At 39.4% G+C, this 144,179-nt stretch overlaps 2 protein-coding genes across 2 annotated transcripts; both read left to right on the top strand.

Moving 5' to 3' along the window:
- Window positions 1-51,963: 51,963 nt before the first annotated feature.
- tnr (tenascin R (restrictin, janusin)) lies at window positions 51,964-117,440 on the top strand (the record flags this gene model as incomplete). The annotated part of the gene is made up of 28 exons (XM_083890265.1): window positions 51,964-52,047; window positions 53,169-53,376; window positions 53,479-53,579; window positions 54,392-54,554; window positions 56,532-57,008; window positions 62,862-62,981; window positions 63,116-63,259; window positions 64,266-64,381; window positions 67,190-67,340; window positions 70,599-70,777; window positions 71,761-71,851; window positions 72,246-72,346; window positions 72,931-73,033; window positions 74,424-74,513; window positions 76,273-76,406; window positions 76,554-76,683; window positions 79,610-79,876; window positions 82,049-82,168; window positions 82,494-82,637; window positions 92,941-93,060; window positions 94,898-95,041; window positions 103,241-103,371; window positions 105,905-106,037; window positions 107,005-107,156; window positions 107,345-107,441; window positions 112,636-112,797; window positions 114,711-114,874; window positions 117,321-117,440. The coding sequence occupies 28 exons, from the start codon at window positions 51,964-51,966 to the stop codon at window positions 117,438-117,440; spliced, it is 4,146 nt and encodes a 1,381-aa protein (XP_083746391.1).
- An 18,787-nt stretch (window positions 117,441-136,227) lies between these two features.
- Window positions 136,228-136,566, top strand: kiaa0040 (KIAA0040 ortholog; the record flags this gene model as incomplete). The annotated part of the gene is made up of 1 exon (XM_083889918.1): window positions 136,228-136,566. One exon carries the CDS (start codon window positions 136,228-136,230, stop codon window positions 136,564-136,566), a length of 339 nt encoding a protein of 112 aa, XP_083746044.1.
- Window positions 136,567-144,179: the final 7,613 nt, after the last annotated feature.

The following is a 144,179-nucleotide window of genomic DNA, read 5'->3' as shown; positions in this document are numbered from 1 at the left end:
GATGGCTGACACAGAATCGTTGAAGGAATAATAAGAAATGTTGCGTCACCAAATACTACCAAAAAAGGGAGACAGCCCTAGTTCCCAACTAGGACAAACAAAGAAATACAAGCTGAACAAACACAATATTTAAAGTAAGACAACACTGTTCCCTGTGATATTGCATCACTTCAACAATATCATTTAAGTAGTACCATGCACAAAGCAGGTATTTACTCATGTTTTCCCTATGTAGTCTGCTCTGTGGGGACTTTAAATCCCCCTCCATCACCCTCCTCCTCCACCCGTCTCCTGCATTTTCCTCTATCCCTGCCTCTGTCTGATTAATTACAAGGTCAGTATAAACAAAAGGGAGCAGTTGTTCACATGCTCTGCTATGTCACTGGCCAAGGCTATATTCATACTCCGGTCTTTCATTTATCACAACCCGACCCTAGTGCAACTAGAGCCATTGCCTGCCATGGCAAGGGCGATTCTAATTAATATAATGGACTTGTGGGTTGATATTTTTCTTAGTACTCTCAATAATGCAGTCATTTATATGCTGATTTGCCATTTTTCAATGTTGCGGGCAGATGGGTGCGATCTATAAATCCAAAGGGTGCCTCAGCTGGACATAACTCATCAAGGACAAGTTTTGTCCCACATCAAAATAACAGCTAAGGTTTCGACTTTGAAGATTGGGCTCGCGTGAACTGTGGTAGCCTTGGACATAATGACTGGGTACAGCATCAGTCTGCTGAGATTGCATGTCTCAGCTGTATCATTAGATAAATCCCCAAATCATCATTATTGTGAATAATCAGCCATAGTCGGTGACAGTTGATACAATGGGGAAAGGGTGGATGATTGATACCCTCTATTCATTAACTCAACAATATTAGTCTTGAATTTAACTTACTCTGAGGAGTGAATTTGTCAGATGACTGAAAGTTTGAGACCACCTGCATTGTAGGTCCTTCAGGTACAGTATGTCCCCTCTCTCTTTTTTTTTTTAGCTGTACATGTTTTCATACATCCTGGGAATACACTATGTTATTATTATTCTGTAAAAACACCCCATTCTATAAAGCGTCCTCTTTTTGACCTTCCAGCTTGGCAGTCATGCCACAGGATGCAGACTATATCAAACACTTTGTCCACATAAGATTTCTGAGTCACACTCTTCTGTTTCACAGTCAGCTCAATAATACACCACAAGCAAAGTACATTAAACCTATAAATATCCCCCACAGTGTAATATAAAAAAACAACTCCATTATGTTCTTCAGGGAAAACTTTAAAAAAACCATTAAGTAAAGATAATATTTGAGACCAGCATCAGAGGAAGAGCTTAGAAAACATTATAACCAAGAATGCAGCTGTCTCTCTAACCTAATTTTGGGCTCTTTGCCTCAATCTGCACCATAAAAGTGAAGATTTGAATCATCATTTGAGAACCCTGTCGTGAACTCACATTCTATAAGTTGAGCATTATTTTTTTGTCTGGCAGTATGCAGTGGAGTTCCTGGAAATAAGTAGCTCCATAGTGAGCGTGCAGCGCTTTTAAATCTGCTCTCTGGGGTCATTCTACTTCTTCAAATCAGTGTGTTGACTTAGTGAAGAAGAAGACGTCTGTGAGGGAGCTCACAGCAAATAAACATGATTTAGTCTCTGTTTTTTGTTGAATATCTGGTGTTGGCACAGGAAGTTGTTGAGAATTTATCTAATATTAGTATTGTGAGGACAAATGTTGTGAGTTGGAAGCTAATTGGACTGTTTGTTTATGAAAACATTATTTGATAGGGATGGATCATCTAATACATTTCATGAATTGTGAATTTATTTATTTATTTAAGCTCTGCTAATTTAGTGATTTCCTCTCATTTGTTTGGATTTGTATGTTTCTCAGCAGGATAACTTCTAACTAAATTGATTGTCATGACAGTTTGTGGAGGGGTGGTGCTGGCCTTGGTAGAAATAGCATACTCTTTCTTGCTCTTTTTTCTGCTTTTAATTTGTTTACTACTATATGTACTTTGTTCATTATTTATCAGGGATTCAAAAAATTCCAGTGTAATACAAAAATAAACTGTGTATCTCTGAGGATTTACGAATGAGGTCTCTCCCTCCAGGACCATTGTTAATCTAGACCAAGGTCACTCTGGTGTTTGTGTGTTTACATGAATGCTGGTGTGGATCAACATGTTTAGTGTTATCCCTCACTGTATTTTGTACATACTGTATACGGAGAAAAAGAAGAACCTTACACTCACTGTTGTTGACGGACAGACGGACATGGGGTCTGTGCAAGGTCAGTGTCACTGAGCCATGACAAAGATCTGGTGTTGTAAATAATGAGAGCTCTGACCTTTCACGGGACCAAGATGAGGCATTTATCAGCTCCATCGACCCACTGGTCACACCTTAACTGGTGTTTTTCATAGCAAGTGTGATCAGTGAGTGGACGTTGATGTTACACTTAATTACATCATGGAAATATAGACGTGGATTGTGTTGGATTCTAATATAAGTCGTTGAGCGAGCAACCTTAATTTAAAATAGTTTGTTTCCAATTTCATTTTTGGCCACTTCTCCTGCAGCAATTTAATGTATGTGCATCCAATTCAAATTAGCCACACACACATCACTTATACAATGCAGGTTTTTGTCAGCAGCGCTAATGTAATTTCATCTCATTGATAGAAGCTTCCCTTTTTTATGAATAAATCTTTGTTAACCATTATCAGAAGTGCTCATTTTTAAGTGTTTTTCTGACAACAGCACAACACATAAAATCCTCTCACCACTCTGACTGTCTTTTATTTCAAATTAAAACTTTCTTTTACACATGGCTTAAAAAAAAAAAATGTCCTGGGATGACCTGTCCAAGTTCAAACACTGAGTGTTTGAGCATGGCAGACTGAAGTAATTTACCTTGATGTCCAGAGGGCGCTCTAAAAACTCACCATCAGCCTGACGAATCATGTTGACCAATTGGCAACATCAGCAAATGCATAAAACACATGCATAAGGACGACAGTGCAGAGGACAGGACATGCTGATTGGTTAATTAATAATGAAAGAGTCAGCTCTGTTCAAAGCCATGAATACATTATTCTTGCATTCCAAACACAAACTGAAGCAGAAGAGTATTTGTCGTGAATATGCAATAGGAAAAAATATAGATCTGAATTATATGCTCATATGAGTTTGGATGCAATATTTGATATACATTTGTATTTTAACAACATTTATCTTACTTTGGAGTTCTTATGGGCATGTTTCTGCCATCCGTCTCTTTAAAAGTGGATGCTCGCTCATCTGTCGGCCTTGACTGAGCTTTTTGTTGTTGTTTTTCTTGCATTACTTTCCCAGGTTATTGGATTTTGTGGGGGAGGGATCGCTTTGATACACTTTTAACTATACATTGTACGACATTTTTTCTCATTAGATCTCGTCTTTGCGAACGTTGTGCAATCCTTTTTAAGACCTTAATCTAGAGAGGGCACTGTCTTCTTACAGAGTCATAACCTAAAATACATATAAACATAAAATAGATTTATTAGAAGCACGTGATTCTCAAAGTGCTATTAACATAGATTGAGGCTTTGATTAAAGACTGCTGAAAGCATCCCGCTTTTAAGCACTCCTGAATATGTTGGTTCTTTTCAAAGGTCTGACTGTGTGTATCTACACTAACACTTGCTCTTAGAGACATTTTCCAAATGTCAGGCCTGAAAGCCCTTCTTGTATGAAGCTGCACTCTTCAAACCTGAGCAGATGAAACCAAGCCCTCCATCCTTTGTTGAACTGTGTCACCTCTATTTAATGGTGAATAACAAAAAAAGGGAAAGAAAAGATGGATGGAAAGACAGAGATGTTGATATGACACAGCTGGGACCTGCACTCAATTTCACAACACCAGAAACATTATGGAGCGTGTCCGAGCCGACAGAGCACACCAGTAAGTCCCATGCTTCCCATTATTTTGAAGGTTAAGACATATTGCTCCCGTATTGCTTGTCAATAAAGACGATGGCCTCTTGGAGATTGGACAAGAGAATAGCTCAACAGAAAATACTCTTCAAATAAAGTTTACAGCACTAAAATAAATCACAGTAATTCCTGGCAAATACAAGTTGAACCTTAGTATTTATCGTTCTAAGAGAGCGAGTTGTGATTATTATTAATTTCTGTTCATATTTAATTTAACATTGGTATTAATAACTGTTTGGAATCCAGCATTTTAATCAAATGTAACAAACGAAAATGAGCATCATCCTCCCAATAGTTGAATCTCCAGCCACATTTTTAGTATCCAAGTTTTTAATGAACAATTGTAAAATTGGTTGTTGTTGTTTCTGAAAGATGCCCAGTTTTTCCACATCCCCTTGAAATTTAATCACCAAAGCGAAATTGTGAGGTTGGGAATAAAATAAAACTAAGGTAGGCTGCATGAAAAGTGTGAAATAAATCTGAAAAAACTTGATTGAGAATATTGTTAACAACAATGTGGAATAAATTAGTTTGCACTCAGCAGCTTCTCTCAGGGTTGATTCTCTCTAAGTTATTGGTTGATGTTTGTTTTAGAAGTTTAGCATTTCTATCTTGCTCAGACTCAAACTTAAAAAAAAAAAATAAAGGATTAAATAAAAATACATATTATATTCTGAACTGGTACCTGTTATTTACATGCTGCTGGGATGGTTTCAGTATATTTAATGGAGTTATTGTCTAATTTAGATTCTGGACAATGTTCCACGTGTGGAGCCTGTTCCGAAATAATACAACGAAGCAGCAAACAGCATTCATTATTTTAACATTATTTTTGCTGTGAGGTGGAGCCAAACCCTTGATGTGCTTCTGGTATGATCTACTTATTCAACACCTTGTGTCTGTAACTTTGACATTTCCTTACTTTTTCAGTGATGCTACCTGATCATAGGCTTTGCATGGAAGTTGTGGTGAGCAGATATGACTCAATATAGAATATACCAACAGCATCTTAACGTCAAACCATATCACAAATGTAATATTGTTCTACATTTGTATTGCACATACACGTCATAAAGAAATGTTTAATATTCAACAGAGCGGGTGTATTTTTGCACTGGAAACTGTAAAAAAAAATAAAAATAAAAAAGGGCTCTTCTGTTTTTTAATTATCTCTCTTTGCATATCTGTGTTTTCCACATGGATTCGTTAAAAGCACATTATGCGTCTCGTACAGAGAAAGTCAAATCAATGACGCTGATGCTCTTAAGTCCGTCTAGTTGGAGCTGACGGGTCAGAATGTTTCGAGAGGAACGAGATGAATCAGGCAGCAGCTTTGCTCGATCGATTATGATCTGCCCTGCTGGAAGAAGCAAAGAAAGTGGGCAGGTAAGCATGAGCCTTAGGCAAAATGCAAACATCTGTGTAAGTTCAAGCCAATTAATTGCACAGGTTTGGAACAGCTCCGATGGGTGAATGCTCCCACCCTCCACTCCTCCTTCGTTAATGCTCCTCGACGTTCCCTCATCTTCAATTTTGCTGCTCTTGTAGCTCTTCTATCTGCCATCTGTCTTTTTTCCTCGTCCATGCTTAACATTTCCCCCTGCATCTTTCTATAATCATTGCTTCTCCTCCACCTCCCTCCCTCCCTCCGCCCCACCACTTCTCCATACCTTCTCCACGTCTTTGTCTCGCATTATCTCCTTCTCACTGTTTCTTGCCCTTTTTGTATCATTTCATCACGTGTATTATGAGAATATATGAGAAAGATGACTGTTCATCATGCGTCTTCCTTTGCTTCCTCCTCACACACCTCCTCCTTTCCTTTTTTTTTTTTTAATCTGTACCACCTGTCTGCACTTCTCTGCCTCCTCCACACACTCTCACACACACAATGATGAATTAATTCCCTCAACATTTCTGCTCACCGTTGGTGGTCTTTTTATCTCTGGGGGTTGTGGAAAGGTGACTGGATGGCTCCCCATCATTAAAACCTCATCATCTGAGATGACACTATCTACAGTTATTGACTTTCACTTTTTCCCCCTCACAAAGGATCGACTATAATATGCAATAGGCAGATGACTATTCTGCCGCAGTTTTTTCTTTAAATGAGAATTTAACACGTTCATGGACATTGTGAATATGACAGAATACAGTGTAATGGATGGAGTAGAATCAGTAATTGTGTAAATTTACTGCATATTCTTCATTTTATATAATACGGTGTGGTGCGCTGTCTTCTGAACTGCTTTTAATACAAAGTAAGCGAGAGAGACAAAAGATGGAAATGTCAAAGAGGCAAAGTGGATCATTTCAGTGGAATACAGGGATCTCTTCTCTCCTGAACACAGGCGTCCCCTAAAGGTCACATCAATAATTCTCTTGCTGGTCATTAATCATTTGGTTGTGCGTCTGTCATCATAGGGGGCTAATGAGATCTACATAGATCATTTCTTTCTCTGGCTGGAGGACAAACCTGCTGTTTTAATAAAAGCACTCTCATTGATCTTGTGTTCCTCTCGGCGGATCTATGTGTGGCCACAATCTGTGTTAGTGTCAGTCGCAGGTAATTGGATGGAACTGTTTAAATAATGTCGTGTGTCATATCACTTTGGTTTGTGACCTTGTTCCATATTATCCGGGCACCGCCAGTTGTCAGGTTTTGATTGTTGGTCGTCGGAAGGCAGATGTTGCGAGGCATCCAAAATATCCAGCTTTTGATTAAAATAGTATCTTAGCACTTTTTTTTTCAGTCTTTCCAAATGACTGGAAGTCTTCCAGTTTCAAATATTTGTCACCATGGCTTGACTTGAATCTTAACTTGATTGAACCCCGCCGTGCTTATTAATCACCCTGTCAATCAATGAATTAGCAGGTCAGTTCAATGCAACGGTAGTTTAACAACGTCAGAAGAGCCATTCATCAAGCTGTTGCAAATTTAAAACGGACATGGGACTCTTTTTGAACAGCTGCATGGATGACAGATTGCTGGTCAGTGATGACTCAACGAAAATCTCTGTAGATACATCTTACACGTAGGAATGGGCAATATATCAATATATGTTTAAATGGGATATGGAATTAGACCATATCACATATATCAATACACTACCGTTCAAAAGTTTGTGGTCTAAGAAATGTCCTTATTTTTGAAGGAAAAGCAAGTTTTTTCAATGAATATAACATTAAATGAATCAGAAATACACTCTATACATTGTTAATGTGGTAAACGGCTATTCTAGCTGCAAATGTCTGGTTTTTAATGGAATATGTACATAGGTGTATAGAGGCCCATTTCTAACCACCATCTCTCCAGTGTTCAAATGGTACATTGTGTTTGCTAATCGCGTTAGAAGGCTATTGGATGATTAGAAAACCCTTGTGCAATTATGTTAGCACAGCTGAAAATTGTTTTGCTGGTTCTATGACGAAAGCAAAGTTTAACTATATTTTCTTGACTATATTTTCTATTCATTTTGTAACTCTTTTGATGAATAAAAGTGTTGCGTTTTAATGGAAAACAGGAAAAAAAAAATTGTATAGGTGACCCCAAACTTTTGAACGGTAGTGTAGTACCTTGTTCCTCGATATAGTACGGAGCTTTGATTTCAAAAAAGGTACTCCTATTTTTGAACAGCTGAGGATTTATTCATGAACCAGGTGAAACCTGTGTTTATTATTTATTCACTGGATTTTCCAATTGTTCACTGAAATAGCCGGTTTCAATAAAACTACTTGTGACATGTCGTAATATGACATGTCACAAGTAGTTTATTTGACTGTGACTGAACATTCAATTTCACAGCTCTCACTTTGCAGAAAAAATATAGGGATATTGTATATTCAGCCTAAATATATATATGATATGATATGATATGACTTTTGGTCCATATCGCCCAGCCCTACTAACACGTTGCCTGTCTGGTGATGCGAATCTGTTAACGTATCGAGAAAATAATAACTTTTGTTTCAGTTATCCATTTCACTTTTCTTTGTCAGCACCAATTTTACATTGATTAGTTTGTCAATACACTGTAATTTTGATGCATCTTTAAGGCCATATCAATTCAATTACCTATACGACCGCTTTGTGTAAGACATTGACTGTTGCTACACAGTCAATAAAACACTGTAGGATGCTATATTTATATAGCTTCTTTCTGTCAAAAGAAGATAAATACAATATAGTCCTTTCTTTAACCAAAGACAACCAAGTAAGAGAAAAACCAAGTAAATCTTCAAACCTGGGGACTGCTCTTTTAGAAAAGATGTGGCAGAGCTCCTTGGCTGTGATGGGAGATCTCATGAGGTCAGTGTCAGTGCAGCACTTCTGCATGCCCAGAGAGCTTAACAAGAGTGGAGAGGAACAAAAATGTGGACTTAAGAGAAAGACATGAAATAAATAGGAAGAATAAAAGTAAAGATTCTGTCAACATATTAAACATAAATGAACACCTCCATTGCGTCTCTGCGTCAGGCGGGGATGATAAAAACCTTGCAAGTATTCAGGTGGTGTACCGTGGTCCCCACCAACTGTGCTGTGCTTTTTTTCTTGACAGTGATGCTGCGTTTCATCTTTGAGTTGATAAGTGTGCAAACACCTCTGCGCTCACGCAGGCTCAGCGGGACAGTGTGCATTGCATCTGAGCCCGACTGTGTTTCTTTGTTAGACGAGCATGAAAGCCACGAGTAGGGTTGCCAGTGGTTTAGATAGGGGATGTGTAATTTATTATTCATTCCAGTTAAATCCAATCGCCCGCCCTTGTCACTGTTATTACCAGACTGTCACACACAACTACCCACACGAACAGCACTGTCAAAATACACGTTTACTGTACACAATGCGTTTACATTTGATGATTTTTTATTTATTTTTTTTGCTTTATGTCGTGACAAGTAATACATTTATCTAGTGTCTGACTACCATGTTATATTTACCTATTTATATTCAGACTGTGTGCCGTATATTCATAAATACTGCACCACACTATTCAGAATCATTCAATTAGGATAGACGTGTGCCCTGCACACTAAAAAGGCATTTTAGGTTTTTACATTTCTCCTTACAAATGATGCAAGTAAACAGTCTTCTATAGTCTTGGATTTATAGTTTTTTATAACAGGAAGTGAGCACTTATGCTGAAACAATAACAATCTGTGTGGGAAGACTGTTAAAAAGTTTTGAGTCTGGTAGTTCTTATACACCATGGTAAACCTGCTAAACAATTATGATTTAGTTTGTTTGCCTGTGTGCTTTTTTCCCTTCCTTTTCTCCGACAGCACGAATGCGCCGTAAAACACGTTCTAAAACAAAGTGCGAGAAATCAACATGTAGGGTAACAACATGCTGGAAAATGCAGCAGAAGTTGAAGCGGTGAGAGGAGACGATGTTTTGATGGTTGTACTCTTTCATCCTTCACATCAGTGCCAATGTCAAACAACAGTGAGAGAAGCCTTTTTAGATCGATGCACGAATGATGTCGTACAGCACCAAAAAGGTACAGTGTAACTGCCTCAAGTTCTAGAATACGTAATAATAATAATATTAAGAAGAAATTGGTTGTCTTGTTTTCATCACTGCCAATCACAGCTGGAGTGGATAAAAACCTGTGAAGATTTATTTGACGGTGCAAATTCCTGGTTTATCCATTCAAATGTTGAACTTGTTTTACATATTCCTATTCATCTTTGTTTTTTTTTTTAATAATACATTCATGATTGTTCAGCTGTTCAAGCTCTTCGGGTCCATTTTCTGTTCTGTCTAAAAACAGTTTGAATGGTGCTAAATTTTAATTAAAGTGACCTAATGGCACTAGAATTTATGGTAGTGTCAGTTTAATCTTAAAATAAGGTTACAAATTATTATATTAAAATGATTCATGGTAACTGCAGGTTTTACAAAAGAAACCTTACCTTTCTAATTTAAACAATACATTCAAGTATTATTCAACAAAATAGCCAATTACATTTATTTTGTGTGAAATCTTGAGATAAAACCTTTGTTATACATCCTTGTGATTAGTTGAACGAATGCATGATTTGCTGCATTTTAGCTGCATGTTGATAGATTTTTATTTATTTTTTTTACCAACAAAGACAGAGGTATTTATTTTTCAGCCCTTTACAAATATCTTAAAGAAACACAATAGCATGTTAAAAGCCACTACAAAATGTCCACCAGTGTCCGAGTTTTTCCAATGAGAGTAGCATTCTTTTGTGGTGGCGACTCAATGCAGGGAAGTAGTTCCAAGTAATGTATTAAAAAAATCATAGAGATTGTAGGGTATACACTCAAAACCCTGTCTGAAGGCACAGATGGACAGAGAGAGCTTTCAGAATACAACAGGGTCTTTTAGGACTCCAGAAACAGTAATGGACATTGACATCTATTTATAATGGGAACGTCTAAATACAGTGAATATAAAAGCTGAAAAAGGACAGAAGAACTGAGGCCGGCAGTGTTTTTATAATGCTTCCATGTAGTGTAGGACAGATATTCTAAAAGGAAATGTTGTTCAAAGGTGAGTTTCTTTTTCTTTTCTTTTTTTGTTCAGATTTGTATATATCAGAGTCCATGTTTGTTGCTGTTTCATGTAACATTTTAATCCATGTAACTGCACATTTGAACCACATTTCCAGAGGGTTGAAAGATAAATATGTATTCTGAGAGCAGAAAAGATGATTTTAAGCATGATGCAAATGTTGTGCTTTTCTCAGGGTCCCTAATATTCTTAGGATTTAATAATCAAAATCAATATTACAAAATAAATTGTGTGCACAAATAAGAAAACAACCACAACCAAACAAATCAACATACTGATATGTTTGCGTTTAGCTGTTGAGTGCTGAGTCGGTCTATCGTCTCATCACTATTCTGACCACAGTCTTTGTATACAGCTGGGAGGAGTAAGAAAAACATGTTTTTGAAATTCATCCTCTCAAGCTCTACGGACGATGCCATTAAGTCACACCATGATTTATTCCTCTTTCTTAAGACATATCCAAGAATTATGCCCCATTTTAAGAAATCCCTGAAGGTACTAATTCATATCTCTATATGATTGGACCATCAATACTGAGGGTAAGTGAAGGTCGCTCTGACAGTTTAACGGGTTGGCAGGTTTGCCTGCCCTGCTGCTGTTGATTCATAAAGCTCCGTAATGCCACTTTTCTGTGATTGCGGATTGCACCATGTCATGACAGATGACTGGTTCAGAAGATAGCAAACACAATTAAAGCTGCATTAGTCTGAGTGTGACCACTGCTTGCTTGCACCTTCATCGTGGCTTGTTTTTATTAAAATGTCTTGAAGATATTTAGTGATTTATAATCTTTTTTTTGTCATTCAGTTTGCTCTAACTTCTATTTCCATGGTCACCGATCAATAAACAAGCTCTATGAACATTCAACTAAACACTGCACTGGCCTTGCAGTTCATCATGCTTTTAGCTGAAATATCTCTCAACAATAGGATGAGATCAAAGGCTCCATGATTGGTCACAAACATCGGAAACATCGACTGACTTATTCATCGCAAAAGAGCCCACGTCTGTTTGACGCTATGTGAAGTATCAGATTAATGTATTATAATTTCCCAAAGTTCATTAATATCTAATGCACTTTGAGTCTGAGCCTTTCAGGATGCCTGCTTGCTAAGATGACATAACAGCTTGCCCACCTGTTATGAATAATTATGTCCTCCTGGTGGACAAAAGGTTAAAGAGGCACAGTTTGATGTGTTTTTCCTCACCAGCATCTCCTTGATTTGTAGTTGCTGTCCATGGTGCTGAACTACTGAGCCACTTCTCCTCAAGAGCAGTGGAGTCTCTCACACATTCTGTCTCCCTCTCTTGTCTTTCTCTCTCTCTGTATCTATCTATTTGTCTCATCATTTATCCCCCATCCCCCCCACTGTGGTCCTGGATCAGTTAACGGTGTCAGCTACACAGGCTGGCTCAAGTGCAATATAGGAAGTAAAGTGTTTGATTGCTATTGCAAGTGATTAAATGGCATGTTCAGCTGCTGTATGACACTTCACACTAAAAACAAGAAAGTATTCGATTGGAGAGAGAGAGAGAGAAAAATGTGAAAGCCTTATTGACCTTGACCTGCAAAACAATCGTTTTAAAGAATGTCCCACGAAAAGGTCTGAAAAAGCAGCCTGTGATTAAATGTCTTGGTGCCTCAAGCGCTGCCATACTTGACCTATGCTGGAGACTTTTTAATTCTTTCTTTTTCTCTCTCTCTCTTTCCGCCTTTCTTTATAAAACCACATCTCAAACAAAATGGAAAGCCTCCAGGAGTGTGGCTGTCTTAAGTATGGTTGTGCATGGCAAAACAATTGCAGCTTGTCCTTTGTGTAATAGACGGGTGGAAGTGTAAGCACTATGTGCCATCTATGAAATCAATGGTCCACTGCTTGGTGGCTGACTGACTCCCCTCAAAACACACCCAGGCCGTTTCCATAAAGGATGTTTATTAGGCCGACATGTCGACACTGCAGCTCCTTGTCATGCTCTGATAATAGGGGCCAGGCAGAGACCAGTGGATGCCTTGCTTGAGCTGGTTAGGAGACAGACAACCCCTTCAGGGGTGCAGATAAGAAAGGAGGGGGTATAAGAGAGGAGCTGTAAAAGAAAGACAAAAAGAGGGAGGGAGATGTATTAGTGCAATTTTGTCTGTTAGAGAGGAGTGAAAATAGGAAAGACTAAGGGGAGGTGTAAGGTGTAGAAAGAGAGATTCGGGGACAATGGAGAAAGGAGGTATGGCACCGTGCAACCACCGTTGAACAGGGTGGTTCTTAAAAAAAGTTCATATTTTTACAGCCTCCTCCCCATGTAGGACATGAATGGGCTACACCAACCACGAAAATGGTTTCTGCTGACTCGGCCCAGTGACGCGAAAAAAACATAATGTAAAATAATACTGACTTTTCTTGTTTTAACCTCAGTGGATTAAAAATTCATGTGCCTTTGCTTTTTTTGTAGTTTGAGATGTCCTTTCTATTGTGTTTTATAGTTTCAACTTCTTCACAGTGAGATGTTTTTGGGTTTGGCTCATGTTATGGTAAACTGCTTATTTTTCGATGATTTGTTTTTCTAATTGTTGTGGATAATTGATGCATAAAAAATGCAGCAGATTTCATAAAACATTTAAATGGTTGTAAGTTGCTGCCTAATTTACTGATGCAGCTCTCTAAATCTATAGACACTGAATTAGACTTTTCTGTGCAAGTTTCGGAAAATACATAGTCATTGCGTTCAATAGCCACAAAAAAATGAAGCCATGTGCCAAGATTTCCTGACATAATGTGTTGCTTTAGTAGTGTTTTTTCTGCATACAGTAAAAAAAAAAATTCTGTGTTTAGCTTTAGTCAGCATATTCAGTGGATTTGATACATGACAGAATGCAAAAATCTCTTCTCTTCTTCTGTAATGAGTGGCTTTACCTTTGCTGCGATCGCAGAGCAGATGCAAGCTATAAATCAGCTAATCAATGGCACCAAAGTTAGTCCCTGAACAATATTGTAGGAAAACGGCCTGAATGAGCCTCATTGATTCGGCTTCACAAATCGTTATTCGCCTAAGAAAGGCTGACCTTCATGCACAACAAGGACGTTACTCTTCCCTCCACGCACTGTGAAACCCATTGTAATTTCAAAGTGCCTGATGCAAACTCATTGATTTCTTGCATATTTTAAATTTACATAATGTAGCATCATTCCTTATTAGTGGAATCTGTTTCAGCAATTTCCATAATGATCCTCTTACTCAGGAAGTCGGGGTTGAGGCAAAGTGATGAGGATATAGGATGAGATGTGACTCTTTTTTTCTTGCCAGCTCATCATAAAATGGTGCAACACACCTCCATGTTTCTTAGGGTCATTCCTTTTGAGTCCGCTTTGCAGGGGGAAGTTCCCAGCACCATTATGTCATCAGGGACACGGGGATGGAGGGAGAGAGAGAGAGAGAGAAAGCACAACAAAAGAAGCTGTTTTAATTAAAGCTGGCAGATTTACTTGCGCTGCTGAATTTAGAGCATAGGCATCCTGAGCTGATGGGGGACAAAATGGTGGTCGTTAAAATGACTTATGCCAAGCAGGGTTGGTGAAATAGCCCTCTGTGGGTGGGGTGGGGGTAATTAAGGTGAGCTGTCAAAGACTTTTCTGTAATGAGGACAAATAGTAGAGAGGTTTTTTTTTCTCTGACCAGTGTAATGTCATACAATTCTTACAGCTCCTGTGACATTTTAGCTGCTCACTTTAGTGAGAAGTAGAAGGGATGACCTAACAAGGATGAATGATTATCAGGTATTTGAGACATAGAATTTTGTTTTTCTTTTCATTTATATGTGCAGTATCAATATGTAATTTCTGCCACTCGGCTTCTCACAATCAAAACACTAATAAAACGCCTACTTGGACGATGAATTGTTGTCTTCGCCACCAGGAGATCTTGCAAAAAACCCAAAACACAACACACTCGGTAATAAGTAGTGCCGTATGTATTTCCTTACTCATTCTGATGTTTTCATCCCAACAGTTGTCTTTGAGCAATTGTTTTGGTACTAGGGTACTAGGGTTCACTTTAGTCTCTTTTGAAGGTACATATTATATAACATCAACTTTTGAATCTTTTAAATCCTTTTATGTGGCACTCTGGAGGCGAAAAAGTGAGAGATGATACTAAACCGAGCGTTCTGAACAGGGCTGTTTTGGCAGGGTGATTGAACTGCTGTGGTGCTTCATCCTTTTGGTATTTTGACCAAAGCATGTCACAGACATGTTCATTAGGACACCAGGGAACTAGGTTAACTTGGAGAAATAGGGTATAATATGACCCCTTTAACTTTACTTTCAGCATTTCACCATGCTTCAGAGAAACAGTATTTATTTATTTACCTGAAACTTTTGCAAAGACAGGTGAAAGCTTATGATATGTAATTCAAAGGCCACATCAAATTGAAAATGAATACTCTCTTTATGCCTCGTCTTGTGTGACATGGGAATTCTGCTACCATCAGAATTTTCAAGTCCTCCTTCCTCCACTGGCATTACCTTCTAAGGCACATAATTGGAGCACTTGTAGTGTACATGTTAAACTTTTTATTCAAGGACAAAGTTTCATACCGTCTTTAATACTCTTTGCCTCATGATCTGTTCATATTACCTCAACTATCTCAGTAGATAAGTAGATAACTAGTGAACAAACCTTTTGTAGCTTCCTTAATGGAGCAGGGCCGGGCAGTGCGGCAATTTTGGCAGTCTGTGAAACGCGCGTCGCAGACGTGTAAATTGTGGTGCATGCAGCAACTGCAGTCTCCTCCCAGCGCCAGATTTTAATGGTGGCGAGGAGATGATCGTGAGTAAGAGTGTGTCACCGTGGTCGTTATGTTTTCAGGGATTTGTACGGCGTAAAAATTAACTAACCGTTTTTATCTTTGCGATTTTTTTTTTTCTGTCTTTGTCTCATCTTTCACACTCTTGTGCTCCTCTCATCACTCCCTCCCCCAAGTGGGTGGATTATGTCCTCAGGAAAGCATGACATGATGAACTGAAAGCTGTGAAACTATCCCACCAAACCACACACACACTACATCACTCGCTCACCAAAGCACTGTCTGCTGCGACAGCAGATGTGACTGGATGCATGTCAGCACTGTCAGAATATTATTCTCTCTCTCTTTGTGTGTGTCATGGAATTTATAATTTATAATCACCATCTGTAGATTCTCTTATTTATTTGCTCGTTACTGAGTCAAATAAAGGCCAGTTTTGATGTTTTGAAACTAAACAAAACAAAGATTAGATGAGCAAATACTGTATATCTGTGTGTATAATAAGAGACTAAATCTTAATCTGCAGTCTGGCAGTTAAAATTGATTATGTGGTTTTACCGGACTGATTTAACTGTTTCATCAACTGTCGAAGTATGAGCTGTTCCCCTTATTACAGCAATAGCTCTCTCTGGCTTCTGTTAATTGTTTCTTATTGGGTATGTTTTAATTCACAAGTTCTTGTGAGATGTTAGCAATTTAGGGGAAATCAGATTGAGCTTGTTCTATGGAGATCCATCTGTGCCGTTTGTTTTCTAATTTGGAACCATTGTGTTTTTGTTTGAAAGTCAACTCAAACTTTCCCGAAAGCACCACAGAGCACCAGATGATCCAGTGTCTCTGACCGTGTGTTTATTAATTTTGCGATTTGCTTATTTGCGCTTGTTTGCTTTCACAGCCGTGTTTCTACAGTTAATGAGAGATTAGTGTTTAATTTGGACTAGTTCCATCTCATATTTAGTTTTCAGAGACACTGGAGCAATAATGAATGAATGAATATCATGAATATATTGATCAATCATTAATTACAAAGTTATAATTTGAGTCTAACCTGGACCTTTCAAGATACTGATGGCAGCTGTGTTTATTAAACCTACGTTTGATAAACACTTGAACTGACACTGATTATTAAATACTGGAACGGTAGATAATGGATGGATGGAACAAAATAGTCATCTTATTTCAGGAAAGGTCAAGTCCTGTAATGCTAGAGTCTCCATAATGAAACCACAGCTGCATTGCCTACCTTTTTCAGGAGTCTGTGTCGAGTGTTGACGCATGTCTTGAGGTTGAAAATGAGCGTGAATTCCAGTGTCCTTCAAAACCATTGCGATTGCTAATTATCTCCGTTGCAATGCTCACAAACAGAGCATTATTAAGAGCAATAACATCCAATGGACATTTCATTTGCAACTGTTCAATTACTAAAGCAACACAAGATTCAGAATGTTATAGAGTGTCTTCAGTGGAATAACAACCTGTAAGGTTATTTTTACTGAGCAGATGTCATAACCGCAGCTTAGGTCACTGTGGTTAATGTACAGCATGGTCCTGATCCAAGTGTTCGCTAGAATATAGCTGTGCTTCAATTCACAAGTGTCCCTGTCCTTTCCACATCAAGGCAGGGTCTTGAAACCACCTATTTCCTCTCGGTTGACAGCCGCAAGCTAGAGAAGACTGAAAGGAACGACTGTGTCGAGTACGCTCAAGGTGAGGTGCATCGTTGCCATTTGTGCTACAGAATCATCTTTGTGTATGCGTGGTCTCTCTGTGGTTGTCAGGACAATTATTGCTGATAGAAAGTTTTGGGTCAGCTGTCATGTAACTTTAAATGGTTGAATATGTTTTAAGGGTTGATTTCGTTTCAGGTAAGGAAGAGCGGGGGTAGGCATTCATTTGTTATGTTATGAGGCTATGGAAGGCATTATAAGTATAGGCAGACGAGCGTATGTGTGTGTGCATAATGTTTACTGCCTTCCTCAATTTTGCAAAAATTGCAAAAATATATTCATGCCGTGTACTATGAACAGCAACTCAATGTGGTACCTGATGTGATTAGAAAGCATGAAGAAAATGTCCATGCTAATGATCATTTGATTGAGGTCACTGAGCACCTTCTTGTTGTTGGTCTTAAATGTCTTGAATAATAATAAAAAAACAACCTTTTTATTTTATCACACTTTGGGGTTTCTCGTGTGAGCCTGACTAGACATTCTTTAAGATAAGCTGAGGCCTATTTGCTATTTGTATGTGTCCCTGGATGCTCCCTTTAGCCACATTAGCATCGGTGCACACAGGAGCAATAACTGTGTGCTACATATCTCGGTGATCTAGAGACACCATTATTCCTCCTGCAGTAGTTTCACTCTGTAGCTCACTCACGCCAGAATGATGCATTGAATTTCAACTTAAAAAAAAAAGCATTCTCTAATTAATTACACTACTTGTACGTTAAGAATTGTATTATTTTATCCATTTTGTAGAAAGTGGATACTGTGGTAGTGGTTTAATCCTATGAATTTTCCACACATCTGTACTCCCTGTTCAACGGAATGAACATGAACAGCGGGCTTGTTAGCTGCAGAGATGGCCTGAGGCTGACAAGCCTGCTCAGAATTGTCAAAAATTAGCAAACCAAAAGTATGAATAAGTAAACTATTCCACACTTCTTTGTTTGGCTTACTTTGTAGTTAATTAGATGTACGTCTGTCTATCGCTAAAATTCTCTTCGTCATCTGTTTTTCAACAATACACTGACAGAGGCTGGTAGTTTGGTGGTAGATCGTTGCTCAGTGACAGGATAGGACTGGAGCTAAATTGGGAAGAATACAGTATCTCATTAGGGAATTTATGAGATTGTTAAGTAACATATATTGCTAGGGAGAGCAACATGAATTGTCACATTTGGGGCTGCAACAGTCAATCAATTTATGGATCATTAATTGATTACTTGATGAATTTTCTTCGCCCATTAAATACATGTTTGCTTTGCTCCTAACAGTAAACTAAATCAAATTTGTTTATGGACAACAGACGTTTGAGGACATGAAACATTTTGCACCGTTTTCTGTCATTGTATGGATTAAAATGTCTCAATGATTAATTGAGAAAATAATTGACTGATCGTTTGATTTGGAAATAATGGTAGCCCTCGTCACAAGTGTTGTCTCTGCATTTTTCAAAAGCAGAAACCGCTTCATTGCCAGTATTGTCACTACTGTGTTACTCAGAGATCTATATCAAGGTAATTGTTAAGATGGGGAGACAAGATTATTGAAAGAATAAAAAACAGGATGCACAAATCCACCTGTAGGTCAAAGACAGAGTTTAACAGCTAAATCAAATGACAAATGTTCTTTTGTTTTCCTGATAGCAGGGAGCCACTGTATCGCTTGTGTTATAATTTATTTTTACATCATGTCAGCTACAGTTTATAACAAATAAACTGGATCCTTACTTGAATCCATCCCTGCTGTGTTGAACTTTGTTTTCACCCTGCGGTGAAGAAGCACTTAGTGTTGAGACTCTGTGATAGGCAGAGAGATGGAAAGTAGCAGCGCTGCATGTTTGCCTTTCTAATTACTTCTCATGGGAATCTGGGCATTGATCGTTGCAAATGCCCATTGATTTTTTATTGGACTCTACACTATTTGACGTCTGTGCTAAATGCCATGGGACAAATGACGTCTGTGTGTCATCAATGTGTCTTTTCGCATGTCCCCGTAATATGTGTGCGTGCACACGTGTTTGTTTGTGCACATCACTGTCTGCATGTGTTAAATGAGAATAGGTTTTTGGTTGCAGAGGAATAGGAAAGTCACTGCATTCCTTTTTTGGCCCGAGCAACCTAATCGAGACACATCGATCTGGCCAGGGGAAACACAGTGCTTATTTGCACATCGAGATAGCCAGAGGCTATTGGCAAACTGTTTGTTCTCATTGGACAAAATCACAGGACTTTCCTCCTGTGGTCTAAACCGATCACTAAGTCAGAAGGTCAGAAACAGTGCTACAATTAATAAGCTAGTCTCCTTCAATATCTCTGCATCAGAATTTTAGCAGATGCCACTTTATTTTGCCCACACTGCATATGCTGAATTAATTTCTCTACTATATACATCACTATTTTATGTCAACTTGGATGTGCTTACACAAGTAAAATTTTAGCACAACATTATGCATGATATTTTCAAAAGCTAGTCTTATGTGTAATTTTAGAAGGGCCATGATACAGAGCGAGCAGTCGGGTTAGGGTGTGTGTGTGTGGGACCATGAGATGCATCGGGATGGCGCTAAATTAATGTTAGCAGGTACATGTGTAAGGTACTAATGTGTAATGTTCTGTGCCAGTGGGAAGAAACAAGTGCCCAGAGTGTATCCGTGTGTTCATATTTTGTTAGTAAAAAAGTAAGGAAGTTACTCAAAGTATAGCTTCATCTTTGGTCCATTTGCCCATGGTCCAGGAGCTAGAGCAGGAACGCTTAATACCTGTGGTTAATTCTGTCGACTTGTTTGAAGACACCGTGAGAAGGTGTCATCAAACCGATTCATAACATTAAAAGACGGGAGATGTATCGCCCATTTACAAGTATGTCAATACAGTAGAAATACACTGATGTGTATATATATCTTTTACTTTTATAACTTGTTTCCAATCTGTAGTAGGAGGGGAGTGAAGTATTGTTTTTGGTGACTCTGGTGTCTGTTTGTTTGTGCTTCCACAATTGCACTTGCTATGACCAACAGTGGCCGCTAGAGGCTTTTTGCGTGAATGGGGTGAAGTCTGACATCTTTGTTTTTTGTGTTTCACTCCTAGTTTTAACTCCTCCTGATTTTTGTAACCTCTCACCTACTTTAGTGTCATCTCTGGGACTGTAATCTGAGCAATGTGCCTGCTCTAAAGGGAATTTAGAGTACTTGTCTTTGTTTCTTACTCTCACTTCTGAATGGTGCAATGCTACGACCTTAACTTAAATTCTTTTGCAGAAAGAGAAAGGGACAAAGACATTTAAAACTGTGTTTCTTGATACCTGACACCTGGTTTTCATGTGTCATTGTCCACATTACCATCTGAGTAATGGTACAGCTCACATCACATTTTCTAGTTTAGTCCAATGAAACAAAATAGAAGATAAAGATGCAGTCTCTGTGAAGTTATGTTGAATGATGTGAGGACAGAGCAGAGGACTGTTAATGGCTAATGGCTGCTATAGTTTGAAAAAAGCTGCTGCTATGATATGACACATAACACATTTCCATTAAATTCCTTTACTTTGCCCACAATACGCCTTGAACCCCCCACATCTCTACATCTTTGCCAGTCAAGCTCCATCTCCACTCCAATCACCCAAAATGCATCTTAATGTCAGTTAGACAGAAAGGCCAAATAACAAAAAGCTGAAGGAGGCAAGACGAGAGAGAAACGCTAGTGGATAAATAGCAGTGAAAGAAAGTGATGGATTAAATCAGGTGATGGAGAGGAAGATGGATAGACAGAGGCCAATACAGTTCAGCCGTTACATTAGACCATGGTTAATCTAATGTGACTTTGCTTGTTAATGAGACAAGCAGCAGTTTGTTAGTTTCAATGTTCGTCATGCTTTTCCTTACGTATTATTAAGCCTGTTATCAGTGGATTTATATTGTTCATGTGCTGTTCACCACTGGTCCGTCTTCAACCATTTTCCTCCGTTTTACAAAATAGATTTTTCACTGAAAAAGTGACTCTCACCTGAGCAGGCTGAAGGCCACACAACACGACTAAAGCGTTTTAGTGGAGGGCAGAACAACAATGCACTTAAGCTCTTCAAAAGTGGGGGAGACCTGAATGTACTCCCACATGCTCTACTCAGACTAAGCATTGTATCTCGGTTATAATGCTTCCTTGTATTCCTTTGAGAACCAGCACTAAATCTGCTTTAATTTCATAGCTACTTTCACACTTTTGACACCCTTAATTCATCCATCTCCGTTTAAAAGTACCGACATAAAGATCTTTCTCTCTGTTAAGTAGATGAGGTCTTGTTTTTTTTTTTCTTGCCTTCACTCTTACACTTCCTTTCCTCTCTCACCCCCTACTGTTTTTTCCCCTCTAAGAAGACAAAGTCGAACGGCCCAATAGCATTTAATTGCTGTGGTTTTTATGTGGTCTGCTGAGAAGTAATAGCCACTCAGCACTTCTGTCCACAAGATAGATGCTGCTGATGCTTGTCTGGGAGTTGGTTGCAGTGGGGGAGCACACCCAGTGGCTCAAAGAAGTGCAGGTGAAGTAATAAAAGAAAATGGTTCGCTGGGGGAGAGAGAAAAAAAAAATATCACACAATGGATTTAATTTCCTTATTGGAAACAAGTCAGTCTGGGTCATACACACAAAGAGAAACGTATCAACCATGACACACAAACACACATGCGTACAAACAGGGGTCAGAGAGGAGCAGCAACTTGTTAGCAGCATCCGTTCACTGTGACCAGTCCAGTAATGCAGTCGGCGCCTGCTGGTGTACAGAACACCATGTGGAAGTGGTTGCAGGGCGAGTACGTCTCCAAGATGGAAACGGTGGTAAATCAAAAGGATTGTTTCAATCTGTGCTGTATTTGACTCAGCATGCTCTGGTATCACACACTGGTCAAACACCTATTATTTTTCTGCACCCTCCAGAAAATGTTCACATAACATTGCCTTATCTGTCTGTGACCAGTTTAAACCATTCATTCATTATATTACATATTACATTACACTGCTGACAATATGTTTATAATATTTAATACATTTAAGGATTCATATTATACCCTATTTCTCCAAGTTATCCTTGTTTCCTGGTGTCCTAATGAACATATATATATGGGTTAATTATATCTGTCAGTGTTTAACTATAATGTGCACTGAGAATGCATCACTTTGCTTAAAGTTTTTCTCGACTCAGGATATCCCATTCCCAGTCAGTGGCATTTAAATGTATTTCATAGTCATAATTTAATATGATGCTTCATTTTTATGTTCAACAAACATGTAGATAAGTGATATTTTCACCCTTTTGGTTGCTGTATTATGACGTGTTGACAGCATCCATCGCAGGTCTCTAATTGCTGTGCTGTGCTATAGCAATGGGTCTGTTCTAGATGGCTTAAAGGAAAACGTATGTCACTTGTCACAGACAAATCTTGTCCTGTTACCTTTTTAATTTAAAACCCTAGCCTTTCAGTTTACTGATTCCATAAATTTTTTGAATAAGGCTATTGTGAAGTATTTGCAGGACGAACAGATACATCTGCGTGTCACAGAGGTTATCAAGATTTGGAGTAGCCATGCAAGGCAAATTGTCTCGCTGGCAGTAGATATACAGAGTGTTGTGCACCTTCTTTAAACTTCAGTCAAGAATATTATTTATTTTGTTGACGGTGACCTTTTTTTTCACTCAACCTTAAAAAAGATTTGATTGGGACTGAATGGAGAGTTGAGAAGCTAATCGGGACGTCCCTGGTCTTGACTGGAAAGTAGTTTTAGAATCTTCACATTCATCTTATCTTGCAAATTCCTGTAATACGGAGTTGTCCATGAACATTTTCATGTCAGTACATGGATTTAATATAACTTCAGTTACACTACCTGAGAGGGAATTTAGAATGGATCACAGCAAGTTATGTGATTTACCTTTGAACTGAACCATGTCAGAATTTCACTGAGGAGTTTAATTGCTATCCATGTGAATGAGTTATTTTAGTCTCACCACATGATGGAATTTCAAAATCTGAGTCCATGAAAAAGCAATTACTTGCTTTACTGCTTAACTGTTAAGGGGCTCTCATTATCAAGCTAGAACCATTCACAATTTCAATTCAAAGGAAGCTTCAATTTACTTTATTTACTGTCACACTGTGCAGTTTATTCCTCCTCTGTGAATAACCGACACTGAAAAACAGGCTTGGTAAATTGTGACTAGTGTGTTACTAAAGTCTGTTTAGCTAATGTGATGCCATTTGAAAGCTTGAAGAAAAACCCATTATACATAACAGCTTTAAGTATAATATTTCCCAAATGCAGCTAAAACAAATTAGATATTTGTTTTGTAACATGAGGAGTTAGGCATTTACAAGGAAACTAACAAACAATGAAAACGCATAATCAATGTTATTGAAGCATTTTTAATGAGATGACGTCACAACACTTGTCATGCACCAGGTTTAGTTAGAGCATGGAAGCACCAGCAAACCACGGCTGGATCTAAAAGTCAATGTGTGGATCATCCAACTTAAAACCAACATCACAGTCCGTACCATTTGAGTAAGGATTGCTTCTTGATAAGAAAAAAAGGAATGGGGGTAAAAATTATTTCAGTCATTCCCCCATGTACCTGATACTGCACTTTACATAGGCTACATTACCCACACTCACTTTCACAGTTGAGTAAAGGTGAAGATGTAAGATGTCTTTTTGCAATTTCCTACAAAAGTAGCCCTTTAATTGGCAAATATATAGCCACTGACCCTTAATTGTGACATGCTATTAGCCATGGCTGTTGAGCCTCAATGCAAAATGGTGATCTGCGTCTCCGCATGTCCTCTAAGTGCTGAATAATTGGCTAAAATAAATAATTGTTCTACCACTTACTGTATATTAGACATATTTTTGTATTGTTTCTAACAACCTTGTTACAGAGCATAAGAACATTTATTTCAGTCTTTATGATCAATTTAGCTTTCAGCTTTATACCTTTTCTGTCTGTTGAATTATCAAGTCAGTCAACCAGCTGCCTTCTAAACCAAGGGCCTCTTCAGTCTCAACATATTTTTTGGGTGTATTAAACGGTACCAAAGACACCACATTTCTACTGTTTACCTTGTGATTACTACCTAGAAATTATTGAAAAACTGCCATGAAGTGTGTTACCCCCCCCCCCCATCATCTCATTACAATCTGCTGTATAGTCATGGATCTGTGATGCAAACTTGCCTCCTTAGATTGCATTTCATGTCTCAGCGTGTACCTGAAACAACACAGTCCAAAAATCAGCTTATTGTCTTCTAACTCCTGCCTCTGTCAACCACACTTTGTCATGTATAACTTCGAGTTTGAAGAATCTGTGTCGTACAGTAGATTTTCCCCAAAAAAATATATCCAAGGTTGGACGAAACTGGAGATTCATCATTGCCGTTGTCGTCTTCTACTTCTCCTGCTGTGAGTTATGGGGGCAGCAACCTTAGCAAGGAAGCCCAGACAGCCGTCTCAAGTCACTTCCGGGGAGATCCCAAGGCGTTGCAGGCCAGCTGAGAAATATAATCCCTCCAGTGTGTCCTGGGTCACTCCGTGCCTGAAACGCCTCCCCAGGGAGGCGTCCTAACCAGATACCCGAACCACCTCAACTTGCTCCTCTTGCCGTGGAGGAACAACGGTTCCACTCTGAGCCCCTCCTGGATGTCTGGGTTCCTCACCCTTATCTCTAAGGCTGAGCCCGGCCACCCTGCAGAGGAAACTCATTGTGGCCGCCCGTATTCACGATCTTGTTCTTTTGGTCATTACCCAAAGCTCATGATGACCATAGGTGAGGGTCGGAACACAGATCGAGAGCTTCGCCTTCTGGCTTAGCTTCCTCTTCAGGGACTGCTTGAGGGTCTTTGAATTCATATTCCCCGATCTGCCTGAAAATATTCACATTCACAATGTGCTTTGTATTTTACAGTACTGTTGCTATGGTAGGAGGAAACGTTTAGGCATCTAAGGCCCTCAGCTGGGCATACTTATCTATTTAGTATAGGTTTCCGTAGAGACTTGGCAGAATGGCTGCCATTTGTCCTAGTTGAGCTGGCAGTGTGGTAACTATCCAACATGGAAAACAGCCCCCGGTGAAAATTACTTTCCATTACTTGTGACTCCATCTGTAAGATATGTTCCCTGCTGATAGGATAATTCTCTGCCTTACATATCCACATTACCTGTTTTTTGTTGCAAAAATAATGGAGGCATATATTGTAACCTCACAATGTAGAAATACCTCCCTAAAAATAGACTAATATATTCATCCTTTTCCTAGGTGTTTGGATGATGGATGATATTCAGCGAGCTGTGTGCTTCCACGGCCTCCATGTCTGGAACCTCACATATAAAACAGTGTCATCTCACTATAGTGTTCTTGTCATATCTGTCATGTTTTTTGTGTGTTCCTCTCTGGATAATGGCAGTGAGTTTCTGTGTACTCAGCATCATACAGGATGTATTGATCCTATCCTTAGAAAGCAGTGAGTGGAAGGGCTTTTTAAAATTATTAAAAAAATTATTTTAAGGACACTTCCGTAAGAGTCTTGTCACAAATCCATAGTGTCAAATCAACGAATGATCTCTTATCAAGTTGTGTGTTCACAGATAGCTGTCATACAATGCCAGCATATGTGTTTGTGTACGTGCATGTGTGTGAGCGTTATATGCCTGGCATCTTCATTTAGCAAGGCACTGAAGCAGAACTTAGTGTCAAAACAGAGCAAAAGAATCGATGCAGAAACATTCTCTGTTCTACAAACACAGTTGAAGCAAGTTGCACAGAAAGTCTACTTGTGAAAGTGAGCCAAGGATGAATGGATCATGATGCACATGATGAAAATAACGTTTTTTTTTTGGTATTTTATGATTGAGGTCATTAGCTTGAAGCTGCCGGCAATGCATCCTGAGAAGAGAAACGTCTCAAGTTGTAACTCTTGGCTCGCACACCATTGGTTGCCGTCTGTTCTTTATCTACTAGCTCAACTCAATTCGGTAGCAAATGTTGTCATAAACATGAAATAAGTGCAGTACTTAAAACAAAACATTGTTGTGTACATAAGTATACAATCTTGTGGTGTTTTTTTTTGAGTGAGATTTTCATCACATTTTCCCAATACACACGACTGTACTGCAATAGAACAGTTTGTCCTTACACTTCACATATTTGCTGTTTACAGACCTATTGGCTGAAGAATATGAACTGTATTCAGAAGACTGTTGAAGGTATATAAAGGTTCCTGGGAATCGCCAGCTTTGCTTGAACGACTGAGGTAATAGAAAACTTTTATCAAAGCCCACTCTCTCATTTTCAAAATCCAGTTTTGCTCATCGACAAGCAGAGCCTGTCTCCTGAGAGTATGGGAAAGTCTGCTGCTCACAAAGATTACATATATATATATATTTTATATCCCCGTGCTCATGAAGTTGAACATGCATTTTTCTTTCTGTGGTGCCGCACAAATATTGTAGGGATCAACTTTTTTCTTAAAAACAACTGAATCGCCGCCCAACAGTATGTCTGCCACAGGTACAGCATATACTGAGATTTAATTGAGATCTCAAACCCTAGTTTTAACCTTTTTATGACCACCAAGCCACCAGAATCACATTCGCCCTTTTTTTAGCTACTGCTGCCATATGACCACACAGTTGGTAATTCTGTCATCATAGCTCCGAATATGAACTGTCCTGAGAAGTGTTTTGACAAAAAATTAGTCAAATTGCACTTTTTTTGGGAAGGGGTAATTTGTCTTGAACAGCTTCATGCAAGACATTGATGGTCATCATTTTCGAGTCAATACAAGCGAGGAAGAATCAGTGAAATTGGTTTTCAAGACTTTAGTATTTAAGGACATCTTTTCAATTTAATTTCTTTCATTTCTTAGCAGTCACAAGGCCCCCATAGTTATACTTTGTTATTCTGTGTGTCAACTCAGGTTTATGGCAGATTTAAATCACTTTACTTCTAATATTAGTGCAGGGGGGTGCTCAAATTTGAGTTCATCCATCGCATTTTTTTGTTTTACAAATACGTCAGACAGTATTTAGATGCATTATGCATGCAGATATGCAAAAGGGCACAAACATGTTGTATTTCTTCGCTTGTCTATCAAGTCGAGCAACATAAGTGGTGGAGACTCCCACTGTAAATGCAGTGCAGTCATTGTACATGAATAGAATTTAAGCTTGTCTATAAGGAGATCAATTCAATTTGCATTTTCTTTTGATTGACAGATTTGAAGTTATTAACACGGATCAGATTTGACAGATGCAGACCTTCCTTTCTTCAACAGTAATTTATATTTTTATTAATTTATTGGTTAAAATCTTGATTTCAACAAAACAGCTATATAACAATTACTACTTAGTATTTTTTAAATCTACAGTGTGTAACTTCTGTCTATCGTTTATTAATTTTGAATCCACTGAGGATAAAATAAGACCGGCATGTATTATTTACATGATGTTTTTCCAGTGGGTAAGCGGAGTGGGTAAAAACCATCTTTGAGGCCAGCATAGGTCATTCATGTCCCAGATGGAGAAAGTCTGAAATGCATGTTATCTGTAAGGAAATGTAAAAGCCTGTATTTCAATCTGCATGTGCCTGGAAGGCAACACATGCATCGTCGTAAATGTGGCATCAATGGGGAACCCGGACTGCATCCAGACATTTTCATGCGTCCGTGTTTTGAAACTTTCAGTAAAATAATGATTACATTTTAAGTACCGCACTCTCTAACTCCTTCCCCATTCTCCCGAAATCTAATTTTCTATACCTTGCACCTCTCCTTTGTCTTCACGGCTGCAAAAATCGCCTACAAATTACTTGCTCATGAATTTAATTGTAGATAATTGTTGGCTATGTTATTGCACATATTTGTCACACTGTAGAGCTGTGCAACATCAATTTTTATTGAGTGAGTCATTTCACCTTCTACCATTTCTGCTAAGAGTCGCACACACACACACACACATAAATATACACAAAGACAGACGCTGGTCTGCGATGCCTCCATTGCCTCGTTTAGCTGTTAGCTCTATCGGAAGTGCAGAGCCTAAGCTGACTGATGAATCTATGATGTAGAACCAAAAATACTTTTCAGATACTCCGGTGTCATAAGAAGGACAATGCTTGTGTCCTTCACTGTCACAAAAAGCTAAACATAACTTATCTGTCGTCTTCTTCTGATGAGTAAAGAGGACATGGATGCAAGCCAAGCTTTGCTCTCTGCGCACTCTGCTGGACAATTTGGTAATTACTTACTAATCATTACATTATAATAATAATACTTATTATTATACATCTTATTAATATAGCACTTTCAAGAGATGCTCAGAGACACCATAACAATATAAAGCAAGAAGAAAACACACACCCCCAAAGATATATCAATTATATTGACAGCGTAGCAGCAATACTTACTTACTTATTACTTAAAACAGAACCTTTTATAGAAATGTGTCAGTTACCCAATACAGTCGTGACCCACACCTAACCCATGCAGTGTAAACCAGGCCTGAGAATAGAATATAGTTTTATTTCTATACAGGGACAGTTAAGTTAATACAGTTAACATACACATAATGCAACTGATGTGCTGTACCTAGAGTGTATTGCTAGTTTACAATTCTTGTCCCACCCAATAACAATTGTCAAATGGTTAATATAAGACAGTACAATAAAATATGATAAACTTGCTAAATCTACACTTGATAGTACACTAAAACACAACTAGTAGTCACATAAACCTTATACACTGAAAACAGTTAATGTGTACAGCTCTGTTCTTCTTTTAGCCAGCACTTAACCTTTGTTGTAAATAGTTTTATTTCTGATATTAATTGGATTTCGGTTGGCAATGTGTTCCAGAGTTGACGACCCTGAATGGAGAATGTGGATTGTCCAAATGTGATTTTACGAACAGTTTGCTCACAAATGTTTTTGGGGATAGAGTTCCAGAGGGGGAGTTGAAGTTTGAGTCTGAACTTCCTCCTATGTTTAAAGGGCTATCTGCATTTCTGATAAATAATCACTCCATCAGTCACGGTCTCTTGAAAACAAAACACTGCTACACTGAGACACACGACAACTTTAATTAAATGTTCCTGCTCTTATTTTACTCTGCTCTTTTCTGTCAAACCAGAGGTGTTGGAGGTTGCATTTGCTTGACATGCATGTGCATTAGCTTCTTGTTTAATGTGCAGCCACATAATCTTTTCTCTGTGATGTCTTACTACAGTAAGAGCCTCTAATTCTCATTTCCTCTGGGAATATAGTCATCTTTCTGTCTGCTCTAATAACTACTCTCTGCTGAGCAAAATTGGCCAAAGTGACTCTAAATGGAGCGATGTTTACATAATGTCTTTATGTCTAATCTGTATGTCATCACAGGCAGATCAAGCATGATGTGCACACTGCAGATCATGTACTTGGTGTTTAAAATTAGTATTGGCTTATGCAATAAAATGTGTTGCTTCAAAAATGACTTTTTGAATCAAACAGTGGTAGAAGGTTGAACAGCTAATGTATGCCCAGTTAAGCATTTTTCCTCAAACATAAAGAAATGCACTAGCTTGTTATATCCCTTAGGTCTGTTTTGCTTATCTTGTTTCCACTGGAGTGAGATTCAATAGAAATTGACTGAGCGGTGCTGTCCACCTCTCCCTCTCTCTCACACGCACTCTCATGCTCCCTTCTCATCCTCCAGGATATGCATGGCCAGATATGCAGCCCCCACCTTACTGCTCTGCTCTGACAAAGAGTGTGCTGTCATTACAGGCTGATGAGTGTGTGTGTGGGGGTGTGTGTGTGTGTGTGTGTTTCTTCACAAAAGTGGTACATGGGGGGGGGGGTGAGAGAGGGGGGGGTGAGAGAGGAAGCGAGAGAGTGATGAAACTTGGTAGAGATTGTATGTGTACTCCACAGGAAACATATAGCCTCTTGCAACATAGAGGAAACACTGAAATATACTGTGTTCTTTTCCTTAATGCTGTAAAATGTCTTTGTCAATGACTGTTTTCTCCTAAGTTCTCTCATTGGCTGCCATTTATGAAATTTTATCAATCTTGACTGTAGTGTATGGATTTCTGCAAAAATATTAGCTGCATTACTACGACTACTACCACTACTAATAATAATAATGAACAACATTATACAGTAAGGGTGTATGTTCATTACAAATCTGTGGCCTTTCTGCTCCGTTCCATACTTCCGCACACTTTGCCTCACCAGAGACAGTCTTCAGAGAGAGAGAGGGCGGAGAAGCAGAAACACTTAACTTATTTTGTGATTTATTTGCAAAGCACAGAAACCTGTTGAATGTTTTAATGTTAATGGAGTTTGTGTGAGTGTCTTAGATATGCCTCAGCACACACACACACACACACACACACACACACACACACACACACACACACACACACACACACACACACACACACACACACACACACACACACACACACACACACACACACAGACAGCATTGTGACTAATTTACATGAGTCATACTTTAATTATAACTTGTAAATATCTTTAACGAAACTAGAAGTGTACTGAAGTTGCTCTATATTCTTCAGACAAACTGTACAACCCCTACTGTGAAATGAAAATAAAACTACACGTATGGATTTGGGACTATTTGCTTCAAAACTGTGACCCCGAAACTGAGTAATATCTACCAAACCATAACTTGCATGAACCATTGCAGCCTTACTATAGAGCTCTGGTAGCTGATGTCACATTATCTCGTCATGCAACGGAACCAAAACAATTCCATTTTGTCAGAAAGCTGCACCGTCCAAAACCATGGAGTTATGCAACTGGCAGCATATACAGTATATACCAGGCAACATGCCAGGTAATTCATCTCTTCACTGGCCGTATTCATAAAAAGCCCTGGGGTACAGAAGCAGTTGGGGCCAAAGGTTAGAGCATTTTACCAGATTACCAAAGATCCCGAGAGAGTGTAGAAGACGAAGCGATGGAAACTCATGGACAACGGATTCCACTTGTATCGTGATCAGTTCATATCAGGTGCAGAATGTAACACTAACTCATTTGAATATCTACTTTATTTACATTATTTCTTTACGGTGTGTAAGCGTTCTTCATAGGATGAGGGAACGTTTCTTAGAACGTTGAAGATGTTTGGTTAATGCAGGTTTGGAATAATTCATGAAAAGCACTGCAGGGTTGGAAATATCCAGTGTCAAGTTCTGCGATACATTGCTCTATATCTGTTTCGGTGTATTTTCGGTGTAAACTTTGACAGTCATTGTCCTGCCAACATGGTGGCGTAAACCAGCTGGAGAACACCGCTTGGATGATGATAAGTCTCATTTCTGAGCCTAACCTTGGAGACGAGTATAAATGTCTAATACTGTGATGTGAATAAAATGTTTATGATATAGCCATGAAAGGTATCTGAAGTGTGAAGGATTTACCCTTTAGAGGAGGAATCTGACAACTTCAGTGATCAGTATATTAACCTCTGCTATACTTAAGTCTTGTTTTTGACATAATGGGTGTGTCTTTGTGTCTTAAATGGGACAATTTGCCAGAGAGCTCCACAGTAGCATCAGTTAGAAGGTTTGATTCTGTGTGTTAGACTTAGCTCTGTCATAAGTGAGTATGCTTGATGGGAATTGTTTCATACATACTACAATGCAATTGGAAAAATACATGGTGCACTGACAGGTAGCTAATATTCCTCGTCCTTTCCACAACTATATAGCCCTCTGAGTATTTGCAGAATTTCGCACTATGACTGATCAGTCACTGTCAGCCACTGAGCTGTATTTAATTGATCCTGATCGATAAAGTAATAAGATGATGGTCTAAACTCATTATTAATGCAACCTTTACTGTGTGATGTAGTGTCTCTTCTGTCTGGAACGTCATATAAATATGGAATATTTCAAACATCTAACAGTTTCTCTTCATATAACATATAGATGATGTTTGATTTGAGATGAGGGTGCATGCTGATGTTGTGATACACTGCGAGGAAACCCTGATCAAATTGAACCTCATGTGTGCACTGTCCACAGTAACAGTTTTTTATATATATATAAATAGTGGTTTTAAGACACACAATTTAAATTGCTTCATGTCACTGAAGTTTAAGCAACAGTGGCAGTCCTCTTGTTAGTGTGGTTAACTCAATTTCAGAGATAACAGATGTGCCATTTTCACCTTCCTTCACTTGCATTAACAGCGTTGGTTAGCTTCATTATTTTTACTGAAGCAGTGGAGCAATATCTAAATTAAATCCAAAGACGTATAAGCACAATTCTTTACTAATTACCTTGGTTAAAAAGAGACGGGAGGGTCCTTTTACTGTTGGTGAGTGTCATACGCAGTGTTTCAGTAAAGATTCAAATAGTTTTTGATCAAATATGAGGCTTTATTGAAGACATTTCAGTAAATACAGAACAAGAAAAGACATTAATCAGCTTCCTGAAAGGTAAACAAAATAGTTTTCCCCAATGTTCTTTTTAAAAAGAAATTTAAACCAAGCTTTTACATTTTTATGAGTGCAATTGAAAAGGTTGATAAGAAAAAAAATATAATCATTTAACTATGGCTAAACACAATGATTTCTTAGACGGTTGCAGTGTAATTACTGTATTGTCGCCATTGTTGTTTTTCTCTTTGTGATGTCTTTTCCTTTTATGATGATTAGAGAAGCATTTTTAGCGTCACCGTTGTCCTTTGCCGTCTTTTCGCTTTCATTATGTGCCGTGTGAGATACATAATGGGATACAAAACTTTCTTTTTCCAGTCGGAGCGTGTACGACGAAAACCTGTTTGATGACACGTTAACCGACTTTTATTTTCTGCAGGAAAAACTGTGGCTCAGAACTCATTTTTCATTGGAGTAAAGGGGGCAAAGGCAGGTTTTGGTGTTGCAGGTGATGAATGGTTTGTGGGAGGGAATCCATCTGCTGCATCAACACAACAGAAATGGGATCATCCACTGATACAAAAAAAAGGGGGTGGGGGGGTTAGAGAGAGAGTGAGAAAGAGAGAAGCCTCTGATTCATACACAAGAACGACACACTGTAAGGCACAGTGAAATTATGTGTGTGTACGTGTCTGTGTGTGTGTATTCGAAAGCATGGAAGACAGAGGGGATGTCTTTCAATTGGTGTTACCCCTCTCGCTCTCTCTCTCTCTCTCACTCACACACACACACACACACACACACAGACAATATAATTTACAAGTAGCTATGTGCCATATAGACTAAATACCAACTATCTATCATCTGAGAAATTTCATACTTCCTCAATTCAATAATCCAGTGTGATTTATGGAGTCTCTCCAGCAGCTTTGGTATAGAATTATGCTAAGGTTTAGGAATAGAAACAGTAATACACATTAAGTTCCAAGGTTTTTTATTTAGATTCATGTGCCACATGAGCAGTACAAAATCTTTGGATTTTTTTGTCCTTTGGAAAGTTTTTAAAAATAATCATGAATGTTTAATCTCTGCTTGGAAGCATGTCTGTTTTCTCATGCACTCAGAATTAATTTGTGCCCACAAAATAGTTCCATTTGTTGGAGGGATTTTGGGTAATATGATATAGACTTTTGGGAGTACTTGGGCCCATAACAGATACCAATATTGGGCCCATAACAGATACCGATACAGGTACCTGCGATTAAAATACCGTATAAACAAAGCAATCGGAGATGGCAGAGTTCACCCCATTCACGCAACAAGCCTCTGGCGGCCTCTGTTGGTCATATTGGCAAGTGGAAGTGTGGAAGCACAAACAAACTGACAGACGGAGCCATGAAAAACAATACTTCACCCCACTCTGTATACAATACAATTGCTGGAGCAGCTGCAAGCATAGAAGTTAAGAATGTAGCAGCTTATTCAGCCTACTGTTTTAGTCATTAGTGGTATCAGTGGATCTTGGTGATAATACATTTATTGTGCATCCATAATGTGGATAAATATTAATATTATTAATATTATTAATATATATATATATATATATATATATATATATATATATATATATATATATATATATATATATATATTAATAAAAATATAAACTGATACTGGTCAAATACAATATAATATGGCATGCGGTACTTCTTAATCCTGTAATGTTTGTGAAATGGAGGAATCTAGAAAACAACAAATATACTCTTTGGAACATGGCATGAGCAACTATCTTTGTTTGGGAGTACAATAATACCAAGAGACTCTGGGGGCAGAGTTTGAAGCACCTCAAGAAGTAGTTGGAAACCGTATCAGTCAAAGAAGCAGCAGCTGCTTTGTACCTTCCGTTCCTCACCCTTTTGTCCCCAAAGGAAGTTTGTGCTTCATGAAAAAAAAAAAAAGTGTCGTTCTTTGCCACTGCTTTGCTAATTAACAGTGTTCACTAATTTCGCTTCATGTCACTCTCCACTGAGCATCATCACAACACCTTTAATTGTTTTAAACTTAACTGTTGGGCAGACTGGACATCAAACGACAGCATGTGGGAGCTGTGAAATAAGTCAGCAAGCAGGGGAATGTAAATCCCTTTGGCCAACTCCTCCACAACACACTGTGTTCAAAGACTTGTACACCAAGACTTTGAATCCCATTCGCATAACTTTTTCATATCAACATTACACTTCCCATTTGTAACCTATTATCCCCACATTTCTTTCTTCAGCTTGCTGATATTGTGTGGTTTCCTCAAAAATATATGGATGCAGTTTATTCATTATTCATTCTTTTTTTCAAATGCTAGGATAAACAGCAGGAACATGATATGATTTACTTTCAAAAGCTGTCCCTTATTGCTGGTCTCACATTTATTTATAAAGCGGGCTGAGGTAGGAAACAGGATCATCTGTAACTGTCATCTTTTGTTGGGATGACGACAACTAACACAAGTGAATCGCACCAGCCAATCCTTTGCAAGATGAGCAAATTATTTTGAAATGTCTATTCTGATATCGGTGAGTGGAAACTGTAACATATTTTTAAATGTAGTTTTAAATTCTTCATTATAACACATAAAGCACAGAGACTGAGGGTTCCCCCAATATTACAAATATAAATAAATAAGCCTGAACAAAGTGGTATCCCTAAACCTGTTAACTTAAGCAGTTAATGACTAACTTTAGCCTCACCACAATTCAAATCTTAGCTCTAAACTGAGAATAACCAGTTCCTAATTTCTGCAGAACTGGTTATTCTCAGAGAATTTGCCTTTCCTTTGAGCCGTAAACAACCTCATTCAGCAGAGCTTATCATTTTATCTCTCGGAGGGTGAGCAAGACACCCTCGAAAAGCAAACAGGGTTTGGATTTGTGTTTGCATGTGTGCGTGTGTGTGTGTGTTTTGAGAGAATGCCTCAGGAGGTGTGCTGCAACAAACAACCCGCAGCAGCATGCCAGACAAAGAAAGCAAATGAGCACTTCCTTCCTTTTTCCATGTTGATCGAAGAGCCTCGATATTTCCCTGTTCTTGCACAGCGTGGGGCAAAGAATGTACTTCTAGGAGCCCTCCTGCCAGAGTGTGTGTGCATGTTAAGTTTCCCTACAGTGCCCTTGAGTTTCTTTAAAAGCCACTGGAGGCAGCGCTTTTTTAGCTGTGTGACTATGTAAGTGCTGACTTACATTGGTAATTAAAATAACATCTCCGCGCTTTTGCATGTACACATTGCCAAACAGTAAGGGGTCGAGAAGATTTAAGAGAAAGTACTGTAAATGTATTTTAATACCTGCACTTTATGCTGTGGTGTGTGTGTGTTTGTGGGAGTCATAAACACGTCTGCAATATTAGAGGTGCTACAGCATGTGTATCTCTGCAACCAAGCGATTTGCATTTCACATAATTTCTAGGGAATGCTTAAGTCTTCAGTTGGAGAGAAGGCAATTCAAATGTGTAATTGGCGTATTGCTAATTTAATCTCCCCCTCTCTCTCCTGAACAGGTGCAGAGCTGGAGATTTGCAACGAGAGAAGAAAGTACACACAGGAAAAAGGTACTGCACCCACTCACAAATGTAGACACACTGCACATTAATGAAGATCCATATTTTTCCCTCTGGCAAAAATGTAATGTTCAATTTAATGGTCTAATGTTCCTTAATGACTGCTTTATGTGCGCATGGACTTATTGTGCATCTATCAACCTGAAGCACATCTAATCAGACAATTAGCCCTCATCTTGGACTAATTTCCATGTGTGAATTCATCACCATGACTGGCATTCTGAAAGGTTCACACACGGATTGTCACTCCTCTATCGAATTGTACAGCAGACCCACACACACACACAGCTATTACAGCTATTATTTTAAAGACACTCATTGATTTCCATTCAGTAGCTTGACAGCTTGAACAAAGCATTACTATTATTTTTTGTTTGAATAAAATGATGTAATCTGCTGCTAATTGTATAAATGCATATATATAGTTGTGTGTATGTATATGTATACGTATATATATATATATATACGTATATGTATATGTGTGTATGTATATGTATATCTGTGCGTATATATACATATGTGTATGTATACATGTGTGTATGTATATATTTACGTATATGTGTATATACATATATGTGTATGTATATATATATGTATATATATGTGTATGTATATATGTGTGTATATGTATATATATGTGTGTGTATATATATATATGTATATATACATATATATATATATATATATGTTTATTTATTTATATGTATATATACATATATATATATATGTTTATTTATTTATATATATATATATATATATATATATATATATATATATATATATATACATACTTTTGTATGACTGCATTGTACTTGACTACCTGTTATAATAGCTTGACATGATTTTCTCTAGAGTTGTGATCTTATTGTTTTGCATTACTACCTTTCATGAAGTGCAGTAAACACAACTGCTCAGCATGTTGAGCAGCTCCACCAAGAAACGCTCTGTAATACTTTGCTGCAGTGTCTACAAATATTTATTTCTTCCTCAGAAAAAAAATAAATAAATATTGGAGTGAAGGGTAGCAGCTGTTGTAGGATAACGTATTGTCATTGTCCTAATGGAGCACTCACAGAGTGTTGATAGGAACAGAGTTAGAAAGGCAAATTGCACAGAGGGAGAGTAAAATAGAGACAGACAAATACATAAAACGGAGGAAGTGGTGTGGTGACTGTCGGGGCGTAGCACTGTTGTTTAATGCGAACCCTTTCGCTGATTAAATTGTTTAATTGCGATCGTTAAACACGAGCCCAGCCATTCCCAATCTGTGCAATTACTAAGTGTTATGTAGACAAGCTAGCATGTAGAAGAAAGTGTGTTTCAGAAGAAGTCAGTTCGTATTGATTTAGGTTGTTCTAATCGTATTGTCTATTTCTGCTGATGTATGGTATGCAAAAATGGGTAGTGATGAGATGAAAAGAAAGTGATTGAAACAAGTGAGGACCAGTTAAGAGAAAGACGGGCAGAGTAGAGAGAGGAAATGATAAATCCAGGGTGGAGGTTGCAGGTCGAGTGACAGCAGTAGAAGCACTCTGAGTTTCCATTTTCTAATGGGGATTATGCTTTGTGTGCCTGATTATCACTGACCTGTCAGTCCTCATGGCAGCGGGAACAGACAGCGGTGGATCCAGAGAAACAGCTGAAAAAATATGGCTTCTCATTTAAAAGTGAGGTGCTTTGCACAGCCTAGTCTAGATTCATCCAGTCAGGACACAGAAATTCAACATTTTGCTTTGAGAAAACAACCCAGAGTGCTCTGTGTTTACGTCGTTGTCACACCCAAAAGTCTGAAGAGACTGCACCGTCGCACAGTCAGTCAAACTGCTTTATAGTGACTGTAATGTGCCAGCAGTGTAGGAGGTGTCTCTCATGACAAACATGAAACAGGAAATCATATGTAACACAACTATACAGACTGTAAACTGCACTGGGACAGAAAGACCCTGCAGAACACTGTGAAATTCTTCCACTGACAGCAGTCGGATTTCACCACCTACACCTGGCGAGTTTCAAATGTGATGATTTATGCACCTTCTTTCCACTGCGTGTTTGTCAGCACACACAACTTTTCTGTTCGGTTTGTCTTTTCGGTTCAGGCTAGGTTGTGTCATTTTGTTTTGACAAATGTATAGAACAAGCTGAATATATGTTGATGATGATGAAAGCTTTAATTCACATTGTGTTACCTGTTCTTTATATGGGACAAAGATAAGATAAGGTGGCAGCATGTGACCCGATTTTTCTTTTTTGGAGCTGTTAGTTTGAAAGGAGACCTTCTTACTGACCATACTGACATGAGAAAATATAGTTTTAACGGTGGGAAAAAAAACTTTATGGGTCATATGAGCACAGAGTGAAAGTTGAACTAAAAGCATCTCGTAAAGGTAAAACTTCACTTGTGACAGCACAAAGCGCAATTCGTATCCCACCACAACATTCAGAAGGTTTTGACAAATAATTATATGACCAGCACATTTGACCAAAACTATTGTTTATATTTCAGAAGAATGTAGTTATTGCTTTAAAACAAGAATGTTTCTTTAGACATTGCTTTTTATTGTAGGTTTTTCCTCAGCGGTGAGATTTTATCCTATTTCTGCTTTTGCTTGGTTAGGAGGTTGCTGCTGAAAAACTGTCAGAGTGGTCTATCACTGTGACAGGCTCCCTGCTAATGAAGTGGACCTTTGTATCTCCTCCTCACCAGGCTATTCCTGGAACTGATAGCATCACAATCTGATGTCCTAGTACAGAGATGTAGTTGAGATAACCCATTCAGTCTGACCTTACCTCCCTGTGTATTGGAATCTTTGTCAGTTTGACCCCGTGTTTGCTCCATCAATATTGGATGTTTTAACAGTATGACCCATCCTTTTGAAGACATGAACCTTCTTTTAAAATAACGATTGTGCTGTGAGGGTTTTTTTTTTTTATATGGTAGTAGATAGTGTCTTTTCAAAAGTGTTACCAATGTAGACATTAGGTTTTTTTTTGGCTTTGTATATGTTCCAGCAAATACACCCTGCCGGCGCACCTGGGTCGGACATTGATAGTTGTAACCAGTGATGGCGTCTATGGATCGTGCCCAAAATTTAATCAGTTGTTCCTGATCCCATTTCCTCACACTTCCAAATCCATCCATGAATTTTTTAAATATGTTGCTAACAGACAAACTCCCGCGATAACATATACCTCATTGGCGGGGGTCAATAAATAAATGAGCTACACATTATATAGTCTGTAACTAGCGTGTGCTATCTGCATTCAAGTATAGTTTAAAAACGTGCCGAGTTATTTCCGGTTCCTTTAGGGCGCACGCATCTTTACCATAGACTCTCGCTATAGTGATGCTTGCACACTCGAACACACCCTAGAAATGCAAAAGATAGGAAAACTCTTGGGTGCAAAATTTGGCGCAGTCTGGCCTATATAACCAGGATATAAACACCTTACTTCGGTAACCACGGGGAGTGCGGGACATGTTCTCTGCTCAGCTGCAGAACTGTCAGCGTCAGTGTGGACACACAGCTTCTCCACAGCAGTTGAGACACTTGATGACTGAGTCATGTCTTTGTAAACTTTTGTGAACATCAAACTCGTTTGAAACAGCTCCGTACTGTCACAGCAAGAGGCAACACTCTGTGTCTCTCTCTCAGCTCTGAACAGAGCATCATGTCTCATCTCTAATCGATTGTGTCAGCTGTTTTTTTTCTTTTGATTCGTGCAGTTTTTTTTTTCTCTTTTCATTAAAATACAGCACACAAATGTTTTTTATCACCAGCCGCTACTGAATGTACTTTACCTGTAACAAATCCATGTTGCATTTAAATTAGCATATACTTTATGCAAATTGACTGCAGCCGCAGCATCAACCCCCCACCCCCTTCCTGCGTTAATGATTGTAAGTGCATTTCCTTTTTCCACACTGCACACACTGCAGAGACAAAAAACATCACAGGACAGCACTTGGTCTTCAAAGTAAGTATTTTAAAGAGTTTGGCCTAATCTCATTAGCCAGGTGATTCAAAGAGTTTGGCGGAATCCTTGATGGAGAAAGCTTGATAATCCGTAGTCGCACGTCTAGACTGTAAAATGACCAGAGAAGTGATTCCTTATTGGATCTCAAGCTGTGCTTGGGTTCACAGGGGATTAAAAGCTCAACCATGGATAGGAGCAAGTCTAAAATGTGTCTCAAAGGTAATGAATAACAGTCTAGATGAGTTGATCATTGCAGTGAAAGCCAGTGAAGTCATAGCAACAGACATTCTCCTACTGTCAAACAATCTGAAAATGTCGGCTTAAATTCACACCTAAAGATTAGGTAGAAATGTAAAACAGCTTGTTCAAGCTAAAACCGTACCCACTACACCCTAACCTGGAAACGGTCAGTAGTGTCTTCATATCTGCCTTCATAAAATGGTTAACGAAGGTTTTGACCAATCACATTTCATTTCACAGTTGGTCGGTTAATCCATAAAAATGTCTTGAGTATAATCATGGCTGGTTCACATTTTATAGTCGGACTGTAAATTACAGAGTACAGATCCAACCAATCCAGCACCTCTGGGATTAAAATCATAATAATATTTAGTAAAATAAAAGAAAGACCTTTAATGAATTGTATTAATTGTTCAGTATGCAGAATAATCAGTTTTTCCAGACAATGCTCAAAACAATCTTGGATTATGTTTCTACACTCAATCAATGTCAATAATTTAAATCAATCATTTCCCTTTCTCAAATTGAAAGACACAACAATCATCATGCCCAACTCAAGACAAAAACAAGTGTTCCATTTACACAATCCCCCACAATTATGTTTAGAAAAATATGTTCCAGTATGAATATTAAAGAATAATAAAGAGTAATCCATCATTTACATATTATTGTTTTTGCTTTATTACTTCTGACTACTTAAAGTAAGTAATTGTTTGTATTGATTATAAATATTGTACAGTATTGTATTTATTTACCTCTTATTGTACAGCCCACCTGGTTAATTAGTTTCAATGTTGTGGCTAGTATAGGTCCAGTATATGGGTTGTATATAAAGCACATCAAACAGTCAGACTGAATTTGTCATGCACTTTTAATCCCTAACCTCCCGTTTCTTTTCACTCAACATTCTGCCCCAATCTTTTTTTCTCAGGCATGGCCTAGAACAAAAAGGACAAAGGCAAAAAAAAGCTTCAAAAAGCAGCCATTTGCCATCTCATGAGCTGCCGTTTGCTGCTGCTCTCCCTCACTTCTCTCTTAGAAGCCATTGTTGTCCTTTCATCTTCCTCTCTTAAAGGCTTGTGTCTCTTGAGGGACGGAGGAGACAACATATCTGCCTGTACGTCGTATACAGTAAAACTAGGTGGGAGGGAAGTCATCCTTTTCCCACCTGCGCTATCGGTTTTCCTCCCTCCTCTGTGATTTAAAGGAGGGGGGATGACACACAAATCGTAGCAACAATCCAATACCATAAGCTGTGCAGAGATGATAAAGCGACTACGAGGGATCAAAAGGATTGACATGTTCCTCTGTTGGGTGCTGTCTGTTCGATGCCACCACAGAGTGGAAAGAAGTGCTCCCAGCGCTCAGTGGGGATTGTATTCAATTATTAAATAAACGGCTCAATAGCAAAGAAACACAATAGGCGGTTACTTTAAAACTTGTACAGCATTGTGTTTTATTGACGAGGATTATTATGGGTATCACCTTCTGTTTGTGCTGACATTTGTGCTCCCACTTTTTGGGCAACATGCAGTAAATAACATCACATTTTTTGCATGTTGAAGCAGGCAGTGCTTTGTTGAGATGCTTCTCTGTTATGTAGCCTGTTATGTAGCCAGCCTGTCTTCCTTTACTTGACATGTCTCAGACTCGTTTATTTTCTTTTAAATAAAAATCAATTGCATCCATCAATACAAAGTGAAGCTTGATATTCTGTGAGAAGATGTTTCAGTTTCTCTCTCACACACACACACACACACACACACACACACACACACACACACACACACACACACACACACACACACACACACACACACACACACACACACACACACACGTATACATTTTGTTTTGGTCTACTTTGAGAGTAGATCCTGGTTTAGTTCACATGTACTTCCTGACATATATATATATATATATATATATCTTTTGTGCAGTTTAAATGACCGGCAGGCAGCACTGAAATGGAAAATGAGTTTGCTAAAAGCCATTGCATTGTGTGAGCACAGAATAAAGGAGCAGTGGGTATTCATCTACAGCAAACGGTGAGAGAAAGAATCAAAATCTATTAGATTTCTCCTGACTCCTAGCCGGCTGAATTCAAAAAGGACATAAGTATTTACCTCCACTCTCGACATTTTCCTCTCATGCTGCGTTATCATTCGGTTCTGTCTCCTATGCTCTGCCATGTTTTTCCTCTTTCCCCCCTGAGTGTTATTTTGATTCTCATTTATTTTCTCCCACTTTTGATGTGGTGCTATTTGTGTCATCATGTCATGTCGTCCGCCTGTCATTCTGAACACTTCTTTTGTTCACTCGCTCCTCTCTTTTTTTTTGTTCATTGTTGTTATAGTTTGCCTCTATTACACTTTAATAAACAAATTCAAGACGTGTGACACAACTAGTACTCTTGCTAATGAGGCTAAACGAGATGAACAAATAAACCCTAAGTGAATTTCAAGAAATAGTCACATTTTCAGCCAAAAAAGAGAACTGAGATGGAGTCGAGACGAAGTTCAAATATCAATAATAATCATGAAGACCTTAAAAATACAAGTACTCTCTCAAGACCAACCATAGGTTTGAAAAGCAGTAATAGAACGTTATTAATGGACCATACCATTTTACTCTGGTACCCCAAGGGAAGGGTGGCAAAGAATGGAACAGTTGGGGCTGGTTATTTTGGTACTGGTCGTTATGGAAATGCAAAAAAACTCTGTGGAAACACAGCTTGATAGCCATTCAGTTTTCTTTTTTTCTTTATTCATACTTCTGTGATTTCTGAGTGTCAAAAGGCACAAGGGAATACGGGCGGTTGGATTTAATCACACAGTCTCCAGTGGTGTAATGCTTCTCAAACTATAATGCACAAGAGAGTAGTTAATTGGTTGCACTTGTCACCTTGCATTTTGTCTTTTACAGACTGGAGCCACCGACAATAATTATGCAAGATGCTTCCCTAACACTTTTATTGGCAAACCTCTGTTTGTTGTGTCCACTGCCAAAATGCTGTAGTGTGGTTATTTTATGTGTTTTTTTTATTTCTCATGTGGGAGATTACACTATGCCGCCATGCTGGTGTCTGGGACCCATTCGTGTGAACATGATGACTCAATACAGGCACTTTGGAATCTGATCCTTAAATCAAAGGTGTGACCTTATTAGCTTCATTTGCCTAATATTCCTGTGGGTGGATGGTCTATATTTCTGAGATGCTGCTGCTCCTAAACTCTTAAAGCTAATAAGTTCAACATTTTTTACTATATAAAATTGAAGTGGTATTAATTACACTGTGAGTTCTTGTGTGCTCATAGTATGATATATGACTGTATATATGTACACGGTTGGTGTACTTCGAGCCCTGGTTGGAACAAGGGCCTTTCTGCAAGGAGTTTGCATGTTCTCCCCATGTGTGCGTGGGTTTTCTCCAGGTTCTCCGGTTTCCTCCTACAGTCCAAAAACATGCAATATGTGGATTAGGTAAATTGGACATTCTAAATTGACCGTAGGCTTGAGAGTGTGAGTGAATGGTGGATGGTTGTTTGTCTCTGTACATGGCCCTGCGATGGACTGGCAAACTGTCCAGGGTGTACCCTGCCAAACACCCTATGTCAGCTGAGATAGGCACAGCACACTCCGCGACCCTCCAGTGGAGGATAAAGCGGTAGATAATTAATTAATGGATATGTATTGGGGATACATGCTACTATCACCATGGTACCGATATTGCCTTTAAAATATATTATTGGTATGGGCAAACACTGCAAGATCTCCCAATGTGACAAATACTAGATTTTTGTTCTGAAACCAGGGATGTTTCTCCCCTTGATCAGCTCTAATGGGCTTGTGCAAACACATCAATAGCATGCCGTTCTAGCAAAAATTAACTAGGCCCAGACCGTGGGGAGAAGGTGGTCTCAGCTTGGTTGCAGTTGCTCCACCGCGTGATTTGTTTGCAGCGTGTGCACGAGTAGTATCCACCTGCATCTACCCACAAACTGTTGTTAACCACCAACAGCACTCTTGCAACAGTGCCACTGCCAGCAACAATTTTGATAAAGAGAGTTTAAGCTACACGTTAATAAGAGTCTAGCAACAACAGCAAGCAGCTTACTTGATGCGTCTTCGGAATACAAACTGTCCGCTGATTAGGTCATTATATGGCTACAGAACACTTTTTCTCCTTCCGATGTGTCTGGATGCAGCAGCAGTGAGTCTTATTATGATTAGATACATATATGGCTTTGTTTTCTCGGCGTAGCTTAGTTGTCATCCAGAGAACGGCAAAGGGCAAATTTCGCACACATTTCTGACCTATCACAAAACTGTTTACAGCATTGAGGGCATGTTGAGTCACGACTACAGTGTGAAAATGATTCAAACTAAGTTTAAGTGCAACCATGTAACCTATTACTCTCTAAATCGGAACAAAATACACAAATACGAAATACCTTCAACAGTAGGCTGAATAAGCTGCTACTTCCTTGCCCTCTCCAACAATCATTTTGTTTATCTTTATATATGTTGCACATCTGCTGCAACATGAATATGTAAAACATGTTAATATCACTACAGAAGAGACTAAATGACCTCAGGGAAAAACGTGTATATATACTCTACATATACAGCACTTGTTATCAGCCCAAACAATCCAGAAATATATCGACATATTGGATATTGGCAAAATATGATATTATTAAATATTATACATGCATACATACATTCATGTTAGCAAACTGGCAGACGTTATCATTAAAAAACATCAGCGATATCAATTAAAGAACAAACACCATCAGAAGAACACATACTTCTTTACAGCATGTTGTCTCGGCTCTCTCTTTGACAATTTGTTTGCATCCTCCTTGACAAATCAGCCACATTGTGCAACATGGAGCATGCCATCATCAGCAGCCTGAGGTTGTATTATTTTCTTTAGAATGGAATCAATTTCTTGGTCCCATCTTTGCACCAAAAGGAGGAGGAAAAGACTTGTGCAGCGTGCACCAGGAACAGAGCCCAATGGTCCTGAAAGACAAGGCAATTTGGCCAGAGTGATGGGAATAATGAGAAAACCATCGTAATGTTACCAGAGTCCAATTTACAAGGCGGAGAGTGCAATTGTGAGAGAGGCAGAGAGAGAGAGAGAGAGAGAGAGAGAGAGAGAGAGAGAGAGAGAGAGAGAGAGAGATAAAAAGAGAAGTAGCAACAGAAAAGAAATAGAGGAGAATGCAAGAGACAGGAGTGAGAAAGAAAGAAAGAAAGAAAGAAAGAAAGAAAGAAAGAAAGAAAGAAAGAAAGAAAAAGAAAGGGTGAGTGATCACCCACACAGAAAGACCTGCTATTGGTTTTGTGTTCATGTTGAGGTGGCTGCACATTAACTTGTGCAAATAGAGGTTATGACTTTACTTCCAAAGGGCGAGCAAGGAGGGGATAACAGGGCTGCTGCCAGAGAAAGAGAGGGACAGCAAAGAATGAAGTAGTGAGAGACTTTGGTCTCTTCATCTCTGCAGTGGGTGACTTCCAGCCAGAGAATCGGCCACGAAATAATATTTTTACACATCATTATACAACATATTACCTCACACAGTGGGAGCAAATTTAATTTAGGGATAAGGAAATCCTAAGAGAAGGATGGAAAATGAAAACCCTGTCAGTGAGATAAAAGGAGATGGCGAAAAGGATAAAAAGAGATAATGAAATAATGTGAGTTGCAAATAAGGGAAGGCAGACGGCGAGGGAGCAAGACGACTAAAAGGGTGAGGAAGAAAATGAGTACATCAGTAAATTCTCCACTTGGCCACTCTCCACTTTTTGTGACACAGTGGTGTGATGCTGCTGAGCAGAGACGAGATATCAGCAGATGGATGTCCCCAACACACTCCTACACCCCCTCTTCGGACCAGAGACCAGCATCCAGCCAGCAGCATCGTAAACCAAAACCAGCACTTGAAGCCTCCCCCATGCAACAACTGCTCATGATTACAGAGTCTCTCTGACCGACATTGTGACTCAGTACCTGGAGCCGCGCTGGAGATAACCATCGCCGCCGGATTACAGAAGACAAATGCTTCATATACGCTTTCTTTTCTTGACTCGTAGAGGGATAGTGACAGCAAGCAGTTCCCAAGGCTAACTTATCTGTTCTCGTTGAGCTCCTCCGCCAAGGCTAGAATGAGGATAGAGACCACACTCGCAGATTGAGATATATGTGTACAGGGGAAGATGGCAAGCACTTAGTGGAGAGGCAACAGTCTAAAAAGCCCTGCGGCCCTGGTGAGACCTAGTGAGACACACATACACAGGGAGAGAGTCGAGGAAGCTTTCCAGTGCATATAACTCTGTATTCTAATGGGGATGCTAATCTCATGTGGATCCTTAACTATCAAAACACACAGGCCCATACACACACCTACGCACATATTTTTTACAGAGAGGCTAATCACAAGCAGTGTGTGGGAAGCGGCATCAGTGTTAGCTCCTCATTCATGGTGCAGCGGACTAGATAAGATCTCTTCTATCAGTATCTAGTAATTAGTGTTAATTTAGTAACATACAACTTCCCTTTGTTTATTGTATTGGACTTTCCCTTGTGTTTTATTATTTATTTATCTTATGTTGGTGATTTAACAAAAAAAGAAAATGGTGTGTTGATGCAGCACCTCTGAGGCTACGGTCCCAGGCGGCACAGTGCATTTTGAATGAAAATCCGCAGGAATGAAAATGTCATGACCCGCTGTTGATTTCAACATCCACTCTGTTCTACTGAGGAGCTGCAGGAGCAATACGCTCCCACAAATCATGGCTCCTTTCACTCCTTTGTGGTTGGAGAATCATTATAGTTGTGTGGGGAGGGGGGGGGGGGAGAAGTAGTGCTCATAGCTACTGTAAATGTTCTTGTGGTCATAAAAAATGTTGTCTTTCTGTTGCTTCAAACAGCAGATAACATCACACATGCAATGAAAACGGTGTCAACACTGGTGCGACCCTTTATGACCACCACCCAAAACTAAAAAAAATATATTTTTTCTGATAATAGTCCCTGATACTTGCCAACATGCTATATTTTTTCTGAGCTCAATAATACAAGATGAATAAGATAAGATCTTTTATTAGTCCCACAACTTGGAAATTCATGTTGTTACACTAGCGCACAGCAGCACGTTTGTTTTTGCCAAGTTCTGTTTGATTTGTTTAACAAACAAACAAACAATAAGGAAAACAGCAGAAGAATTGATGATTTCTGTCTGTTCTGTCCTCATCAAATAAAAAAGTAAACCCAACAATAACTAAAAGAAAATTGTGTCCGTGATGATGCCTTCAAGTAACATTTTGGAATCGACCTACTGTCCTAACCCAAAGACTGAAAAGTGGCAAACTGTCACATAATGGACACTTTAACCATTAAATATTTGACATTTAGCTCAAAACTGATATGAGAACTAATCTCGCGTTAGAACAGTTGCCAATTAGTTTTCTTTGACCGACTCAGTCGATAAAGAGCTAATTCTTCTCAGCTTATAGCTAATACTCAGCTTGAGTATTGACTGGACTTGACTTTTACTTCATTGATTGGATTTTCCTTTGTTTTGCTGAACATGGGAAATGTACTTTATTTAGAATCTAACACACGGAATGCACTCTTAAAGTCCCAACAACAAGCAACTGGACAGTCACTTATAAAGGACAAAGCCACCATCCTCCTGCTTGAGAGATGCGCAGTGCAGTCAGTGGATATTGCCTAACTTGCTTGTTAACTCAAACTGCCAGCTCCAACTGAAGGTATTGTGCGGACAGGGTCAATGGGTTCCGTTACTGCTCCAGGAAAGATTAAAATCAGCAAATTTGTAATTTGAAGAGAGTTGCAGTTGATGTCAGACAGAGGTTTTGGTGAATAAAGAGAGAAACAGGAATCACGCTGTCAGTGGCAGCTTCATCTGCAAGAGAAATATTAGAAGAAAAAAAAAAGCTGTCAACTCAAGAGGTCGTTGGAAAACATCTAGGAAGGAGAAACAGAAGTAGGTCAATAAGAGCTCAGTGGGACATCTCCAGATAACTCAAGAAACATGAAAGTGACATCCGCTGAAACAAAACAAAATCAGCTATGACATTATCTATCAGGTTTCTTTATAATGATTATAACAACACCCTTTATGAGGTAGATAGACTCAGTTTAGCGTTTAGCGAACGTACATGTATGTGAAGGTTCAGTTGGTCAACATATAATCAAGAGAGAAGGATAAGCAATTCTTTAAATTGCTTGGTTAGAGCCACAAAGCATTAAGCCTGTTTCAGTGTGAGCTTTTGACCTGGTGAGTGCAAACACAAACTCCACTAATCCCTGAATTCCCTGAGTGTTATAGACACCCTGCCTACTCCGCATCTTCATGCATTAAAAGTGGACTGAGTGTGAAGAAACATTTACCACGAAATGTAGTCTATTTCTATTTGAAATGTTGTACTTTTAATGAGTTTCAGTTGACAGAGCTCACTGTGCACTCTGCACCAAAGCAAAGTTCATCACTGAGGAAGAGGCAGTGTCAATAAGGCTCAACCAGACAATTGTCTGTGGGTACTTTTCCTGATAGGGTTATGTTTATTTAGCATCTTCTAGCCTTCTCGATCCTCACAGTGCAAGGTGTGCAATCTTATTCGCTCTAAAGTTTTTCAGATTAAGTGACAGATCAGACAGATCAGTATTGAGTATCTGTCAACTCCAAAAACGAAGAAGAAGAAAGCATTTACGTCACGATTACGATCCGTTTGTCAGTCAAGTTATTAGGTTGGAAAACAAGTTAATTATAAGATGATACTCATACAAATACCACAACCACAGACATATTCAGCTGACAGTTACCGCACACCACGGCTTATTAAAAAGTAAATGACAGTAAACGATACCAGGTTGCTGTTATTTGTACAACCACTAGGGGAGCCTATTTTAAAAACGTAACTATGAATTGTGATCCACTGACGCTGCTGCAAATGACCAATAGCGTTGTCTGAGTTGGTGGACAGGGATGCAGCAGCTTTTGTATACATCAGCCACCGAAGTGCAGCCGTCTTTCGATTCGGCCGTTGCTTCCATTTTAAGTGACTTGCTCCTCTATGACGCTGTTACTAGATGGCCATCGCTCCGAGAAAAACCACATCAAGCACAGTTGATATGTTTTTCCTCGATCTGCATACATCATCTGGTTCATTGGTTTGTAGGTTTATCCAATTTTATACCGAGGCATTTTCCTGGTCACGCCTCTTGAAAATGAGCGGCGACGACACCCTTTCCAGCCTCATACTCAACTCCCAGAATAGAAAGCTTGTGTAGCTTGAGAAGTTATATGCTGACAGATCTAATTACCATGAACACAGCTTGGATGTTATTAAAATTAAAGCCAACACCTACCTTTTTTGTGTTTTTGTGTTTCCGACTGTGCATTCAAGTGTACTCACTCTGGGTATTGTGTTGTGGTTCTCGAGTCCATCTGAGTCCTGAATAGAAGTGAGTAAATGAAGCGAGTTTTTATGCCTAAAGCATGTTAATTCACTTCATCTCACTGAAAAGGCCTGTACTTAATTGAGGCTTCATGAAAACACTCGCTGTGTGTGTGTGTGTGTGTGTGTGTGGAAAATACCTGCACCATGACCCAATGACTTTGAACCTCTTTCACACATTCATCACTGTCAATAGTATACTGTATATAGTGTTGTATTGATGTACAAGTCTGTATTTGGCAGCTGTTTAAAGGCAGTGTGACAGGGAAACACTTTGCATGCATTAATGAGACCTTTATGGGAGATATAAAGGTTGCGTGACACTTTTATGACATGGTTCAACTATATTTACTTCAATTTGTTTGTTGTAGAAAAGAGGTACCAGCCTGACTGATATATCACCATGGGTTAATTGTACAAATTGTAAAAAGAGTGGATTTGAAAATTCAGACGGCCCTGATTCAAAACCGTTTGTTAACATTCAAACAAAGACATTGGGGATTGTGCTCGAGTTCTGTTCTCCTTGTTACAGGAAGTGAATCATCCATGTTGTGCCCTTTATCTCCGTCACGTCTTTTAAGGAGCCAAAGCATTTGCTAAAGCCAGCCAAAGAGCAACTGCACTATAACTAATGAATTTGAACAACATGGTTCCGGTTGGTTTTGTCCATCTCACTCCATCACCATCTGCATGCTTCTCATTTATTCTGCGAATTCAGCAGTTTAACGGCTTGCGTCGTGTTCGGACAGCAGCTGCGCGCTTGAGGGAAGGTTTCAAAGTGGAACGTTTTCTATATATTTAGCATTTGGGTGGGTGATATCGGTTGGCAGTTTATTCCAACAAGGCCAAAGTCGTTTCGAAAAACATTAGCTGCAATGGCTGAAGCGAGGCATGCCGCAGATTGTAACATATGACCGGCTATCTTTCCCCAATGGCTCTTTTATGATATACTGCAGATGTCAACAGCCTTTATGTGTTTCCGTTTACTACACACATACAGAAACACACACGTGCGTTTGCACCCGGAGTTCTTCGTCTTTGTGCGAACAAAAAAGTCCTGAAAAGTTAAAAGTCTTTGGTATTGAGAATGCATCTAAAAACAATTGTTTTGAATGAGAGGGACTTTAAAATGACACACATTTTACACACACACACACACACACACACTGGGATTCATTCGGTTTTTCATTTATGTGCAAATACACTGACGTTTCAACATTTTCTCCATAAGTGATCAAAAAGCCCGAGCCAGTTGGGTGTGACAAGAAGACTTCCATCTGGCTGTCACAACAGTATCTGAGTGCAATAGTCTGTTTCACCACCATTAGGTGCATCGCTGTGATGAAAGGGCCTCTTGAATACAGAGTACAGAAGATCATCTGTGAGATTTTCTCTTTTCTCTACAAGACCATTTTCTGCCCACACACGCGCGTGAGCTATTCAAACTAAAGGGAGTTGTGCTTAACATTTTGTGAAACACGTGAACTTGCACATTACTTCTCAGTTCTGTATAACCTTGTGTACGATAAAACATCTTCATGGGTTAATGAGGATCGCCTTTTCCAGCCGCAGAAATCCAGTATATGTATTCAAATAGCCACTTTAAGAGTGCTTCTTAGGATCTGCCTCAGTTTTTCCCTCTGTGCAGGCTTCATTTTAGTACGTTCCTGTTGTCATTTCCCCACTCAATAGAGAGGGGATTGCAGCATCACTCAGACCACGTCTCTGTTGAAACCCATCTATCAACTCTCTCCCTGAGCAATATTTCTGCATTCCTCCCAAGTGGTTAGATCAAATATTTGGTATCGCGCAGTGAAATGCATTCAAAGGTTCTTAGTCGGTTCCATAATCCCAAGAGGAATTTCTTTTATTTCCTTTTTTAAAGCCAATTATTTTACATCAGATCAAACAAATGTATTTACCATTTGCAGAGGATAAGCTGATGGTAATGTCCCCCCCCCCCCATACACACACACACAGGTTTTTGCCTTTCTGGCACAGTACTAGCTGCACTGGAACAGCAACAGTTTTTTTTTGTGCATTTTTATGTAGACGAGACATCACCACCACCACTGTCTGCCTTTTTATTTTCACCTTTTCCTCAACACCTGCATTTTCTGCTACATCTGCCTTCTCCACAGGTCTGAGTAAAAAAGAGGAGTGAATTTTCATCGCAGCATGCCACTCTCTCTGCAGCATCACAGGGCCACTGTGCCCACACCTGGCTGGCTCCTGGTTCTGGCTATTTTCCTTGCTCTACAGGTAAAATGTGTTCAGACACAATACCTCTGTGCAGATGCCCAGGGCTTTTTCCATATTTATTATTTATGTGCAATCTACAGCCATGAAAATCACTTGACGCCAAGCGCATATCCATTCAACATCTGTCCTGGCTAGTTTGAGTATCAAAGAGAAATGATTTCTAGACTCCGTGCATGCTTTAGTTGTGTTATTATATTTCATATATGTTGTCATATTTGTTGTTGCCTCTACATCTCTGTCTAAAATGACCCCACATACCCCATATTATACTGGATGTTTACTATAATGGTTCTTGATTTTAGACAGATGTAAACAAATGCACGTTCTCCTTTCTCAACAGTGAGAATGTCTGGACTAATTCCCTGTGAAATATATATGTATTTGACGTCTACATGCGTCGTACTAAAAGACTACTAAAAGAGAAACGGCATGTTACAGGAAGTCGGCATCTATGATGGAGACAGAAATAAAGAAACACCATCTCTCTATATGTTGGAGTAGGTGCTGGTCGTAGACGTATCATAAGGAATAAGTTCAGTTGAGACTTAATTTGTTCTCACACAATGTTTTTTGGCATAAGTGTTCTTGTATCTTTAGTCAAATATTCTACCAAATACATTTTAATTTGCAAGGTTAATTAATACAACTATCCAAACTGATAAATACAGATCATCTCCCACACAGAGTTGTTTGTATTCAGGTATTGCTTGATGTCACTTGGTGACACTGTGAGTGTCATAAACTTGCCTGCTTGTTGCACTACTGTAATTTGTACTACTGAAAAATGTAAAAATGAAATTCTCTCAGGTGTGCCGTCCACAAAGAAAGCACCCTCTTAAAATACAGAATTAATGCCGTAGTCCTTTGGAAATGAGCTGAATTCTTAACCTGGAAATTGTTTGTTTTGTCAGTTTTGCAGCCAGAGGAAATCCTTTATGTACTTTTTATTAGTGTCATCTTGTTTTGTGTCCCCTGGGTTCTATTCCCTCTCTTCACTCCATCATTCTGTAAACTCAAGTTAGGAGAAAATAAAAAAAAAACTGGAAACCCTTGAGTCAAAACCATGTGAAGTGTCTTTTTTTTGTTGTTGCTGTTTGTTTCATATTTTCTTTTTTCTCCAGGGTGCTGCGTGTGCCGCTCCATCAGGGGACAACAAGCTGGTTCGTACCACCCGGGTGAGGAGACAGACCCTGGGGGAGGATCAGCTCACTTCCTTGACCAACCAGACACTGCGGGAGCAACCTGTGGTCTTTAACCACGTCTACAACATAAACGTACCCTTAGAGTCTCTGTGCTCCGTGGACCTGGACGCATCCAGTCCACCCGACGGTGAGGTCATTTCATCGAATGTGTTTGGCTGTAAGCTCACTTTGAATATTAACCTGCTGTCCTGGAGATGCACAATGTTTTTATTTTTTTATTAATTTAAAGGGTCACGTGCTGAGCTGGGTTCCAAACCCCCTGTGGAGGGACCCATGGATCCAACTGGGCCTCCAGAATACACTGAGCAGACTCTGGATACTGACAGCCAGGTGTTTTTTTTTGTTTTTTTGCATGTCGATGTCCCCTGCATTATAAAGACAAGCTGTTACGCTGCTTTGACTCTCTTTTGAAGCAAAAGTGCTCCAGCTCCACTTTAAATCAATGTAGGTTATGCTATTCATCTTCAAGCAGCTGCCGTATTCAATATGTTATAACTTTAGCAAGTCACCCAGGACTTGAAAAACAATTTATGGAAATTATGTTAGTCTGAAAGTGGTCTGTTTTGGTTGGTTCTTGCAGGGATATATATCCGTCCAACCAGAGCATGTAAAGCCCAACCGTTTTCAGCTTGTGAGAAGCAAGAGATAGCCTGAAAGTGTGGAGAGGGAATAAGATGTGAGGGTAGTTAATTGATTCTCCTGTGGCATGGAATCATTTTGGAAGGACAACATCTGTTTCATCCCACACAGCGATTTACATTTACGATGAACATTTATTTCACCGGGAACAATGACAGAGATAGTTGGGGCCAAGCTTTCGCTGAGTGCAGCCATTCAATTCTATGTAGAAAGTGTGTAATGTGTGAAATCACAAATTGAAATCAGGTAAAACTGTCTCCTCTGAAAATAACATATTTGTGCATATAAGTGTATCATACTGCAGGAGGTTTCTTTTGATTTATTTGGTTTATTTTGGGCTGTTTAAACTGGGATGCTATGTGGCTTCGAGATTAGAGAAGCTGGATTGAGACCAAAGCGTGGTCCCAGGTGCAGAGGTATAATTTCTTTGTGTGTGTGTGTGTGTTTAAAATGAGGTTAGTTGCACTTTTTAAATACATTTCTTAATTTGTCTTCTTTAACAGGTCACATTTACTCACCGCATCAACATCCCAAAAGCTGCATGTGGTTGTGCAGTGACGGCTACAATCCAGCAGCTAGCCACCAGGATAGAGATGCTCGAGAGAGAAGTTTCCATGCTCAGAGCTCAGTGTGGATCAGGATGCTGTGGAGAGAGCTCAGCCATGGGTGAGTAACAATAACAAAAAGCACAAGCAGGTTTTTGTTTATTCAGTGTAAGCCTCTTTACCTTTTTTTTTTTTTACTTTTTCTATAATAATAATAAATAAATAATACGTATAATTTGTATGGCAAAACCATGAACTGTTTGAAAATCCTTCAGGACAGGCAGTCTAATTGGTGGCAAGAAGATTAAAGAAACATGTTATTTAAGTGAAATCAGGGCAAAACATACTGTTTATACAATGCATGGAGAGGATGCAGCAGCAGCAGCAGAATACTGATGCCTGGGGGCAAACTCCATTGTGCTGCTGCACAGTCTCAGTCTAAAAGGAGTGGAGGAAACCATTGCTACTGATTAATATTTTGTCCAGAAGACGCAGACATTACATTTTGAAACCGGAATGGATAGAGTTGTGGGATATTATGGTCAAAGGATCTACTCCATTGACACCATCAACACATTCAAATAGTTTTTTTTGTCTGAAAATGCTCCTTGTCTGTGGTGAGAATGTGATTATCTGCAGCAGTCACAATCTGAATCAGAATGAGGATGAGATGTCCAGTTAGGGAGGGCAGTGGCAGGAAGGATGCACGCAGAATGAGACAGGTTTTCATTGATGTCCTGACAACTGCTTCTCCCAAGCAGATTAGATATTTCATATGAAAAGAGTTCATGATGAAATGATTACCCTTTTAAAATGCAAATCGTGACCAATTTAGTGAAGCCCAGCTGTTTTATTGCTGTCACAAAATGTAAAACCTTTCTTAAGGGTTGATTTGATGGGAGGTTTTCTATTTTTGAGGCGTTAATTGGTTTTATATATATTTGGATATATGCTGCCAGTCAAAAGTTTGGACACACTGCAGAGTGAAGGCAAAAGGGCCAACAAGTGCTCAAAATCTCTGGGAACGCCGAGCAAGACTGTGGGAAAACCTGTCAGGTGACGACCTCATGAAGCTCATCGAGAGAATGTTATTTCACTCTTTTTTGTTTACTACATAATTCCATATGTGTTCATTCATAGTAATCTACAATGTAAATAGTCATGAAAATAAAGAAAACACTTAAATAGAGTAGGTGTGTCCAAATGTTATGCTATTCAATTTAATGTTTGAATTGAATAGCAATTGAATTAAGGGGCACGTTAACGTATCCATATTTGAGTACAAGACTAGAACACAGCTAAATATGAGAATGTGGACAGATTAAACAAAAAAAAAACTTTACACAAGTCGATAATGTCACATTAGCAGATTAGACGATATGCAGTCTAGGATTGGTAAGGATAACGTACAAGTGCATTCATTAACCCTTTAACACCATGCAAGCGCACTTTGCATTACCGTAATTACACGACAGTTTATGCAAAATTCAAACGATTTCTGAAAGCTGAGAAGTTGCACGTAAAAGCCAACCCGTGGTTAGTACGTTAATTTCACTCGGGCTGTTGCAGGACGCCGGCGTATCAGCGTCTTTGTCACGTGTCAAGTGGGAAAAACGACGCAGAACCTCAAAGCATGTAATTGTAAATGTTTTAAACTGTAAATTTAACACACACACTCTGGTGTTCATGTACAACTACAGTTTGTTTTGTCTTTTTGATTTAAATTGTTGTATTTTAACATGCAGTAAATTGTAAATAACTGCCAGATATTTAAAGTTATTCTGGAAAAATGGGCAAAAGCACTTACTCACAATACATTTTCTGGCCCTTTTATGATTAAAATAAGAAAGAAAAAGAAAAAAGTCCAGACAGACTTTTTGAGGCTTTAGGTGTTAAAGGGATAAATAAACCGACTCACCTTTTGAGCTGCCTTTGTATTAAACCGAATTATTTTGCTTTGTTTTACTCACAGTCAGTCTATCGTGCATTGCTGAAATTCATCATAAAAAAAATATGAGTAGGGCCAATAATAATCATAGATGCCTTTCTATAAAGACTTAGCAATAGAAATAAAAAGTGACATGTATGTTTTCTCCAGGTCGTTTGGATTTTGTCCCGGGCTGCAGTGGCCACGGCAGCTTTAGCTTTGACCTGTGTGGCTGCATCTGTGAAGAAGGCTGGAGTGGCAAAAACTGCTCTGAGCCCCGCTGCCCAGACGACTGCTCCGGCCAGGGTGTGTGTGTCGAAGGGGAGTGTGTGTGCGACCGTGACTTTGGAGGCGACAACTGCTCGGAGCCACGGTGCCCTTCGGACTGCTCGGGCCGCGGGTTGTGTATCGACGGGGAGTGCGTGTGCGAGGAGTCCTTCACTGGAGAAGACTGCATGGTTGGGAGGTGTCTCAATGACTGCTCGGACCAGGGGCTGTGCATCAATGGGACGTGCCATTGCCGACCTGGCTATGTGGGAGAAGACTGCTCGCTGGTGTACTGTGCCAACAACTGCAGCAAGAAAGGAGTGTGCAAGGAAGGCTTCTGTGTCTGCCAGGATGGCTTCGCTGGAGATGACTGCAACTCTGGTAGGCTATTATATTTTATCCTTCACTCCAGTTTAATCCTCTGACTGTTGTCGTCTACAAAAACTAGTTTGTCTCTCATAAAGAAGTTGTCCTCCCTTAACGCTCACTGTCAGTGTGAATAAGATCAAGTAACTCAGAGCAGCCATTCAGTCTGAACTGATTTCACTGTGACACGCTGTGACCCTCAAACACTTAAAGCAGAATTCTGCAGAAGAACAAGCTTCATTATAAATTACAGCCACAACATTAGATGGACTGCATTCATTACTAAGAGTGATGACCTGTAATGTGGGCACATTTTCTGTTCATGAACGGCTGGTGCTATTGCTGAGGTTATTTGGGTGCTAAACCTGAATGCCCACCTCACATTACAGTCTACAGAATATCCTTCAGAAAATGTCTTTCTTTACTTACAGTGTGGGAGTATTTCTACAGGTAAATGTAAGAAAGCTAACTTTTGATAAATGACACCAACAAATAGTAAAATGCGTTTTCCCTTAAGGCTCTGTCATAAAAGAGAGTTTTCGATGCTCTCGTGCTTTTAGAAGTCATGAATATGACGTTTAGATTGGATTTTTATGGAGTTAAGATCCAAAAGCTCTGTGTAAACACCATCTGTCAAACATACATCGAATTATATCGTTGCTGAGCTAAGAAAAAAGTTATTTAATTTATAAAAAACACCTATAAATTGTCCATCATCATTCCCCCAATGTCAAAGGGATATTTAAAAAATGACCAATAACACGTCAAAAACTCAAAATATGTTTTAAAAAAGAGAAAGCAGAATAACTTGCAAATGCTTGCCGGTCCATCACAGGGTCAACATATAGATGCACACTCCACACAGAAAGGCCCTCACCCAAATCGGGATACGAACTGCCGACCTTCCAACTGTGAGGCCCACATTATATTGTATAACAGAATATATGTTGCTATACCAGCACTGCATAAACCCCAGGTATTGTACAAGTGTCTGAGTTTCATCAGCAGCACAACATTAATTTGAGTAAAACAAGATCTTAATCCAACCACCTTGTGAGGTTTTGTATTCCAAAGTAGATTTTACATAGAACTCTTTGACTGCACCGTTATTTTTCTGTTTCTGGGATTGAAGTGTAGCTTGACAGGTCTGAAAACACAAGACTCAGCCCTGCTGTTTTCTGTGTGTGAGCATCCTTGGGTAACAAATCCATCTGTGCTTCAAGTGCAGGTGGTGTGACGTGTGACTTGCAGTAATTGAGCCTGCCTTTGTTCAGAGAAATTCTCCACGCCAAAATATCAGATCCTCCTCTTCTGTTTAAGGCAGCTGTCAACAAAGAGACAAATGAGGACAGGCAGAGGAGCAGGAGATAGAGAGACGGTGACTGCAAATCATATAAGTAAGGCTGATTCCTCAGCACTGCCCTCCAGTTTAATATCTCCACCAAACGAGGCAGAGTGGATTGCTTATTTCTGTGCAATTAGTGGCTAAATAGCCAATACTTGTAGAGGATAGGTTGCTGAATACAAAATGAAGCATTTCAGTTGCCAGAGACCTGTAGGGGGACAGGCTTAAGTGTTTTATGTTATTATGAGCTGTAGAAAATGGGATGCATTTGGCTTAAATTGTGGTGTCCTGTATTCCCCCCCACCTCTCCACTATGAGAAATAATGGAAGCTGTTGAATTTGAATATTATGGTTTGAAGCTTGGAGGTAAGATAGAGTATTTTTACTTGGGAAAAAAACATTCACTCAAAGCAAAGACTTTTGCCTGAGAGTGTCATTCAGGTGGAAATTATTTCTCCATCACTTTCATTTTCAGTTCTGATGCTGCATTTCTCAACCAGCAATGACACCCTCACATTGTTGACATCCTCTTAGTGACACTGTGGCGACAAGAGACATTTACGTCTGTCATATAGCACCAGTGTTGATATCCGACGAGATATCTATATTGTATTGCCCTGCTTTGCTTTAGAACAGTCGAAAAAACTTTTTATACCAAGTACCTGATAAAATATGGAGCTCTCAGAAACCTTTCACAAAAGGCTGATTTATTCCCAATAAGATCATAGGCTCATAGGCTTCCTCACACAGATATCGTGAAATAAGATGAAAATGGAGCAAAATCCATCCATCCATCCATTATCTACCGCTTCATCCTCCACCAGAGGGTCGCGGGGGGGTGCTGTGCCTATCTCAGCTGACATTGGGCGATAGGCGGGGTACACCCTGGACAGTTCGCCAGTCCATCGCAGGGCCACATATAGAGACAAACAACCATTTTTTTCTGAATAATGGTCAATTTAGAGTGACCAGTTCACCTAATCCCCATAGAGTTTTTGGAGAAAACCTACGCACACACGGGAGAACATGCAAACTCCTTGCAGAAAGGCCCTTGTTCCAAACGGGGCTCGAACCCAGGAACCCGGGTCTTCTTGCTGCAAAGGCAAGAGTGCTAACCACTACAGCAACCGTGGGCCAAACAAAATATTGTTTTAATTGAATTAATTATTAATTGTTATTTGTTTCATTTTCTACGCCCTCCAGTCAACATTCCTCAGCTCCATTCCGATCACATACCTTGGTATATACAAATAGTGCAGTATTTCCGAAGGAACCATGGCTTTAGAACATCAATAAACTTTATCTAAACAGTGTGTACTTTATTTCTTTGCAGCAAATTATAAAAAAAGAAGCACTTTAAAGTGTACCATCACACATACAGACACATAAAGTAAATATGTGAGTAGTTTTATTTCCATCAGTTATATTATTAGACAGATAAACGTTTTGAGTTGTGTAACATGCGTCATTGGCAGTTATATGCCATTTCACCACATCACACAATTTTTACTTAATGTAACCTTAAAATGCCGGCTTTTATTTCATTAGGAGCTTTCCGCTCCATCTTAAAAGACAGACAACAGAAATCCTTTGAACAGTGTCTATGTACTTAAATCGTTACTGTGATCACAACTGCACTTTATGTTTATCTACTTGCAATTTTATATTTCAATGTTTTGTTTTGTAAATGTTGCATTTCCTGCTTCTTATTTAACTTTTGATGTGTGCTGCTGCCTTTCTTGGCCAGGTCACCCTTGTGAAAGAGATCTTGATCTCAATGGGTCTTTTATCTGGTTAAATAAAGGTTAAATAAAAAAAATTAAAACCTCACACCTACATGAAAAACAAACCATATAAGGTATAGTATTATTATTATTTTTTACATGAAAATACCCTACTGTTGCTGAGGTTTCTGCATTTTGTTTCTCTGTTAAAATGTATTTTTTTTCTAGTTTTTTCCCCTCATTCGTCTGAAGAGAATGTCTCTTCCTGTTAAGACATATAAGGCTAATTGCATATTTACAGGCACAATTTGAATAATTTGTGTTTTTGTGTCTGCCTCAGCATCGGGGGGATGTCTACTTTGACACAAATTGCGTCATAGCTTGTGAAAAAATCCCTTCAGAGTGTGTATTTGCATGTCTTTGACTGTGTGTGTTTCTGTTTTTGAGCTGCTGCTTTGCCAATCAAAATGAATGGAGGTTTGATCGTGTAGCAAACCTCTAATGATGCTTTATCAGATTGTGGAGCTTACAAAATCAAATTTGCATCTGTGTGAAAGAAATCCCATAGGTCTTTACAAAGCAGAACACAACACTTAAATCTCATTCATTTACAGTATAACACTACATCATTTTTGGGGGATATTTGCAGGCAACAAGCAGGCAAAGATCTTCTATCAGAAATTTCTCATTAGAATTATATTGAATACATTTTCAATTTAGTCAGTTCAGCAATTTGGCAAGTTTAGTGCCTGAAGTAGCCTGAAGGTAAGTTACTCCTTTAATGAAGCACTGACCTCTGTTGTCAGCTGCAGTTGTACCATCAAGGATTTAGTTCAGTAGATTTTCCTGAATCTGTTAGATGGCTAAGTGATTAAACTCCATAACTTGAATAACTTTCAACAACTATAACTTGAGAAGCATACGTGCCTGAGCGCTTCAATTCATGAAAACAAGTATGGGCATGAGTGCAGCTTATCATTTATGTAAATGAGAAGCATTATTTACTCCGTCCTGTGAAGATGTGTCCTCATATTCCTTTACCTGGGTCAAGATAATTATCCATAGATATTTCCACCAGAAGAACAAAATGTACTTGAACAGAAATTTGGTTAAGACGGGGGAAAGACAAAGAGGTTACATGAGGAAATGAAAAATGCGAGGAGTTGGAGTTGGAAAGTGGCCCAGACACAAAGGTCAGAGACGCTCTTGATATTCTGCTGTTGAGAAATGTTGACAGGGTGTTTGGTTGCTTCTGTCATTTTTTTTATCTTCTTCAAATTGAATAAACAAGCATTTGCATTCAAATTAATTGGCTGTTGTTGACCTTTCACACAATAAGTTTTTGTAGTATCTTGACTGTAAAGTCACAGATTTCACTTTCAGCATTCTTGTCCAACTTTTCAGAGCAACCTTTTCCACAGGGCTCTCTTGAGATTCTGCTCTTTTCTTTCCTTTTTTTTTTACTGTTGCAGTAAATGTCTTTGTAATTCTCCATGACCACATTCATTCACTCCCCTCGTACCTGTCCTTTTGATTTACTTCATATACTTGATAATGCAGATTTGACACCTACTGTAGCTAAGTGAGAACTGAAAGAGATGTTCAGGGTTTTAAAAAGAGCAAAGTCGTCTAAAGGAAGTATCACTGTATGAAGAAGTAGCTGAAAGTGTCTAAAGGTTCCCTGCCTTCAGTCCTGTATCACAGGATGTACATGCTGTAGATGATAATAGGATGAGAGGTTGTTTATTACATCATCGCTCTCACTGTTTCTTTCTCTCCTCTCCGTTTCTTTAATCATCAGCTCTCTTTAAATTGGCTTCTAATGTAATTTATTTCCATCAAGCACACGTCATCTAGCCCCTTTTCCCCCTCCAGTTATTTGTTGTCCACTGTGCATCTGTACTGCACTGTATCGCCTCAGCTGTAACTGTTTGCACTTTTTCTGTCTTGTCTTCTCCTCGATTCCCTTCACCCGCCTCTGCCTCCTCCTCCCCCTGTTTTTGGCAAAGAGATATGTTGACACTCTTGTTTATTCATCTGAATTTTCATTCCACTGAGCCTCTCAGGTTTATGGCATGACAATCTTCGCTTCAGCCCCGAATGAGTGACAGTCAACTAAAAGTGGACTTTTAGAATGTTGGATTTCTCTGCCAACATTTCTGAGTTATGTATTATGTATTGGATTCTTTCCTGGCAAAAGTATGCAATTCTTTAGTGTATAGGAATGAGTTGAATGTGATAATGAGACAGATTTTTTGTTTACATTCAGTCTCATTCGACAGACAAAACTATGGCTCCAGGGGATAATAATAATAATAATAATTACTCTTTCTGAGAAATGTAGTTTTAGATAAGCTATGTATAATCAATCCATCCATCCATCTTCGACCACATTATCCTCCACATGAGGGTCGCGGGAGGAGTTGTGCCAATCTCAACTGACATAGAGCGATAGCTGGGGTACACCCTGGACAGGTCACCAGTCCATCACAGGGACACATGGAGACAAACAACCATCCACTCTCATCCACACTAACACCTATGGTCAAGATAGTGTGTGATTTACAGTACCTAATCCTCAAATCTGCATGTTTTTTGGACTGTGGGAGGAAACCACAGAACACGGGGAAAACATGCAAACTCTGCAGCTCTAACCACTACACCAACTGTGTGGCCCGTATAATTAATTTGTAAATCAAAATATATATATAAATATATGAGGGACATTCAATGTTACAAAATAAACAAAGAAATATAGCATTTAACTCAACTGGTATTTGTGTTTTTTTGTTCGCATAGTGGCACCTGTCATGAACTTAAAGGTCCGAGATGTGACCGATCGTACTGTTGATCTGGAGTGGGAGGGGTCTGTAGTGCTCACGGACTTCTTGGTGACCTACACACCAAGCAGCCCCAGAGGTAAACACAGACAACAATTGACTGACAGCCTTTCCTTTTATTTATTCATAAGTATACAAAAATAAATATACATGTGCTTATTTACATATTTCTTCCGCTGCGTCCATGTATCTGTGTACCTTTTTTTCTGTCAGGTGTGCAACTTGAAATAAGGATTCCAGGCAACACCACCACCTGTACCATCGCTGGCCTAGAAGCAGGCATGGAGTACAACATTAACGTGTTTGCTGTCATCAACAACAGTATCAGTGTCCCTGACAGCATTACTGTTTGGACATGTAAGTACAGTCCTGTGTCTCATTTTGCCAAAAATAACCTATAGAGGCTATACACGGTATATTTCACTGCAAGGTGTTGGGTCCATTACAAAGAAAGTGTTGCTGTAATACCCATATAATACATTTCTCATAATGTTTCCTTTGTCTTGAAAGGTAGGCCATGGCTCATGGATTCATACTCTTATTCTTAAGCTTGCACACAACCTGTGTCTCAATGTTTTTCTGAAGTTTTTCAGTGTCTAACACCATCTGTTTGCAGTCACTTAAATTCCAATACAGTGTCTCGCCGACCCATTAATGTACTGTGCACCTTTTGTTCCCGTCCAGACCTAACATAAATAAAACTTCTGCTCGTCAGACGGACACATGCGTCCTCAAACCACCTCTGAATGTGGTTTCTGTGATCAGATCTGAGGGCACAATCAGGACACATAGGGGACACTCAGACCTGCACTCATTTAGGAGTTGCGATAGATGTTATTACCAGGATTTGGCCCAAGAATAAGTAATAAACCTGACCCTAATTTCAAAAGCACCAAAAAATAGTGGAATCACTTCATATACAGCTGGCAGATATACAGCAGAAACAGTTTAATGGTGCAGTTTCTGCTGGTAATACAATTAGGAGTAGTAAAGACAATTTGAGGCGTTTAAGCCCAATGCAACCGTTTATCAGTGATGATATGAAAAGTTGGGTTGTCTTTGCTAAACCTAATTATAAACTGTAGAATCTGATTATCTCGGAAGATTTATAGGGCCACATCTGCCTGTGAAGAAAGTCGTTTGAGCGTTGCACTGGGTCAAAGTATGAGTTATGGCTATTTTCCCAAAATCAATTGCGCAAGTTTTATCAAGACAGCGAAGTGGGTCTAATCTCTGCTGAAAGCATCATCAGTATGTGTTATGAAGCTTCTTTTAAATATGTCCCAACACAAATGTGATGTAAATTATTCAAGGAAAATATAAATAAAAAGCACATCGCTCATGTCTGAAATCAACTCTGCAGATCTCTCTAATCCGGATGGTTTAGTCTTCAAATCCATCACAGAGACGTCGGTTGAGGTCCACTGGCAACCATTCTACTACTCCTTTGATGGATGGGAGATCAGCTTCATTCCCAAGGTAAAGCTGTGTGAACACTCAGTGCATGTGTTTGCCGTCAGTCCCAGTGTGACGCTGTGAAGTTTTCAAATGACAGATTTCTCTCTAGTCTTATACACACACACACATTTTACTTTCTCATTTTAAATTCAGTGAAGAATATATCTTTTTTCTATCTGTCTTTTACTATTACTAAATAGTCTCCTATTTATATCTATTGTTTTTATGACCATCTCTTATTTAAACTGCGTGTTGTTTTTTGTGTGTTGACTCCCCGTCTCCTTTAATGATTTTATGTTCCTGAGTCGAAGGCAAATTTCCAAATGGGGGACAATACTGTTCTATTCTATTCTGTGTAGACATGCATTTCGGAGTTTCTGTGGAGGAACCAGAAAGATCTGGGTGAACGAAGGTTTTTCGGCAGATTGTCCTCAGCTTAATGGCTATTAGACGAATGACGTGGTAAAGCTTTTTCCCGGAATAACTTGTTTGTAAACCACAGCAGGGCCAGGCTTAAACCCAGAAAGCAAAAAGCTTTCGCTTTTCTAATTCCTGCTAAATTAAACTCAGGTAGTCTTAGCACTCCAATCTTGTGCCCTCTCATAGTAATTGGTTTCCTCCTTTAAGGTGTTCTCAGGGGCCAATATCCTTTGGTCCAGGCAGACTCCAGGCATTAAATCTGATGTTAAGATGTTTGTATGTATTTCAAGCACTTGTAAGGGAAGAGCATCTTTTGATGGGGGGTGGGAGGGAGCTGCCTGCTTCTTGATTTAATTTGATTGCTTTTAGCCCTCTTTTTCTCCAGCTCCTTCAGTTTCTTCTAGCATCCTTCACCTTTTCACTCTTTCATCATTATGTCTCTTTTTTTTTCAATCCATCATCTCTTTGGTAGAGGTCTGGATTTTCTTTTTCTTCTCTACCTCCAAAAGGTGCACTCCACTCCTGTCTGACTCCCTCACCTCATCCTGTTTTTCTGTCTGTTTCTGCATAGGTTGCTTCCTCTAGCTCCACTCGACTTGCCTTCTTTCCCTTGCTATAGCCACAGGGGAAATCATATTATGAGTTGGCAGTCCCACAACCTGTGGATCTAATCCAGCAATGGGAATTGTGGATTTTGACAGTCTCATAATGGATGTAGGCATGAAGTTTGGCCAGCACAGTTTCTGTGTTATAAATTGTTAGGTAAAACCGGATTATAAATATGTTACTACTCATATTTGTAGCTGTAGCTGTGAAATTTTAATTATTAATTACCTAATCAAATAATGTTAAATATTTGTTGATTTGTTGAAGCTTACCCTAAAACATCATCCACACTCGAATACATACTGTTTTATGTTTCAACTCAGCGCAAAGCACATGATGCAAAGCTTAACATTAAGTGTTTTGGAGTGATGTCTACATGAATTATGTTAATTCACGCCTTTGGCTATAGCACTGTTCAAACTGAACTTTGTGACTCACTCTGTCACTCCTGGGAAAAAGGTGTCTGGCATATTCCATGAACATCTAAACATGATCTGTCTTCCTCATTATATCCCCCTGGAGCTACAGTGGTGTGTGTAGTATATTTTATTAAGAGATTAAGCTAAAACGGTGCCACTTCTATAGCATTTGTATTGCTGTATAGGTATAAAAAAATAACAGCAAGTTTATAAAAAATCTAAAATAATATCAAATATCCTCTCTTTTTCACTCGCAATAAAGCTTGTTTTGTGATGATCTTTCTCTTAGAGACCTGCTGCCTCCCCAAGATGCTAGAGGCGATATATATTTATTTCAGAAGCAGTGTTCCGTTACTGTACATAATCAACTTATTTTTTATTTAATAGAATTAGTGTCTTTCTAATGGAAACCCTTTGACACCCCCCATCATCATATTCTGTTGTCTCATTCTGCAGATAGACATGTAAAATGAAACGCTTTCTTACCTGAAAAAACAAGTTTGCCCAATTGGCATCCAATAAGTATGACTCTGTAATCAAAAATATCTACATTCTTGACACTCTCAGGCACAATAAAAATTAAAGTGATGATAAAAATACTTCCACGAGAACCATTTACCATTGCTTATCTGAGCGTCTTGTCAGCGGAGGGAATGATAACTAATTATGAGCACACACAGGAGATGGGAGTAGTTTATACAATTACGGTGATTCATTTTGTGTAATTTAGCATTACCTTCATTTAACTGTATTATCATTGAGATTGAACACCGCTTGTTATTGGAACATCACCGCTGTGTGTTACTGCCCACCTCGGTAATTTAGTTGAGGTGATTAAATGGTACATCTCTAATTACAGTTGTGAATCAGGAAAGGAGCAGGCTGTTATATATTCTCTTTCGACGCGAGCCTTCGCAGCACAGGCTTTTGGGGATCTTGGAGCAGCAGTAGGTGTAACATATGTCTGTTTGCGGGAAATGCATGTGCAACACTGGCTCTCCGGAGAACAGCTGGGAATAGCGGGGTCTCTGTGTGGATGAGTGACAGGCTTTTAGTAGTGTACAGAGTGGTGCCTCTGCAGAACAGAAAAATATCACTTTGGCACAAAAAAAAAATTTTTGCCTGCTAACACAGTTTTGAAACTTCATGTGGTAAACCATCCAGACGTATATAAACAAGTTAAAATAAAAATCAGCCTCAGTATCCAGTTAGCAAACGTTACTGAATGACATCATTGACCAAGTATGTCTACTGGGATTTATTTTTTTTGTTTTTTGTGTCTTCTGGGAGACATTTAAACGACACAATAGCTGACACGCATTAGTATTACACTCCATTTTTTTTGTATCTCTTATTACCACTACCTGTCTTTTTTTCCCACCAGGACAATGATGGAGGGATGACTGCACAGCTGCCCAGCACCATCACTTCCTATGTGCAGACTGGTCTAAGGCCAGGAGAAGAGTATACTGTTAACTTGGTGGCACTCCGAGACCAGGGGCGAAGTCAGCCAGTGACTGCTACTGTCACAACATGTAAGCATAAGAATCTACTGCTTATAACAAATCATTACTTTAAGGTTATTATGTTATCAGTCTTGCCCCAAAATGTTTGGTCTCTAAGGAAACAACTGATCCAGTCAACCTCAACCAATACCTCAAAGCTGTTAATGTTAAAGATCTGATGTGGAAGATGTAGGAGTGTTTATTGTTATGTAAATTAAAAACTCTTTGGTATTTATAGCTTTAGAGCCAGCCTATTCAGATGACAGCCCGTGGGCCACATGCGACCCATAGCCAACGTCATTGTGGCCCAGCCTGTGGTTCCACCAGAAATACTGAGAAAAAAACTCAGAAAAATGTTCACTGTCCCTCAAAGATTCCTACACATTTGTACAGTAGTTTGATAGCATCGATAGTTTTCTGTCCTCTAGTTTTTCACTCGGTAGTTCGCTCAAGATGACAATTTAAAATAGTTACAGCTAATACTGTGCACTTTGAGGTGTACGAAGGACAGATATGACCAAAATACTTTTATTGCTAGTTCTTTCATTATATTTTTAATGCACTTTTTGATGTACTTTTAAAATGTGTCCTCACCTGCTGCTTCCTGACTCCAGGAAATGTCTGGCCCAGCTGCTTTAGTAATTGTATAGTCCTGCCTTAGAGTAAGCCTTTTATATGTACTTAGGAGAAGGGCCTTGCTTTACCATGGCTGCCATCTTGCACTGCCATGATTCTACATGAGCTCAAATGGACAAAAACAGCCACAGTTTGAATCAAAAGCTTATTAAGTCAATGAAGAACAAGGATTTTGAAATACGAGGCCCAGGTCTTATATTTAACATTAGTGGAATGTTGGCTGTGTGATGCTCAATTTACCTTTAATTTGAATTAGTTATTTTTGCACACACACGTCAATAATTGATAGTGAATTTTGACCATTGTTTTTACACATCAGTCGTGAACACACACAAGTCAGGCGCAGGTGCAGTGGGCAGCACTTTTTGGGCACCCCAGCCCTTGAAAACATCCCAGGATTTGAACTGACAACCCTTCAGTTACAAGCTCAGTTCCTTTCTCTGCCCCTTTAGCTCTCCCCCACTAGTTCACGGCACCTGTCCTTGACCTGTCAGCCGCTAACGTCAGTCTACTTCTCATGCTCTACACCTTGATCCGCTGACCTGAGATGCCACGGCTTGCTGTGTTTGCTTTAGACAGAGACAATAATGGTAGTAAGTAAGTAAAATAACGAGGCGGAGGAGTGAGAGCACATTTCAAAGTTTAGCAGCCTCTTCATGCACAAGGCTTCTTGGCTTTTTCTCACAATGCCTCTCGCCATATTTAAGCAACTCTTCAAACATTGCACAGTATGGCAGCAGGAAAAGTGTGTGTGACACAAACCCGATTTTGTCCATTATTGGTAAAAATAAGTGAAATTAACAAATACGTGTGGGTGACTTAAGTGTGATGCATATGGTTCACACCTAGATAAAAGAACATCCTGGCAGTTATTGTCACCACCGTTGTATATCCCTGAAGTAAGACTCTTCACCCAGTTGACAGGAGGGAGATGACTCAGACAGCTGCAATAGAACCAATTCAAACCTCGTCCATAACAATCCAAAACAGTCAAAACATCATCAATTTCCTGTCAAGTCTTTCTTCATTTCATAGCTTGTAATTAAGCATCGATTAATAATTCATTGTGCCCTCTCATTCATTTTTCATGGTAGCCCACTGCAGGTCACCATATCGGATAAAGACAGAGAAAAAGACAAATTTGAAGTTCCTAAATTATTTACTACAACAATTTATTCTTCCCTGGAGAGAGGGAGAGCATGATGAAGAGGTGCAGATAAAACCAAAGGGAGTGGATGGCTGATATAGGGACTGGTTCTCTATGGGGACAACTATCCCCCTTAGGATGTTTTCTAGGACGAGACCCATGGGGCCAGTTTCTTCTATATCAAGAATCAGGGTTGACTTTTAGATCTCAGAAGCTTCAAATGAAGACTTGAACAGGGAACAGTGAGCTTGTATGTGAAATGTGATGTTTTTCTTGAGTTCCCCTGGGGTTTAAAACACTCATGTTGAACATTAAGTCACCTTATTCAGATTTAATTGGATAATTATTCATATTAACAATCATTCACTATAACTAAATGGCATTTATGTTGAAGCTTTGAGCACTTTTCAACAGCAGTGGGATTTGCCAAGAAGTGTTCATGTGAAAAATCAAAGGCACCTGCATTTTTTTCTGTTATCTGTTAAACTAACAGCTTTTTGTAGAAAGAGGTAATTAACAGGTTAATGAAATGCGGTGCTAATTGTCACATTCTCTCACACTTTATTTTCTGTATAATGGTGTCAATGCTTTAACAATAAGGCTGTGTAGAGATGAAATGATTACACCTTCTGTCAAATATTTTTCTCATCACATCCATTGTTTTTGCCGCTCTTCGCACGCAGTAAGAAGTGTTGTTTTCCAGCAATTGCAGCCTGGAGGAGCTTTAATCGTGGCTCGTGGTTTAGACTTTGCATAGATAAAGCTCATTGCCTCAGCATGTGTCAGGTCTGATAAGTTTCAAATGGCTGGCTGTCAAAGAAAAGTGTTTTCTGATAACAAATCCATAGCTGCTGCACTGCTGCAAAAGCTCCAGTATTAACTTCCATCATTTCATTTTCATCTTCCCTGGAAATGTTGACTGAAATGGGTCCAATTGATAAGCTGGAATTAAACCTACAGTTTGATTATGTTTAATTTAATCAGCATTTGAGCAATACTGTGGTTTATTTGGGCAAAGCTAATCGAGGTAAAACATTTTCATACGTGAGTTAGTTGACTAATTGGCCTTTTTTTTATATCATTAGTGATGTTTGAGCCAAAAATTGTATATTGTGTATCCCTCAAATCCCCAGTTAACCTTCCTGTGAATTACAATGTAAATCTAGGTTGACAAGATTATAAACAAAGCTGGTATGTACAGTATCTTAAACCTGTAAAAATGTGTTTTGACATCCTTGTTGTATAATTATAAATCTATTTATATCCGTCTTATTTATATCTAGTGTAGCTATGCCTATCTTAAGGGTATTCCAGTTGAATTGCAGACCTAACTACAGTTAAATAAAGCAAAAAGTGTTCAATATAAATGTCAAACTCTACCTGCTCCTATTCAGAAGTTTTTTGCTGCAGTAGATGTCAAGGTTGACGAAGCGATTACACCCCTGTGACTCTGCTTTTTTTCACAACAATAACAAAAGGACGCTCAATACTTATTTCTGTCACAGTGATTGATGGCCCCACTCAGCTGATCGTGCGGGATGTGTCAGACACCGTGGCATTTGTGGAGTGGACACCGCCTAAAGCAAAGATCGATCAGGTCGTGTTGCGTTATGGCCTCGCGGGAGGTGAGGGGCCGCGGACCACCTTCCGCCTCCAGCCCACACTCAGCCAGTACACGCTGCAGGTGAGTGTGTGTGCCTGTGTGTGTGTGTGTGTGTGTGTGTGTGTGTGTGTGTGTGTGTGTGTGAATGTATGTTGATTTCATATTGACCTGTGGTCACAGATGGGATCGCACAGATGCATTACGTGGACTGACAAGTCCATTACTCACAACTTAAACTGTTAATCTTTAGGTTTAGTGTTCGCTCGGGGGTGATCATATAGGCCTCACAAGTATAGTTGTGTCAAGGTGTTTTTATGTGTTTCTCTGTCTCCGTGGGTGTGTGTTTTTCTCTGTGTGAGTGCGTGCGCGCTTGTATGGCTATTTTTGTGAGGACCCAAAAAAAATAAAAATATTTATATGTGTATATATATATGTATATATACACATATATGTATGTATGTATGTATACATGTGTATACATGTGTATACATGTATATATAATATATATATACACATATATATATATGTATATTATACATAGACATATATATCAAAGGAAGTGAGGACGTTTTGGCTGGTCTTCACATTCTGACAACCCTAAAAATTTATTTTTCAGGGCTAAGAGCTGGTATTAGGCATAGGGTTAGTATTAGGTTAGGCACTTATTTGTGATGGTTAAGATTAGGGTAAGGGGCTAGAGAAGACATTATGTCAATGAATGTCTTCTCTAGCCCTTTGAGCTATGAATGTGTGCAACGTGTGCATAATCTCAACATTTCCCAGCTGTATGTCTGCAGAGATGGAAAAGCAATCATCACATTTTCCGACACTAGTCCAATACAAACATACAATTCAACATATTGAGGATAGTCACAGGACATAATATTTGCAAACAAAAATATGCAATAACTAATTTCCACACTCACCAACATGAGTTTTAAATGACACCCACTCCAACTTATTAGAGGAAGCGGTAATGTGACATGATGACTATAGTAAGAGAGAAAGAATTGACAGCCAAAACCAGACAAAATGATTATTATTTTTTATCTTCTCTACCACAGGTTCTGCGTCCAGGCTCCCGTTATGAGGTTTCTGTCAGAGGTTTAAGGAAAGGAAACGAGAGTGGATCCATTTCCACTGAATTTACTACGGGTGAGGTCTGACAGCAAGCAGATGTGGTAGAGCTGTGTGAAACCCTGCGCCTGCAGACCAAAATTAGTAGAAGACATATGGCCTAATGTTTACCATACTGTTGATCTACAGGATATGTGATATGGTAATGAACATCTGTTCAAGGTGATTTATACAGTAATATGTATTTGTTTTGCCTTTATAAAAGAAAACACATTATTTTGTGAAAACTTTGAATAAGTATTTATTCAAATTAAAAAAATAAACAAATACGTTTAGAAACGATGTCTTCCTACATACAGAGTAAGTCTAGTGAAGACTGTTTGACAGCAGCAGTGTCTGTGACAGATAAACTGCTGATGTTTGCTTGTTCACAATCCCTGAGAATTGGTCTCAGTGTCCCCAACATTGTCAGCTTTATCATTCTTCTCAGAAATCGATGCCCCCAAGAACTTGCGGCTTGTGTCCAAGAGCTCTACCACCCTTGAGCTGGAGTGGGATAACAGTGAAGCGGAGGTAATGAGCTGAATATTTATTTTCAATACCTTTTTTTGTTGTTGTTGCTTTTATATATGTTGATTAGCTGGGTGTATTCTGATGTAGTGAACATCAAACAATGTACAAAGCAAAAGTCAATTAAATACATTATGTTCAACCATGATCATATGCACACTTTCTCGACCCTTCCCACACACTCACCCTATTTACCGTTTGTCGGAATTTAGTTTTTCTGAGCACACTGTCAAACAGGTTAGTCTGGATTTCTCTCACGCAAGTGAACGCCTAATGTTTGGCTCTGAATTTAAACAAAGTAAATAATTGTGTTGCTCTAAGTAGGTGCACTGATATTGCTAGGGCTCAGTAACCTCACACCCATACTTATGAAGCCGTCTTGATGCCTTTTAACTGCAAATGTATTCAGCCTCATGATTTTGCAGTGTTGACAGAGAGTCAAATCGCATTCTGAGCTGGTGCAGAATAAACCATTTAATCTATCTGCCATCAGCAATGCAGGTGAAAATGATTTGGCTGTGAACATGTTGTTGTTGTTTTTTTCCTTTTAATGTAACAAGTTTGGTTTTGTCACCGTTTCCATGAAGGTGGAAGGTTACCAGGTGGTGTACAGCACTTTGGCTGGAGATCAGTATGACAAAGTCATTGTACCACGCAATGAGGGAGCCACCACTAAGACCACACTCACAGGTGAGTGGGAAGGTGGCAATGTGCTGCATCTAATGTGTACTGAAGCAGATGTGAAAGGGAATGTGGTCTTCAGTGTGTGCGTGTGTGTGTGTTAACACTTTGGTGACAGTCTACTGATTGTATCTGTGGGAATTCTTGTTGTCCTGTGGGTATTTTGTCAGAAAGAAGAGGTCATCTGGGATGTTTTTGCTGAAAGGCCACAGTGCTGAAAAGGGCACGGCCACCATAAGACTAAAACCTAAAGGTCCTTGTGTCACTCTGTTCAGCCGTTCACAATTATTGTTCCCTCTACTCACATTCCTTTCTCCTCTTGTAATCCTTGTCAGTCCTTGTCCTGCTCGCTCCTCATTGCTCATGTCAGCATCACTATTTCTGCTGCATGAGAAACTCACTGGATTTATTTGAATTGATTTTTAAAGCGCCCATGGACCGGAAGTTCCAAGTAACACTGTTTTTTTTGTGTGTATCTGCACCATTAGCTCGTTTATGAAGCACTAAAGTTTTGAAACAAACAATTCAGCCACTGCTGAGAATGCTGGGTTTTATTGTATACTTGGGCTCTGCAAGTGGTCTGAAAAAGCCTGGAATCGTTACGTCAGGGTCCTGTCTCCTGAACAGCAGATCCTCCTGCTCCGGTCACTAGTCCGGGCACATCAGGTTGCGTACATTGAACCGCAGAAGAAGAAGAACGTCCATTGTGGAGGTTTTTCACTTCCGAGAGTGTCTTCTGACTCTGGGTCCGACTCCGGGTCAATGATGGACTACGGCGGGGAGTCGTGACGAAGCCATTTAACAATGTTTTGATAATGAGTAGCGCTGCATCCATTATTCCAGAGGGGGCCTGTGCAAGACAGTTGGGAAGGTCTCATTGGCTGCCCAATCACAACACAGTCTGTCTTCTGGGGGTGAGATTTCAGTCGGCTCGTTTGCAGCAACTAGGAAGTTTTTGACCATAAAAACAAGTTAATGTATGTAAGTAGACCTCCATAACTCATATATGTGCAATAGGACCACTCTCTGGGAGCTTTAACTGATGAGGCCACACAATGGAGTCATGGCAAGCACTGTTGCCTTACAGCAAAAAGAAGCACCCTGATCTGACGGTTTCCTCCCACAGACCAAAAACATGTACATGATAATTGGACACTCTAAAGTGACTGCGGGTGTGAATCTGAGAGTGAATGGTTGTTTGTCTCTTTGTGTTGGGCCTGCAATGGACTGGTGACCTGTCCAGGGCATATCCCACCTTTCACCCTATGTCAGCTGGGATTGTCTCCACTCTCCAGCTCCCTGCGACCCTCATGTGGAGGATAAAGTGGTAGACAATGAATGAATTAATGAATATATATTGTGTGTTGAATCAGTTGCTGGTTCTCTCTTTGTGTCTCAGACCTGCTGCCAGGCACAGAGTACGGCATTGGCATCTCAGCCATGAAAGGAAGCAAGCAGAGTACACCAGCAACAATGAACGCCAGGACCAGTGAGTGAATTGCTGTACAGTATATCACAGTCTATAAACCCAGTGATCCGTTCATGCTTATAAGACATACTAAGTGAAACACAGCAGCATTGCACTTGAAATCCTAGCATCGCGGCCAGCTAGCTGGCCCATTTGTCACTGTACTTGTAATTCACAGCTTGCGCTGTGGGTCAGTGCTCCGCGTTTGGCATGACTTTTGCTGATTTTAGGGGGTGTGTGACAGTTTTATGTTGCCGGCTTGGGTCAAAGTTCCTTTGAAGCATTTAAAAGCTGTAATTATGAATAACATTTCACTTATGGCCCCCACTTTACCTCTCTACTTGATCAGTGATCAGAATTTTTATTGTGTTTTGACATGAGTTGTTTGGCTGAATGAAAAGATAAAGACCCTGTTTAACCCTCTGCTTAAAATGTTAGAGAAAGGATGTGCTTCGCTGTTCTGTCCTATTATCACTGCAGAGCACAGACTTTCTCCAGTTTTAATGGCATGAAGGTATTTTGCATTTGGCAAAATTATGTCTTCATTTGCCTCACAAGTATCATGTGCACTTTCTTTGAACTTTGAAAATGTTCTACATCTACCGTATCTTTCCCAAACACCTTCAAAAGATAGAGAGCATCTGTCTGCCGAGCACACAGATGAGCTCCAGTGTGAGCGGTTGAAAGCTGAAAGAATTGTTTCCATGAACAATGGCTTCAGTTCTGTCTGTTTTTCTTTTCCCTCCAACTCTGTTTTTTTTTTTTTACAGAGAGCTGACAGTTCTGGCAGAGAGTGCTGCTAAAGATTAGATCAGAAATGCACATTGATGATTTACTGGGCAAACAAAATGACTGGAATACAGAATGTAGGATCATTAGTTTAATATAGAGTTCCATCAATAATCATTGTTCCTTTGATGTCAAGCCACACCAAATACAATTATATAAAATGGACAAATGCTGTGTGTGATTTATGGATGTAATTATCACCAACTAAAGTAATGTTTCTGTTCAAAATTACTCTTAGAAATAAAAATAAAATTGGAATTAATGCATATTTCCTTCAACACGGGTTACATGAAAATCAGCAGGATATGAGAAGTGACTTTGTCTGGACTTTATTAAAAAAAAGACATTTGATGTTCTGCAGAATGAAAGGTGTATTATAAAAAAATTATTCTGCCTTTTTTTTGCATCTGCTTTAACTTCTTGTACTTTAAAGTTGAATTTAATATTTTTTGAGCATAATGCAGCTATATGAAACAAGAGGATGACAAACTGAATATATTATATAAACAGAAACAAAATACATATGCTGCAGAAAATTGTCTCTGAATTGCAGAAAGAAAATGAAGCTTGGTGCACACACTGTGGTAGTGAGTGCAGATGAAATAATAAATCTTATTAATAAAAAAAAAGGTAATCTTTTGAACCGCAAAATTGAATTTCAAATATGTTTAAAAAGAAGTTTACGGTCATCGGATGAAAAATAAATAATTTCACACACCTTATGTGACAGGGCGCTCATAGGAAATAAGAGCCATAAAGGTAAATGAAAGAAAAGGTACTTGCCCCTTAGTCAGAAGGCATTTGTCATGGTGGAGGAGCAATGCCCCTGAAATATGTTAAATTGTCTAGTCACTTGCCCTTTTGGTGCGAACCCAGTCAAGTGCACTGTCCTGTGTAACAGTAATATGCTAATGCAGGGCTGGTTTTAATGCTGCCTTAATGCTGCCTTAATGCTGGGCTGGTGATCATAGCATCCTTGCTTCTCTTTTAGTTCTGGATGTGCCCATGGATTTAACTGTGACAGGCTCCACAGACAACACCATCACTCTGGTGTGGGGTTTGGTCCAGGGCCCCATCGACCACTACAAGGTCACCTACACGTCCTCCTCTGGTGTCACTACTGAGGTAAACAACTGGACATTCATCAGCTGAGAGCACATACAACAACATACTGCATGACCTTTCAGTTGAACACATGCAGCAGTCAACAAAGCTTTGACCTTGTGCTGTGAAGATGTCAAATATATGTTTGATTGCTTCTTCTCCTTGTAGCTGACGGTGCCTAAAGATGTAACCACCACCACTCTTGTGGACCTTGAGCCCGGGACAGAGTACACCATCACTGTCGCAGCAAGAAGAGGAAGACAGCAGAGCACTGCAGCCACCATTGATGCCTTCACAGGTAGAAGCAATTCTCTTCATAGTGCAAAACAATTAGCTGTCAGTGTGTTTAAGGTCCCATCCATCCATGCATCATCTACCGCTTTATCCTCCGCGTGGGGTGCTGTGCCTGTCTCAGCTGACATTGGGCGATAGGCGGGGTACACCCTGGACAGTTTTAAGGTCCCATATTATACCCTATTTCTCCAAGTTAACCTAGTTCCCTGGTGTCCTAATGAACATGTCTATGACATGCTGCCGTGTTTTACGGACAAAGTGGAGCTCCGTGAGACAACAATTCCAGGAATTTAGCATCTTGTGATGTCCCAATGAGCGCGGAAGTCAACATTGCATGTTTTATCTCCTGTACTTAGACTGAGGAGGACCACAAAAACATGAATGAGTCATCGTTTTTCACATTTTGGCGACTGCTAGGGCCTCCAGAGTCCCAAATATAAGGATTTAAATGATTAAAAAGTTGATTTTACATAATATGGGACCTTTAAATGCTTTTTTAAAGTCTGATTTTAGTCAAACTAAGGCAATAATTCAGTTTTCCTAATGACATGCAAACCTGTTAGTTTGACTAAAATCGAGCTAGTCTTAGTTGGACTCATACCTGGATAACGCGATTCATAGTCCCATTACTGATTCAATCCGCACTAGTGTTTATAGAGAGATACAGCGCCACCTACAGAGGCGGAGTCAGACTTACACAGCAATCAATTGATATTAACATTTCCAATTGCCTTTTTCAGTCACCCTACAGCCTTAGCTGGATTAAACTGTCATGTAAACTAATTTCTTAAGTAAAAATAATTTATTGCACTTTTATGGGGATCATCTAGAAAACTACTCTTCATACAACCACCCACCCCACCCATTTGTACCTCTTTTACATCACTTTTGAAAGAGCATTAAGGCTGCACTTCAGTTCCCCTCGTTTTCCCCAATACATTTTGAAATTCCTTCACAATAGAATTCACTCATGAGTTTCTCAGTTAGACACAAAATATAGTCTCATTACTGCGTAACCCCAGATAACTGTTTGAACACAGTGGTGTTTGAATGAAGTTGGATGGTGAATATATTAACCTCAAGTGCTGCAGCAGCAGGTAAGGCCAGTGGCACTGAAAGAAAAATGGAGGACTTTAACGACTTTGAAGCAGCAATTAGTGATGGTGAATTAGTCAAGTTCGCTAATGAGCTTGTTTCAAGTGTTCCCTAATTGCACCTCTGTATTTCACCTAAATGTAATTGTTGTGTTTTGGCTTCTCCTGATACCGTTTCAGTGAAACACTCTGTTTGGCCATGCGACAGTAGATGTTACCTTTTTCTCTGAATTGTCGATCCAACTCTGTGTCAGATCCGTTGTCCGTCTGCTCAGCTCTGTTGTTATATTTTTGCTGAAAGGTTGATGTGTTTTTCAGTCCCACAAACAGTGTTGTCAAGATGATGGGCATCCATTTGCCTACTGCCAGATTTGTCATTATTCTCCTCACTTTTATCATCGTCATCCACTCATTCCTTTCACGTGTCATCACGTGGCAGTTGTCACCATCACGGTCATCATCGTGCTCCTCATCGTTTCTGTGGTTTCCTTCAGTCGGATCACTCTAACCATCTGGGAAGATGACAGGATGATAAACTGACGGATCAGGAGAATCACAGGAAAGATAATTAAATACTTGTCAGCTTCTTATCCACTCTGCACTTGACCATATTGGCACCATCTGTCTTCACTATGAAGGAAAAAAAAACATCTTGAATAATTCAAATGTTGAACTATAAATCTATAAAACTATGAATCCCAGATGGCCTTTACAGCAAGACTACCTGACCTTCAGTTTGTGTCACTGTAAAATCCACTCCACCACTTGCTCTGACTCATTATCTGCAAATCCTTTATTGTGTATTTGTCACAGCTGTCATATTACTCAAAGCGCAATTCATATTATTCATATTCTCTACTCTTTTACAATGCTTTTCACAATATAATGCTTGAATAAATTGAATAAATAACACCTTTTAGTTTTAATAACTTTAATGAACACTTGTATGGATAAATATATAAATAATATGACATATAAATGTTTTGTCACATCCAAAGCATTAACATGATAACATGATTATATATACTGCCATTTAGTCCAGTACAAATGCCTGAAAATGCAGTTGGTTACAGAAGAGCTGCAGGATTATCAACAGATACCTGGAATAATCATGAAATGAGAAAGAAAGAAACCTCACATTGAAAGTTAACTTCACTGAAACATCATAATCTAATGTGCAAGAAAACTTAAACTACTCATTGTCGACTAAACCATCATCACCATGGACGTCACACGAGACCAACAATTCATCTTCCCTTTCTTTCCTCTGACACATTTATTCCATAATTATCCTTTCTCTCTCATGCGCAGTGCTTGACAGTGTCTTATTGCTGCTGTGAAGCAAAGTTAAATCGGTATCTTTTTATGGTGTACGTATCAATACTCTGCTGGACGATATAACTTTGGATAAGAAGCCAATGTTGTTGTATCTTACCTGCTGTTTGACATCAACACGTGGCTAATTAACACTGAATTTCTCTTCGATCGGATGCTGTTTCAGCTGCTGCACTCGCTCATAACATCTCCTGCTCAGGGCACCTGTTTTGACAAAAGCATCTGCTGTCATCATCGTTTTTCACTGTGAGCCATCCATTCACATCTTCTTATCGACGGACCCACTATCGTTTCTTTCCTTTAGGACCTTTTATTTCTTCCACATCTGTGGCCTCTTCCATTTCTCACATCAAGACAGCACCTGTGGCTAACTCTCTCAAATGTATTTAAACCCCAATCAAAGACTCCTTCCATCCATCACTCCATTGCTTTCTTCATCATCTCCTTCTCCGTCCTCTCTTGAAAACTCTCCGATGATCTTAAGACACTTCCTTCCTCCAGGAATCAGACCCGTAACGCACCTCTACTTGTCAGAGGTGACGTCGGACTCTGTGTCGGTGGCGTGGAGCGCCCCAGCGCCGCCTGCTCACTTCTTCATCCTGAGCTACAGCTCTGCCGATGGCACAGACACCTCTAAGGTTACTCTGGACGGCGGCAAAACAAGGTCACTGGTCCAAGGGCTGCTGCCGTCCACTCATTACACCGTCAGTCTAATCACGATTCAGGGGGACGTTACCTCTGAGCCTATTACAGCGACACTCACTACAGGTGAGATACTTGATTTCATGGAAAATTCATGTCTAATATTTCAGCAGAAATATATATAATATAATATATCATCATAACTACAGTTTTTGACAAAAGTTGGAGTGGTGATGTACAGTACACAGCTATGTTAGGAAGCGGCAAAAAACATCCTGTGAATAAGCATGTGTGAGAAAGGGGGGGAAGAGGAGATATTTGTGTAAGAAATGTACATTTTGAGTGAATTAAATATGTTTTCAATTTGTCTCAGCCACAGCACAATGGATTTTGTAATTACAGGTCTGCCCCAAAGCTTTTTATTTTCTTCTATTTATGTATTTATTTGAGACACATTCCCAAAAAGACTTGTTTTGTTTTCTTGTCACATATGTGAACTTTGAGTAAACATTTTATTATACACTGAAAAAAAAGTGCTAGTGTTCATTAATGGCATTTTAACAAAAACAAAGACTAAGAGAAAAAGAAAAAGAAAAGTGACAGACTCAGTGTGAGGACTGACTACTGTCACCGTAGCATTTAACGTATAAGAGCAGTCCTCTGATTGTACTGTTATGTTCCCCTCAGTATTTGAATTGCATATTTTTAATCTTCACTTTCTCTTATCTCCTCTGAGAGCCTCCGTCATTTTATTTTGTTTCTTTTAATAAAAAATAGTTTACTTCCAAAGCCCCGCCAGAGAACCTTCATGCTTTCTCCTTCTTTTGTTAATGCATTATAAAACATTACAGTTTATATATATATTTATTTTTTTTCCCTATTTACATGCTTTTGACTGAAAGTAGTCTTGAAAACATTTATTTCAAATGACTTAGAAGAGGCTATTTAAACCTGTCGGATGTTTCTTTTGTCGGAAAAAAATATCAAAATGGAATATGAGAGGGCTGAAGATGAACAAGAAAAAGAGCTTGGCAACGTCTGTCTGTCTGTCTGTCTGTCTGTCTGTCTGTCTGTCTGTCTGTCTGTCTGTCTGTCTGTCTGTCTGTCTGTCTCAAACATTCACCCACACACAATGAAAAGGCGATTTTGAGATTGTCCACTGAAATTGGACGGATATTTTGAGAGCGATGCACAGTGTTTCAGGTCTTAATGCTGTGGTAATGTTGGTGTTCTACTTTGATCTCGTATGTTTGAACGCAAGCACTGATGAGACGCTGCTCTCTGGCATTCCTCGTAAATTAGATTAGTGCTTTCACTTAAACATTAGAAACATGTAACATTTCTGCAGGTTTTAACCATACTTGTAGTTGGGTTCTTACAGACGGGCGTAGAGGGAATCTTAACAGGATTCAGCCCAAGGGGTACATTTATTAGCTTAGAGAGAGCAAATTGAATTGTGGTCTTCTACAGGGACACGGTAACAGTCATAGATGTTTCTGTCAGAGGTGGTCAGTAACCTTCAGGAAATTTCATGAGAAAATAAAGTTTTTACCCATTTTGCTTGGGTGCCACCTTTTGCTCCAGAAAACTAAATGAGTAAGATATGTAAGAATGAATAATCACAACTTTCATCAACGCTACTTGATTCTGTACAGCTGCAATTCAAATGATTTTAAAGTCAAGAGTTATAAATTGACCCCCTGTGCTTGTGAAGAACAGCCATTATTCTGTTCAAAGTGAGAACCAGAGTGTGGTTGGTTTCTCAACAACAAGAGATGAAAAAGATCTCTCGCTTTCCTCTTTTTTCTCCCCACCTTGTTCAACTTAAGTGTCCCTGTATTTTTTCCTCTATTAAAGGACCTGGTGATTATGTGCTCATATTGCAATCACTTTGACCTTTTTCCATGGCAACCATATTGTCTCAGCATACACACGAAGCAGTCGTCAAACAACGGTGTGAACCCTGCTTATTCTAAATAATGCTTATAGCTGAATTTTCGTTTGGATATCCTTGATGTGTGATTTCTTTGAAATTTGAATTGGAATACATTTACTTTTCTGCAGTCAAGCACATGTGTAAAGGTAAATGTAAAAATTTGGATTAAAATGTACCCAAACAAGGATTACTGAATATTTTGGGCTTTCTAAAGGCATCATTTCCTTGACATGTTTATTTAAATTCCTGAACTTGTACCACATGGTATTCTCTTCTTCTATGTCTGGGATTAGAATAGATTGATTAATTATGTGATGGATTGTCCACACACTATGATTTGCTTTACCTTTCTCGCCTTCTAGCCATAGACCCACCAAAAGAGGTGATGGTGTCAGACGTGAGCGAGGACGCAGTGACTATTTCCTGGATCAAACCATTGGCTTCGTTTGAATACTATAAGCTGTCTTACCAGTCAGCCAAAGGTATTGTACATGTGTTCTGTTTATTGCATTCTAATAACAAGGTATTGATTTTATGAACATGAACATATACACGGCACAGTATTTCCTTCCAGTGTTTCACTGAAATGAACATGGCATTTGCTTTGCCGTGTCACACACCCCGTCTTGTGTAATTAACTCTAACATTTTATCTGTGGAATATAATTGAATTTTTAATTAAAATGTGGCATTGATTAAATATTTACTCTGTTGTGCAAAATGTACTTCACTTGAGTGAGCATTATTCTCTCGTGGAGGAAATATGAGGTTTTGATGTTGGACGATTTATCTCTGGTGTATTTTGCAGGTCGAGTGGACAGCGTGGTGATTGACAGTGATGTGACCAACTACACCCTGTCCAGTCTGTTTCCTGCTACAGAATATGAGATCAGTCTCAACGCTGTCAGAGGGAGTCAGGAGAGCAAAGTGGTCAGCACCTTCGTCTTCACAGGTAATGAAACATTCAAGGGCTTCATGACAGGCGTTTTTTCGGAGGGGGGGGGAGGTTTTTTTGCTTCCTCTTACCCAATCAAAAGTGACCACCTGCATCATTTTCAGCCAACACAGAAGCTGCAGTCTGTGGGGCGACACTATTGGTTGAAAGTGCATTTGAATGGTCCATGAGAATATGAGGCTACAGTATTTCTCACTTGATATAGCATCAGTAAACATTTTCCTATGTTAATATTCTCATGCGCTCGGTTCAGGTCTTCTGCATAGATTTATTTTATTATTTTTTATTTAAAATACCATAATTTTACCCTATTTCTCGAAGATATACATGCTTTGGTTAAAATACCAAAAGGATGAAGCACCTCAGCAGTTCAATCACCCTGCCAAAACAGCCCTGTTCAGAACGCTTTGTTTAATAGTATCTCTTTAAAAACGAACCTTAAGGGTAAGGAAATCAGCAACAGAGGCTACTGGGAGCTAACAGCAGTTGGCATTTAGAAAAGTGATCATTTGCAGGCTCTAGCCGGCACATTGCCGTCATATACTGGACAGATAAATCCTCTGAGGCTGGAAGTTTGTGTAGGACTCTGTGCTGTACTGCAGAGCCAAGAATAGAACTTTTCGCGGACTTCCGGTTTTCGGAAACCATTGCCCTCGCCAGCACTCTCGCGTATTTTACGGACAAAGCAGAGCTCCGTGAGAGAACAATTCCAGTAATTTTGCGCATTTTGACGTCCCAATGAGTGCGGAAGTCAACATCGCGTGTTTTATCTCCTGTACTTAGACTGAGGAGGACCACAAAAACATGAGTGAGTCATCTTTTTTCACACTTTTGGTGATAAGGCCTCCAGAGTCGCCAAATATAAGGATTTAAATGATTAAAAAGTTGATTTTGCATAATATGGGACCTTTAAATTATTTAGAGAAAAAAGAGAAGATTAAGTTTATACAAGTCACAATTCTGGAGTCTTCAAAACAGGAGTTCAGAATCTTGTGGATGATGGCATGACCAACTTGCTGAGAGGTGACACTGAGTTAGAGTGTGTTCCCTCTGGGTGATGTAGTGTTAGATATTATTAAGGGACAAATCTGAGCAGTGGATTCCAACAGTCTATCTCTTAATTGTGATTCGTTGCTCAGGTTCTTGGTCTCATTTCAAGTTTTTCCATTTTTATGACCATAGGTAGCTGTAATTAGTCAATTTGCATGAATGGGATTTAGTGAGTCAGTGCCTGGCTCATAAGGCAATTTACTGCCGGAAAGGAAATGACCTGCTCACTCAGTGCTCTTCACAATTTGTATCAGATTAGTGACAACATAAAACCTTTCATAAACATACACATAAAACTTACACTTAGTCATTGAACAACTGTATCTGTGCTTTTATTGTCATAGCTAAATGATGCCATAGGAGACATGAGTAGATGACTCCAGTGTCTCACTCTGGCCGGTGGTTATGCTAATTTAAATTTAGGAAGTCTGTTTATAATAGCAAACACTGGAGAAATTGGACCAAGCATGGACATAATAAACGTGTTATGGCAGATTAGCAATACAGTGCTGGACACTACAGGAACATCATCATTTTTTTCTCTTCAATCTTTTTCTGCTTCACTTACACACAAACAACAACATAACCTCTGCTTTGGGAGATTTGAACCAAAAGGACTTGTGCATTCACACAGAGACTCACACGCACATAAACACCAGACACAATCTAATGGTGCCGCTGACAATGCAGGAAGTGCAATCTCTGTTGTTATTGCAATAGATGAAACTGTCCATCCCATGACCCAGTAACTGGGAACCTACTCCCGACTCTCTACTTTCTTCGGAAGCTTATCTCCTCGTTCCCTTTTCCTCCCTTTATTGTTGTGCCACTCTGTATCGCTTCCTCTTTCTTTTCTTTGTTCTCGATCATCTTTTTGTCCACTTTCTATTACTCTCACTTTTTTTCTTGAAACTTTGTTCCCCGTGCCCCTCCCCACTCCACACCACATCTTCACAATTCGTCACTATACGCGAGAACTCTCCAGCTCTCTTGCCTTAAGTCAGGAAAGCACAAAACCTCACTTGAGCACAAATGCATGTGCATATGGGACACCATTCTAGAGAGAGAGAGAGCAAGAGATTGAAAAAGCTTGTGAACTCAGGAGAGCAGAGAACAGGAGCGACGAGCGCAGGAGGAGTGTTTGCATGCCAATGAGTCCTGACTCACCAGGAGCCGCCAGGTTCAAGAATCAAGTGAGAAAGATGAAGCTAAAAGAGTCTCGTTCACACTCTTTCCCTCTCATCTCTGTCGAGCTATCAGCTCCCCTCTACATCAGTCAGCCTTACAATGAGCGCAGTGTTGGGGCTATAATAGCCTGAAAAGAACATAACTCCAAACTCAATCCGGTTAGAAATGGTAAATAATATTTTCCTCACATCATACACTGTCCAAGTGGACATTTTAATGCCACTTTCAACAACTATACAGAGGACTAGAAAAATAATCTGTCATTACCGAGCTAAAAATGTAAAGACTTGTTGATTTATATAATTAAATATTGTCAAAATGGATGGAATAAGAGCAGGAACCACATCTTATTTTGCTAACACAACAGGTACCGCCAATCTAAGATGAATTTGGGAGAGCTGACACTAAATGGAGTCTGTTTAAGGATTAATAAAGGTGCTCATTAGCAAAGTGTTCGTATGCCAGGTTAAGTAGCAATCTTTCCAGAACGGAAGGTAGGAGTAAGGAGGAAGACTATTTCAGACAATTGAGCTCCTCCCTGCTTGTCTAACATTTCTCTTAGAAAAATCAAAAGAAGGTAAAATGAATTCTACTGTTGAAATATCCCATAAAACCATCAAATGAAATGTGCAGTGATGCTTATCCATGTTGTTTTTTCAGGTTTGCATTCACCTGTGTGATTGGTACAAGAGATCACTGATGCTCTTGCATTATAATCAGTCATGTGGAACACTGGTTTATTAAAACAAGTGAACCATCATTGGCACAGAAAACTGTTATTACCAAGGCAGGGAACAGATCTGCATCTAACTGCCAATTACATAATTGCTAACAAGTATTTCCTGAACAACTACGAACAAAGGCATTTAATGATGTTAGCTTCATTTGCCTGTAGAGTGCACTCTCAGACAGAATCGTAAGGAAAGTGTCAATGCACTTAGATCATTTTAAATGTGTGGTTAATGTAACAATAACCCTTACTTTCTATTATACTGCTTAATGACAATTTATTGAATGAATATGTCCAGTGATAATTCTGTATAATGGCTGTGTTTGTCTCATGTTTCACATAAATGTATGAGGAAACACATCTACCTCCAGCTAGAGTGTAATCAGAATTTAATATTCAGGATTTAAAAGTTCCCCTGCAGCTTTACAAGCAAATAGCTCATATGCAGCTGGTGCAGCAGATACGACTATTTGTATGGCTGTGTTCTGGCCCTCATGAGTATAAGTATATTGTCACAAACGCATACAGTGTAGCTCTGGAGTGAATGTGCAGGACACACTTACACACTGATAGCTTGTTTTCCTGTACAGTGAAGCAGTGCACTATCTACAGTAATGAGGGAAGTTGTCGAGATTGACTGGGGTGTGCAACAGCCCAGTGTGTCTTACTAACGGCACTGTCTGTTGGTCTACGTAATGACAAAACACATAGCAGAGAGCAGCGTGACCTCTTGGCAAACAGCACAGTTTGGGTGTTCCAGAAATACGCGACTTAACGTACAGATCAGTTTGATGCATTTTCCCGGAGTGTTGCCGAGGTGTTATTCAGACATAGTACACTAACTATAAAATGTCCCATCACTGCAACATCCCCGTGTCCAATAGTCCCCAATAAAACGATGGGCAGGTTTCAATTTGTCGCAGGGTTATAAACCTTAGCATCACTTTACTCTACGAGTAGCATTTGGGAAGGGGAAACCACAATATATGCTTTTCATTTATATAATGTGTAATATGTGCATCTGGTTACAGAATAAACAGTCTGTGAGTGTAGACTGTATATGAAAAGTGAACATAGTTTTCCACTTGCAAAATTAACGCACGTTTTGAAGCCTCAAATTAGCAAATTGAATTGCCTCACGTTAGTTTTTTAATCTGGAACTGACATCACCTCCTATTGGACATATATGTGCCATCTGTTTTCCTCTAAATGGAAATGGAAATAAAATTTAGATCATGTTCTATTGAAGACGACCTGAAACTAGTAACTTAAGACCATTAACTCTTCAGGTAAATGTAATGACATTACAAATCAAGCGAGAAGTAGGCTAATTTTCCCATAGACTTCCATCCATCCATCCACTTTACCCTCCACATGAGGGGCTCTGGTATCAATCCTAAGGGACATAAGACGGGGTACACACTGGACAGGTTGCCAGTCCATCACACGGCCACATAAACACAAACAACCATCCACTCTTACCCTTACACCTACAGGCAATTTAGAGTGTCCAATTCCCCTAAATCTGCATGTTTTTGGACTGTGGGAGGAAACCGGACTTCCATTCAGATGAATTACTTTTTGCAACCAACACAGTCGCCCCCTGGTGATCAACCTATACATCCATCCTACTCCCTAGACACTTTTCATACCGTAAGGCCATGTCCATACATTCTATATCTGTGAGTAGGCACTTTTGCATTAACTGACTGCACTTGTCATGATAATAAAGTTTGGTATGCTGTAGCCAAAAGCAGATAAATACAGCCAGTTGATGATTGGAGCTAGGTGTCATCCACCCTTGTTAGTAAAATGAGCAAAATGCATTCCTTATTAGCAGAACAGTTTGCTGAACTCAGTGGCAATTTAAGTACAATTCATTAATATTTAATAATTAGAACATTCACAAAGCAAAGCATGGGGGTTATATAGAACCAACTAACATCCATTTCCCTGATGTCTACTGTCCCCTCATTTCCCTTAATGTTTCCCTCATGTCTTTTGATAGCTGTAATGGGGGCTGCAATTAAACTTTACCATTCCCAGCTAAATGGTAGAGGTGAAGGAGAGAGGAGGTGGGGCACTCGGAGTGGACACACATTTGTTAAAACTCATTTTTCAGTCGTGTTGGTCCAGCTATTGGACACAAAATCCACTGGCATTGTTGACACAGACATGTTAATGGGAATAAGCAATTTCACTGAGGTTCAGGGGGTTATTACAAAATCAGCAGCAGGAATAGGCCAGTGAAGTAGAGGTGTGAGAGAGAGAGAGAGAGAGAGAGAGAGACGGCACGAACAAAGCAACAACAACAGGAGAGCAGAAACATGATGAGTCAGGAAGTTACGGCAGTTTGGATTTGGAAAATGATTAGAAGGAGAGAAGAAACGATCATGCAAGTCGAAGAACGACCTAGACTACATCCGTGGCTCATATTTAAAACTGGGTTGTTAAACCTTTAACATAGTTAATGCTGCTGGGCCAACAACACAAGCATGTGGCAGCTGTGACAACAGTGAAAGGGGCAAACTTTCTGACTTGTGATAGGAGGTTCAGTTTCTAAAATTAAAATACACTAATATAAAGATATCCTTGATTAATTGGACATAAGAGCCACTTTACATTCAGAGAATGTCCATGCACCATACCTGCAGAAGATATTCACAGTCTTGCTCAGTAACCTATCTCATCATTTACATAATTCCTACAGTAATTTGTTTCCCACTTGACAGAGCCATGCTTCTCATTAATCAAAACGACTTGACCGCATCTTTTATAACTCCTTCACTGCAGTTTCACACAGGATAAATGGGGTAGCTCCCACCTACACAAAAGCTCTACAGAAGGGGTTGTGTTGTGGGTGTCAATAACAACATCAGAGTCCAAACTTTGTCCTCAAACTATGACTTGTGTGTAATGACTTTGAAGAAATGTCTCCTTAACCCTGTAAGATACTGTAGATTTGCAGTAATTCACAGTCAACTAACTGGAATAATGAAACTCACGTTTGCCACCCTTGGTCTCTCTGTCACAGTAAGCAGTGCAGTTAAACATAATTTGAAAAAAATGTGCCAAAGAAGAAACGACTAGCCAATTACCCAGGGGTTGTTTTTGTTATACCCTGGCTGGAAGTCTTGAGCAAAGAATTAGGTGTATATCACCTAGAGACAAATATCAGCAGTTCTTTGCCAATACCAAAAGCCTGCAGCCTTCCAATTGGCCAGTGCAGTCTGAGGTGAGATGTGCTGAAGCAGAAGTGCAGGAGCTCTGCGCTCTCCTCGAGCTTGATAGTCAAGAGGCACAGAGAGGCATGAGAGAATACGTCGATACAAGGCCAGTGGTGAGAAAAATAGGCTTCCAAAGGAGTTAAAGCGCAAAGAGTCAGCACACTTTTTGGGCTCCGTATGAACATATACCCTCGGTCAAATGAATTATATAAGTAGAATGTAAACCACCACAGGAATCAAAAGTTTATCAGCTTTGATCCTGTGTGTAATGTTTTTCCTCAGGATATGTGATGTCTCGGGCTCAAAAAACAAACCAGAAAAGCACATCTTAGCTATAACCTCCAGGCAGGAGCATGTGAAAACAAACAGCAAAAACTTCACCATGAGCCAATGTGGAATTTTTTATGAGCAGCTATTAAATGACAATTGTTATAGGTAGGGTGGGAGTCACAGTATTGTACTACTGTATGCTCATATAAAGGTTTTTACAGAGACAAATAAACATTTGTCTTATTCATGGATTCCATTCCATTTCAGAGGGGCAAAAATATTCCAACTTTATTTTCGTTTTGTGTGTTTTTTTCTGAGATATGTTGGATGGCTATATTAGACTCCTGTGTTTCATTTTCTTCATTGTGTGATCAAGAAAGTAACGAGGTTGCCTTCTGCCTTTTGGAGGAAGATCTGAAAAAGTGGGTTCAGATAAAGTACACCTTGGGCATGAACGTGTGGTCTGAACTTCAGAAGGAGCACTGAAGAAAGAGAGAGTGGTATATTTGCTTTGACTTTAAAGTGAACTATTAACAATAGTATGAATCCCCAACATTGCCTACTTTACCTTCACAGTCTCCATGACATTAACATCAACATTTGAGTTATTTAATCACATGTTGCTTGAATTGTCACCAAACACTTACCCAACATCCCCATTGGATTATATATAGGTTGCCATGCCGTAGAATCACCGTTGATATTTAAGGAGTCCTCTTGTACTTGGGAGAATATACCAAGTTGCGTTCAATCAGATGCTGTATGATTTCTCACAGAGATGAGCCTGTGTTTCTCTGGTCTCTCCCTCCTCAGCAGCTCCAACATCACTTCAAACATCATTCCTAACCTGTCCTTCTACGAGACATCACTCTCTGTTTTGACTATTGACTACTTTAAAGGGGACATATTATACCCTGTTTCTCCAAGTTAAACTAGTTCCCTGGTGTCCTAATGAACATGTCTGTGACATGCTTTTGTCTTAAGGGACAGGAAATGAAATCAGCCACAGAGGCTACTGGGAGCTAACAGCAGTTAGCATTTGGAATTTGGACTTCAGGTTATCAGATACCGTTGCCCTCGACAGCACTCTCGCGTGTTTTACGGACAAAGCAGAGCTCCGTGAGATTCCAGGAATATAGCACATTGCGACGTCCCAATAAGTACGGAAGTCAACATCGCATGTTTTTATCTCCTTTACCTAGACTGAGGACGACCACAAAAACATGAGTGAGTCATCTTTTTTCATACTTTGGTGATTGGTAGGGCCTCCAGAGTCCCAAATATAAGTATTAAAATGATTAAAAAGTTCATTTTGCATAGTATGGGACCTTTAAACTCCAATCATATGGTGACATTTTATATATCAAATTGTGGAAGCTTCTTGATTGCAAAGAGCCACATCATTAGGACTTATTCTAATAATCCAGATTTAACTGTTTCGATTTTCAATTTTTTTAGTATCAAAGTCATTTGGTTATTTAGCTAAATGTAAGATGCAGTGAATTAGTCTGTTTTCTTTTCATGGATGAATATTAATAACACATTCTTAGATGTTGTCTTCAAGCAAATCCATATTTAAAGCATTTTTTTTAGTTTTACAATTCAGCCCTGGTGAAAATAGTCTATATTATTTGATTCAAGTTTTTTATTTTTTTTTTTCCATTTCTCCCCAAAATTTTCTATTGTTATGGCCTTCTTTTGTGCTTTCAAATAATGTTAACTTGTATAAATGTGTATTTAATTGAAATAGTATTTCTAGCATACATAGTAAAACTAGAATAGTACTACTTGGCCCGTTTTACCCTATCATTGAAACATTACACCAGACTATAGTTGCACCTCATTAGAGAGCTGAATTCATTTCCCCCCTTTATTCAGGTTTCACAGCTCTGCTGTATTGTGTTACTGTTCATTGGGAAAAGTAGGGGGTTTTTTTTGGGAGGAGAAGGCTTTTAAATTCACATGACCTTTATCTTACTGCCTGTGCTCTTCTGTATTCGTGGAGAGATTTTGAGTTAAATGGAGTTGGAGTTGCTTTTCAGCAGTAGACACTCCAAGTGTAATTGTGCTGAGATTGCCATCATCCTGTAAATGCACCACAGCTCCACACACACTGAACACCGGAACTTTCAGATGCACATGCGAGTGTGGATTTGTGAATCTAAGTGCGACTGTGATAGTAGTTGGCTCGAGCCTGTGATTCACCAGTGCAATCAGGAGATGGAGAGTCATGACTGGATTATCACGGGCTCTGATGGAAGAGGGTGACCTGTTTATATTTTTCTTTCTTGGTCATCTCCACTCTGTCTCCATTGCCTATATCTAATTGACTTGGCAAACCTCCACTGAATTCACTTAAACCTTATTGCAATTAAAGTAATGATGTTAATTGGGTTTGTTCATCTTTTTCAGTGACAAGATAGACCGACTAATTTCCGTGCGCTAATGAGCACATTTGTTTTTTTACTCCGATGAAATAAACACTGCCCTATCCCAGTGTTTATTAGCTCATCTGGGCAGAGCTGTGTGTACTGTACAGCATTGTGTGTTCCACTGCATCAAAATAACACACCTGAGGAGAACTTGGCGTTGAAACACTGAGGTTAAAGGTATAATTAAACTCAAACTCAATTTTTACATGGCCAGCTGTCTGAGAATGAAATAAGGAAGAGGGTGGGGGTAACGGTGGGCTCAGGAATATTGTGTTAGAGTTGCGTGTTTGACTGCATAATCTTTCTTTGATGTGTATAGAAGTGAAGAAAGTGGAAAATGGGATCTTTGTAATAAGAAGCAGGTTGATTAATACTTTTCTTTCCAAAATAATTCATGTTTAATAGATATATCTCGTCTCGAGATAATTTATTCATGAAATGGGAATATGCAACATTTGTAAAGTTGAATGCATTGAAACCAACACTGTACAAATTATGTTTTTTCTTCTCTTCAAGCTTCTAAAATGTGAATATTTGCAGATTTCCCAAATGTGCAAACGGAATTATCTTCTATAAATTGAGTATCTTCAGTTAAATATCTTAAATCTAAATTTAATGTTTCTTCAATCATCACATTTGATTAGTTAGTGTTTTCTGTTCAATCTTTCAATCTTGCAAAAAGAACTGTTTACTGATGCTATGAATCATTCAAACTGAGGACAATGGTCTCAATAAGTAGTTTCAGGGCTTCAATAGAACATGTTGTCAGTTTTGTAAATTATGCTCATGCTGTGTGTTTTTTTTATTTTTTATTTTATTTTAGCATCTATTTTCACATAGAAGTGGACACCAGTGTGACTGGTATCATTTAGGAGCCTCTTTGCACGTGATGCCTCTGAATTTTCCGGTTCCAAATGACAACATGGCACCAGCCAAATGATTCTGGAGGCATCAAAACGGGGATTCAGTTTCTTGTGTGTGACACCATGACCAGTAATGCAACTGGAATGTGACCTGAAGTGATCAGATTTATGAGGGGGAGCAGCTTGATTAAATCAAATGTCTGCTCCTGACTTGCAGAGTAGTTCTCCGTAATCGTTCTGCTGGCTGGTGTTGGATTTTCTCCACTGGTGATTTCAAAAATAAAATTGGCATAAACAGTTTCTATTATATCATCTGGGGCTAATTACAGGCGGTTTTGCCAAGTTAGTCACTTTCATCCTTGGTTTCCTTTATTAGCAACTTTTTCTTTCTTTTTGAAAAAAGCACATTAATCGACTTCGACTTAATGTTGAAGAGAATTGGAATCTTCATTTTCCTCTCACTCACACACATAATGGTTTGATTATCTCGTCATATTTAAAATACATTTGGCTTGTATTTTTCTGTTAATGTGATTCTAGCGATGGACATGCCAGCTGAGTTGACCGCCCTCAACATCACGCCCCGAGGAGCCCTGCTGAGGTGGAGTCCTCCTATGTCCAGTGTTGACAACTACGTAATGACCCTCACATACAATCAAGGTAAAATCTCATTCATTTTTTTCAGGTAGACAATGAAAACAATCAATAGACGATAGATGGAATAGAATGATAATTGGGTTGCTGAATTGTTTTTTCCTGTATTACATTTTACACAATTGCAAATAATAAAAAAATGAAGTTTAGTGTTTAGTGTTCGCCTAACTGTTACTACCAGGATCCTGAGTCACTTTTCCGATTCACATGTGCATTTGCTCCACCTTTGTGTTTGATGTAGCACTTGGAAATAACAGGTGCTGTATAAGCAAACATTTACATACTAACAATTACATTATCATTTGAATCATACTGCTGACTGCAGTAACACCAGCCTGCAGAGTCAGGCTATAATAAGCAGATTAGTTTTAGGTCATTCGGATGCCGCTTGTGGAGTTGGTGCCATTGAGAAATTCCCATTAAAAAGTGAGATCCATGTGATGGGTCCTTTGAGGAAACATAGATGCATTAGTCTTGTTACCATTTCATTATGCACGGTGGAAGCCCTGAGCCTCGGCATAGGCATTGCAGTACACAGCATGCGTTTCTGATACGACCCATGGCCTCACTTTCTGACAGCCATATTCAGATAAGAAAAAGATAGCCATACTGCTCGGCCTCTCAGTGCCAGTTTATAATTTACTCTCTGAACTGTGGCTGACTTCCAAGTTACAGTAGGTTAGCCAGTGGGAGATACAGCCTAAAGTTACTTGACATGCTCAGCAGTGCTTAAATGGGAACATGTAAAAAGTATCGAAGGACTCACATTTTTCAAACAAACATCCGCAAGGGTTGGCAGGTATTAGTCTCTGCTAAGTTGCTTTTTGCACTCACCAGTCGAGTTTTTAATGGCACATCATTTCAAACACTATTAAATTCTTTGGTGACATGTATGTCACATATATTTCTTCACAGGCGCATGACCGCACTAAACGAGCCATGTCTTGAGGTATCTACTAGACTCTGTATTACTCAGCTCTAGGAATCAATGTGTAAATTACTCACGGACTGACTGGATTGCAGCCATATAATCTCAGATACAGAGATGGTATCTATATGCCAGGCACATATTTTAAAACTTGCCCACTATGGTGGACAGAAATGCAATTCCCTTGGCTGTCTATGTATTAAACCAAGTTCAGTAAATCTCATTTTTAATTTTGTGTTGTCCTGCATCAAAAAAAAGGGTTGTTATTGGCAACCAAGAGCACCCATATACTGTAAAACCCTGAGCAAAGGAGAAAAAATTTCAAAGTAGCATCTCTGCCACAGTTATGTTTTACAGCTCGTGGTGTCACAACTATGAATTAAAAACCTTTGTGACCCAACAAGTTCTTATTACTGACCTGTTATATTTAATGTCTTCTCCAGACATTTTTGCTGCCTTACAATCAATTAACACAATTATTTTCTTAATGAGGTGCTTTTCACTGTCGAGTCAGAGGCCAATGTTAATTTAGCTGAATTCTCCCTGTTTAGATTAATTAGTCCGTTAATCTCGGCCACGATTGTGGAATCTAGTGATTGTTATAAATGCAGTTACATAAAATAATTCACTGTATATTACACTGCATTGTCATGTTTTGATGCAAAACATATAAAAGATGTGCCTTATTTTGGTAGAACGGTCCTCAGAAGTTAATTTTAGCTAAATACGTAATAAAGTCCTCTCAATTTCAGATGAAGAAGAACCCTCGCAGTGGATTAATAATAATCTTAACTTTGAAATTCAACTTGGCTGCAGTGTATTTTTCAAAGATTTAACAAAAACAGAAAAGTTAAAACAGAATGTTTGTAGGATGGTGCAAGTGTAGTAAACCTGTGTGTGTTACCTGTGATCCAGTGACAGCTGATACCGTCCTTGTGGAAGGCAACAAGCAGGAGCACCAGCTGTCTAACCTTAAGCCAAGCACCACCTACTCTGTCGCGCTGTACGCCACCAAGGGACCCCTCACCAGCGGCACAGTCGTCACCAACCTCCAAACACGTATGTGTTCATTTTATTCAGCTGCTTTTGGTAACAGTGGGCGGGGCGGTGACTCAGTGGGAATCTCGGTTGCCTCTCAGCAGAGCGATGCGCCTGTGTTTTGACTGGAGCCTTTTAAGTGTAGAGTATACTGTACATCTTCTCACTGTGTGTGGGGTGTCGTTCAGATGAAGAGGGCGAGCTGGATTCACACTCAAAAACATATTGTGTGAATCATCCTTGTCCTTGGCAAAGGGCAATGGCTGCTCACTGCTTCTGGAGTAGGTGAAATGAGTCAAACACATGGGCTGTGTGATGTGTGCAGGTGTCTTGCAAACTTCTGCCCACTGAGGCAAAAATATATTTAAATGTGAAGGTCAATCAGGCCACACCGTTGGTAGCAAGAAGACCTAGGTTTGTGACCCGGTCTTTTCTAGGCCTTTTTGCAAGGAGTTTGCATGTTCTCCCCATGTATGCGTGGGTTTTCTCCGAGTTCTCCAGCTTCCTCCCACAGTCCAAAAACATGCAATATGGTTAGGTAGTGTGTGTGTTGTAATATGTTTGGACATTTTGTCCATCTAAGTAAATTGGTCACTCTAAATTGACCGTAGGTGTGAATGTGAGCGTGAATGGTTGTTTGTCTCCATGTGTGACCCTGTGATAGACGATTGGCTAACTGTCCAGGGTGTGACCCCGCCTATCGCCCTATGTCAGCTGAGGTAGGCACAGCATCCCCACGACCCTCCTATGACAGGTCTGTTGTTTGTGTACTTGTGTGTTTATTGATATCATGGGGAAAACGCATGCAAACCAGGAAGCCAGGACTTTCTGCAAGGATGTGGAATATGTCAAAAAGTTTGTCTTTTTGACGTGAGTGGTTTTTAGTGTGTTGTTGAGTAACATCTTCATTTTCATTTCAAGTAGATGTTTTTATTATAATAATTGTTGATGTTGTTTATCGTCTAGCTATGTGTATCAATATAACAGCACAGACATTGCAAGAAAGGAAAAAAATCATGAGATATTAGATTAGGAGCAATTTTGTGCAGTTTACTTTTAGCACAGTGCAACACTTTGTCACAGGGGTCAGTGTCTTGTGAGACATAACGCCATGGTCAAGGCCATTAATTCGCCAGCATGCGACCCACCTCTCCACTTATATTCACTTTTATCAGTTGCCCAGTGTTCGAAATGTGAAAGGTGAAGAAATTGCTCCAGTTTAACTGAGTTGCAGCTCTGTAAACCTTTTTTTTTTTGTGGAGTTCTTGGAGGGAGGAAGAAAACTTTTCAGTCAGCAGAAGAGTTCATATCCCCAAAGGAGTACCTGTGCTACCTGTCCTGCACTGCAGCACAGACAAACTGCTTGAAAAAGAAACAAACCCTGACAGAGAACGTGAGAGCAGGGCTGCGCACACTTGAAAACATAAATGGGGCTCGGGAAAATGAGGTGTACCTGCAAAAGTGTCAATGCCATACGTGCATATAGTAACTCATACATAAACAACTGTCCTTGGCAGTTTAAGGTGGTTCTAATTTGGAAACAGATGCTGTGCCGAATGCAGGGCTTCTCAGGAGAACAAAAGATAAGGGGAAAAAAACAAGAAACATGCATCTCTGCCCTGGTTAGACTCTCATAGGAGAGCAAATAGGACAGGATTTTCTTTTGAACGCCACGTCTTATAAAATCAAAGAAACAGTTGGGTGCTTGCCATTTTTACTCTCCTCCTAAATGTATTCATGCTTGCATTTTGGAATAAGTATCTTTGGGTAGAAAAGGCATGTAGATAAAACCTACTTGGAAATGCTCCAAATAATTATTGCCTCCATTCATGAAGAAAGAGGCTTTTTTGGAGAAATGTTTGCAATTATATCAGTTTTATTTGAATATACAGAGCAAACGTCTGTCATGTACATATAAACATAGTTTTATAAATGTGTCTTCATTTTCAGGACCTTCAATGTATTTTTTTGTGTTTTTTATGTTGAATAAGGCCTTCATGAAAGATACATATTCAAGGTACTTGTTTTAAATTGTACCTAATTTGAGCAAAGGACAGAATTAATAAAAATAATGAATATATTATATATATATAATATGTATATATATATATGTATATTCCCTCAACCCAATCAAGTGCCACCCTTGAATATTAAAATATTCAATTTATCAGCATAGTTGTTTTATTAACTCATAATAAATAACAATAAAGGACGAATAATAACATGTATAAAACATACATGTTTACATCCCTTTCCTTGCAGGACTAATGATGCCATGACTCACCAGGGGGCGCCTGAGTCAATATCAACTACAGAGGGGTCTTCTAGTGTTATTTATTAAGCTCCCTAATTGAAATCCTAAAGCCCAGTACTGCTGTGCTCACACAACGTGTTTTCTCTGTGCTGTGAGAAAGGTACATATGCTGCTCTGTTTCTGTCTGGCTTGCATTTTGCTTATATGTGTTCTACAGATTCTAATTCTTTAAATTATAAAGCCATAAGTAATTATTTGTTTCCACAAGCTGTAAACAAAGCTACTGTCGACTGGTTATAAGCTGAAAAATAAGCTTTCTGTATCAACTTTGTTCAATTGTCTTAATGTATAGCCACAGGTGGAGGCAGCAGCAGCCGCTGTCTCTTGCAGCATTACCTGCAGAGGATGAATCAACATCAGCAGCAGAGGGAGGAGATGAATGATCTAATTCTTAGTGTTTATCATGTCAGCAGTATTTTAGTTTGTTTTATATGTTTTTCCACACTGGTATTATTGAGTGTATACTGTATGTATACTGTTGAATTTGCTGCTGTAAGCATTATTTGCACTCCTTTAGAAACAAAATGCATTAATTCTAATGACTAGATAAGTTCATTGCGACACTGCTGCACTCTGAGTTTAATGATGACGGTGAAGTCACACCACGTAGAGGATGAGAATGAAGAGAAATTATATAAGTGCGTCTCGAATCAATGTGGCTGCTTTTAGTTATTGGGCGAAGTTTCTTCGTTGATACCCAAAAACTCTTCATCACAGCTGAGAGTTGTTTTATTGTCTGGCCTTTGTGACTCAAAAGTTCAACACAGTAAGGTAGTTTGGCTCCCCAAAGGCTGACATATAAGCTGTAAGGTTGGGAAAATCAGTGATTTTGTACCGGGTGTCTCTGTAAGCCTTAAGGCTGCAGCACCAGGACGTCTTCCCCTCAGATGTCTCTGAGCCCGTTTGCTGAGAGGTGCTTGGCATGTTTTTGAACTGGCAGAGATCCTTGCTTTAGGCAGCTTCCTTGAGCTCTGGGTGATATTGGAGTGCTGCTATAAACGGAAAATAATCCTTACTCTTCAGGCCACTTTTTTTTTTTAGATTAACATAATTTTCAAGTACTGGTATCTGCATTAAATCTATGCTGTTAACGATCTTGTGGCACAATGCTCTGATTGCACTGAAAAATATTTGCAATCGTATATAGGCAAATGTTTTTGGGATCTGCTTCAAAATGTGATGGGTTGGTTCTTTCTTCTGCTAACAGACAAACAGACACAGGTCAATGTGATATCCATTGCAGCCTGTGATTAAGTTTGATTGTGGACTTCATAAATGCAGTGGCGTTATGTGTAGAGAACACTGTCCCTCTGGTCTTCCTCCAGCAAATTGCTGCAACCCATGTTGTCCTTCCCATCTCTATCTCTGGGTGTTGTTTTCCTCTTGCATTGTTTACGCGTTAAGTTAATGAGACATCAGATGAAGCAAGTCCTGTATATCACAGTCCCCACTGTTCAGAGCTGCCAGGAACTCAGACAAAACCTGCTCACCTGCTCAGCCACACTCCATGAGTGGGTTTAATTGGAGGCAGAGCGTGAGCGAGAAGAGGAAAAACGAAAGATTTAATTGGCAAGTGAAGAGGAGGAAAGAATAAAGAAAATGAGGGGTTGTTGAGGGTCTGCCGTTTCTCTATGAACTCAAAAGTCCCCTTTCTGGCTCTTCCTTCTCTCAACAAACTTCCACTAACACATAATTCAAGGAGAGAAAGGAGAGGAAGACGAGAACAAAAACGATAAACTCCATTCACTCTCTGTCCCATTGGGTTAGAATGGCAACTTGTCAGATAAGAAGGAAAGGATGAGGTGGACACAAGATAGAAAGATGAAGAGCAGCGGAGAAAGAGACAGACATACGAGAAGATAACGGGGAGAGTGAAAGGGAGGAAGACCCCAGGTTTATTTTGGAACGGGAGGAAATGGAGAAGGGGCAGAGGGTATAGTCCAAGTGTTATATATCTTATTTTTCTGTCCTCCCCAATTCCCCTGGTGCAGAAAGTGGATCTGCTCATAAATTTATTTAAGAGAACTCGGCATGCATTAGTAGGTCATCGAGGTGGATCTGTGTAGTTAATTAGTGAGCTGGAAGTGATCCTTGAACATTCAAGAAAAATATAATTTGAATGAAAAAAAAGCAACAGAAGTAAGGGGGTATTTAGTTATTATTGTAGTTTTCCTTTTAGTTTTATGCATCCAGGATCAGATCATGATTCTAAAAGCGAGTGTGTTTATCATAAAAGACTGTGCTCCTTTCACTGTAAATGTGATGAGGAGAAAGAACAGAAACAGAAACCAGAAGATCAGACAATGCAAATCACAGCAAGCAGCGACTCTGCGGTGAATGTCTTTAATTCGTATTTGCTGTGTACTCAGAGTGCAACACTTCATTTATTTCACCACCTCTGCCTCTCTGTTGGTTGAGTGGCTGACAACGTGTGCCAGAGACATGATGTAACTCCAGGAAACTGGAGTTTTTCTAATACAAGGTCATCCATATTCAGTTGAGCTCGAAAAAAGTGAGGTTAAGGCAGCTTCATGCTGCCGTGTTGAAAGATCAGTGGGATGATAAAAGTTGGTGAAACTGAGGTGCGTCTCCTTGATATTGTATTTAAGTACCAACAGAAGCACTATAATCGAGCCTTGCTCAACGTGGAGAGGCCAACAACAGACTTGGATAGTGTGTGTTGTATATTATGTTGGGACATTTTGTCCATCTTATTGGTTGCCTTCACACCACAGCACGTGTAGAATGTGTCACTGTTTTTGCATTAAGATACAAAAGGAGCAAGTTCAGTCACATTTCTACCCAGTGAAATTATTTTAATGTACACATGTACACCACATGTTCCTGGATGTTGGTCATAGTAGTAGTAGGACACACACTGCATATTAAAAACATGGTCTTACTTATGTCTGCCTATTACAGCCAGTATCTTTTTCTCCTTGACAACTCCTGTGGTGGTTCAGTAATGATGAATTAAGATGTAAAAGAAACATTTCATTCTCAGCTAGATCTCCAGGTGCCCAACTCTGTGCAAAAGCTCTTTGTCCCCTTCCCATTCATAGCATAGTTTGATTGGAAAATGTCTAAAGTGGGACACACAAGGGGGACGTGATATTGTAACTGTATGATTCAGTTCAACAAAAAGTATCTCCTTCTACTCGTCACCATGGGAATTAGTGAGATAAAGACTTCGGGACTGAATTATCCGAGGTTGTCTGGCAATTTCAAGAATTCATTCAACATCCATATGCATTAGCCATAGATAATTGTAATTTAAAGTTATTTTGAGGGACTACTTCAGCAGTAAAAAAATAAAAAATACAAGGGTTTCAGTTAAACTGTGGATTTGTGTGGAAGTAGAAGCGCCATCCCAGCCCTCAATGTTTGTCATGGTGTCTTTTCTTTAATTGTATATGTCTGTGCGTACATTGATCAGTGCATTAGGCTCAAAGCTGTAGTGCTTCACTTTTAAATATAAAAGATGTGTGGTACATTCAGATTTTTTCTTAAATGAGTTCACACAATGCTAAATAACTCTATCAGTGCCCACGCATTTTACGTCAAAACTGGACAGGCAAATCAGAAGAAGCACAAAGCGTTTATAAAGAGACACGGCTCCATATAGCACTATGGCTGAAAACGGCAAGCATCCATGAGAAGTTTCAGAAGTGGATTCTACTGCTAAAAAATAACATTGAGTTCAACTTCACAATTGAATTTTAATTGCAATCACTATTTGGGTTTCCTGTAAATGTTTCCTTCGCTATGCAGCTTGTGAATTTCCAAGATGGAGTCTGAACAAATAATACTATGTTAAAAAAAAACAGCTATATATGACACATAAGTTACCAATGTACCTTATGGCGTGTTTCCACCGGCTTGCGTCTCCTCACCTTGGCACGTCATGGTCATTTTGATATTTCCACTAGCAGTAGTACCTGGTACTTTTTTAGTACCTGCGTGACGTTACCAGACTGCTCACCACTGATTGACTCCGCCCACGTTGAGTAGATACTGTTTTGTAGTGGAAAACCAGCCTAAACTGTGCTGTGCGACCATAGGTGGACAAAGGGCTTTAGAAATGACATCAACAGCATCACTTCTTTCTTTTCTCACATTCTGTGTGTTTCCACAGGGGACAATAGAGGTTCCTCTCTGGAGCTTTTAATGTATTTTGTTAAATGATGTTGATTGTTGTGATTTTTGTGACAAATAAATGCATCTGGTCAGTTTTTAGTTTTTTTTTACTGAGCAATATTTTAAAAATAGAGTTGGAGATGAAAAGTGTACTTACACATTGTATAGCACATTGCATCGGCATTTGCAACAATACATTGACCTGAACTGATTGTGCTGCTGCTGCTCTGTAAAGTCAGAGCAGACTCTCTCTGCTGAGGAGACTGAGATGTTTTGGTGTTCAGAGAGTGCTCCTCAAGACCTTTTATGACTCTGGTAGCATCAGCCGCCTTCTTTGGAGTGGTCTGCTGTGGCTATTATCTCTGATGGGGAACCTGTCCATCCCCCTCCAGGACACTATCATTGCACTGGGCAGCTTCTTCAGTGACAGATTGATCCACCCTATCTGTGTGAAGGAGTGATATTGCTCATTCCTGCCTGCTGCTCTTACGCTGCTAAACCAGCACTGCTCTATACGTAGACTGCATGAAAACACATGTTGATCCAGTACTATGCAATGCAAGTAAACAATTTTCACATTTTACATGTAATTCTCATGCTGTATTACACACCGTCTACATTGTACATTTGGAATTTTAATCAATTTTTTATTAGGGCTGAACGATTTTGAATGAATACATATCTATCTACATTGACATTATATCGATAGGAATTGCTATTTTGGTTCCCGATATCAGAGTGAATGGTGATTTTTACAGAATTATTCTTATTTTCATTGGAAAAACGGATTTAAAATGTTCACTGTGTGATATGTGTGCATTTCTGTTACATACAAAGATGTTCTCTTCAATCCGTAGAATAATTCATGTAAAATGATATTTTGGACACACATTTTAGATTAGAAAATTGCATTAGGCTGCATTGTGATTTTATAACATTTTGATTAATTGTTCAGCCCTAATTTGTATGTTTCTAAATGTTACTATTACATGATTCACTTTGTATTAACTTTTACTATCTGTAATATCTGTATCAGCCTCATCCTTTGAATCTTGATTAAGACTGGGAGTATTCAAACTTACGGTGTGGTTCAAGTGGCAAGAGAAGAAAAAAATATATCAAAATAACGAAATCCTTTCAAGATGGCCTTCAGCAGCACATACATAGTCTCCACCTTGATGAATTGGAGGAGCCAAGGTTTTGTTGAGTCTTTGATGTGCTGCTAAATCTAGCGCTGGCCTTTTCCAGTGAGAGAAAATGTGGCAACAGCATGACCGTATGCTCATTTCTACTAGGACTATCTGCCTGTTCCTTTAGTATTCACTTCAACTTTTCGCACACTGTCTGACAGCTTTGGGACCTAACAATTGTGAAATGTGAATGTTGAAAATGTAACAGAACTGTTTATGCCTAATTATCTCCAACTTCACACTGTAAAATGCTTGAGTGTAAGTGTGAATCACACAAAACCAAAACAACATATAATATGGAGTTATTTACCCATACCACAAATATTTCCGTTTCATTGTATTTGTAACACCAGATTGTCACATTCACACTACATAAAAAAAAGTGGGCAAACAAATACACATCACGCTACACCGCACTGTAGATAAAGAATAAGTACTAAAATACCAAAATAAACATAATTAATTTGTGTTGCAGCTTCAATGTGACTGTGGATTGGTAGTTCCACTAATTCCACTTTGAATAAAGTGTTTGCAGCCAAATTCATCTAATTCAACTTTATTTTCTTATGGTTCCCGTAGCCATGGACACGCCCCTGAACCTGACAGCCAGTGAACTGAATCACCGCAGCGCTCTTATCTCCTGGCAACCGCCGATCGCAGAAATCGACAACTACATGCTGACTTACAAATCGACTAATGGCAACCGGAAAGTAAGTAGCACTCACAGCTGTCCAGTCTTAAATCTGTCTGCTGTGTGCACGTACAACAGATGCACTCATAAAGCCATGGTTGATATGTTAACTGCAACCAAAACGAGTCGACACATCCCCTGGATCTTGTTCAGTCTCCCGGCTACAGCTGCAAATGTGTCGGGGAGATAAACTGTACTTTTGTTAATCCGCTCACCTGAAATTATACAATGATCTCTGTAGTTCCTGTGAGACACACATCTTCAATGCCTGTTAAACAGATATTGTTCCAAAATGTATTAAAATAATTAGACTAAGACTGGATCATGTGAACACCCTTTATTAAATAATAATGAATGCAAGAACCTTATTAATTCAAGCTGTATCTTTCAGTCTTGTAACACCTTGATATGGAACATGTAAGCACAAGGGAGCTGCACAGTTCAACTGTCCAGTGGAGACATTACTTCAATGTGTCTCTACAGAGACATTTTTTATTTTGATTAAACCCTTTGATGTGGCTGGGTAATGACAATAAAGCACATTAGTTAGATCTGTGTGCAACACATTGCGCCTTTTAACAAATTGACTGGAACCATTCCCCATGATGCTTTGCAAGACTCCCTTTTAAAATGGCAATTATGTGTTTTACACACAGAGACACACAGGCTGGGCCTTTGTATAGTTGTGAGGGCACTCACTGATATTTTATGCCCCTTTTAAATAAATATTATTATTATCCACCACAAAGAAAGGGGGAGAAAAAAGTAATCAAAAAGTCCTTTGAGCTTGTGTGCACCGACTTACATACAGATGGTTTGAAAACAAATAATCACCCCGACCAAAGGGATACACACACACAACGGACTTGTATCTTGTAAAGAAACAGTTGAGAAATCAAATTACTCATCTCTGTTCTCTCTGACCTTGAAAGGGTGGTAGTGCAGTGATGTTGACCATTGGGTGTCACTCACGCACAAGGCTGCAACTGTAACTCTTCATACGATTTCATTTGTAAGCAAACAGACTTATTTTAATTACAGTTTTACTGGTTAGCCGATGCTCTGTGTGGTGTTCTCATTCCTGGAAGATGCTTAGTTGTTTTTTGTCTTAAATTTGCCAAAAAACATATGGTGTCTTTTTACAAATACATTAGATTAAATCAACATACAGTAATGTGCATGTTAAAATTCAATTTGACTCATGTTTTTGTTCTTATAATCACATTTTCGTCATCATCTTCTATCATATGCATGTGGTCAGATAACTGGGTCTCCTTATCCAACTTGATGACTTTTTTTTAGCTCGATGTCGGTCTTAATTCACCACAGTGAGTATCTTGAACAAGTCCGCTATTTTGATTTCATATCGTACAACAACAGATGAGTCACCACTCATGCTTTTAATATTGCTGCCAGAAATCGCAATGGTCCTTGTGAGCCTTTCCTCATGTTGTCTCTATTGAGGTCTGATTTATCTTAAAATAAGTCTGTATTACATTAGCAGTGTTCCAACTCTGATGAGACTTACAGCTGTTCAGCCAGGTTCCCCTCTTACCGAGTTAATTGACTTCTTGCTCGAAGAACGTGCATGATTAATTTCTTCTCTGATTAACATTTATTTGCGTTTGTAAATGAATGCACGGTATCTCCGGAGTGTAACGATATCTGCATTTGCACACGTGCACGAGGACGAATAGACATCTGCTCACCACTCAAACACTATCTGTGGCGAGTGTATGAAGGTTTGTTATTAGGCCTGATAAGATGAGGCTGTTTCGCTTGCAATAAAAATCTTATCTTGACCCTGAAAAACCCAGTGGGAAAATGTCAGCTCCTTGGAGACAGAGAGACATCGTTTACCAGCTGCTTCCCTGCATAATTCACAGGGACACATTGCCTGGAAATGTATGATTTTTTTTCTCTCCAAACTGGCTGAATATTTCATTTTAGCTTGTTCATATTTAATGTGTATTCAGGCAAAATTGTAACACACATTCACACAAAGCACAAGAGCAAATACACACACACACATAGACAAGTTAAGGTGTTGAATGTCCTGCTGGGGGATTTATGTGATACCCTAAGAAACTCCTGTCATAAACCGATCTCAAAACTGGTCAAATGTCCCGACTCTTTATGATGTGCTCGACAGAAGAGGACGTGGAAAAGCGTCAATGTGACCGAGTAGCTTCTCAGCTTGGATATCACTAACAGTGTGTAATCTTGTCCTCATCTGCTCATCTAGTCCTTTCTCCTTTCATGCTTCTCATGTTTTATATTAGCAAACTGTGGTAGACTGACCTGTTCTCTGAAAATCAGCGAATGGGGAACAGATAATAATAAAATGTATAAATGTCACCACAGATTTTTACTAACGCTACAAGTGCAACTTCATGCTTCATTTCTTTTGCATCTCACAGGGACTTGATGTTTACCCATCGGTTTTGTACTGAGCACATGTTCTCTTGTTACATTATAGAAAGCAATTTCTTATCTATCATATTTTGAATCCAGCAACGTATGTAAATTCATTTTCTGCGTCTGTGTACTAGGAGTTGATCCTGGATGCAGAGGACACGTGGATCCGTCTAGAAGGACTGGCCGAGACCACAGAGTACACAGTCAAGCTCCAGGCAGCGAGAGGACTTGACACCAGTGCTGTAGTCTCCACTACCTTCACTACAGGTACTGCACCTCACTGTAATGAACTTAACATAGCAAAGACCTGTCAATGTTTTAAACATTATGTGTGAGATTAAATATGCAAGAAATCTTTTTTCTTAATTATCTTTATTAGCAGAAACAATAACATTGCAGCTTATTGACTCTATGCTCTTTAAAATTGTTGCCCTAGGGTCCTTTTAATACTGGTATTCATATACATATACACACAAATAGATGTATATGTGTATATCTATACATACATATAGATATATCTATATGTGTATATATATATACATTTCTCCATATATCTATAGACATATATATGTAGATATATACCCCTTTTACCCCATGTGCACTGCGTCACACATTATAGTAACTATAATAATGGGTCCCCACAGTCGGGCACCATTTTCAACTTTACTCGCTGCAGAATAGTAAGAGAAATGACCCACAAGACTGCACCTGCAGAGTGGTAATTTACAATCATGGAGCTGAACAGTCTGGCGTAATCTCCACTGTCCTCAGCCTGTAATTGGATGTTGGTCAAGTGAGGGTTAGGGGATACCGACGAGCTGCTAATCATATGAAATTAAGGGGGAAATGTCAAACATAAATATCAGTATCCATTATTTTTCAATCAACCTGTGGAGATAGCAGTAGAAGGTGTTGTGGTGGAGAGTTGTGCTCTTCTGTGTGTAAAAATACTCATCCAACAATTACAACAACTAAAATCCCATAGAGATGATGTAGTATTTGGAAGTATTTAAAATAATTGAAAATTAACTGTTGGCCCTACGCAAAGTAAACATTGTAGTTATACACATTAAATTAGTTCAAGGGTGCAAAAATGCTGTGAATACAAGCAATGGTATTTATAATAAGATTAAAAAATAAGGTCAGTTCTTAAAAACAAATGCATCTAATTTCAAATGCTGTGCTTGAGATATAAATATGGTCTCGTACCGACTCGTACTCTGCTCCTCCCCAGGGAGTCGTCTATTTGCAACACCTCAGAATTGTGCCCAGCACCTGCTGAATGGAGAGACGCTGAGTGGTGTCTACACAATTTACATCAACAGAGACCCCAGCCAGGGAGTGCAGGTGTACTGTGATATGACCACTGATGAAGGAGGCTGGATTGTAAGTCCCTGTGAAAATAACACCGTCTCTTTTAATAGCGCTGTTGTCAAATGTGTGAATGTGGGTGAAAAGGTATAGGAGGAGAGTATAAGAGAAATCTCACTGTCAAATTACTTGGTAACAGCTATTTTAGTCTGAACAACTGCTTATTTTTCTGAACTTGCGGTACCATCACTTCGGTTTCCCAGGTGTTCCAGCGTCGTCAGAATGGCCTGACAGACTTTTCCAGGAAGTGGAGTGACTACCGGGTCGGCTTTGGAAACTTGGAGGATGAGTTCTGGCTCGGTGAGACTCTAATGAGATCATTTGTTTCTAGATAAAAAAAAAAAAAAAAAACCTTTGCTGGCAGTATTTTCTAGTCCAAGGCTTTTTGGCTCTATGTTTATAAATGTCACTGTGAAATTGAATACAAAAACTTTGTAGAATTTCTCCAGTAGATTGGTTCAGCTGGCAGCTTAGATTAGCGTGATTACAGATTGTGCAATAACTGCTCAACAGTAGTCTCAGCTGTGGTAATATCCTGTTTATTAGTACCTCTGTCTATGTGTGATTAAATCATCTGTACACACAACACTGCCCAACGTCTATCTTTAGACATGTTGCTCTGGAGTGTATACCATATGCAAAATCCTGCATAATGCAGTGTTATGAACTGACTGTAGAGAACCACACACCATACTGGAAGATTGTCAGCTGAAGAAAAAAAAAAAACAAGCAATATTTCCATAAAATAACAGCTTTTCCTGTAAAGATTTTTCCTCCCAGAGATAAGATTATGAAATATACCTCCTTTAGTCAAACTCAGTCTGCATTATACATAGGTTTTCTTGAAAATACTGAAATGACACTGGCTGACTCATTGGTGTACAACATAAGAGAAATATAAGATTAGATTTGCTTCTGCCTCACTTCAATTTCCTGTTAACCTGCCCCGATAAGCTGTATGCTGATACTCAGCTGCAACCTTCCTCTCATTTTGTTCAATCCATGTTCCAGTTTTCTGAAGACTGTATTACATTCTTTATCTGCACACGGTCTCGACGACTGTAGTGGATTTAATAGGTGCAATCAATAGAGAGTTGTAGCTTTCATCTGCTTCCAATTGATACATCTTTTCTTTTATCGAGGGCTACAATATTCCCAATATCTTGAGCAGGCAGTAAATGCTTTTTGGAAGAGTTTTCACTCTGTATGATGATGGAGAATCAAGCCACCAGACCTTTTATATTGTTCCTCATCTCATCTTTCAGCACAAAGTCTATACCATTCATTAATGGAATTTCCGAAAGCTCATCTTTCCCTGAAATGAATTGCTAATTGTTTCGAGTGTCAGTCTGATCCAGAGACGGAACAGAACAGCCTTGCTGTTTTGATGGAACACTAAATGTGGTTTTTTTTTCTCCCACCTATCTAAATCTCATTATAAAACAATAATTATATTCATTAGAAAATGTGCAAATGAGTCATGGTTCTTCCTAGACCCGTTTTTGCGTTATTGTTTTTGGTGCAGATGATTAAAGGAAAATATTACATGAATATTTCATCAAGTGAATCAGGACTTTGAAAAGAATGTTTTCTAAACTTTTTGATTAGAGGAATTAAATAACACTGGGAGGAAATGTTGTGGCATCACATTATTATAACCGAGGGAAGGCTGGTGCTTTGCAGCTGACACATATTGGATTATAAGACAAGATAGCTGTTGCACGTTCTAGTCCATTAGTGACTAAAGCACACTGAATTAGGTAAATGCACCAAGAGTTTTAGATTCAACCCATCATGAACACGGGCTGACAACTTAATGCCTGGTCATTTTGTGTTGAAGCTGTGTCGCTTGGTTTTAAACCCATACCATGTAAGATTCTAAGCTGCCCCAATTACTTTTATACATAACCACAGGAACCAACCATTCAAAGGCAGCACTTAACACTTTGTTATACACAGAAATACACATCAAGTATGTTTACCTCCTATCTGGGAGTTTAAAAGGTCCCATATTATAAAGCCAACTTTTTAATCATTTAAATCCTGATAGTACTCTGGAGGTCCTATCAATCTGCAAAGTGTGCAAAAAGATGACTCACTCATGTTTTTGTGGTACAGAAGATAAAACACGCGATGTTGACTTCCGCACTCATTGGGACGTCACAATGCGCTAAATTCCTGGAATTGTTGTCTCACGGAGCTCTGCTTTGTCCGTAACACACGCAAGAGTGCTGATGAGGGCAACGGTATCCGAAAACCAGAAGTCCGTGAAAGGTTCTATTCTTGGCTTCACAGTGCAGCACAGAGTCCTACACAAACTTCCAGCCTCAGAGGATTTATCTGTCCAGTGGATACATGTTATATATGACGCAATGTGCCTGTTAGAGCCTGCAAATGATCACTTTTCCAAATGCTAACTAACTGCTGTTAGCTCCCAGTAGCCAGATCTGCTGTGGTGCTTCATCCTTATGGTATTTTGACCAAAACATGTCACAGACATGTTCATTAGAACACCAGGGAACTAGTTTAACTTGGAGAAATAGGGTATAATATGAGCTCTTTAATGGCTGTGTGCAATGTACTTCATAAGATACACATGCGCATCTAGGTCAGCGAGTACAACAAGACATCTGACCTGTTTCTACTTAAGCTGAATCAGCAACAATCTGACTTTACAGTACAGTAACAGTCCAGGGCACTGCCATCTCAAGGGTTTTACTTTGACCCTGAGGAGGTCTCTGTTTCCCTGTTTTGTACTCTACCCTTTCAGTGCATTAAAGCAGCTTAATGTGACCTCAGGGTGAGAAGCGTTAAGAGCTTCTCCCTATGATGTTAGATTACAAAAATCTAAGAAAACAGTTGTATTATGAAACTCTTAAGTCAGTCAGTTTACTATGGTGAGTATTTATTTTTTTGTCATTCATGAGCATCAGAGCTGCCTGATTTTCCAGTTAAAAGCTATCATTAGTCACTCTGTACAGCATGATACAAAATTAGCAACTGCTGTTTTGACTCTTTTACACATCCCAGCATACAAAGTGTTCCTGGCTGTGGGAGCAGTTTTGTCCAAACTTACAGAGTATGTTTGGTCACATCGTTTTCCCACCATAAGTTCATCACATCTGAATCACCACCTCTAAAGGGTCTCAGTACGCTTGTTTTAGCCCAAAGTGTGATTGCTCGGTTCATCTCTGCCTCTACCCAGAGCAGAAATTAACCATGTATAGATAATGTGCAACAAAACAATACAACAGTAAGGGGATTAAACAAAAATGCACTGTGCGGATTGCTCTGGAGCTCAGCCTAAGTCTTATAAAGGCAGGGGAAATTATGACTGTGTATTGTAATTGTGCACATTATTAAATGTGGCATCGTTATAAAAACTGAAAGGTATCGTCACAATAATTGTCATTACGGTTTCAAACCATCTGACCTTCACTCCCCCCTCTACAGATTGGGTCACAGTCGCCGCCCCGGAGAACCATCATAACCAACATTTAGCTAATCACTGTCTCTGCGCGCACAGTGGACAGTATGGACCCATAAACATCGATATTAAATCCACTCGAACTAAAAAGAAGAGGCACTTCACTGGCCAGCAGTAAAGAATATGGAAATTAAGCTTTCATTATTAACTGCTACAGTTTGAGAGCGATCGTTTTTATTGCTGCTCGCAGGCAATCTATTCTCCATCCTCAGTGACCTCGGCCAGTTTCATGCTGAACACAGTGTCAGCTTGATGATGTAATAACAGAGAAACCAGGGTGGCTGTGTGTGATACGCCATCATTATCCTATTCCCTTGACTCTCCAAATCCACTCCCCTCCACCTTTTTTGAGAGAGAAAACCTAGTAATAAAATGTGTCCAGATAAATACCAGTAACACCAGACTGCAATCGTGTGTCAAACTACATGTTTTAATTGCTGTTGTTTGGAATAGAGGAGGCCAATCCCATAAAACAATTGAGTTAAAACATGGCTGCTACAGTAATTGCTGATAATCCAGTGCTATTATAGAGTATAAATTTGAGCTGTTACAAACAGTTTTATTGCATCAATTGCTTTCCTCCTGCCACTGCAAGTGGCTTTTGGTTGTAAAATAGATTTTATCTCCTACCCATTGACATATTAGTACAGACTCAGTTTTCTCCACTCTCCCACATTTCTATTTCCCTTATCAGTGAAGTGTTGAGGATTTTTCTTCTGCTCAGATTTTCTCCACTTTCTGGAAGAAGAAGAAAAAAAATTGACGTTTCTGTTGGAGGTTAAGCAGGGAAAGAGACTTTGTCCAAATAGAGGCTTGTTGTAATCTGATAGTGAACGTGGTTCTGATCTCTCAGGTCTGTCTGGGGCCTTATTGCCTGTCTGGGTTCAAACAGACCTCGTATCTGCCACTTCAGAGATAGAGAGCAAAGCCACAAACAGAACTATCTCTGAAAGCTGCAACATTTGGCATTTTCAGGACTAGTGGTGGTGACAGTGTCTGGACACTCTGGACACTTCCACACACCCAGCTCACCAACACATCCCACATAGTGTTTATTAGTTATTATCATTACAGTGTGTGAGGGGAAACAGGCATTTTACAGGAAAAAGGTGACAGGATGGATGAGGACTTTTCAGCAAATCACAGACATCTAAAATACTTTCTCTAATATCTTCGATAAATAGGAACCTTTTTCTTCTATTAAAGTATCTTAAAATCAACTAATATTAAGCATTCACATCAACATTCTTTAAATCCTTAAAAATCTGCGTTTTTATTCAAGTAAAGGGACTTTTTCATGTTGGACATCCAGCTTATCTGTCTCTACTAACCGATATCTGTCCCACTAAAGCACAAATGCACGGGGAACCAAACAAAGCCATTGCTACGATCTCATGTTGCCTCCAGGCGTCATCAAACTAGGTATTTTCGTATTATTTTGATTGAGAGACCCTGGGCGGCAACAATTGCGTCGTGTGTGTCGAAGCTGCATTATCTTAAAGGTGCTCAGGGGGAGTTTTATTGAACGCAAACTCATTTTTACAATCAGTGTTTGTCACTTATCCTCAGGGTGCAAAAAAGATGTGTCGACTGCATTTTTATGCCTCCGCAGCGACAACATCCTGAGGCAAAGTGTTTTGTTTTTCTGTTGTCCGTCTGTCCATCCATCCCACTCTCGTGAATGTATTATCTGGAGACAAAGACTTTAAATTTGAAATGGCCTACATTCAGTTTTGGGGTGGTTCTGGGAGGATAATGAAACAGTTAATAGCCCACGATGCATCATCACATTGCCCCAGAGCGCAGCTTACATAACTCCACCGGGTATCATACATAACAAATTTCATCCCATCTTTCTCTGGTCATTAAATAAATGAGAGGTGGTGTAAGTGGAAAATAAACACTGTGTTCAAGCAGCAGGCATAGCCGTTTCATGATGTGGTTTATGTCAGACTCCAGAGTCTGACATACAGCGTCTCCACTATAACTCCAAGTGTTTCTGTGCAGGTCTCGACAACATCCAGAGGATTTCTGCTCAGGGACGCTACGAGCTGAGGATTGACATGAAAGACGGACAAGAGTCGGTATATGCCAATTATGACAAGTTCTCCATCGGAGATGCCAGAAATCTGTACAAGCTCAGGATAGGAGAGTACAACGGCACTGCAGGTGTGTGGTTGGTAGAGCTGAATGACTGGTATCTAGATATCTACACTACTGTTCAAAAGTTTGGGGTCACTTAGAAATGTCCTTATTTGTAAAGGAAAAGCAATTTTTTTCAATGAATATAACTAATGTGGTAAAAGACTATTGGATGATTAGAAAACCTTTGAAAACCCTTGTGCAATGATGTTAGCACAGCTGAAAACAGTTTTGCTGGGTCTTTGACGAAAGCAAAGTTTGAAGGGCAAAATTATTATTTGGAATAAAAAAAAATATTTCTAATCTTATTTTCCATTCATTTTGCAACTCTTTTGATGAATAAAAGTGTGAGTTTTAATAAATTTTTCAACATAAACAAATCTCGGTTACGTTCAAACTATTGTCAGTTGAGTTCAGCTCCACATGACTCTGTGTCTTTTTGTGTTTTAAATCACAACTGACACAGGGAATGCAGAAGCAGAACAGCTATGCTAGTAAAATGAGGGGTTTGAAATGAATGTTATATCTTTTTTTGACAAATGAGTAATATGTAGATTCAGTGGTATAAATGGTACAGCTGAGGAAAAGCATCTCAGACCGTAGGATATTTTTAAAAGCATAGTCAGCTTGACTTAAGCCCAATTTATACTCCTGCGTAAAGTGCTCTAGGTTACGCAGAGCCCTCTGCTTCGACGGAGAGCCTCTTGGAGAGTCTCTGCTTCGTCTCCGGCCTTGGTCCTCAGGACAGGCCGAGCTAAGCTGCTCTGTGCCGGCTCACAGTGCGCACCGAGTGTCCACAGAGGCGGTGCCAAACTATAAATACGTTATATCTTAATACACACAGCACATGTTTAGACTCTAAATGGCTAATTTCTTGCCTCAAATTGTCTTAAAACTGCGTTCCGTGACACAGATAAGTGAGATACAGCCACCGTTTCAATGTTATTCAGCTGCAACAACAAGAACCGTCTTTCTCTATCGGACGCCACTGCTCACTGTAGCCAGAAGCACAACAACCTTGCTTAGCGACCCCTACTGATCGGGCGGGAAATTGCAGTGCGTATCCGTCACCACGACGGAGAAGTATCAAGGCTCGAGTGGTCTCAGTGGTTACGCAGTCGGATAATGCATTACGCAGTCGGAGAAGTATAATGTGGCCTTTAATGTTACTTAACCTTTTTTTTTTTTAAGCCAGCATGTGTAGTTTTGTGTCACAGTATGTGATTTGCCAATTGTGTTGTTTCAAATGAAGATTTGAACACCCAGCCTGTGTGGTGGTTGGTGTTGGCGTTTTACTGCAGTCACCATCTGTAATGCTGCATTACTGCCTTCATCTTTTTACACATCTTTTTTCTTAACCCCTTTCCTTCCTTCTGTTGTGTGGTTTTAATTACCTCGCATATAAGTAATATTTTTAATGTGTAGGTTAGTTATCATGCTTCAAAACCCTCACAACCGACCCACTCACTTTGTAGTCAATGAGGCCATCCATCCATCCATGCTTTTCCTAACCTTTAATGTGGGGGGAAAAAAACACTCACCCATCTCCCTTCTGCCATCTGCCACTTTTTTCTCCTGTCCTCTCTTCCCTCCATCTTTTCCTCTCCTCCTTCCCTCTGAAACCCACTGCAGCATTTCCTCTCATCCTCGCCCTCCATGTATCTCTCATCTGTCTGTCAACAAGACCATATGGCAGAATTACCTGTCATCTCCTCATGTTTGTAATTATAATTCTCTCTACTTAAATAAGTCCAGAGCGCCTGCAGCAGCACCTTGTACCTCTCCACCTCCCTCTCGTTGCCTCTCTACCTCCCTCCGTCTTGCCTGCCTGATCATTTATGTCCCCTGATCACACCATTAGCCAGACGCCAGTGTTGCCCATCATACATTGATGTTTACAGCTCTGCACCTCTCCCTCTCTCTCTCTCCTCTGATTGCAGGTGACTCTCTGAGCTACCACCAGGGTCGGCCCTTCTCCACAAAAGACAGAGACAATGACATCGCTGTCACTAACTGTGCCTTGTCTTACAAAGGAGCCTGGTGGTATAAGAACTGCCACCGAGCCAACCTTAACGGAAAATATGGTGAATCCAGACATAGTCAGGTCAGTCATCTTGTTATTGCATCGATTGTACAGTGAATATGAATGAATCTGCTTTAAGATGATGTTTTGTACTTGGATTAAGTTGGACAAGTGCATATGCGTTATATAATCCAAAAAACTTCTTCTTGTGCTGAGATATCTGGGTATGGAAATCCAGCAGCTCCAATAGATTCCGACTGTGTGTGAAATGATTCACGATCATTAAAATATTTGTTGAAGGACATGCAGCACTAGAGTATTAACCCTTTAAGACCTAAGCCGCAAAATGTCCATCTGCATTTACTTTTTTGGTTATTTTAACCTGAAAATGGCCAGTAAATATCCTGTGACTAAGTGCTTTTGCCCATTTTTCCAGAATAAGTTTCAATGTCTGGTGGTTATTCACAATTTACTGCATGTAAAAATAGTGTATTAACAATTTAAAATGAAGAAAAACTAAAAGTTTAATAGAAAAAACACTGCAGTTGAACATGAACACCAGATTTTGCATTTTACTTTTGAAATTTGAACAGTATAACACAGTATAACTATTGTCTCAATGTCCCAAAACAAGCCAAAACTGGATGGAAATGGAAACCATGTACAGACGTTTTTCCAACTCTCTCCTCTCTGGTGACAAAGACACTGATTTGCCAGCTTCCTGCAATGGCGCAAGTGAAATTACCATAATAATAACATGTTGATTTTCACTTGCAACTTCTCAGCTTTCAGAAACCGTTGCCATTTTTCCAGTAGCACAAACCGTGGAATAATTACGTCAATGCAAAGGGTTAACCAGGTCTGCACCACTGATGTCAACTATGGAATTGTTAGAGCTTTATTATCAAGTGGCAGATTGACAGCTTTATTAATGCTACATTTAGTTGCTTAAATGTTGTTGTTGTTATCCTTGACTACATTTGTGTTTGATCTAGCTAATGATCACTAAATCAGATCATTTGTGAAGGTTATCAGGCATCAAGACAAACAGGGAAATGATAAAATTGTATGTGTACGTTTTGATGCTAATAAGCCTTTGAAAGATAGTTCCTAACTTTCTTACATCTTAAAAGTCCAGTGTGTAAGAATTAGTGACATCTAATGGTGAGACTGCAGACTGCATTAAACGGAGTTCTTCTCTGTCCAATCTGCCCTTCCACATGTGCGTCAGGGAACTACGGTGGCCTTCACAGAACACAACAGATGCAAACACTTTAACAACTTTCTCCACTCGCCCTCTCTTTCTGCTGTTTCCTCCTCCTTCTTCTTCGTTGGTTCATGCATCAGGTTTATGTGGGTATAGTTTACATTCTTGTCGTTAAGTTCCCCATCAAAACATGAAATGACTGGTTTGTTCATTCCAGGCTGCCGTAGTAACAGATGGTAGAAGATAACAATTTTATTTTAATTATTTAAAGCAAGACCCTTGCTTTAAATACATAAACTCTAGCTTAACCTGATGTTACAAAAACTCAGCATATTTTACATTATACAACTGTATTCAATATCTGCCAATTCACCATCACACTGGACCTTTAAGTCAGGAATTTGTTCTTGAATGTATATTGTTATGTTTTATTTTGTTGAATTGAACATATCGGTGAACTCGACTGTTTTGGCAGGTCGGCATTTTGACAGCTAACTTTGACATTTGCACAAATTTCTGTGGCACAATTACAGCGGCGTGATTAAGTGATTTCTGAATTATATTACCCAACTACAGACATCAATTTCCATACTTAATTACACTGATTGGTTTGATGGTGGAGCTAATGCGTACTGAAAGGTCAAAACGGCTTCATCGCGTGTCACGCGCCAATTTTAATGACAGCAAATGAAATGTGTGATGTTTTTCTTTGAGGATTGTTTTTCGCTCTCATATCCACAAGTTTACTTTCAAATAACAAGGAAACGGAACATAGAAGAACATAGTCAGAGTCTGTACAGGTGAGGAGGGAGCGAGTGTCGGGAGTTTGTCCGCATTGTGTGATGTAGCTCTCTCTCTCTCTCAGCTTGACAGAGAAGGGAGGGAAAAAGACAGAAAGCGAGGTGTTGTGTGAAGGTGTGATTAGGTAGGTCGAACTACAAAAGGCATCGCTGCTTCTCTCACTCTGCTCTGTGCCGTTCTCTTGGTCCTTTGATGACATGGAATGAGACCAAGTGGGAGCAGAGATAGATGGAAGAAAACACATGGTGTCTTGGTGTAAGAGCTTCGTACTGGAGGGTTTTAATGGTGACATGTATTGCACGACCGGAGTGAGACTGTAATTGCACCAAGCTCATTATTGTGTTTCCTCTTTAATCTGCATTTCTGCCGTACTGCTTTGCCACGCGAAACACACTGGACTAAAAATAACCCGCTGCCATTCATCTTCAGACTATTATTTTACGTTTTCAGTCATTCTCAAACACTTTGCCCTGCCTTTTGATTTGAGCAGCTTCTGAAACTGTTCTTTCACTCTGGCAGGGCATCAACTGGTACCACTGGAAAGGCCACGAGTTCTCCATCCCCTTTGTAGAGATGAAGATGAGGCCGTTCAACTACCGTAGCATCAGCAGCAAGAGGAGGCGGTCCGCTCCCGTATAAACAAACCGCCTCCGCCTCCCCCGCTGTCTGGATAAATGGAGTTCGGACAATGTTAAGAAACGAGTTTTCAGTGTGCCTCACTGACAGCACAGCATGTTAACAGATCTGAGGCTCTTTATTAAGCCTGCAAAGAAGAAAATGGTCGTGACGGAAACAAAAAAACAAAAGAAGAAAAATACTAATATTTTATTAATATTCATTTGTAAAATAATACCACACATTATTAAAACACTACCAACAATCAGACGCTGTGATAAGCATGGGTGCGATACAATTACAGTAACAGCAAAAAGGTGAAACAATGTCCGGAATCTGTTTATCTTCACTCCTGCCCAGCTTTAGCTGTCTCTCCCCGCTGGACTTCTACCCGAATGATAGAAGACGCTGTATGTAATTTATGAAATACTTTGAATGACAATGGTTTTATTTGCTGTAAACATGGAAAGGCAAAGCACTTTTCAACTGACCCCCAAACTGACCCCCGCCCCATTTTGGTCTGTGATTTGCCTTTCCTAGAGGTGCAAGGAAAGGTGTTGAGGAATGTGCTCCAGAGTGCTCGAGCTGGTGTTATTTTTAATCGGTACGAAATAACAACACTTTTAATGAAAATTATACTGTATATGCCATTAAAAAACCCTGAACTGTAAGATATATATATTTTTATAACTGATATTGTGACAGAAGTCCCATCTAATCGAAATGATTTGATGCCTTGGGTTGCTTTTTTTTTTGTTTTTTTGTTTTAGTGCGTATTAAGTTTAATCATACAACACGATGATGAATACTGGCTATAAAGAGAAAATAACCATCAAAAAGCAAAACTGACTCATCACTCAAAGCACTGCACCAGCAACAGCTTCACTACCATCTATTTTTATTTCTTTTCACGCCTCTTTTACTGATAATGACTTGATCATTTCTAAAGCAGAATGAACATCAGTGTTTTAGATTATGGAGAAAAAAAAACCCAACATAAATATCCACACTGAGACAGGATTTGCACTACAAATATAGGAACACAGTGAAAGCTGTCGGTCGTTCAATTTGGTTCATTTGTTCAAGTCGTTCGTGGGCATTTAATATGACTTTCAAACAAACTACATACACTTAACATCTATTTCACCCCTGTTGTCGATGCTGTGATTGCTTGCAGAGACGGTGCTGATAGATGTCACGTCTATCCAAAGAGCTGCATAATTAAGAGTGAGCCTGCTGTTTGGAAAGATGCCAGTCAATTCTGTCACCAAAGTCACTGCAGCAGCCCCCCCCCCCCCCTCTCTTAATAGATTCTCACTCTAAAGAGACTTTTATGTTAATCGTGTCCCCGGGCTTTACTATAGGCAACGTGACCGCTAAGTTCTACGCAGAAGAAAGTCGGGGTGGGCATTGTGCAGATTTTAGCCTCTCCCTGTGCTGTAACTGCTATGAACTCAACAAAGAAAGCAGAACAGTAGGTGGAGAGAAGCCAAGCCTCTTTCCTTTGCGCCATCCTTTGACTTGCTTTGCCGTCTAAGCTCCCCAATGAAACGGCGTAAAAAGCAAACATGGCAGAGAGAGTGTGTTCTTTTTAATAGGGCAGCCCTAATCTGCAGCGTGCCCACCAACTATTTTATTTCCTTTCACTCTTCACACTGTTGCTTTTCTGCTTCTCCTTAAACAATCAACTGTTGAGTTTGAACACACAAACTCGTGCTACAGTGATTCTCCTCTATAGTCTATTGTCCAGTGACACTTCACCATCACTACAAGCAACATTTTGTCAGGTGTGTGTGTGTGTTAAATATTCCAAACGCTGATTTAGTTTTTCCTTTTTGATCAGCTGGTAATTTCATTCTTCTATATCTCAGTTCCATTATGATAGATTTCAGTCTGTTTCTTTAGTTCAGTCCTTTCATTGAAGTGAACCAGCAAATCTGGTGTTTGTCAAGACTGTGGATGTTATTCATTTGATGTTCTTTTTAGAACTTGTTTTAAACCGTAGCATCTTTCCACTCTTTTAAACTACTACTATTATACTCATGTAGATAGAGTAGAGGATACTGTGTCATCCGATGTGTTTCCCCCTTTTAAAACAGCAGAACTCCTCATAAAGCTCACTAAAACGTTTCCATTTAACCTCTGTATATTTAGACAGTTTTGTGTTCACGGTGAGTGGAGCCTACCGCATGTTGACTGAACAGCAAGCTTGAACCGGATGGAAAATGTTTTTAATTTGACGCGTTTTCTTTGATTCTAATTCTAGGTTGAAGTTGCTCTTGAAATAGTTTTGTGAGACAGAAGAAGAAGAAGACGTGGATGATCAGGTTTCTATGAAGTTGTGGAAAAAGTTGATCAGTCCTCAAAGGCGGAACAAAAAAAAAAAAAACTAAAAATATTATTTGTAACAAAACAAGTTCAATGTGTGACACTTCCCCAGGTCTGATTTATGGTTCAGTGTCAAAGTGACTGTTTCAGAGCCTCTCATGCAATCCATCTCCCGCAGTGATTTATGGTAGAGTAGGGAATTCTTGGTGTATTTACTTATTTCATTAACGACTCGGATGAAGTTTGCCTCAGTGCGTTTTTTGTGGATAGAACAAAGGTCATGAAGCTTTACAGAAAAGGAACACAACGTTATTAGTATTGTTGAGGATATTTGTCATGGTTAAAAATAAGGTGCCCTTTATTAAAAAAAATAAAAATAATAATAATAATAACGTGAGATTTTATGCCTATTTTTTCCAATCATCAGTTTACGCCGTTTCTGTCAATCATTGGAAAATCACAAGAAGGAAAATGTTTGAGTCAATTCGTCCTGCTGTTACAAAACATAAACCTTCCATTCAAGGTTGATCCACTATTTATTTATATATTTATACGCGTTTCATTTTTATTTATTGAAATTGTTCATTGTTAACAGACATTATACCCATACGTGTTAAAAGCAAGATTACTTTTCATTGAGCGCTCTTAGAAAAAAAATTAAACTTAAGTGCAACCATCATGAACAAAGACGAGAAAGAGCCGGAATTATATTGTTTGTGTTATAAATAATGTGACTTTTCTCCATATAAACCAACCGATCAAGTACTTTTTAATCTCATTAGTTTCATCTGTGTATGTTTTGATTATATAAAGCTCCGTTATGTGGGTATGAAACTCTGTCTCAGTCACTGGAGAACAAACATTTCCCCCATTTATTTATTTCACTGCTGTTTATTTTGGATGGCGACACTGTAGGAAAAAGAAAAAAGGTTGATAATGACACCAGGTCCTTTGTGGAATCAAAATGATTTCTTTCTTCTTCTTTTTTCGTGGGTTGAATTTTACAAGTTGTGTTGGGTGGCATTTGTTACACAACTACTTGTCAGTAAATTGAAATCATGCCATGGAAATGTAAATGTTGACAAAAAAAATCAAGACAAATGTGATTCTGACAGTTTGAAAAGCTCATATAAGTGGATTTGTTGTTGGATAACCTTGGCTATTACTGTCAAATTTAGCTCTAGTTTGAACATGTACTATATAGTTCCTTTTTTATTACATTTTCTACATATTAATAAAATATTAAAACAGTCACACTCGGTGTCTTGTGTGTTTGTTTGTTTGTTTAAGTGAGTGTTGACGTCTTTACGAGGTCTTTGCATGTGGAATCAAGAGGTCAAGCTGTTATTATTACTTCCCCCTTTTTGCACGCGTAAATAATGAAACCCCTCATGCCGTAAACATTTCAAAGCTACCTCACCTCTAATTCCACATCATTATTAGCAACAGCAGCAGCAGCAGCAGCAGCAGCAAGTGAGCAGTGAAAAGGTGCCGTCACCCATGTGGTTTGTCTCTGGGACATAATTTACACTTGCACACATACAGAGACGGAGCAGACTAACCTGCTGCAAACTCCTACTAAAACACACACGAATGAATTGACAAAAAAAAATCAGTTAAGACTCATCTTCTTAAGGGTCAAAAATCTCAAACGACTATATTATTCTACTTCTCTATTATGTAGTAGACACAGAGGACGCTGAAGACTTGCAGGAGTCGCGCCTGTTTGTTTTTGCTTTGTTTTTTCCTCTCTTCTTTGTTGTACTAGGAATTCACAATGAGATTAAAAGCTCCTTTAACTGAGACCTCAATAATAGCTTCACAAGACAATAAATAAATATAATAATGCAGCCTGTAAAACAAAGCATTCATAATGCAATAAACATTTATCAGATAATTTAAGCAGCTATCAATGTTCGTCTACTACTTCCTTTATTCTGTGGATTTGAAATCATCCAAAGGGACATGCGTTTGAGTTAAGTCTGAAGATCGTTTGATTACCAGGGGCTGTGGAAGGAGACGCTGATAATGGATGTTAGTGTAAGAGTGTAAAATATACCAATGATGAAGCCTTTGTGAGGTGAGGGATGATCATCCCTCTAGGTTGACATATTCTCCCAGAAAACTGCCATTCACCAGATATTTTCTCTTTCACAGACTGTTCTCTGTGAAGCCCAGAGATGAATGTGTGTGAAAAATCGCAGGAGATTATCCATTGTTCCTCAGTCTGAAGCTCTGTTTGAACTGTTGAGTTGAGTCCCTGCCATGTGATTCCCTGATTAGATACAAGTGTACCTAAAAAAGTGGCTGTGTGGTCAGTATTGAAATTATTAATATAATTAGAACTTTTTCACCTGTCCATGCACATATGTTCATAATTAATGTCTGCTTTTGTGTCCTTTTAAAACTGTAATTTAAGATTTATTCATGCAGGAAAAAGGATGCTAATCTACATATAAACCTTAATGATTACAGCTACAGATATTTTCACAACAGATACTAAAAAAAAAAAACCTCATTGCAGCAGTTTTAAGACTCTTAATTAATGTGTGTTCTTATTAGCCATTAATTATCCATTGGAGTGTCTGGTCAGCACAAACTGCTCAGTAGATAATGAGGCTGCATAAAGTTTGTGAATATATTAGAGTCAGGCAAATAAATGAGCAGCACATTATTACTGGTGGTAAAGGTCACAGAGATAAGCTCTGCTTCACTCTTTATCAAAACAAAACACTTCACATGCACAGCGGAGTCATTAAATCAGTTTGATATTTTGATGAGCTTCTGTAGCCGGAGTTCCATGCCATTAATATGTGGTGAAAGATGTCTTGGTTAAAGTGAAAATAATTCAACTTGCTCATCACCTCTATTGACCGATGGCAAATGCCAACTCCACAGTGCAATAATCAGTGCTCAGTGAGCTCGATGTTTATACTGAATTTAAACGATTTCCAAAAGAGCTGCACAAATGTCAGAAAATGGGTTTTTTGATTCATTATAGGTGTAAATAAATTGACTTCGGCTTTGTTAAAGTTAGGTGTTGTAGATCCTGGAAAAACAGTTTTTCTTCAGACTTCCCTCTGAATCTTCACCTCGAGAGCACAGGAACCAACACGGATCCATGAGCATTGTAACTTCCAGTACTTTACGGTGACACTAAGTTTTTTTTGATACCTGATCAATTGACGCCCCAGTTGGAACAAGGGCCTTTCTGCATGTTTGCATGTTCTCCCCATGTGTGCGTGGGTTTTCTCCGGGTTCTCTGGCTTCCTCCCACAGTCCAAAAACTTGCAATATGGGGATTAGGTAAGTTGATCACTCTAAATTGACCGTAGGGGTGAGAGTGTGAGTGAATGGTTGTTTGTCTCTATATGTGGCCCTGTGATGGACTGGTGAACTGTCCAGGGTGTACACCGCCTATCGCCCAATGTCAGCTGAGATAGGCACAGAACCCCCCGCGACCCTCTGGTGGAGGATAAAGCGGTAGATAATGGATGGATGGATGTTCAATTGACAACGTGATGCCAAAAAACAACAAATACTCACATAAAGTTAACCTAACGGTCCAGTAGAAACAGAGCCACCATGGCATCACCTTGCAGCCCTTTCTGGGCTTTCACGTTCAGCAGCACCGGTGTTCACTCTTGTCTTGGATCGCGCTGCATCAGCCTTTTTCTTGGCAGTAGTTTTTCCCAGGAATCGTCTTTCGTTTGCGACCAACACCTGCTGTTGGCGCCTTTTCTGCCATAACTGTCTCGTTGGATTTAGCAAGCGAGCATAAGCTCTGGCCTTGTCTTCTGAGCATGTACGATTAGTGCACGAAGAAGGTTACGCGCATTGATTGATGCATCACGATCTAATCAATTTGTTTGGGCCGTTCTATAGCTGACTGACATTTTTCATGTTTGTGACATTGCATTAATTAATTCATGACAATCTGGTTGTGAAGAGGATTTTAAGCAATATAGTAAAACATGATCCAACACCCCACCTTTAATGAAGCAACAAGCGTTGTTGCTTTCACTTTGCCTCCACTTGCCTTTCCCTCTCTTCCCTTCATGCCATCCATCAAGTCGTGTCTCCATGTCTGTGTGCAGGACTGAGCACAGAGCTGGTGACGGCGTGAAGTTGATATAAAGCAGCATTGTGAGCCCTCCACAGTCTCCTGTACGCTCCAAGAGTCTCTTTACATCTCAGTGAATCCAGAAAGTTAACAGGCCCTGGCAGGCGTCTGAGTGAGAGGGAGGCACAGCACAGATTTTCCGAGTTAGACCCTCTCTGTGATAGCATTGTAAACACCACGGCTTAATTGGGCGTCCGGCCAGTGAACAGCTTGATTTTCATCAGGCATTAAGTGATGCTCAGAAGAGCATGAGTTGGAGAGGTGGAGCCTGCACCGAGCTTCATAAATCAGAGACACATACGTGCAAAGAGCCATGGTGATTTAAAGACCTCAGTGGAATTGAGCTTTAAAGAGGAGGAGTGTGCTGCTGCTTGAAGAGCTTGTCCTTCTACTTGAGCTGTGTCTTTTTTGTTTGTTTTTTCTAATCAGTTATCGAGAGAGAGAGAGAGAGAGAGAGAGAGAGAGAGAGAGAGAGAGAGAGAGAGAGAAAAACCGCCTATTATTGGACTGATCAATCTAACCATCCATTAGGTCGTTCATCAGTCTTGAACACCTGCAGTTAATGAACAACTGCTCTGGAATTAAAACGCTGCTTAATGAGACTCCGTTTCTTCTTTCATAACTAATAATTACTGGCCAATTATGCCCTCGACTTATTCAGAGTCTCCATTTCCTCCAGCGGCTCAACTCATGCTGTTTTATCCACACTCTTTTACTCACGCGGAACCTAAACTCATAAAGAAACCAGCGGAGAGAATAGCACTCGTGTCTCTGCCTGTGGAATGGGCTGAGCTGTAACTGTTTTGGTTCAGACTATATGACAAGGAAACCGTCTGACTGACAGCTGCTCTAGGAAAAACAACAACAACAACAACAGATGAAGACAGAAACTTGTTATATGTGATTTCACAGCGACACGTTGCCCTTCCCTCGTTCTCCCCTGTCCTTACATTTGATATGATGTAACCATGCACTCTATATGAAAATGGACGTTTTTGAAGTCGCAAGATTTTCAATTTAACCTGCGCTGTGCGTTTTGGAAAATGGAAATTCACAGATGCCACTTGCAACCAAGCCTCTCTCGGACAATGCAGCTGTCAGTCACACTGGTGACCACTCATGTGCCTTGATTTTTCAACTATTTTCCACTCAATAGAACCACCATCCCCCTATCCATCCATTTTCTACCACTTTATCCTCCACATGAGGAACGTGGGTCACAATCTCACACCTATGGTCAATTTAGAGCGTCCAATTTAACTAATTACCTCATTGGCTGTCAGCCATTTTCAGCGCAGAACTGCAAAGTGTTTTATAGAATTTTAACTGATTTTCCAAGACCCACAAAACAGTGTGTTCTATCATCATCTATCTATGTAAACACCGAAACTACCAAAAGAAAGAGTAGACTCTACTTTCATCAAACGTCATTGGCAGTGAATGGTTGCTTTTGAATTGACGCCTGTAGATGTCATTGGCAGCCAATAACTTAAATGGGAACAGTTTAAAAAATAGACATATTTTCCTCCATTTGAGACCATTAACGCCTCAGAAAATGCTTAGTGACGCTCATATTTCCACTTTAACTGTGTTATTTTTGCAACAATTAGAGTCGCCCTGCACTTTTCGTCCTGTTTCCAAGGCTTCACTTTTTGAGGCAGAGCTATTTCTTATAAACAAATACTATGTTAGAGTTTGGCCTTTTATTTGAAATCCCACTACAATATTATCAAGAGCAGAGAAACCCACCAATTCACACAATGAGCAAACACTAGGCGTCGGTGGAGAGAGAAGAAAACCCTCGTTTTTAGCAGGAAGAAATCTCAGACAGAGCCAGACTCAAAGATGTGCGGTCATCTGCCTCGACCGGTTGGGGTGAAAGGAAAAATGGGGGACAGAGGAGAGGTGGGGGGGGGGAGAGAGGGGGGACAAAAAGGACAAGAGGCAGGTGAGGTAGAGACAAAAAAACAGCAGTGACCAGGAACAGATATACTTACTTAGAACTAACTTTCTATAACTCTCTGATGATGATGATGATGATGATAATAACAGCCTCAAAACTGGATCTGGATCCTGCAGTCTGCAAGATTAGGATAAACATGTCTGTTAAGTGACATAATTACATAATCACATAATGCTAATATTGTTACAGGAATTATACTGGTAAAGAATATTAGTGTTTGATTCTCCATAGAGTGTTTGTTCAAAGTTTCTTTTCCCAATCCAAAGAGATGAGTTGCTGTTACCATGATTTGAGGCCACATAGGAAATAGAGTTTTTTTTTTTTTTTTGCTCAGTGCCATCAGTGCTGCCCAGGAGCCGCTCAAATATGAGAGTTGACACAAATATGAAAGTGTCTCTCAGGGCTACAGTGACCCGAGGGAGCAGTCCAGCAGAGAGAAGCTTCACTACTTTATCACATCAGCTGCAGGAAAAGACAGTGTCACATGCTCAAGATTTTAGACCACAGTGTTCAGAGAAGCCATGGAGTTTGTGATGTGTGTGTGTGTGTGTGTGTGTGTGTGTGTGTGTGTGTGTGTGTGTGTGTGTGTGTGTGTGTGTGTGTGTGTGTGTGTGTGTGTGTGTGTGTGTGTGTGTGTGTGTGTGTGTGTGTGTGTGTGTGTGTGTGTGTGTGTGTGTGTGTTGTGTGAGCCCATTTGTGAGAGTGTGTTAGCCTGAATTCAGTGCACGCATGCATGCATCAGTGCACAGTCTGAACTGCCTGAACTGAAATCATACTGAAATTGCGTGTTAGTTTTGGTCGTGAAAGGATTGGGGGGAGAGCCAGGGAATGTCAGGAATGTCAGTCTGAATGCTTGATTGAAAACAAACAAACAAAAAAACTGAAAGAAACGGTTTATAATGTCAGCTTCAAACTTAAGGCAAGTCACAGCTCAATCATATGAGTTATATGCAGATTTGTGATATGTATATTTTTTATTTTACTTCACAATCATGGTTAACAAAGGCTGAAAAACATTTTCTGTAATCTTTGATATGATCATGTTTTGAATGAAGTTAACATCAATCGTGTATGTTATCACGGAGCATGAACTAAAATGACACAGTGCAGGAAAAAGAGCTTGAATAGTGACTGTTTAAAAAGGGGAAGCACGCTCTTGCTGTTTACCCATGACCCACATATGACTGTGCAACTGTCACATTTCTATTTGCAGGAAACAAAAGTCCAAGTCTGTCTGTAAGAGATAATGACGCAGCATTCGTAATGTATCGCTGAAAAGTTTAGCAGTTGTCATTGTTCATGTTCTCAAACGTCAAAAAACGTCACCCCGGAACGATGAGCTCAACTGCTCAAGGAGTTTAAAATACTGAAAAGTTCACGTCATATGTAAGTCTGCAGGAATCATAATGGATCTGAAACTGAAAACCTGACATTTAAACTGAGGTTTGTGTTACTTTTTACAGAAGAAAATCATTGGATACTGTGGATCATTACTGTTTTCTTATGTTGTTTATTATGTTTTTACAGTGTGTGGTATTTGTCTTTGTTTGCGTTATGATTGTAAAATTTTAAAAGAGATTTAATGACTCAAAGCAGATCAAGTTTAAAGGTGCCATATGTAAGAATGTGGCCAAAAAACAGTTACTACATTCAAATTCAAAATACAGAGGTCTTTTAGGTTTTCGTTTTCTGACGTAACTGGCAACCCGTGGTTGCTCGGCAGCTGAGACTCTACTGACTGCAATGATTGGTAGACGGCGGTAGGTGGCGCCACATGCCAAAACATGATTTCAAAACATAAACATGATTTGCAGTCTGCAAAAAAAAAATGTTTAATGCAAATATTTTGTCTGTACTGTTGTTGTTAGTGAGTTCAGTTTGTTATATGAACATTATTCCTGAGTCTCTGTGACATATTAGGAGGATTTTATGGCCAGTTTTAGATTTATTACATAATGCACCTTTAATATATTCAGCTACAACTGGTTAATCAAGTGATCTTTTAAATCTAAAAATGAACGTAATGATGCTTCTTAATTGTAAAGTTTTTGTTAGATGGTGGTAGTTACTGACCTGGTCCGAATAAATAATCCATAAACAGGATTTTTACACTTTGGTGAGTGTTAAACATAGCAGATTTGATACAGCCTTGTTGCAGGCTCAGGCTGACTGTTTTCTCCTGTGTTCTGTTTTTTGTGCAAAGATAATGAAACTTTTATTGAGTTGTTGCAACTAAGCTAACCGTCCACAGACTCCACTTTCTTATTTACAACAGAGAAATGAGTGTGGTATTAATCTTCCAACTCTCAGCAGGAAAGGAAATTATTTCCCACAGTGTCTCATGTTTCTCTCTCTCTGTGTGTATGTGGAAATACTGGGAAGCATAGCGGAAGGTAGAAAATCCCCTCTGATTAAAATGTAGCCATTTAGGAAAAAAAAAGAAAAGTTGACGGCATCACAGAGAGCAAACATCTGTTCTTCACAAGCCTAGAAAAAAAGGTTTAAAACATGTCACGGGACAACTATGCTGAGATTATGACGTGATTCTAAAAGCACAGAGTAACCTCAGTGCTCAAGTGGGCAATTAGGTGTCCTCGCAAAAGCTTACATGTTTACATGCCAACCGTTTTTTTTTTTTTTTTTAGAGCAAGATGTAATTCCTTATATAGGCAAACGTTTTCCTCCATCATTCATGCCTGTTTTCAGAGCGCTGGGTCCAAACATGTTACAGAAGTGAATCACAGCGGAGGTTTTTTTGCCCCTGGGGCGACTGCTTTTATTAGTGGACTATTTCTGGATACTTGTCAGATTCCACTACAGCACACCTTTTAGACACTTTTTTTTATTAGCACTCGCATTCAAAGTTTCACAGTGGAAGGCTCAGGCTCACACATATCTCAGTGTGTGTTGGCAGAGCCAGTGGGTCTCAGTGATTTGTAACGCCCGTTTGGACTCTCCTGTAATCCCATGTGGCTAATGCTCCCAGTAATGTCACTGTCACTTTTTGCTATCATGGCCGTGTGATCAGTGATTCAGTGCCAGCTCAATGGTCTTTCCTGCAATTTGTTCAGCCACAGACTCGAGTCGGATAAAGGGATATATTGTCTGAGCTTTAGGTGAACTCGGCTGAGAGTAAAGTTTCTATAAACCAGATGGGAGCGACGCCCATTATAGCACAGGGTCAACACAGTATAATGGAGAGAAAGGTTTCCATGGAGGAAATGAGACGTACACGAGGGTCACCGCAGTGTAAGCTGAACATAAGTTACCTTTGGAGGGAAGGAAAGGTACAATCGAGTCCTTATAATGCAAAATATGTCCTTAGAATATGAGAAAATAAATCCAGCAACTATTGCTCGTATTTCTGAGCAGTATTTGAAAAGGCTGTTCCAACATCATCTTGTATCTGAGAAGATTCACGCAATGAAAAGATGATTTTCTGGAGGTATTTCTGATCCATTGCAATATATTGCAGTAAATGGAGTATATATACATATATATATATATATACATACATAGTGAGATCACTTTCATATAATCTACTGTAAGGCAGTATTTCCTTCAAGGACAGTTCTGCTACACTGAGGTCATTAATCAACACTTGCTCTAGGTGACTGGACACTGCCTCAAGAGCAGCTGGGAAACAGTCTCACTCACTGCACAACCTGCCAGTCACACAGCACCGGCTCTGTGTGTGTGTGTGTGTGTGTGTGTGTGTGTGTTACTTGCAGACATAGAGAGGCTAACCATACCCTGTAGCTACAAATATGTTTTCACGATGACAAAATGTTTCCGTCTACTGTAGCTGCAGTAAATGATTTGTGAAATAGCACTAACATTTGCGATCTGATTTATATTCTAAAAATGAGAGACATACTCTTTTTTTTGTTCTTGTTAAAATATTTGGACATATTCACTAATTCATTAAACTATAACGTTGAGTTCATGCACCAGACATTATGTTTGACAGCTCACACACATCACAACTTCCCTCTTTTTTTTTTTTAATGCTGGCAATATGCATTCTGCTTTATTCCTACTTAAACTAAAGTCCACTTTGGCTTGACTGAACTGAAAGGGCATCAAACGTACTGCCTGTGGCAGTGTGTGCGTGTGTGTGTGCGTGCGTGCGTGTCTGTGTGTGTGTGTGCGTGCGTGTCTGTGTGTTGACATGACCTCACTCTTCGCTTGTATCTATCTCTGTTATTTCGTGGTACTTACCACGCGCTCTCTTTGACAGCTTTCATTTCCTTTTTGGGCGCTGAGGTGGGTGGAGTGTGGGGTGTTTAAGCCATAATATGGTGTCATTATGTTAAAACGTTGCCCTGGTGTTGCAAGGCTTACACCTATGGGCAGTAAACTCTCAAAAACTTTCACGTGTAAGTGGCAAATGTTTGAGAAAGGCTTCTTGTTACTGTGTCCCCATCTCCACTTTTGTCTTTATCTTTCCGTCTCCGCTTGACATCATTCGGTGCTCGTGTGAGTAAAGAAAAGGAACCACAAGAATCCACTGAGCCGTAGAGGAAACACATAAGCACAGACAGAGGGCCCATTCTTACACAGAGTGGGCAGGGTGCAGTGACGCTGCGACCAAAACACACGCTCAAATAGACAGAGAGGAGGGAGGAGGAAGAGGAGTGGGAGGAGGATGGGAAACAAGGGTTACTGAGGGAAACAGGAACAGAAAGTGAAGACTTGTTAAGATGTTTGGGTGAAGGGGACAAGCACAGAGCGGCAGAAGTTAGAGCAGCTGACTGGATTAGACATGAGAGGAAACCTGACCACTTCACAAGTGTCTGTGGGGTAAGAGGCCATTTTCGAAACACATTTAGTGCCAGCATCTTCAAGTGCTTTGAAACTGTATTGACTGTTGTGTACATTAGAAGCTGCTGCTGATTTTGTTTTCATCAACTCCAGGAAAAGTGGGCAAAAGTTAGAGGGATAAGGTGATAGCGTTTTCCAAATATATGGATTTAAATGTTCCTTTTCAAATGTCACAGTATGGAAATAATAGATTTAACACTAATGATTTTAACAGTATCTACAGTACAGATTAACTTCCTGTTGCTTATGTAATGGACCTTATCACAACATGAACACATTTGCCTCACACTGTCACACATGACAGTTTGCAGTTTCATCACAGACACTGTTGTTCCTCCTGCTGCTCGTATACTGTAGGAATGCTCCTTTTACTCAGTCAGGATCGAGTTGATGCAAGTCTGGACTGTAATGGACTTGCATGCTTGTTCTTGAGAACTGCACTACTCCAGATTACTAATAGGCGTGAACTGAATCCGCTGCAAAACATTGTAATCAAAGATTGTCACTAAGAAATGGCTCTGGTGGCCGACTCACGACAAACTGAACAAGTACATAAAAAGTGCCCGATGACAGATCTGCTGTGAACATGTGCTGGGGGCAAGTCATTAAAGATTCCTGCCATGCCTTCTGTCACAACTCTGCGTTTTAGGTCACAAGTGTCGTCTCCTTAAAAAGCAGCAGGGGCTCATTGAGTGCAATCATAACATTTTTCTCAGCCCCTTCCTGGCTTTGTGTGTCCCAGAAATGGCCTTTTCCTGCATATGAATGGCTGCGGGAGATCACAATGTCATGAGAAAGAGAAGCATTCAGTGAGATTCTTGAAAATGATTCTCAGTGAGATGATACGAGGTGATGAGGAAATGTTTGATGACCAGAGCGCCGTTTGAAATGTCAAATGCACCAAGAAGGCCATCATTTTTGACAACACATTTATGTTTAAATGATGTTCTCCATTGTTTACCTTTGCTAAACTAACCTCAGTTGAGACATCACCCATAAGAATCTGAATTGCTATTTTTAATTTGCAAAAATTTGACCAGAGCCATGTTTTGCATCTAAATTATTTTACTATTTTGCCTCCCGCAACCCTCATGTGGATGATAAAGCGGTGGATGGATGGATTTAACTATTTTCCTCTAAATAGGAACATAATTGACAAAAATCAACATCATTTGTATTAAAGAGGATTCAAAACTAGTCATTAAGACCATTAACATAAATTTCCCTATAAAGTGACTATTCGGCATAGTCTTACTTTGTGACTGACTGCACAGAGGAAACCAGAAGACTCTGCCCATATATGGTCTATGGTTCAGACGTGTGTGTCCTCAAGTGATACAGTGGGTGAACATCTTCAGGTACTTTCACAGTTCTATAAAAAGGATCGGTGACAAAGAAACCACTCACCCAAGGAAAAAAAAAAAATCAATATTCAGTTGTGATGCCACTTAAGTTGTTTATGAAAATATAGTGAATGCCACCCGTTGGCTGGCATTTGTGTTAAGAGCATATAAATAACATGTGAACACAATATACATAATTCAGTGCACAGACACTCTCAATGATTTCATTGTTCCCGACGATTAACCACGACACTTAAAAGTGACGTATACGGTCTGGCTTTTCCACTCAGAGACTGTTCAGCATTTCTTTCATACAGCTCACACCTTTGTGCCGGTCCTTGTCCTTGTCTTTTTCTCTTTCTTTCTTTCTTTCTTTTTTTTTTAAACAGACATTCAGTTATTTGAGTGCGGTTTGTCATGCTGACAATGTTTTCACAATGCAAGTGGGATCAGAGAGAGAGTTAACAAGGATGCTGCAGCTCAGTCCAGCTCATCACAACAACGCGCCGACAGCACAGAAAATAATCATGAATGACGCGTCGCCCAATACAACAATATCCAGTTTTCTGTGTAGTCAGTGATTAATGGTTGTTTAACCCTCAGTGCTCACACGGCACAGAGCTGTGCCGCAGGTGCACCCTTGGTAAATTGCAGCGGGAACAACACACAACTCCTTAAATGAAAATCCTGTGGGTGTGTGTGTGTCACGTCTTCAGGCTTTACAAAAGGCATTTTTCACGCATGTTTAAAAATGTAGTGTGAGTAGCAATAATTGTGCAAAAGTCACAAAAGCATCTTTTTTTTAATTTTATTTTTGTTCATAAAAACTAGCCAAGCAAACTTTGACCTTTTTCCAAATATTACAAATTCAATCTTCAATCTTTTATTAAAAAATAATATTTTTTTGCTCATGTGTGTTTATGTAGTTGGTGAAAATGAAAAATATACAATTTCATCAGATTGCCTATAGTTTGTGTTGAAAAAAAGGATTCTTATAGCCTCTGTATATGTTTTAACATTGTAATGGGAAAAAAAGCAGCCTAAATGCTCAAATATTCATTACATTTACTGTATATACGGTATATACAGTAAACTGTTCCCATGCACTCTGAGAAGTTTGGTATATCAAGATCAACAGTTGCAGAACATAATTCTCCATTCATTTAATATAATAATAATACTGATAGAAACTGAAAGTATTACGAGCTAACTACTGTATGATAAGGAAAGGAACTTCACATGTTTCATATCTCCTATATGCTTCCTATATGCGTCTTATCTCCTGCAGCATATTATACACTGAACCATCCTTTAGGAAAGGAGAACAGCAACATTTGAAAAACACTGTAGTTGCGCCACAGAAGAAATATGAATGAGGAAAGTGTTTGCTTTGTCCTCGGGACTTGATCTAAACCTTTTTGAAATCCCCACATGATTGGCTTAGCTCTAAACGAGACGTATTTATTTCCTCCTGTTCTCCTCTATCGAGTTAAAACTAATGTTGAAGATCAAGCCTATTTAATTTCTCCTTCAGAAAAAGCTAAATCCCCTCCATTGTGGAATCGACTAAAATTAATTTGTCCAACTTACCAGTGCAGAGTAATGACAGAAAACTCTATGTCCTTCCACTTTGTCTGGCTCCTGCTTGACTCAGGCTACGTTTACACTAGCATGGGTATTTTTAAAAACGGAGACCGTCCCCTGTGTTTGTGCCTTTCGGTTCTTTCTAAAAACTCCGGCAAAAGTGGAGAGTTTGGAAAACTCTGTTTTCGCGTTTACATGTAAACGGAGAAAAACAGAGAAAAACAGAGTTTTAGCCAATCTACGCTCCAAAAATGCCACCTTTTTACATTTGGTTATGATCATTTTTACATGTTTGCATTTGCAAATACAGCTCCTATGTTACGTAGAGGAGCAGAGACGTGTTAGGGCTCGGAGGTGAGCCAGGTTATAATGAGGACCCGGAGGAGTGGCGTGAGAATTTTAGAATGTCGCGATCATCGCTGCTGTCACTCTGTCACTTGTATAGTTGCGTCCATACATCGAGGCTGAGAGGTCAGTCGTTGTTGTTGTCGATGAGGATTCTGATTGGCTTGTATGACTTTCTCCTTCTTCCTACACTGCCGCCCACAGGCTTGGCGAAGTTATGATGGCTCTCGGCAGCTTATTTATGCGGGTTAATATAAACGGAAACTTTTTTAAAAACGATGATGTGTGCACAAAGTTATTTTGGAAAACGGAGGTCCATTTTTAAAAATATCCAGCTAGTTTAAACGTAGCCTCAGTGACTAATGTTAACCTTCTATTGTATTATGTTATTTGATCGTCTTAGCCCTCTTTGTTTTGGTTTATTTAATTTAAGTGTAAATCAATGTTGGGTGGTTTTCTTTTGTAGAGGTAAAAATGGTAGCAGACAGGTTTTTCTTTCCCTGCTCTCCTTCCTTGTGCCACATCAGTTCACCTATGATGTACAGAAAAAAAAAAGTGTCAATCTGAAATTGAAAAGCATTCATGACGGCCCGCAGGCCAAAACCCCACGGCTGCATGTGTGAATGCCCTTCTTTTATCTTTCATGTGAAAATAAGCGCTGCTTCAAATGTGCTGATTTGTTTTTGAAACGACAGCTTTCACGTGGACGTTTCAGGTGACTCTCGCTACTAAGCTTTAAGCAGTCTGCTTCCTGTTGAGGAAATGAAGAGGGCTGAAGTTAGCGAGCTGTGTGCGGGTAAACCAATTTCACACATGAGATGCAACACACAGCGACAGCCATGCCAGATCTTTTTTTTTTCTTTTTTTTGTTGCTCTCCACTTGCAGGTGCATCTTCCTCAATCTCTGAAGCAGCCACATGTGAGATAAAAATGCTGCAGCAACTAGAATATAAAGAAGCTTTGTGGCCGCGAGCTACACAGACCTGAGGGGACATAATATTTGAGTCCAACAGTGTTTGAATCTTTAGAAATACTATTATTGTTTAACACTGTTCATATAAAGATGTTTGCCTTAAGGCCTTTGACGCAGTCAAACTCTCATAGACAAAGGGACAAACTTTTATTTTAAAGACCTTCACCAGCTAAAATACCTCATCTTGTGATTTCTTCTCTCGATGTAGTGTTCAGATAAATCTTCATTTGAGGCCGGTGGGCAAATTTACAATTGGTAACGGATTCAAACTTAGGTCAAAAACTATCCTCTCCAATGGGAACCATTAGCTGCATATATTCAAATGAAGCTCCTTCTGCAGGTTTCCTTCTGGCCCATCTCTCGCTCATCTCTTTTTCTTTCTGACACTCTGTCACACTTTCTGTCTCAGTGGGACTCTTAGAGAGATTGGTTACCTCTAACTGTCTGTGCTTCCCTCAGACACAGACTCTCCCTCCATTCCTGCCTCTCTCTTGTTTCATTTTCTCTCCCCCCTCTCTTAACCCCGGTCCTCCACAGTGGGATTCTTAGAGAGCTCTGCCCTGAATCCTGAAAGACTCTGCAGTATTAATGAGAGGAGAGCTGGAAAAAAATAATCTAAAGCTGACATTGACAAGAGAGGAGAGAGCCAGAGTTGAGATGTTAAAGACAGAGAAAGATGGATTGGAGGCAGGGAAGGGAAAGAAGGGCTATGAAGACAAGCTGTCTGCTAGAAACCACATTTCTGTCCACGTTCACTCTGTCTTTTTTGTTGCTGTTGTTTTTGTTCCAGATACACGAGCAAATTGAACCACCTCTTCACAACTGGATTAAACTCAACCTAGAGCGGAGAAGCAGGAGGACAAGAGGCGACCCTCGAGCACAAAGATCAAGAAAATCAGTTGTGGAACGTCAAGTGGCATAAAAAAAAAAAAACTTCCCTGGAGATCATAACTGAAAGGTTTCAAAGCATTTCTGACCTTTTTCTGAACAACTTATCTCCTGGGACACATCAACTTCCAGCCTGCCTGTTTAATAAAAACAACACAGGCTTGAGCACAAATATTCTCCAGGAGACGAAGACAAGCAAATGAAAATTCACCACCTGACAGCTGTTGAACACTTCACATCGTACCACTTTCAAAGTGGCATCAGATTCGTTAATATGACTCAAATTAAAACCTGAGCTCAACTACTTTGAAATCTCCAGCAGCCTTTTATGCTTGTTTACTGTCTTGTAAACTTCGCAACTTTCTGAAGGATTCATTAAAAGTTTATATCTGCCACGCGGGCTCAGTTAAACAGAAGTCACACTTCTGTATCCTGAAGCCATGGATGACAAAACTGACAGCGTTCGGGACTTTTTCAATGAAATGTGGACCTTTGTCATGGACAAACACAACCAGGGCCTTTACAACACCGTGTGCCTGGTGGTCCTCCTAACACTGCCACTGCTGGTCCTCCTCATTACTTTGGTCATGTGCTGCCACTGCTGCTGCTGTCGCCATGCCAACAGCTGCTGTTGCTGCTGCTGCTGCTGCAGAGACGCCATGGCAACCACAAGGTCGGACACGAAGAAGAAAAAAAATGCATCCAACTCTGAAGACTTATGGATCTCTGTCAAGACGGGGCCAATGACACCTGACAGGGTTGCACTGGATATGGTGTAGTGATTAATTTGTATTTTTGTTATTTCTTTTGTGGGGCTGATCCTGGGACAGTTGGTGCAGTGGAGCTCAACACTCATATGATCTCTGGGGACATTGTTTAAATGGTTGGGAAGCACTTCATGTTGTAATGGGCACAGGATAGTGTGAAATCACAGACTGTAATGTAAAAATGGATGTAGCCCTCCAACTGCAGAACAAACTCCTGTGGTGAAGCTTTGAGATTTTACTAGCGTCAGTGTTAGTTTTTGAAACTGGTGGTCACCTGCAACCAGTCTCCTATTGGACAATACCAGCTTTTAATCACACTGGTGTCCACTTTATTTCCCTCCAAATAGTTTACAAAATAGTCATCGTGTTCTGTTGATGAAGAGCTGTACTTTGAGATTGAGACCATTCATTCCTCAGGAAAAAGTTGACTGATGTTTTAAATCAAGTGAGAACAAAGACACATTTTCCCATAGACTTCCTTCTTTGTTGGTTTTCTGGAAGGCTATGTCCATTTTTTTTAATGTACAGTTTATTGTGTTTATTGTTTATTGTGTTTTGTGAGTTTGGATTCACATGATGTCATGTGGAGATCTGATTCCATCGTTTACAGCTTTTTGTTGTTTTATATACAACGCAGTTCATACAGCAAATAGAGCATATTTACATGTATATATATATATATATAATATGTATATATGTTAACCAGAGAGACAGCTCGAGAGGGCGTGAGTGGCTGTGTGAACGAGAATAAAATTTTCTTTGCTCTTTCCAAAATTGATCTTTCAGTGTATTGACTAACACAAGTAAACGGCTACATCAACGTTGATTCTTCAGCCTGAATTTGTTGAAAAGCTGTGCTTGGTAGCAATGTAATAGGTAAAGCCATTTAGTCTTTACCCCGCTATAAAAATCATATGCCAGTATGAAAGCTATATTTCTCAGATTGCTTCGAGCTTGAATTTAAGAGACGTCCAGTGGTTTCTGAGGTTTGGTTAAAAAGAAATCGGGATGGCACGACACATTGTTTAAAAGTAGTACAAGTGGTTTGTGCATGTGGAGTCACGTTGGAAACACCTAATCTGAAAGAAGTTGCAGTTGCAAGCAGAAGTCAATCGTGTTTTTGAAAACATACGAGTATGGTTTCATTTTGAGCAGCAGAGAGAGAATGATGATGCAAAGGAAGTGTCATCAGCGTTAACCAGGTAGGAAAAGCAGTTCACTGATAGCAATTGTTTTGTTTTTTTTGCTGCACAAACTGAAAATGTATATATGAATGTGCTGTCAAAGCTCGCCAGAATGACAAAGTGCAACTTTGACAGCAAATTCATATACATTATTTATCCCCCGCTGAAAGAAAGAAAGAACAACCTGCCTGATAAAAGTGTCTTACTGCTTTCACCCAGCAAAAAAAAGTTGTGTCTTTACAGCATTGTTACGTCTCATTTTCACCAGTTTAATAAATAAAGGCTCAGGTTTTTATGCTTCGGTAATGCTTGAAAAGACAGCAGCATTTTAATTGCATTCAGCCGGGAAACAAACACAATCATTTATTTTGTTTGTTAGTCACTCTGTGTAATTATGCATGTAAATATAACTTAGAGTTGTGGTAAAGAGGCTGAGATCTCAAGAATATCCAAAAGCGGCGTTGAACTTGTTTAACTTAATACATTCAAGAAGAAGAGAAACCATGAATAAATCAAATGATGTGATTGGAGTGGATGGTCCTGGAAGGCTCATTTTATTTTTTTAAGCAGATGACATCTCAAAAACCCAATTAGGGAGAAGTGTCTCAGCAGTATCATCATCTTTATGGATTAGTTTACAGTGGCGCTGAGTTGATCTTCTTGCTCAAGCACTGCTGGGAAAATAGGACCCACTCATCACTGCTGCTCACACAGACACATTATTCCCATGTGTGAAGTGTGGTTTTGTCTCTTCTGCTGCAGGTTCACAGAGAGAAGCTGCACACGTTTGGGCCGAATTTGCAGAATTTAACTTAAGCCTCGGTAGAAAAGAACTAGTGACTAATTCAGGTAACCACCCAGACAGGAAGGACTGCCCGGAGATAAGATCAGTGACATGTTCAGGTGTTCGTTGTGGTTTGTGTTTGTCACAGACAGATAAACAGTCGATTTACACAGTTGCTGCTGTGGCTGGATTTACAGCAGAAACATAATAATACTAATACTACTAATAATTAGTCAATGATAAAAATTGGGTAAAGCCATAGTAATATATGTAAATAAAGATATTCGGTATCTTGTGTATACATTCAGTTAGTTAGAACACAATTTTGTGGTTGAAACAAAGATGATTCACAAACTGTACATGTTGAATGTGTTTGTGTTTACCAGTCTGACACTTCTGCATTTTTTTTTTATTAGGTCCAAGCTTCTCTCTCACCCACACACACACAAGTTGGTCTTACGTTCTTTCCGAGGACCCTCATCGACATAATGCATTCCCTAGCCCCTTCCCCTAACGTTAACCATCACAACTAAGTGCCTAACCCTGACCTTTACCCTGATCCTAACCTAAACCTTATTCTAACCCTAACCCTATAACCAGGTCTTAATCTTCAAAAAGCCTGTAAAAGTTGCCAAAATGTCCTCACAAGGACAAATAGTCCACACAGCTGATGCACGTGCAACAGCATAGCGCCCACTAGCAGCAGCTACCAGTAACAGCATATTTGCTAGAATCATTCCGTGCTCTTTCACAACGGAAAATAGCTTTCTTCTACTTCTAGCAAAATATATTTAACAATTCACACATGAACATGAATCATTTTTTATGTTGTTTTTTTTTCTAATCTCAGACACTCGACTCAGTCACTGATCCGATCACACATTTAAAATTCATCATAAAGTATTGAGGGGGGTGTTTTTACAGCCCGTGTGCTATAAATGTAAATGATGCTGAAGTGTTGCTTGTATTAATGGTTTCTCTTTGTTTCCTGTTAACATGTTTACACCGCTCATATTTCCCTTGTCAGCACCTGTTAGGCAGTATGTTGAGCTCAGACCTGTTTTGACTTCCCCTGCTTTGAACATTTATTTGTATTCCGTGTATCAGCTATAATCAGCTGAGGGAGTCAAAGAGGTGGAGAATATGAAATATATATGTTTTTTTTCTTTTAACTTGTGTCAGTGTCAGTGCGCTGAGCTGCGAGGATCTGTTTGAACAGCAGATCAACTGTCCTGGATTGCACTGCTTTTTTTGATCCCATCCAATTATACATGACATTGTACATTTTTTCCACAGATGAAAAAAAAGGTGAGGCGTTCTCTCTTTTTTTTTTTTATTATTTGCCTGACTGGGGCAATGTTAGTAGCTGTGCATGCATAATTTATTCTGACATACAGCAATACAATGATGAAGGAGAGCAAATATGGAAGATGACGGGGAGAAAAATAAAGTATTTTTCCATCTTTGTGGATCTTTGTTCTATTTCTAATGAAGTCAACAGAGCTGTTGAGTTTTGATATGAGTCGTGTGAACATATTACACAGGACTCATTTTTAAAAATGGGCTGCCAGGACTCTGATAATGTGCTTAAACAAGGGAAACGAAGCTGATAATAATTTTCTGGACTGTTGACGCACTGAGACCAGGAACAGACAGACTGTAGAGGAAAATGCAGTTTAGTTTGTGGTGCGTTTACATACAGCATGACATCAAAATATTTTTATTTTCTTCACCAACACCAAGTTTTATGAGAATAAATTATGGAGTAACTTAAAGGTGAAGTAAGTAGTTTATAGTGCCATCTATAGGAGAGGAAATTTACAACAAAGAACTGCTCCTCTGCTCACCCCCTCCCTTCCCTGAGCGCTACGGTATCCTCAGCTGGTCAAATGTCGTCCTCGTTGTCTTTCTCCGTGTCAGCAGATGAGGTTCGTGAGGTGAGGGAGAGGGCGAGCTACCGCGGCCGTAGCAGACGAAGCAGAGAGAGTGGAGGCGGGACTTCCGCTACAAGTAAACAGACGCTTGATTTGTACTCTCGCGTTTGTCTATACAGGCTCCCGTAGAAACATGGCGTCGTGGCAATGCAGTAGCGGCCCACGACCATGTTATTTTACATGACTTTTTGAAACACTACGAAAATTAAACAAAGAATATTATACAACGACTAGACAATGCAGGAGCACATAATATGTATACAAAAGTGGATTTTGGGTCATATAAACCCATAAATACTACACAGTGTCCCTTTAATCCTAGGGATACAGCAAAAGTTTTCTCTGAACAAACAAATCTAAAAGTCGCACAGACAATTTTATTAATAAGCACTGCTGCTGCAAGTAATCTTCACGAAAATCTGTGTTTTGGTGGCTGTAGCAGAGCAATCTTTGATGCCAGTTATCAGTTTGAGTTAATCATCTTAACAACATTAAGGCACAGACGTGTGCTCTGGGAAATTCGTTCTGTCTTGTGGATCCCGTTTTTTAACCTGCATGAGCCGTTCACCGCCGTCAAAGCATTAGCATAACTTAAATCCCAGCATGCAAACATGTTTGTGTATTTATTTGTGAAGGCCCTTTGAGCATTAACTCCCACAACTTTGTCATTTCATGCTGTGTGGTTCACAGTGATACGATCTTGTGTTTGATCAGGAGGTTTGTCCACACCTTCCTGACAAATTTGCCTATCGCTGTTGTGCTTATCCAAGGTGAGATAAACTGTAAACAACAATCACAGCGACTTTATTAAGGAACATAAAACACATATAAACACGATAGAAATTCAGTGAACACTTAAAATGTGGCTGAATCACAGATACCATGAAGATTACGTTCTTCTCTTCTCTCTTCTCTGGTCACTATTTCTGTCTTTCCATGAATTGCTCATACTCCTCCCCCTTAAAACAAATACTCCCTTGTTGCCACATTACCAGGTTGTGTCATGGAAAAACAACCTCACACTGGACCCAAGATGTAAGTGTGAAGCCAAGAGAGGCAGACCTACACAGTCTACGGCACATGTCTGCAAACTCACACTCTACTGTGTGTGTGTGTGTGTGATGGGAGAGGAGGGGCAAGCTGCTCTTTCTCCCCTCTCTTTATCCTGGCACTAAGCGAACCACTTGCCTTGCAGAGCAATGGCAGGAACCAATCTCCTTTAAGTAATTTGCAATCACTGTGGCTGAAAAGGCCTTTCGCATCAATGAGCGTTCGTGAGACATTTCAATTCAAAGTTGAAATGAAATGCTACGCTAGAAATATTTGCTGCCAAATTTCAGGCAGCAGGCTTCACACGCTCTTATTTGATTTGGATGAATAAACACTCAAAAAAAAAAGTTTCTTTTTTTATTTCTTCCTTTGTCATTTTGGGACGAGTGAGTGGGAAGAACTTTCCAGAAGTGCTAAGGTATAATCTGAATGGATTGCATCTCATATCTGTATCTTTTTATTCACAGTTTAAACGGTGTCGTGTGCTGCCTGCATTCCTGTCATACATTTTTTTTAGCTGTCAAAACAGTACTTGTCCAGACAGTAAGTGAGCTGTTGCTGTCTACAGATTATTAGGCGGAGAACAGGGAAACTATTAAGAAACCAGACGGCAAACAGTCATCAGTTCCTGCAAGTGCTGTTACTCAACCAAGTGAGCTAAAAGTCATGTACTGTGTCGTAACTTTACTGGGTTTTAAACTGATGAAATCAGCTGAGGAGAGTTGTAACACCAGTTTGCTCATTGTGCTTTGAGTGTTTCAGCATTTTTGCGCACAATTATCTATGCACACAATGCGGAGAACGTGAAGCTTATGTGTCAACAACGTGACAAATCTCACTCCCATTAGTCTCACCCTAATAGCATTCTAGTCACAGTTTTGTACATCTCTGAACACAAACTGCATCATTTAGCACACTCATCTAGAAAACAATGACCTTCAAAATGCAACACTCTGATTACCATTGAATGTCAACCCTGTTCCTCCTGTGCAAAGCAAAGGAACCCTTCAATCATGTATCAGGGCATAAAAGAGGTCTCAAGTGTTTTGTAATAAATATGTATTTTGTTACCGTTTTGTGTGCGCACTGATTTTCTTTGTCATGTTTCTCATTGTACTTACATATGTGGAATGATTGATTATTGCTGCATACTGATAGGTAACATATGTTATGCTGACATTTTTGAAGATTTATTTTAGTTTATTTATTTAAATTAGTGTTGCTGTTTCGGTGGAAGGAATCCAGTTTTTTAAGAAAGAGAGAACATGGTTGTGAGAGCCGTGTTTCATTTCACAAGGGATTTGTGGCAGTTTTAACAACGTAGTTAAGTCTTTTGAATTAGTGCTTAGAGTTTTGAAAAATTGAGGCACGATGTCTCAAAACGTATTGCAACACGAGCAATGTCTCTGTAAGATATCACAAGAGTTTCATAATAGATTTATATTTCATAGTGAGAAGCCTCCATCGACTTGTGAACACTGTGGTGCTGTTAAAGTTGTCCTTGGGTTATGGGTTAAAATAAAAATGCAGCTCAGCTTTGTGAGGAGACCGTGACCTTAATGCAGATCAATAAACTAAAGCTGAGAATCGTCTGAAATATCTTGTTCAATAGCCATGACAGCTCAGGGATCTGGGGATGGTCATGTTAATGCTGTTGGTCCACGTCTGTGATCAGAACTGCTATACTGGAACAAACAGTGGCAGGACGACCATGAAATACATCAAAGTTCCTGCTTGTCAGATGGCGATGAATCCTAATGACGGGCAATCCCCAGATTTACTTGATTTCAGCTCTCTGTGTCGTTGCACATGCAGTGACATGATGCAGTACATAATGTTATTGTCCCCCACAGAGAGACTGAACTCACACAGGCAGCTGTACTTAGTGAGAGAGCGGGATGCGTTTCGACCAGAAGGTCACTATTCGATCCACGGCTTCACCAGTCTCCCTGGGCAACACACTTAACCCCAAATTGCTCTTGGTTGCTGTGCTAGAAGTGCATGAAAGGGCACTGCATTTCCAGTGGACGTGTTGTGTGAATCAGTGGCAAAACTGTAGTGTAAAGAGTTCAGAGTGGTCATTAAGACTAGAAAATTGCTATATAAATAGAGGCCATTTACTAAATAAAGCTCTATGTAGTGTTGCAAACTACTGCATCTTTGTTTATGGTAAAATACTGAATCTTGTTGTTAAAATCTGTGGCGAAACAAATCAGATATATTTCCCTATTAACTGTTGTTTGTGTTTAACCACCTTTTTTCTTTTTACACCACGCACTGTTTATCCAAGGGAAATGACATTGTCTCCTTGAAACAAAACTTCATGTCTTTACTGTTGGAATTATGGTCCTTGAATATGAAAGAGCTTGACAACAATGACAAATAGCAAAATATATTCATTTGCACATTTTTAATTCCAGAGTGTAGGTCCTCATTTCTGTCCTTGAAAAGCCTTTTTAAATATTGGCATGGAATAAAGTGCCATGACCCATGAAGTCTTAAAAAAATAGTAGGCAACACACAATTTATGAGGAGCAGGCACTGTAAAGCAGTTATGGCAGATTAGCATCTTGATTGATGCTCTCGGCCCACGTCGCGTAAACCGACCGCTAGAAGTGTAAAAAATTAGTAATCGTGAATTAAAGCCAGAGTCAAACCAGTATTAATAACATT

Source organism: Microchirus variegatus (genome assembly GCF_963457635.1).
Source record: "Microchirus variegatus genome assembly, chromosome: 5".
Lineage (NCBI taxonomy): Eukaryota > Metazoa > Chordata > Actinopteri > Pleuronectiformes > Soleidae > Microchirus > Microchirus variegatus.
The sequence above is the reverse complement of the archived record's forward strand: the minus strand, read 5'-3'. Positions and strand labels throughout refer to the sequence as shown.